At 35.4% G+C, this 119,491-nt stretch overlaps 3 protein-coding genes across 11 annotated transcripts; 1 reads left to right on the top strand and 2 right to left on the bottom strand.

Moving 5' to 3' along the window:
• The first annotated feature begins 7,832 nt into the window (after positions 1 to 7,832).
• On the top strand, positions 7,833 to 89,820 carry LOC128991613 (regulating synaptic membrane exocytosis protein 2-like). Of its 8 annotated transcripts, XM_054414650.1 has the most exons (23): positions 7,833 to 8,125; positions 23,134 to 23,338; positions 29,458 to 30,061; positions 33,587 to 33,756; positions 45,200 to 45,422; positions 50,357 to 50,533; positions 55,865 to 56,001; positions 56,897 to 57,027; positions 57,686 to 57,851; positions 59,198 to 59,284; positions 60,045 to 60,205; positions 60,817 to 60,943; positions 63,311 to 63,408; positions 65,514 to 65,676; positions 66,609 to 66,687; positions 67,526 to 67,751; positions 68,514 to 69,397; positions 70,602 to 70,763; positions 71,238 to 71,388; positions 80,530 to 80,741; positions 80,917 to 81,056; positions 82,120 to 82,254; positions 87,343 to 89,820. In XM_054414650.1, exons 1-23 carry the CDS (start codon positions 7,953 to 7,955, stop codon positions 87,343 to 87,345), a joined length of 4,614 nt encoding a protein of 1,537 aa, XP_054270625.1. In that variant the 5' UTR covers positions 7,833 to 7,952; the 3' UTR covers positions 87,346 to 89,820. The 8 variants fall into 8 exon arrangements, with proteins under 8 accessions (XP_054270625.1, XP_054270630.1, XP_054270623.1 ...); XM_054414655.1 differs by lacking the exon at positions 87,343 to 89,820 and having other exon boundaries at positions 66,612 to 66,687; positions 69,279 to 69,397; positions 82,120 to 82,565; XM_054414648.1 differs by lacking the exon at positions 87,343 to 89,820 and having other exon boundaries at positions 66,612 to 66,687; positions 82,120 to 82,565.
• A 1,911-nt stretch (positions 89,821 to 91,731) lies between these two features.
• LOC128992131 (S-formylglutathione hydrolase-like) lies at positions 91,732 to 98,512 on the bottom strand. 2 transcript variants are annotated; one of them, XM_054415562.1, is made up of 6 exons: positions 98,492 to 98,512; positions 97,432 to 97,502; positions 96,695 to 96,882; positions 94,882 to 95,071; positions 93,427 to 93,646; positions 91,732 to 91,982 (listed from the first exon to the last, which is right to left on the bottom strand). In XM_054415562.1, the coding sequence occupies exons 2-6, from the start codon at positions 97,500 to 97,502 to the stop codon at positions 91,800 to 91,802; spliced, it is 852 nt and encodes a 283-aa protein (XP_054271537.1). In that variant the 5' UTR covers positions 98,492 to 98,512; the 3' UTR covers positions 91,732 to 91,799. The 2 variants fall into 2 exon arrangements, with proteins under 2 accessions (XP_054271537.1, XP_054271535.1); XM_054415560.1 differs by lacking the exon at positions 98,492 to 98,512 and adding an exon at positions 98,284 to 98,469.
• A 3,785-nt stretch (positions 98,513 to 102,297) lies between these two features.
• LOC128992578 (probable arginine--tRNA ligase, mitochondrial) lies at positions 102,298 to 112,942 on the bottom strand. Its single transcript, XM_054416223.1, has 9 exons — positions 112,729 to 112,942; positions 111,683 to 112,023; positions 109,564 to 110,068; positions 107,991 to 108,164; positions 107,108 to 107,267; positions 105,420 to 105,538; positions 104,588 to 104,736; positions 103,225 to 103,299; positions 102,298 to 102,564 (listed from the first exon to the last, which is right to left on the bottom strand). The coding sequence occupies exons 1-9, from the start codon at positions 112,768 to 112,770 to the stop codon at positions 102,414 to 102,416; spliced, it is 1,716 nt and encodes a 571-aa protein (XP_054272198.1). The 5' UTR covers positions 112,771 to 112,942; the 3' UTR covers positions 102,298 to 102,413.
• Positions 112,943 to 119,491: the final 6,549 nt, after the last annotated feature.

The raw sequence follows: 119,491 nt of genomic DNA, 5'->3' as shown, positions 1-119,491 counted from the left end.
TAATAAAATTATTTTGTTACCTTACAATTGTTGTTTGATGTTGGTAAACTTTGTGGCAACTGCCACATCCTCAGTTGTTTTTATTATCATCTTATGTTTTAGAAAGATTTGATAACATCCTACAAAACAGTAGTCCAGTCAATTCGTCGTGGAAATCTACCTTACGTTACAAAAAATAACTGTTACGAGTTTTTGCCTTAACTTTATGTTTTTTGGGGCGCTGAATCCGAATCTGAAGAGATCCAACAAAAATTCCTTGTGCGTTTTGAGCTAGACGCAAAAAATATGAAAATTTTCGCACCTTTTTCAGTTTTTTGCTTATAACTTGGAAACTATACATTCTACTAAATTTTACCAAAAGTGAAAATGAAAGATCATGAAATTTCCTACAAAATACATATGTATCATTCTTTATCAAACGCACAATTAGCCCGCTAGAGTGCGCTCCAAAAAGAGAAAAATATCACATTTTTGTAAAAAACACGTTTATTGCCAGATTTTAACATTTATTATTGAAAGTACGTGTTTATTAAAGGTGGACTATGTAAGTAAATTAAGTTTGTTTAAATACTTTACATTCAAGCCCAATTAGTATACAATTAAAAAATATCTAATTTATTTCAGAACAAATAAGAGCAAAGACAATATTTTTTTAGTGACTTTTTCCACTGCAGTGGAAGACCGCTGCTTGGAGTCCCTCAAATGCGGTTGGTGTTCTTCTGTACAATACGGTTCAGTAATATCTTGCTTTTCCTTGTGGTTGGTGCGCTGATAGCTGGGTAGTTATTAATGAAATTATTTTAATGAGTTTAAAGTTATCGGTGGACACTTGAAATTAAAGACACTGATTTAGTTCTTCACTGGTTATGCTGAATTTAATATTTAAAACAAAACAGTACAAAGACAGAAATGATGTTAACAGTTTGGAATACAATACTATTGAATTGAATCGAGAAGAAATAACAAATAAGAAAATAGCTCACTGTATTAAATGAGCGATTTCAATATAAAAAAACTGTCGGAGAACGCTTTAGGCGTCCCTGTCGCGTGAGTTTTGTTTTAAACACTGATTGTTACACTTTAAGCATCTCCAAGCCCTGACGGGCAAGGGAAGGGATATTAGGAAGTTACTTTAATAATATGACGAGAGCTTCCTTGTCTTCGATCCCCAAATTACTTATTCTTATTTGTTTGTTATTCTTCAATTGTTTACCTTATTAAAATTAGGTGTGATTATTTGTTTGTATTACTGTATTCGCTTTTGTTTATTTTAGCTTAAAGTAACCAATCAATAGTTTTATTAATACTTATGATGTAAAACGGGGTGAAGCTCGTGGGTAACAGCTAGTATATATGGTATACACATTTTGGGATAATTGTTTCATAATGTAAAAGGAATGTTACGTGACGTGAGACACATATTAATGAACATTTATGTATTATAAATATCATTCAACATGAGAATTCCCATTTCAAGATTTTGATGGATTCTGTGTTGTCCCCCTGAACTCGGTATTTTCTGCTGTCTACACTGTCTACATGCTGCTCAGAGATTTCGAAGTGAACACCACAAAACCTTTCCATCTCTTTGGTAATGTGAATTATGGATGTGTGCATTTGTAATCATCTAAAGGATATGCTATCAGAAATATTATACATTCTAAATCTACCCTCAATTTTAGTACTTCTCATGAGGAATTGCTCTATTGTTTTGTATATAAAGGTGCCATACCATAGTTTATCAGGATCACGGACTGTGAAGGCGTCTTACAAGTGAAATTGGCGTTTTATATCACAAATATAAAAGGTTTAATTTACCTGTTGCGTCAATTGATCCTTAAGTTATGAAATAACTACGGCCGTTTCGTACTGCTAAACGAGTACATCTTCAGGTTGTCATGAACGTTAAAACACAACTCTCGTGTTCGGACTACTTGGCCAAGTTTTTTAATTGTAAATATTTTAATGTTTCGTATGTGTTCGTGTTATGTGTCCTAAATGTGCTGACGACTCCACCCACGGATGAGAAGGCCGTATTTTAACGTTCATGACAACCTGAAGATGTACTCGTTTAGCAGTACGAAACGGCCGTAGTTATTTCATAACTTAAGGATCAATTGACGCAACAGGTAAATCAAACCTTTTATATTTGCATTACCTTGATCCAGAGGCTAACCCATCATGAAATTTTATATCACGTCAATGTTTGTAAAAAATAAAAAGAGAATATGTTATAATTAGCTGTTTATGTTAAAACTGTGTACGATAATGCTTTCTTATTCAACTTACAGGTAACCAACTATAGGCTACTGTATAGTTGTAAAAATAAATGTCTAACTATGGCACGTGATGTTTAACAGAATATTTGTCCTTTCGTTCATGATAAATTTTAGGTGTTTTTGGTGAAAGTAATTATTTGAGAGTGATTCTTTTGAAGCTAGAATTAAGTTAAATAGATAGGGAAATAAGTTACAGAAGGGAAGATGAGTGGAAATGCTGTACTTTTAATAAAACATGTGAAAATATGGCAAAAAAGTTGTTTACAACAATGTAAAATTTTTCTCTTTTTGGAGCGGGTCCCAATTATTGTCTTTGCTTCTATTTGTTCTGAAATAAATTTCGATATTTTTTTAATTGTACACTAATTGGGGCTTACATGTAAAGTATTTAAACTTAATTTACTTACATAGTCCACCTTCAATAAACGCGTACTTTCTATAATAAATGTAAAAATCTGGCAATAAACGTGATTTTTACAAAAATGTGATATTTTTCTCTTTTCGGAGCGCACTCTAGCGGGCTAATTGTGTGTTTGATAAAGAATGGTACATATGTATTTTGTAGGAAATTTCATGATCTTTCATTTTCACATTTGGTAAAATTTAGCAGAATGTATAGTTTCCGAGTTATAAGCAAGAAACTGAAAAAAGTGCGAAAATTTTCATATTTTTTACGTCTAGCTCAAAACGCACAAGGAATTTTTGTTGGATCTCTTCAGATTTGGATTCAGCGCCCCAAAAAACATAAAGTTAAGAAAAAAACTCGTAAGAGTTATTTTTTGTAACGTTCAACTACCATTTGACTGGACTACAGGTAAAGTAATTGAAAGTTACCTTCAGCATTTTTAACATATGAACTTATGATATTGTGCCATGTATGTTGTTCCTGTTTTGCTCAATGAATATTTTATTTTAAACCTAAGGCTTCCGAATTTAAGAGATTTCTTAGAATTGAATGTGTCAACAACAGTGATCAAAGTTTGACAGTTATATAAGAAATCTCTGAAAGCTCATTAGAAAAAAAAGAATAGTCACCACAAGAGCACAGCTGATTTTTCTGGTTTTAAAATCAGCTTGGTCATTTTCTTGGTAAAAAAGTTCATGTATTCGACAGAAATTAGTAATTTAGATCAGCACAATCTGTCGGTGGCTCACATCAACTACGACAATTTGATTTTAAAACTGGCGACAACTTTGATAAGTAGAATTTATGTTGTTATATGTTACTGCAGTTGCATTTTTTTATAGCAGGAAATAAGTTAAATTTAACCATAAGACTTAATTATAAGCTAGTTAATTAAAATGAAAAACAAGTATTATACAAAAATTTTTAGGTTTGAAATTTTGTGGTATTCATAAAAAGGTGTTATATGAATTAGCAGTTTTATTACAAGGCTTAACCATACTCCCTTATAGATTTTTCATTCTTTTGTATCTGATGAAGACGACTTCATGGTATGTTCGGAAAACAGCTGTCTGCCACCTGCCTAATCAAATGGGTTCCTGTACTACTGTACGGTAATAAACTTACAAATCATGTTTAAATAAATAATTTTCCCCAATCATAAATTTTACTTTTTTGCACCTAACTTAATTCCATAAAATCATGAATAAAGTTTGGTACCTAATAACTAGTCTAATATTCTGATGGCAGTAAGTGGTTTACAAACAAAAACATAACCTCTCAGAGACATAATGTGTAGTGATTGATAAGTCCTTAAATCGGTGGGAACATATTACCGATTTTGACAGTTTTTCTATTGTTAGGTTAGTTTAGGGCAGAGTTTAGGGTAATAATGGCAAAAATATTGTATGTCACTCAAAATATGTATACCGGAATTGTTTGGTACTACCGCACTTGACTTTGTCTCCCGCAGAAACTACCACTCTTGTCTGGTAAACACCTATCTTCCAGACTAGTTACGTGATGTACTATAAAGAGTATAATTTATTTGTGAAATCTAGTTCGTCTTCTCGTTTTATTACTCAAAGAGAAAAGCGTGTGTTTGAATTCCAGCAGAGTAGAGAAACATATAGTGTACATCAATGCACTAAAATGTAGCCGTACATGAAATACATCAAAACTACTTTTAGATTTTATAATAGGATGAAAATTCTACTTCTATAGTTCGGCCGCTTAGAAAACGACCTGCGCGCTAATGCTAAACCAATGCTGGAGGAGGTCGCTTTCTAAGCGGCCGAACTATAGTATCCAAAGTCATTGGTTTTATAAAACTATTGGTGTTTGTAAGATAATGTATCTTTGTTTTAGTTTCATTGCTACTCTCTAGGAAAAAAAACATCATCCTTTTTTTTATAAATAAATAACCCAATTTTTTGTCCATATTTCAGACTTAATATTGATTTATTGAGTTCCAAACTCGGGATGAAAAATTAAATAAAAAAATGATTGGTATAAACTGCTCAAGGTCAAAGACTGCTTTAATCTTGTGTGATTCCCAAAACTGTGTTAATTTACAATGCCGATAATGTATGGAATTTAAAAGTATTAACAATCAATTATTATTTCTTAGTGTTTAAAGCTATAGAAAGGATTGTGCCAAACAGACATGCTGATAAGGTTGGCAATGAAATGTTTATCTTTATGAAACATGTATAATAAAGGAGTAAGATGAATCAAAATGATGATAAAACCCCTGAATTTAAGAATGTACACAGTATTCTATATTCATCATAATGTGTAAAGATTTAGCATTTATTTGTAATTATTTAAGTGCAGTATTTATTAATGTAGGTGTTGTTAATCTTTCACTTAATTAGTGTACTTCTGTATATTTCCTGAAATATGTCTTTTGTTATAATTTTTTTTTACATGTATCAAACAAATTACAGCATTAATTATATAAAGCATCGACCACAAAGTTCTGTCACAGACATGTGGACTCCTTATGAGTTGCCATTAGATGGGACCGAACCTCCGATTTACGTTGCTGTCCCCTGGCCGAGAGACGTCTTAGACTGTTCTGCCAAAGATCAAACTAACAACACTAAATGAAGATGAGTCCACTACACAGAGCATAGAATAAATATAGAGGCGGCACTTGCGGTCTGGAGTGAAGCAGGCTTCTCGTACCAAGATGGCGGCCGGCCCTGTCTGCATTTTCATTTAAACCATTGTATTGTTACCATAGAAACCACTAATCATTATTTACTTTTAAAACTCTCACCTCAGAACTTTGAAAGCCCGCGGGGCAGAGTCCTAGGTCAATATCGAAGGGGGGATAGTTCTATATGTATCATCGGAGCGGTAGCTTCATCTAATGCATAAAGTAGCATAGAATAACACAGTGGTAATGACGCTGTGTTTTCAAAGTTCCGAGCCCGTCTCTCTTACCAAGATGGCGGAAATCGGCTTCACACTACTGGTATAGCTGTAGGTATAGGAGTGGCGACTCTATATTTATTCTATGCTCTGTGGTCCACTATCTTTAGTGGTCAAAAATTTATTCAATAGTCAATACTGAAGTGTTAATTTTGATTACAATAGAACCTCGATAAACAAGTCATTCTCGATATAAGTGTCATTTTCAAACAATCTTAAATTCTAGATTACCCCTAATTACATGTCCTTACAGACTTAAATAAGAAGTACAACCTTGATTGCAAGTCTTATTTATTTCGATGAGAGAGGTTATCGAGGTTCTACTGTATGATAACCATTAATTTACATTAATAAGTAAACTTATGTAGCCTAACCCTCGTATTTGCTAACTAAAAGTGTTATGTAGCTTTTCATCCTATTTTACCCCTCCTAAAATTGATAAACAAAAATCTTATAAGAGTACGGTATAAGCAAAATTAGCATAAAACCTTTCAATATTTTCTTTTATGTAAATTAATATTAGTATTTATTTACATACTGTAAGTTATTTTCGCCTTAGTTGGAAGCATTTTTATTTCATCTTTGTAATTGTAAGACTAAGTGTTCTCAATATTTTTGTTATAGTAACATAATAAAGTGTATGTAGTTTTTAAACTGTACTTTATTTATTCCTCATCAATTATTTCATACAAACCCCAACACAAATTTGTGACACATTGTCCGGTGTCATATTATCACATATGACACATGCTCGCCACCGCGCTGCATCGCCTTGTATCTTAGTGATGTGAAGTAAATAACCAATGGTGTTTCACAAACTTGTAAATAGTGACATTTATGTTTTAATATCAAACTATAGACACTGAAGATGCCTCAATAGACCAAAATGTACATAAGTGACTAAAAGAAAAACATCATCAAGAACAAAAGGAGAAACCCAAATAAATACCCCCGCTGCAGCAAACCTGCAGACTAAGCGAATTTCCATTTTCCTTATTGGATTTACACTAAAATATCACCTTAAAAATATGTCATTTATTCCTTTTTTAAATATAATAATTAGTTTAACGAGTACGTAGGTTTGCTGCAACAGAGAGGGTAAAAAAGTGTTTTTTTTGTTAAATTTTTATAGTTTAGTAAGGAATAAATGCGTTTTCCAAATTTGATCAAAATATATTCATAAACAAGCAAACTACAATAGTTTACTTATTCTACATAAGAACAACATCGGAATTTTAAAATTATAGTATTTTGGAATTTTCTCTCTAACCATTAGGTGCATTATAACGCTTCAATATACTAAATTATTTGTTTTTAAGCTCTACAAAATGGTTTGGAAGGAAATCACTAATTTTTTTGTTTTTAGGGTCAAAAATAGGGAAAAACAAATTTTTACCTCATAAACCCCCGTTCCAATAAATGTAGGATTATACCAAATTTCATCAACGGGTCGTGTTTACTCGAGTTTGCTAACGGACACATATGTACTGTATCATCTTATTACACATCTTGTCTTGCACGAGTTTTTGTCACTTTCCATCAGATAAATTAGTTGGGTAGCTGGATGGTGCTCGCACAACAATTGAAAGCTCACTTATCCAAAATTGTGTTTGATGGGTTAAAACTAGGTAGCTGCCTTTAATTATTAGGCTTTCTGGAAATATTATATTACATTAGATGTCTACGATGCCGGCTTACTAGGGTTGTAGTAAAGCAATGACAAGCGTAATGAATGAAATGGCAGCTTTCTTACTGATAACTTTCAGATGGTTCTTAACCCAGGCCATTTATTAAAAGGTAGTAATTAGGCACAGATAAGGCCAAATTTGAATCCATACAAAAAATCTGAATTCTCAGGATCGAACTGGCAACCTTCTCTATTACCAGATCACACTTTATCTACTCAGCTATGTAGCTATAGCCTGTGTACAAAAAAATCTTAGTCAAAGACAGTTAAAACAAGGCTTCTTCCAACCGAATCCTCCACTCATAATCTAAATTACGAGATCGAGATTTGGGCTATCACGCAGACACATTCAAGACAGATTTTCGCGGGAACCCGTTGCGTGGGTGTACAGGAAACTAGGTTCGTCGCTTCCCCGCGGCGGCGGCAGAGCGCAGCACGTTCATTCAAAGTGGACGTTTGCGCGCGCAGAGATCAATACACCCTCTGACGTCACTATGGAGGAGCGCCCCCATTGGCCGACACAGTCGCAGTCCAGCTCGTCGGTGAATGGGTCCGTGTCGGTGGCGAAATGTCCGCGGGTTTTCGCTGTTGCGGTTGACGTTAGCGGTCGCGCGATGATGTAGCGAGATGCCTAGGGCTCGCCATGTGTCACGGCGATTGTGTGCCGACCGCGTGTAGTGCCGTAGACCGTGCTACGATGGCCTCGGACCCAGCACTGCCCGACTTGTCGCACCTCACACCCGAGGAAAGGCAGATCATCGAGAACGTTATGCTGCGGCAGAAACAGGAGGAGGAGCGCGAGCTGGAGATCATGAGGTGGGTCGTAACTACCAACATTACCAGCACCACTACCAGCCACCCCACCTATACCACTACCGGCCTACCAGCGGTACCCGCAGATCGATTCGCCTGCAATCGTTTACTTATTTACCAAATTAAACCTTTACCCTAAAACAATTGACCCTGTTTAAGAGGGCCTCTTGAAACCACAAAGAAACATTGACTTCACACCCCATCCAATAGCGTTACATCATCTATTCATCTATTGATTTAGTTTCACACCAAGAACAATTGTCGAATTACCGTCTCAATTATGCAATTTTACGTAAATTGGCTTGTCTCTGAAATAGGCTCTAAGGCCCCTAATAACGCACGGTCGCTATAAATCTTTAATGAAACCACCATGACCCACATTTCTCAGCCTTGGGAAGAGAAAGACTATGCTGTTAATGCTGTTATGTAAATAGTTTTTTGTTTTAATTCCTTATATCCAACGTTCACTTTTTATGTCAACTACGTAACCCTGTATAGTTCATTCTTACCTTTTAATTTTTGAACAGTTTTGTTAAGTGCCCAATTGATTTCTAAAATACAATCATTAGATATGAAATCCTATTAAACTGTGCACAACCGCTTTACAACGATATTAAGAGTGATTATAACACAAGACACTGTTTTGTGGTCTTTGACAGTCGCAAGGCGTTACTTAGTCAATATGGCTACAGACGTGTGGTGCGGGACTAGCATATCTAACTATTGGAAGGCGCTTTATACCGTTTACTAAACAGTCGGATAAATGTTAAAGAATAGTTGTGGTAATTTATTGTTTATTTTACATGTTTGATTACCATATTGCTTACCATAAAGGATTCTTAAAGTCTTTGTATTGTTCATTAAACTTTCCATTTTAAGCATTTCCAGTTCAAACACAACAGTGATTACTGTGTTGTAGTCAGTTTAGTAAAGAAATTTAAGCTGTTGAGACAACATGACAGGTTATGTGGAACTGTTAATAAACAGAGAAAGAAACACATTTTATTCATTTAACACCCCCCCTTGAATCAAACGGAAATCCCCTTCTCCAGATTCAACATATTGGAACATACTCTCCAGATTGAAAAATACTCAGTTTCAATCATAATCGTTAGAGGTATATTGTGAAAATACATGTTTTCCGTTTTTATGGCTATTTATGGGAAACCGTCATTTAAAAATCAAAATTTCAAAAACAAACCAAAAACACTTTAATAAACCATGGAACAGTGTGTGTGGAACAGTGTGTGTTTTAATGTGCTGATGTACCCACACCAAATTTCATCAAAATCGGGCCACAGTTTTAGTCTGTAGCTATATGAACACATCTACACAAACACACACTCACACATACAAACACACAGATATATCACTTCGAAAACCACTTTTTGGTTTCAGGGAAACCCGAAACGGATATTTCCTCCTTAAACTCAAAACTCTAACATTTTGACGACAACAACTGTTCTCCGTATAGGTACTTTGTATATGAGGAGAAATTAATAGTGTTTTAACTGCAAATAACCAGCTGATCATAGCCATTGACCTCGTAGTAATCTTATCTATTCAACACTCATGCTTCACTTATTTTCACATCCTAGTGTGTGGGTGTCGTATAGATCTAATCAAATCGTAGTACTACTTCCCCACGAATATTAGAACAGAAACGGCAAGGATCATAAACAAATGACGTGACTGACCCACCCGATTGTCTATACTAGCCGTAACAGCTGGTCTGCAAGGTTTTTTGACAGTTCTATTAAAATATTAATAACAAGATCCCCGTCCGTAGAGCGGGTACACAGCTAGTTGCAAATAAATAAATAACAGCTGATTAGAATGCAGACGATTCAAGCGGGGGGGGGGGGGGTCGTGCTGGGGTCCCCCATGCTTTTCTTATGGTGGATATTTTACGTTATATCTCGTTTTCTGGTAACTTTATGGGAATTCTGCTATTTCCCCCGAGTCAATGGGATCAAGACGTTTAATTTAAGACCCCACCCACTTTCCTGCGACTTGCCAGACGTCAACAATTTTCTGGTAAAAATGTTGTCCTACATAATTATATATAAGGATGTCATGTTTACTTTCGTGCCAGTGACATCAATTTTTTATGTTTTTGGTCCATACTGGTTCTGTTCTCATATTAGTGATACCTACTTCTACTTCCTAAACATTTTCGACGCTTAAGTAAATTTAATATTGTCTCCAACACTTAAATCTTCCTGGGTAGGCCTAATTTAATTTCATTTTGTGCTAAATGCTAATGAATGTACTCCAAAATTCATTTTTTTATTTATCCTGTGCCACCTAGTACATTTTCCGAGTTCGCCGCATCTGACAACACGCATTTTTCAATCCGTTTTCCGTTTGCATTAGTTGGAACAACCGTCTGTTCTACTTCTCTGTACGGTACTCTTTTGTAACACCTCAAAATAAACTTGAAATCAAATTTAAAATGTATTTGGGAGGTGAAGTTATGACCAGTCATCTCTACCACTTAACCTCCAAAACAAGTTATTAATTTTAATAATCGTAGTAATAATTCAATTTAATAAATTTGTATAATTTTGAGCAAAATTATGGTTAACGTCATTGGAGCATTATTTCGGTACTGTTAAACTTATTCATTTGACTCAAGTAATCTTACCAACATCAAAGCAATAAATCTAACACAACAAACAGTCCATGAATGAAGACAATTAACCGTTCAATCCGAGCTACGCACTACGCACTAAAACTACAAAAGTTTGTTAATAATTTATTTAAATGGGTTACAATAGAGAATCGGCACTCTAAGCTGTAGAATTTGAAATCGTGGAAAACAAATGTTATTCATGAATGCTGTAACACAATTTTTAAACCATTTACTTCTTTAAAAACACGTAAAGGTATTCAAGTTGAGCATTATGTCATCTTTTTCTCAATCTGGATACCGGTTGGCCTGGTAACGTCCTGTCATTTTGATCAATTTTTATAATATTAATTTGAAATTTCAAATGCCAATGTAACTTGTTTGATCGAGACTAGAACTTTGGTTTCTTGAAAGAAGTGAGGTATTACTTGTATTTGTGTTTAGTTCATAACATCATTGGAATGGAATTTGGATAAATTAGTGGACATTCCACTTCTATGGAACATTTTAAATGAGCTATAGCACAGTTGAGTAAGTCTCCCATAAAGGTCGCTAGTCGCTACCATTAAAATTATATTTTCCCTTAACTTTCTTGCCTAACATACCAAGAAAGTTGAGGTTGTATTCTAAAATCAACGAACATAAAATACATATAGGTGTCTTGCGAAAATAAAATGGCCACGTGACATTTGTTTACAAGATATTTTGTTTGGATTAAAATTGTCAGATTTTGTGTTTATCATATTTGGAGAAAACGACAGCAACTAAGTTTAAAATCTATCCGTTAAATTGGCTCATTGGAACAAAATCAAAACTGTAGGCCTATAAAAAATAAATTATTGATGTATAAAACAATATTAATACCAATATGGACATACGGAGTGCAACTTTAGGGATTGGCTAGTACCTCAATATAGATATTATCTGGCCAATCGAAAATGCTGAGGAACTTCATGTAATACCTTAAGATACCCACAGTCAAGGACAAAATCATGACCTTAAGTGAAATATGTTTCAAAATTAGAAACCCATCCAAATAATTTAGCATTTGAACTTGCTCAATAACGCAGACACGATTTAAAGACTTGAGACGCTCGGATTCTCGACCGACCCTTCATATTTTTGTATTGCAAAGTGGTTCATTGAAGATTATTTGTTTGTCGACAGTGTTAACAGTTATTTGTAATACTCAAACGATACAAAAAAAGTTATTGTATTGCATAGCTTTTTCTTGTTCATATTAATTTGTAGAACAGATTGTAAAGTAAACAAATAAAACAAAATGTGTTTATGAAGGATGTGCCGTTGTGGAAAGCGGCTGAAGGGAGCCTTTCGGGATGAAGATGATGACGTCATTGTTTCTCGAGACTCGCGTAATCAAATTCGTCTGCTTCTTTCTTTGCCGGCGTGTGATGTCCAGCCATCGGTTTTCGTGGCGTAGTGGATATAGTACTAGGCTGATGTGCAAGAAGTATCAAAATCGAATCCCATCGGTGACAATTAACTTTTTGTCAAAGATTTTGCTTAGAATGCCATTTCTTCTTAACTGTACAGCTTTTGTCAGAATTTGAGGCATTTATAATTTTTTTATTTATGAACAGAATTCAACCTCCATTAGATTTTTTCATTATCAGCAAGTTTGGTTTGTTATGTTAGGTTATGACGTAACTGCCGGTGTGATGACGTCATTGTTTCATATTGCTTCATCCCGAGAGGCCCCCTTCAGCTGTTCTTCTGCTGTTCATGAAAAATGCAAACTTGTAAACCAACCGCTGTTCCGGATTAAATCAGGATTTTACAAATAACAAGATCCCTGTGGGTAGATCGGGTTTCGAGTCACCTCAGGGGTAATGAAGTTTTTATCGAGAAATTTCACATTTTAAAATCAGTTTAATACGAGTTCCATGCAATATAGGGGTAATTGCATGGAGCGAATTGAGCTGCGTAGCTTTGTAGCTGACTTGACCAGCTGTTAATTTAGCCAGGGACATTATTTAAAACCCCAATGATAAAGGACAGCCAGATTCGAACCATCAAAAAGCTGTTGAACTTTTTCAGGGTCGAACGGTGACCTTTGGATTGTTAGACGCTCACCTACCAAGGACAAATTTGAAGTTCTTACTTCACTACCTAATTGGTTTTCAAAAGACCGCCCGTTATTTAATCGAGCTAAATCATCCGCTCCTTTTTAAATTGATCTTTAAAGTATTTTTACGAAAACATGGCGTTTCTGTTTAATTTTGTACATATGTTTGTTATTACGCTCAAAAATTATTATAGTCGCTTTAAAACATCTTATTTTCTTCATCCGCATTGATTTATCCAAAATTATATCAGTTTTACAACAATTAAATTTTCAAGCGAACAACCGGCCAGGTCGATAAGCAACGGAAATATATATTTTATAAAGAAAATTTGTGTACAAATAATATTTCTAGTTTACATACCTTAATAACATTTTTCAATACTAATAATGCAACTATTGCAACGGATAGTAAAGCAAGCAATAGTACCGCAATATGAGTGCAGTGTACATTGCATCGTGGAAAATGTAGGCAATCGCCAGAACAATTCACCTAGTTCTTTATTAATTTTATAACTTTTTGTTGCTCTTACTATTGCTTTTATTTAAAACGCCGTATGTAATTAGTCATTTTATAATATTGAATCACTACAGTTTCGGTCGGCGTAATTAGAACAGCACCTAATGATTGGCGATGGATAGATGAATTACCAGCGTAAAAATCAATGGTGTCGAAACCTAAACTGAATAGAAATAAAAGGTATGGCTTTAAGGAAGATGAGAATATACATACAAACCATACAGAAGATAAGGATGGTAATGTAAAACCACCAAAATGACTTGTGGTTTCAAGTACTCAGATGGCTCCTGGATGAAATGGAAGCAACAGTGGAACTGGTACTACACAGCTACTGGCCTTGATAGGAAATCAAATGCAGTACAGGTCATTTATGTCTAGTTTAGGCCCATATGTTATAGATATATATAACAGTTTAGGTTTCAGGGATGATGAAGATATAAAATTAGATGAAGTTGTTCAAAGATTTGATAAGTTTTCTGTCGGTAAATCTAATGAAGTATTTGATCGATTTTTGTTCAACAAAATCGCCCAAGAAACACATCAAAGTTTTGAAGATTTTTGTACAAAATTCCAAGCTAATTCTTGAAGTTTTGAGCAACTAACAGTTTGATTAGAGATAGAATAGTAATTGGCATATCAGATTCTAGCTTAAGGGAAAAAATTATTTTCTACTGAACCTTACTCTAGATTATGCAATTAGTAAGTGTAGGGCACATGGACAAACTAAGGCCTACCATACACTTTCCGTCCCGGACTGAAGGCCGAGCCTTGAGACCGGAACTGCACAGTTTGGCCGAAGTCGTGACCTCCCCACACACGCTCAGTCCGGAACTGCACAGTTTGGCAGGAGTCGTCTTGCCTCCTCTTGGTCTAACAGGAAGCTCACTGAAGTACCACTTTTGTGAATATTTTACTTTTTAACTCTTTTCTAAATGCACTCCGTAAGTTGTTTATTTTTTCACCACAATGTCCTTTGTTCTTTTTGTGTCAGATTTGTTCATAAATCTAATAACTCTTTATAAGCTGCTTCCCTCGTGTACCTGTTGGGTATTCTTTGCTTATTGAAGTAAAAAAGTCACGTGCACATGCTATAATGCTGAAAATGTGGTGGGAGGGGGGAAGCAGCACTGTCTTGGACTGCGGGATTCGCCATACACGTTCAAATCGGCCTCAAGGCCGGGCCTGGACGGATGTGTTTCACATCCGGCCGTCCGGCCAACGATCTGCCTGAAGGAATCGACATACACGTTCAGTTTTTCCTTCAGTCCAGGACTGTACAGTCCGGGACTGAAGGAAAACCGGAACGTGTATGGTAGGCCTAAGAATCAACTAGCAGAAATATCCTCTGACAGCCATACAAATTTTAATATCGTTAAAAGGGATGGTTCTTTTGTATGCCTAAGTTACAAAATTCTGTTTTTGACTGTAAACGTCGTGGTTTACAACTAACACTCTACAGGCCAATATCCAGCTTTTAATCGAACTTGCAATCAATGCTTGCCTAAAGGTCATTTTGCTAAGATGTGTAAAACTCGAAAGAATCTCCCTAGTAAGAGTAAAAATACGTATGTTTTAGAGATTGTAGAGAATGAAAATTCTGGTTATCCGTTGCATGTTGATTGCATCTCTAACCCAGTCAAGAATAACGATTGGAAAGAACCCTTAAAATTGCCAAATAACAAAACTGTGCAGTTTAAATTAGATACTGGGCTCAGTGCAATGTTATTTCCTAATGTTTGGCACTAGCTTGTAATATAAACGTTCTACCTTCTGCGACTAAATGCCTTGTTTCTTTTTTTTTTAACAAGTATTTATTTACAATCTATTCAATACTAGAATAATAAGTAAATTTTATAACCATCTTAACATGGGTTAGTTACACTCCATCAAGTGCACTAACATAAAAAAACTTTTAAAAAGTTTAACTAAAAACGATTTGGAAGGTCTATTGGATTAACTCTTTTGAGCCTATATGTAGCTTCACTATTGTCGAGGAGGTTGACTGCCAGGAAATTTGGATGGGTTTCTAATTTTCTTTGGTATTTTTCACTTCGTTTCTTTATTTCTTCTTTAACATAGGGTAATTTTGTATCTTGATGAATTACTTTATTTGTGACAAACCAAGGTGCTTGTAAAATTTTTCTCAATGTTTTCGATTGAAACCTTTGAACTATTTCTATGTTTGAGTTGGAAGTGGTTCCCCAGAGTTGGATACCGTAGGTCCAAATAGGTTTCAATATAATTTTGTATAAAAGTAATTTATTTTCAACAGATAATTTTGAATTTCGACCAATGAGCCAATTTAGTTTGTTTGTTTTTAAATTTAAATGAAGTCGTTTGTTCCAAATGTGTGAATGCCATGTAAGCCGTCTGTCGAGATGCATACCAAGGTACTTAACTTCGTTGGATTGTGGAAGCATGACATTATTCAATGTTACTGGGGGACAAGTTCTTGTAGACATAGTAAATGTAACTTGAACGGATTTTGTTTCATTTACTTTAATTTTCCAATTCTGTAGCCACTGAGACAAATCGTCTAATGCAGCCTGAAGGTTTGATGATGCCAGAATAGGATCCTGATTTGATGATAAAAAAGCAGTGTCGTCTGCAAATGTTGCAACCGTAATACCCTGAGTACTTGGAAGGTCATAAGTGAACAAAATATACAAAATAGGTTCAAGAACACTGCCTTGTGGTACACCTGATTCAATTTCATGCACATCTGTAACTATATCTTGATATTTAATTTGAAAAAAGCGTTTGGACAAATACGATTTCAACACTCCATAGTATGTATGGGGCAGCAAAGTTTTAATTTTGAACAATAATCCTGTGTGCCAGACTTTATCAAACGCCTGGGCTACGTCCAAAAAAGCAGATGAACAAAAACGTTTATTTTCAAGATCTTCCTTGATTACATTCACTATTCTATGCACTTGCTCAATGGTGGAATGCCTTCGGCGGAACCCAAACTGATGGGAAGGCAACAATTCTTTTTCATCAATTATAATTTGGAGTCTTTTTAAGAAAAGTTTTTCAAAAACTTTAGAAACCACAGGAAGAAGAGATATAGGCCGATACGAGGATGCTTGATTTAAAGGTTTACCAGGTTTCGGAATAACAACAATTTGTGAAACCTTCCACTGTATTGGGAAGTATTCAAGGCGTAAAACTGCATTGAAAAGTACTGTAAGGAAAACAATTCCTTTTCTAGGAAGCTCTTTCAACACTTTACCTGTTATCAGATCATAACCGGGGGCTTTTTTACCGTTTAAATCGTCTTTTATCACTTTAGCTACTTCAGATGGTGTGAACAATTTTATTGGTAAATCAAGTTGATTTGGAGAATCGAGGAATTCCAAAATTTCTTGCTCAACATTTGAATTAATATTATATGGCTTGAACACTTCCTTGAAGTATGAAGCAAATACATCTGCTTTCTCGATGTTGTTTTTGGCCCAAGAACCGTCTTCTTTTAGAATAGGTGGAATGCAAATTTGTGGACGTTTTAAGTTTTTTGTAACTTTCCAAAGGGAGTAGTCACTAGCTTCAGATGGAGAAAGGTTTGATGTGAAATCTTGAAATCTGTCATTGTTTAATTTAAACAGTAACCTTTTTAGTTGTTGAGTGGCCCTGTTTAGATTTCTTTTATCCGTCTGGTCTCTAGAGTTTTGCCATATTCTACGGAGTCGGCGTTTTTCGGCAATTTTCCTATTAATTTCAATTGGATAGTGTATTCCTGATTTTAAATTATGTTTATTCTGGTCTGGAGTTGCTCTCCAAGCGGAGTCTTGAACTGTTTTGTTGAAATGTTCAACAGCAAGATTCAAATCTTCTTCGCTCTTCAAACACACAGAAATCTTTAAATTTTGATCCATTAATTCACGAAAATAATTCCAATCTGTATTTTTGTTGCATAAATGTGGTGGAATAGGTTTGAATATAACATTTGAAGCGATCGTTAAAATTACAGGTGAGTGGTCTGAGGAAAGGTCCAGAGATTGCTCGATTGTCACAAAATCTCGGGATACACCTTTTGTAACAAAAAAATCAAGAAGATCTGGTATTTTTTGACGATCAGAGGGCCAATATGTCGGTTCGCCTGTCGATAGAGTATCAAGGTTCCGTTCTTGGATTGACTGCAATAGTTGTCGACCCCTAGGAGTTGCCAGACGGGAGCCCCATGTAGGATGTTTGGCATTGTAGTCTCCTCCTGACAAAAATTTACAGCCTAAAGTGCAGAAGAAATCATTAAACTGTTGGCGTGTAATGTTGTGTCTAGGTGGGCAGTAAATAGAACTTATAGTAAGTGGGCCTGTCTCAAACTCCACTACAACAGATGAACTTTGGATGAAATCGAACTGATATTTTGGCAATTCATGGTGCTTGATATGACTTTTAATCAAGATAGCACAACCTCCATGAGCTCTATTGCTAGGATGGTTAGTGTTGTATAGACTGAAATTTGGAATTTTACAAAAGTTTAAATCAGTAAAGTGAGTTTCAGAAATAAGAATAATGTCCAACTTATGTTTAGCAATGAACAGTTTTAATTCTTGGCATCGCTGTGCCAAGCCGTTAGCATTCACAAGGCTATCTTCAAGGTTTTCACCATTAATTGAGCTTTTTAAGAACAGTTGTAAGTAGGTCAAGTAAGGAACCTATTTGTTGAGATTGTTGCATAAACAGTTTTTCAAACCGATCAAAGAATGAAGTTATTGTATTTGTTAACTTTTCTGTGGATGCATCACTAGAAGCATTACTTGGCGTGCGTGCATTCACATTATCAGACCTTGTGCTGGGTTTAGTTTTGTTACTTACTCGTGAGTTGCTAACTGCCTCCGCATACGAAACGTCAGGACGTGTTAGATTGTCAGAAGAGGCAGAATGTGATGATTGAGCAACTTCAGGTTGGTTTGGTACGGTAGTTCTTCCTCGAGCCTGGGGATGTGTTCGACTCTGGATATTTTTGAAGACCATGCATCCCCTGTAATTTGCTGGATGATCTCCTCCGCACAAGGCGCATATTGCAGGAGTAGTGCATAATTGTCTTTAGTGCATTTGATTGTATCGTGTTCTTTTCCACATTTAACACATCTAAATGGATGCCTACAGTAGGTTTTTGTGTGACCATATTGTTGACATCTTTTACATTGAACAATTTCCCTTTTCCTATAAGGGGGTTCAAAAGTTATCTTAGCATGTAACAAATACTGAATATTGAAGACGTCTTTGTTATTTGAACTAGGCTCTAAATCAACAAAGAACATTGACAGTGGCTGTTTGGTGGTTGAATGAAGTACATTAGAAATATTTCTTACCTCATGACCCATCTGTCGTAGTGCTTCTTTTAGTTCTTCTGTATCAACTGAATAGTGCATATTCTTCAATACAACTCTGTATGCTCGATCTTGTTTAAGCTGAAATGTATGGAAGCTGACATTACTCTCGTTAAGTTTTCTCACTATTTTTCTATAAATATCAGCAGATGTTGGAAGAATCTTAACTGAATTGTTATTTATGCATTTGTAGGCAAAAGCAGTAGTGTCAACGACAGATTCAAATGTTTGAATCATTGCCTTCACATTACCCACATCAGGAATAAAAATAGGTGGAGGCTTAGGTTCTGATGATTTTTTAGAAAAATTTGTCGGGATGTTAGAGTCCATGTCTTCATTATCTACATTTAATACTTCAAAACTGTTGCTAACTTCAATAGGCGTGTTCATGTCTTGTTTGGCCTTTTTTTGGTTTCTATTAGAAACTTCTCCAACGTTTCTGCGTTTGGGAATCGTTTGCCAGTTGTCTGTATCGTCTTCTGACGTGTTTATCTTGCTAGGAGAATCAATCATAGCATCGATGATTTCAGATGAAAGAGAACCCTCGGTATTGGAGTAGTTGTGGTCAGAGAGGTGCGAGTTGGTGTAATTCACACCTTCGTCGGCCATTTCAAAAGAGAAATGATAGATAAACGTAAACAAATCAAACGGTACAGGTTATGACATTTCAAAAGTCTAAATAGTTACCACGTTACACATCAAATCAAGTCTGAAAGTAACTGAGCATAACGGAATACTAACGCACATTCATTTATGACTATAAAAACAAAAACTAACTATAAAAACCGAGTTTTTTGTAAAAATAATCAAGAGAAAAATAATTTACAACTATGGTGTAAAACAATACACAGTTGACTGCCTTGTTTCTGAAAAAAAAAAAACAAAAAAAAAAACGCCAGGTTTGGGCGAAGCCATCTATTCAGTTGTAACCAAAAAGTCTCATATAAAGAAACTTTTTTTGTAATTGTATGTACATAAATCAATATTAGAAAGAGTATTCATGTGAAACATTAGGGTTTGTCAAACGGATTGCTGGTATAGTTGATCAGTCTATAAGTGGCTTATATGAGGTGTTTATAGTCATTTGACTATGGCATAGATCTTATGAAAAATCCTAGTTTCAAAATACACCCACCCAGGCGAATACCCCATCCAATACGTGACGCAGTGAAAGCAGAACTTGACCAAATGGTAAAAGACAAGATTATTACTCCGGTAAGTGAGCCTACTCCTTGTGTGTCTCCTATGGTCATAGTCCAAAAAAGAGACAAAATATGTCTTTGCATTGACCCAACTGATCTAAACAAAAATGTAAACCTTAGACATTAACCATTGGCTACATTAGAGGACATCTCAGCTAGATTGAATGGTTCTACTTATTCACCATCCTAGACTTTAAAAAAGGGTTCTAGCAGATAAAAGTTACGAAGAAAACATCCAAACTACTAACTTTTTTAGCACCTTGGAGGCGCTACTCTTGTTTACGCATGCCCTTTGGTTTGGTATCGGCCCCTGAAGTGTTCCAGTATATTATGTCAGATTTGCTCAAAGGAATTAAGAATGTAGTGTTCAATGGATGATTCAACGCATTCACAGTAACAATTAAAAAGACTTGCAAAAGATCACGAATGAATGATAATTCCTATGTATTCTGATACAGTTTCTCGAATCAGAACTAGTGTTGGAAAATGCAAAGAGCTTTCTAAATTGAAGGAAATAATATTGAAAGGATGGCCCGAAGAAAGAAGCACTGTTGACAAGGAATTGGTCAAATATTTCACTTTCAGAAAAGAACTAAGTTGCTATGATGGTCTTTTGGTTTAAAGGAAGCCGTTTGATTATACCCGATGAAATGAAACTTAACGTGTTGCAGAATATTCACCATCCTCACAAATGTGTTAAAAGGATTAATACAGCACGTGACTATATTGTGTATTGGATAAATATGGAAAGAGATATTGAACAATACGTAGCAAGGTGCAATGTATGCAGCAAATCAACGAGATAAACCTAAAGATGTGATCCTTCAAGAAACAGTACCAGTGAGGCCATGGCAGTTCATCGGAGCTGATGTTTTTGAATGTGGAGGTAATGATTTCTTAGTAATTGCTGATAGTTACTCAGGATATTTTGACTGTGAAAGTCTAAGGAACCAAAGTAGCATCACTGTTTTTACACACCAAAAAAAGTACTTTGCAACTCATGGTATGCCAGATGAACTAAGAACTGATGGAGGACCATGTTTTGCTTCTATAGAATTTACTAAATTCGTATCCGAGTGGAAATTTAATCATAGAATTTCATCTCCTCATTTTACCAGATCCAATGGGCTAGCTGAGAGGTATGTCCAAGGAGGGAAAACAAATTGTCAAGTCAAGAAGAACAGTCCGATATTTATCTTGCACTTATTCATCACCATAACCTAACACACCAAGAGGTAACATAGGTTCCCCAGTTCGGCGGCTGATGAGTTGGAGGACAAAGACTCTTCTTCCATCTACGACCAACAACCTTATTTTGATGGTCATAAATATGTTTCAAAACAGCTAGAAAATATTAAAAGACGAGAGTTTTTACATGTGAAGGAGGGATGACAGTAGTAGTTAATATGTTAATAACATGTGGTAATTGTTCAACATATGTTTTGTGTTATTGTTTTGTATTTGGATTGAGTTTTTGTTTGAACAGGAAATACACAACCTTTCATGAATTCAGTTTATTAAATAATTAATCCAATGACTACAGTGAGCACGTTTTACGACAAATATGATTGGATGATGATTGTAGAATGTAGTGAGGTGACATATTTGTGACTAAGATAATATGCTAGCTCGTTATTCAGGTCCATTTATTAAAACACCGAAGATCCAAGGACACATTGGTCCACTTTTGAACTAGGCAGAGGCAATTCGCTCTGACTTTTCTCAGGATTGAACCGGCTACCCTCTGATCATCAGGTTAGCTCTCATCCACCCAACGTTTCATATATTTCACCAAAGTCCATGGAGAGCAGGTATTTATTTTTGTCTTCCCTTCAAAATCCAAGGAGGCTATGTATAGCTCGGAAACGTTTACAGATGACTTCTTACTAAAAATGAAGATGTGGTATTAACACATAGCTAAGGCCGTTGGTGATCTGCGGGATTTGAACCCGAGTACCCGACCTTTGTAACTTGAGACGTTTTCTTTTGGGAGGGAGATTATTGGAGTACTACCCATTAACACCTCCCTATAAATCACCTCCATCCAAATCAGAGACTTGTTCACAAGGCAATTCGTTGAGCCAGTTACTGAACAATCTTCCAAATTCCACTTAGTGGGTCATCTCCTTCATCTAAACCGGGAACTTTTGTGACCACTTACACAGCTCCCCCTCTAAACTGGCACCGATGCACTATGATCATTGGGACGGATTTTCTTTTCACTTTCCTTCCTTTTAGTTCGCCTCTTTCATATTTCAACTTTTCCAGGTTCCTCTGCCTCTACCTAGTAGAATTTTCAAACTCATGCTTTTTTCAACTGATTATCCTACAATCACAAGACAACATGACTAGCGATTCATTGCTTTTAAATGAGTTTTTGCCAGGTACACGTCTTCTTTCTTAGATATTCTTTTATTGCACCTCGTTCTTCCACGTAAAACATTTGATCAGATTGGAAGTCGTGGCAGACGAGCATGCTTGGGGCAAACAAGATTGCCATACTCTCATTTTAATGTATCTTTGTTATTGGCGTCAGAAGAAGAAGAGAAACATGACTCAGCACTGGGAGCCAAGGATGAGAAGTAACCGTTGCAACATTTACCATAACTAACTAGAGGATCATACTTCTTAGTTTGCGCACTGCTAAGGGAATGAAGTAAACACTTTTCAGCTACAGAGAATACTTGATACAAGGCTAATTCACAGATATCTTAAAAATCTGCTCCTGAAAAAACAGAAACGTATGGAAATTGTCTGATGAGAATTGATGTGACGTTGAAAAAGCTCATATGAGCTACAATCAGCTATTACTACACCTATTAGAATATTTTCGTCTGGTAAAGGCTACCCTAATTGCTGCTATGTTGGAATTAGTACTAACATCCTTTATCATTTAAAAAAGAGGATAGTTGCATATTCTAACATTGTATCTGACAGCCCAGTCCACATAGGCCTCAAGCTTAGAACATATCCAGCAAAGCAAGTGGTAAGCTGGTTCAGTACAAGAGTGAACTGTAGTGATAAAATTTCGTGTGAGCCCACGCGTCTGCTTTCAACTGAGCCACCTAAGTACTTCATCATTCTTTAAACGGTTCTTAAACGTTACTGTTCTGGCTATAAGTTAGTGACTCCTGGATACGAAGAGTTGTGGTTGAGACTATAGTTACACCTCTTACAACCGTACTACTCGTACTCGTATTACATGCAGCAGCTTAACGTTTATTTTATGTTGCAGGCGGAAGCAGGACGAAGTAGAAGTCCTGGAGGAGACGATCCGACAGCGTTCTGAGCAACAGAAGAAGGCGGGGGTTGAGCTAGACGCCACTTGTCACATCTGCCTCAAGACCAAGTTCGCGGACGGCGTCGGCCACATGTGCAACTACTGCAACATCCGATGTTGCGCAAGATGTGGCGGCAAAGTCACTCTGCGCTCCAACAAGGTAAACACTTTTTATTAATGATTTCGTAGGCTATTTTCGAAAAGAGCCCTTTAGGTTAGTTTGTTTCCGTTTAGTAATGTTTGGTGTAATGATAAGGTGGCCTACTAGGCCTTTTGGAAAATTAGCAAGAAAAACAGCACACGAATACAAATTGACGTATTTGTAAATTTGCCTCAACAATTCACCTTTTGATTTTGTAAACTTTACCTTGCATGTCATTATCATCAACTAAACTGAAATAAACTAAACTAACCTTACATAGCAGAAAGCGCACTGTGAAATAATGGTGGCCTTCTTATTCAAAAGATGCAATTTGTAAATCGTAAATGTGTTCAATATTTAAAATATCTGAGAACAGCAAACTTCTACTGTATATATAATGGGTTATGTTTCGTCATAGACTAACCAACACACGCAGATTTCTCATCCCATCGTAAATTTTGAAGCTCGTTTTTCGTGTCTAGTTCATGTCCGGTGACGCGGTGATTGCAAGTGTTAGTGTTGACGAATCTGTTCTAAATCTCCTGATTTGTGCTTTACTGTCTGGTTATATAACTATGGGACGAGTTATTGTTAATGATTATGTCGTTTTATTTGGCTACGCGGGGTTTTCAATCACTGAAATAACAAGAAACAAATTGAAACAAAACACGACCTCTACAGTGCATCGGACGGTACTAACAATAAATTCGGCTGATCCATAAGGATGTGAATGTACTAAAAAAGTACGTTTTATCTATTGTTTAGTCAAGCCAATGACTGGTTAGCTCGATCGTAAAATCTATGGCGGATAAACCGACGTATTTTGCCTGGACAGAGACGGTTAATCCGATTATAAACCGCTTGTTTAACAGAGGTATGCGTAAAGTGAAACCAAACAAGTTCCAAAATCGAAACGCATGAGTGAAAACAACATTAGTGTGCGTATACACCCTCTGCGGTTGAAAGTTTCAAACAAGGTAAAACGCTGCACTCACCAGCTGATTGGGTTAGGTATAGTTATGACAGTCCATTGCGGAGGAATTTGATTACTTTGGACCTCTGATGTTGGCCTGCGCGTCGTCAGTGTCAGTCAGATCATATTGTGATAGTTAGAGGTAGGCTTACATCATAGAAGCCTTGTACTGCCTTGTCATCCAAAGAGGTAGTTTACCTTGTAAGTATCGCATTTTAGTTTTAAAAACTTTTCAAACCAAGTTATCCTTTAAAAAGGTTATAGGTGTCAATTGTTCTCGAAAAAATGTGTCGATTTTTAGTCCTACTGAGTTTGTTCCCTTATCATTGGACTTCTAGATACTGAGGTAGATATTCCGTCAGTAAAGCTGTAACCAATTTTGTATTCAAGAAGAACATAATTTAACTACTCACAGAACGCACCACTGTCTAAAGTTGTTTATTTCTTAGTTTTTATTAGGTATTGATTATGTGACGGTGCAATAGTTAACAAGTCATCTATCATTTCAGCCTCTGGATTGCTTATATAATCAAATAAATAGTAAATTCTTACCTTAGCAATCCGTATTATGGTTGTCCGATATTAATTTCGAACCCGTAGGTTCATCTTCAGTCGGAAGTTTAGGTAGACCAAATGAGTAGACCAAATTTAGTTCTGCCGGCAGCGTGTTCCTTGACTGAAGTGAGGTTATACCACTGTTTTATAAAACCATGGTTTTTATCCCTAAACTCCGAATATTATTTATGTCAATTGTAATGTGTGTCGTGTTTGTGTTAAATGTCAACATTTCTACGAAACCCATCGGGTGGATTTTAGAATAAACATTTGGTCTACCTAAACTTCCGACTGAAGATTGCTAAGGTAAGAATTTACTATTTATTTGAGTTAACAAGTAGCCCCACTACCGAAAACCTAAAGAATAGCAAATTTCCATTTACTTGGTTGGATTTTCACAAGAATAGTACGATTTATTTAAATAACATAAATGTTAATGAGTACTTAGGTTTGCTGCTACATGGATGTCTGTGCGTGTGTGGATGTGTACAAAGCTAGAGGTTACGTCTGTGGTCCGGTTTTGATTTTAGTATGTAGGTCCATGGTATCTCCAGGCAGATTTTTCATTTTTTTGGAAATTCTAATTTTTATTATGATTTTCCCATAAACAACAGAACAATAGGATTCTATCAAGAATCAAGAACAATTATCTTTGAAATCTAGTGTGTTATGGCCCTTGCATTCTCAAATGCTGTACAAATTATGGTTCAAAAGTTATGGCGACTTTTTTGATTTTCCTCATAAAATATCATAGGTACTACCACCGCTTACCCATGGTAGGTTGTTGATAAGCTAATGGGAGAAAGTATGTGTCAGATTGCTGATACCGTTCATTTTAGTGGTTTTAGCGATTGTCTGGGAATCAAATGATCGTTAGTCAATTGCGTGAAACATTAGAATATTGCTGATGCTGATAGATCAGAACTGGGCCCAAATGTCCTTGATCATTGGGGCGTTTAAAAAATAATCCTGACTGAAAAACAGCTGATCTTAGTCAGTACGACAAAAACCTACACAGCTTTATACAACACTCATCCTTCATCCATTTGAGTTCTAAATACACCCAGTAGCGTCATGATTTTAATTGGCAATAATCTATTAAGTTAATGTTTGTAGTGTAAATATAATTATCTACTCTGTAGTAACATTGCTTAGTAGAATTAAGTTTCGTTCGAGCACAACACTCACTTTCTTTATAGGACCCTAAAAATCCGTGCAAATATTTTTCTTGTCCTATGTACAGAATATCGCTTTCCTATTCAACCCATAACATGGTCAAATAAAACAGTATTCTCCTCTTGTAATAAATCGTGACTTTTATAACGGCAATCGAACTAAGAGTTCGAATCAACTTAAGATACAATGCGAATCTATTTAGTATTTAAGATAATTTTTGTAGAGTATGCAGTTGTCTGTTTGCAATATTGAGTGGAGCTAGCATATTAATCTAATACTTTTCCAAAGTCAATGCTACATCTGTTCTTTTGTAAATAAGATCTATACTTGCAGTATCTAAAGTCAATTATGAACAGGGTCAATGATCTGGTTCATATAAAATTTATTATTCATTATTATTTCTCGTTTAGTGAGAAATCTACTTGCAGTATCCAAAGTCAATGGTATATATTTGTTTCACACAAATGGAATATATATTTGCCCTATTTAAGTTCAATAAAACGCCAGGTTCACGTAAACAAATTGTTTACTGCAGCATCCAAACTCAATGACACATTTGGATAACGTAAATTAATTTTTTACTTTCATTATCCAAAGGGTAGGTCTGGTTCACGTCAATGGTATCTTTGGTTCACAATAATAGAATTCCTATTTGAAGTATTAAAAGTCTGCATTATTGGTACGTCTAATTCACGTAAAGTGAATGTATACTTGCTGAATCCAAACTCAATGGTACATTTAATTTGCATAAATGGAATGGCTATTTGGAGTAGGCTATGGTGCATTAGCCTAATTCCGGCGACCCTAATTATTGGTTATTCATTTTGTAGTAAATTATGATCAACGATATTAATCCGATTGTTCTTCCTTTTTTCTGTACTAATTTGTAATGTGTTTTTCTTAAAATTAATTGTTGACGAATGTTGTTACTCTTGTTTACCTTTTTATTGTTATCTTGCAAATAATGCCATGGCGACCAACTAACCCTTAAGGCCTATGTTAAATTTCTAAAAGTTTAAATTCACGTAGGGTAAAGCCCTGTGGTCCGATTTGTACCATTTCAGATGCATACCTTCCCATGATTGGCTACTATAATTGTGCTAAATTTAGTGCAGATCACTTCAGCCATTCAGGAGGAGTATGTATTTGTAAAACAAAAGCAGGAGTGAAGTATAAGAGCTTCGCTCAATAAACCTTTTTTGATAGAATATGGGTTAATTTACTTCGAGCTCAATACAGTATCATTACCAATACTCGTACAATTTGTCTCATCCTGTGTAAAGGAAACTTGTTTATCCATCCATTTCTTGTGTTCATCCCGATGCTCAAGATCTAAAATAGATCTAAAAGATCTAAAAGATCTAAAATATCATTGTTCGTGCATTAATTGCGCCAAAGAGTTCCTTGATTGCGCCAAGCCCTCAAAAGGTCCCAAAAAATGTTCCTTAGTTGCGCCGAGCCCAAGCACAAAAAACGTACTACTATAACCCAGAATGCCAACCGCATGGTAAAAAGCATTAAGTGTTTTGAGAGAGCTTTGCCTGTCAATCCGTAGGCAGCGCCACCAGCGTTGCTATGCTATTGCATGGCAACGCTGGTGGCTCTGCCTAAGAACTGACAGGCAAAGCTCTCTCAAACCGCTTAATGCTTTTTACCATGCGGTTGGCGGCCCAAGCCAGATAGGGGTGAGTTGCCGGCAGAAGGATTGTCCTTGTTTACGTGTCATCCAAACCTAACATATCCTAACCTAACCTAACCTACTCAACTATACAGTCAAAAGGTCCGCTACTTGGCTTAGTTAAGGACCGTATCGGGTGGCTCCCTGGAGTAGTTGGCGCAATTCAGGATTACCCGACTACCTGACTCAGGTCAGTTGGTGCAATTTTAATGCTCACCCATATCATTAGGTATCAAAGTAAAGCCGAGTTAACTTTGGCCATGTAAACTCATGTCAGTGAAAACGTAGACCTAACTGGAGCTGGAGAGTTTTAGTAAGATGATGTTCTATTGCTATTGAACTTTGTTAACCCAGATCCATCGGATCGAAAGTATAGTCAATTCCAAAGAAATTAATCATACTACACGCGATATCAATCACATAGGGGTTTGACAAACTGAACAAATGATAAGTTACGGACCTTTGCCCGTATTCAGTCTTATGATAATTAAAGAGCTTTAATTGTCAATGATAATAGTCTGAGGATTAATAGTTTCGGGTCATAGGACTTAATGTCAAATACGACAACAAAATTATGGTTTTCCAAAATCCGATAGGTCTTCATCAATTAACACGCACTTTGCACACATTTCAATACACGCTAGGCCAGCCAAACAAACTAGAAACGCGGGACAAACCGATGTAGGCTGCATGGCGGCCACGACACAGCTTGTGTTTGTAGACGATTGACGATTTGTCTGCGAAATAAATTTAGCAAATAAATTGATATTTAGTTCATATTTTTCAGAAAATGTTGTTTTAGACTTTTTACATAGTGCAATGGCAAATATATTATTTCATATCTTACTAGTTTTGGCTGAGTTTTATTTTAAAATGATGAAACTATCTCAGTCTTACGTTAAAATAAAATTGCATTCACCTTCTTCGTTGCCAACCGAACGTGGAATTCGCAGCAATGTCAGAGGCAGGGTGAATGGGCAGAATTACGTCAAGAACCCCTCCTCCTCCCCGCACTCCCAACCACTGCCTTATCGATTGTAGCACAGCCACTGCCACTTGCTGTTTACTCTATCGCCGTACCATGAAGGCTGTGGCCTATGTTACCATTACTGTGCATAAAAAATGTATATACAAAATCTCCGTGAGAACCTTTTTTCAATTTTTGCGTTTTATTGATTTTTTTTTTTCGTTCAACACCACTAAAATTTTTTATGAACCAAATTGACACATACACTCTATAATAGAATTCGATCCAAATCCATTGAAATAATCGTGAATAGGTACTGTTTTTTGGGAGACGTTCGAGACGCTAACCACAAGCTGGCAACACACCTAATATAAGGGAAGGATCGATGTGGGAATTTTATCGCCTTGAAACCAGAAGGTCGTCGGTTCAATCCCAAAGATCGGCCGTTTCTTTAGCCATGATCATTACACGACGCCCAATTGTCAAAGACAGAAGGGGCCAGTCACAAACCAAGTTAAAGGGTCTATTGCTAACCTAGTGGTTGGCATCTCGGACTTTGGTGCAGAAGGGATGGGTTCGATTCCCTACTTATCCACAAAAGATTTAATGTGCTTGGACAGTTTTACCCTAAAAGTGTTTGTATTACCTTCTTTAACAACAGATTTGGCGTAGTTAGACAATACAAACAAACAATCAAAAATCTACTCACTGTAGTTGGTGAACTTTTGGAAGTGCAATTATCTTGATAAATACCTTGTTAAATAACTAACCAGTGAATTTGTCCCCAGGTGATCTGGGTGTGCATCCTCTGCCGCAAGAAGCAAGAGCTGTTGAGCAAGACGGGTCAGTGGATCAACAAGGGAATGTCAGCTGGCGACCCGATCATGCGGCGTATCGAGGCGGATCTGCAGCAACAAGACAAGCGGCCCAAGCTGGAGCGAGCGCACTCTGCCGCGGAGAAGGAGAATCAACCGTTGCTGCAGCGGTCTGGCTCGCAGCTGAGGCGACAATACAGTCAGCAGGACGCCAGCCGCGAGGAAGAGGCGCGATACTACCGCGGAGAACTAGAGGGTCTGATGAGATCACACCAGTACGCGACGATGACGGGCGGCCGCGGAGAGTTGAGGAACGACTCGCTCAGCTCCGAGCAATCTTCCAGCATGGACTGTGCGCCCGCGCCCGCTAGTCGCGGCGGAGCCATCACCGTGCTGGTTACCGGCAAGAAACACAAGAGGACCGGGTCCGCGAAAAAACAATCCGGGAGTGGAAGTGGGAGTGCGCGCGGGTACCATCAGACGCCGCAACCGCCCCAGAGATCGTTCTCTAGCTCGGACGACGAACTGAGGTCCACCCCCGACTGTACGAGCTGCGAGGAACACGACAGTGAGAAAGGTAAGGGTCGCAGTACATGATACTTGTGTGACTAGGAGAGTGACAGTTGAGATTAGGCTACTTTAAGTTATAATTTTGAAGCTCAATCAAACTACTTTTGCCAGTTTTCTAAACTGTTTGTACTGTAATGAATGCCACTTTGAGGCGTGATGGATATACGTCGAAGATACGTAGGATTTATCCAAGAGATTATTTCGGCCAGTTTCCATCACAATTTGGAAAAAACTAAGTTTTCAAGGGAATCGGACCTCGCTTTTAGGCAAGGAAGTACCGACAGTCCGACAATATAGCAAGACTATAACACAACTCATAAAAAACTAACAAGTAATAATCTTGTCATGTTTTAGGTATTTTCTCACCTGAGGACAGTTTAACTTACTATCTTCAAAAATAAACTTCCAAAAAATAATACGTAGGTACTCACGAAAACCTTCCAAGGGAATAATTATACGTGGAATGGATATCAATTCGTTTACCTGAATATATGAACTAATTTGAAGGGACTTTAAAGTAAAATTGTAGCTAGAATATTGGATGTTTCTTCAAAAAAGTTTAAGTCTGAGACCATCAACAAAAGTAGATGCTCTATTCACTCGAGGAGAATGTTTGGAAAATTTATTTTTGGGAAGTCTAAGAATACGCCCACTTAGTTTTTAAAATCAAATCTGTACATCTAACTGATTAGGTATGAGGAAGAAGAGACACTTTTTTGAACGCTAATGATAGAAACCTCAATTCGTCTACTATATTAACTTAAAGAAGCTGTATCCCTGCGAGGAAAACCTAGAACTTGTTATATACACCCACTGTTTAGCTGTCATTAAATTTTAATTGCAAAGCCACCCATTTGCAAAGGAATCCAGGTCTTTACTATTCCTATTGTCACCTTTCTAAAAGACGAGTTTAACCAACGAGTGTGATGGCCCAAGCCTCCAGATCTCACCTCAGAGACCGTGGATATACTAGAATAGATAATGTCCCTTACCTGTCAATAAAACTGTTCACAGTGGCTACCAGTTTTTGACAGTGTTAAAGTGGTGACTTTCAATCCAAAATTAAACTAAACTCTACAGGGAACCAAACGACTAAAGTGTTGTCCTCAAAATATGTTTCAAATAATAGAAAACACAAGGATATTCTCTTTAACGTATAGGATCTGACAAGTGAGTTTTCCTTAAGTAATATTTAATCATGTTTGTTCTTGCAGTCACCACGCAATTCGCAATACGTTATCGAATCGTAGTACCCTATATTTCAGGTCGAAATTACTTTGCAGAACACCTCAAGACAACTACAAACAGTTTGGTAAACTGGCACTTTTTATAGCTCAGTAACTCTGTGTTTTCTTCATAGATATTTTACCCTTAAAAGTCTGATTTAGGTATTTATTTGTTTTTAAAGTTTTGTTTAATCGGTTAAATTTATTCAGTGACAGTCATGCAGCGAAGTTTTGAACATTAATACATCTAATTTTGGTGCGAACATATTGACCAACGCAGATTATACTAACATATATGTATAAGCCTGCCTATCTATATATTACTAAATATATTATCTAAGACAACATCCATGACTAAGTTAGTTTTTGAATTGATAATGTAAATGTATTCGCTAATAAGTGTAAATGTAACAAACGATTGACTTTTTTCAAAACACAGGTGATCTCGACACGTCTGAAAGAGGAGACGAGCGACTGAAAAAACAAGCGATTTTAGACGAAAAGATTAAAAAATTCCTAGCGGTGAGGACATGTGCAGTTTCAGGTGGCAGTGTGCTTGATGTGGCATGGCAGCGCTCTCTTCGCCGGTCTGGATTAATGTGTATTCTTCTTCTTCTCGAACAACCAGAGGCAGGCAAACCTTGAACAGCGCCTCAGTACTTTCCAAATGCCATACTATACGAAATTAAATTAAGCTATTCCAGCTTAACAAACAATCAATTGTTGTACAAACTGAATGGTTGATCCAGCAGTTGTTCACACTAGTTGATTTGATTTTTCCAAGGTTAAAAACAATTAACCTCTTACAAGTCGCAGGTTGCAGGCTATTTGATTTTGGCTAAGTGTAAAGTCATTTCACATCATAATATATATGAATAATATTGGTTTCTATTTAAAGCACTCAAATTGAATAATGAAGATTTTGAGTTTGAATAATCCATATAGTTTACCTTTTTGACAGTTTCTAGAAGCTACAGCTTATACATTGTCAAACACATTAATCCAGGGCCGAGCTAACTCTTGTTTCCTAGATTTAGGTCTTCTCTGATTCGTTTTTACTTGCCTAAACGATTGATGTTGGTAAAATATACATTTTTAAATACTTTCAGTCTAACTACAGTGCTACCAACAACAATAGTTGATTTGTATTCTTCAATAATTGGGCATTTCTTTGCTTCTGAATTATCACTCCTAAGTTATTCGGCCTATAAAGACACGGACTTGATTAATACTGTAGGCCCTACTGTCCGAAATCTGATGTAAATGTAGATTCGATTTTAGTTTATGTTTTCATGAAAGCACAATGTTAAATTAAAATAATGTTTTCGTTACACTATTTTGGCTTTGAAACATGACCACAGCAAGTTGCAGTCAATTGTAAAGAACTATTGGACACTATCCGATGAAATGTCTTTTACCAATTAGTTCATAATATGAAGATTTCGACCTCAAATTTAGAGTCGCCTAAACAACTCTATAAATCATCATCAATCACATACGTATAGAGAAAAGATTAAATTACATGATAGGCATAATTTATATTCGTATGTGATTGTAAAACATCATTGCTCAGGTAACATAGGTAATAGGTAATATTGTCCACTTTGCGTTTTTTATGTTCACATCACACATGAACAACACTATGGTCATTGTACTATATTTGCCATAATTGTACCATATATTGCTTGTAGTTCGTTCATTTTCATTGGAATATTTCAACATAGTCTTTTTGGCGATTACACATTTTACCAACGTTTATAAAATATAAGTTTCCAACAATAGTAAACGTAAGACCGATCGAGACAAAATTTTATTGCAACCCTGCAATCGATATCATAGACAGAAAGTTCAAAAAAACATAATTTTATTTTATCTTATTTTCTAAAGAGGTTGTTGGTTTCTTTTATCTACACATTTACCCGTTCAAATACTTGAAGGCTTCGTCTCTGACCGGGATTCCGGATGGACTGCGTCAAATTTAATTTAAAAAGTGAACTGAGGTTGTGGCGAGTTAGAAACTGTTTGCGAACAGTAGGCCAGCAAAGCAAGGGGTGATCCGGTACAGTACAAGATAAAATATTAACACTACCCTTATACAATATACGGTACACTAATAACATTTTAAATGAAATTCGAACTATCAAAAACAAAGAAATGCCCAATTGATCGTTGCAACTTGAACTTTGACTTGCCTTTCCTTCGGTGTTCTTTATATGTGTTTGGTTGTTGTGTTTCCTTTTGTCTCTTTGTCCCATCCTTTACCCGTTCTCTTACAACGAATGACTTCTCCCTCGGTATGGATGGAGTCGTCAACGGGTGGCACCCAAGGGACACCCCTCGGGAGGTCAAAGTCACCCTTATCGACACCCGAAGACGCAAGAAGACAGTCAGGTTCGACGGTCCTCAAACCAAGGACTCGGGCATTGACACATCCAGCACGTTCACATCCAGTGAGGATTCGAACAGCGCGCCCAAGGTATACTGTAGTGGCGTAGATAGCTCTGCTAGCGTATTGCTGCACTTGTAACGCTGAACATTGTGTAGAATCATAGCATGGGAGGTTCGGTCGGTAGCTGATTTTAAAGTGTACAGTTAGTAAAAATCATAGACTAAGACAAGTAGACTTATCATACCATTGTAAATTTTGAAGCTCGTTTAGTCTAGTTGATGTCCGGTGACACTGATCGCTAGTGTCGCCAAAACTTTTTTTCTATCAGTTTAGGGTTACTGTTTGGTTTTATAACTAGGGTACCAGTTATTGTTTTGTGAGAAAATAAAACTCTTCAGTGTTTTCTACAACTTACTTATATTTTATACATGAAAAATCTCAATACCAAAAATCGAACATTCTTTCTCCACTTAAAAAACATTAATTCAACTCTACCAATTATTATTCACCTTGATAACCAAAATATATAAAACGTAAACATAAACAAAACTACTAAATCAGCTGATAGCTCAAAACTACACGCCCCCGTGTTATAAAAATAGGTAATAAGAAAACTGGATGATGTTGTTCAACACTCCAACGATAGGTACTACGGCCGCCTTTTAAGGTGGCCGTGTAGGTACTCAGGTAGTAAAAGGGGTACATTTTAAAGGCATTGATGAAACCTAAATTTCAAAGGTTATAAACATTGTTTGAAGATTTTGTAGTTATTAACTTTTTTCTTTTAAATCTTCCAGGGTATATTTTCAAAAACTCTAATTGACTCTTCAGGTCTTTAGCTCATTGAGGTTTTATGATCGTTAGACGTTGGCCATAAGCTTATTTAAAAAGTCCACGACGGATTCCTAAAAGGAAATGACTAAACTGTCCGAAAAGAAAAACGTTAAAAACAATATATCATATTATTAAAATGATACAGGAAAACTTGTGTTCATCGTTTAAGGCCATTAAACAAATAATAATATAGGCATTTGGGACATAAAAATGAAGCTTAGAGTGTGTAGATCCGACGAAAAGTTTTGGTATGAACGAATTTCTTAGGGCTGTGCTTTATACGCAGGTTTTCTAAGTGCTTCGCCTTACATGCTTAAAAAGCTTACATTATCTATATATTAATAGGCAAGCATGTTTCTTTAAAACGTTTTTTCTCGGCTCGTGTGTATCGTAAAGAAAATATGTAGAATCCCTTTATAAATTAAAATAGGCTCATAAATAAGCGCAAAAAATTGAATTTTAAATTTTTAAAAATTAACATGGGTCTTATGGGTTGTCCTAATGGTGATGAAATAACAACAAAATATAAAGAGAAAATCTAATCAAATGTAAGAAATTTCAATCACATGTTTTATTTACAGCGTGGGGTAAAAATAGAGAAGAGTTTAGTAGAATATTGCTCATAGTTTTATTTGTGATTGCTATATTAAGTTCCAGGAAAAGAGGCTTGAAAAAAGTAAGAATTAGGGTAAAACATATTTCTTTTTATGAAACATCAATACTAAGTAATTGATTTTATCACTACACTACGGTATGTTGGATTAATTTTGGGCGTTGGCTGCAGATATGAGTAGGGTTTTGAAAGTAGGTCTAAACTTTTCAATAAGTTTATCTTTTGAATTTCATAGAGGTACAGTATTTTTAACACACATCAGCAGCGATGACACACTGTTCTTGGGTGCCCCTCAATAAAATTGAAGAAAAATAGTTTATCTACACTAAGTGGGAAAATTGATTTTTGTTTTTAAGTAATGAGTAACTATTTATAGAACACATAGAAACAACATCATTATTCTCTCTCGTGTCCTCTTCCCGTTTCGAAGCAGAGGTATAGCAATTCGTTAGCACAGGATTGAAAAGAATCGCTCTTGTTCTTATTTATAAGGATTTAGTCGTTATATTCTCACTACTCTGTCTTTGTTTGCCACTTTAGAATATTTCCATCATATGAAACTGATGAAATCACTTTGATAGAGCCAACATAAATTCGGAAATTGATCCATCGATTTTCTATACGGTTAACTTCTTAGAACCATCACATTTGGGATACTAAAGTAAGCGTCCCATCTGAATATGGACCAAATGTAGCAAAATTTGTATTTAAATTGAACATAGTGGATTGAGTCACTCACAGGTTGCGCTACCATCAACATTCTATTTTACTCCTTAGTCTTTGATATTAAGTTAGTTTATGCATACATACGTATCCTTCCCCGGTCCGGTTATCTCTGAGTCTGGGTGTTAATTACGCATCTACATCTTCTTTTGTCCATCCATAAATCGTCTTCCTCAACATACTGCCACTGCCACTGCACTCCTCTTGCTTCCACATCTCTTCTCACCTCGCCAATCCACCTTGTTCTAGGTCTTCCTCTTGGTCTTCTTCCGTTCATGTGAAGCTCATACTTCATTGGGGGGGCATTCTATCATTTTCCATTCTATTTCAATCTCGACTTCTCTACTTGTTCTCTCATACTTTCTTCAACTATTCCTCTTTTAACTCTTCATTCATAATTCTATCCACTCTTGTTTTCCCTTTAGCCTCTTACAAATTTCATTTCCTCCACCTGAACTCTACCCCATACCCTCTCTGTTATATTCAAAATGTCTGCACCATAGGTAACTATCGGTGTATAATAAGTTTTATACATGCTGCCTTTTGAAGTCTTTCGTATATCTTTATCCCTGACTAGATGGCTAACACTGATAAAATCCCGCACCTTTCCCCAGTCTAGCCGTTACCTCTTGTGCCATTCTACCAACGTTCGATAGGCCCCAACACCAAAATATGTAAATTGTTCAACTAACTTGCGGTTCGTCCTCTACTTTTAAAGGTTGTTCCAACTCGTCATCCCTTCCAATCCTGTCCAATCGACTTTAACGATTTAATGAATACTAGGTTATGTTTCGCCCATCAGTGATTCTGTTCTTGTAGTTGGACTCCCATGGTTTCGAAGACTTTATGCCTTCATTGTCAAGTCTACGTGGATATTAAATGTCAGTAATCCTCTTCAACCTGGACGGTGTGAAGATTCGTCGTACGAAACACGTAAAAGGCAAACATTAAAAATGTATAGGATTACTTGGTGGTATCAGGTAAAAATTTTACCTGGTTATTTTACCGTAAAATAGCCTATTGTTGTAACAATCTAGAGATTCAGAGGCTACGACGCACAATGAAATTGTAATTTAAGCGTAGTTTGAATAAACAAAAAATAATAATTTGCATCGTCATACTTTGTCACTGGCTTCAATTTTTTTTCTAAAACTGGCTGCTTCAAGATGGGAATTAGATGTCACATCAATAGTGAAAGGGGCTGGACTTTGTTACGTCCTACACTCATTCGAATGAATATATCGATCGATATATCGATTGTTCAATTCGATATATCAGGTTTGGTTAGTTAGGTTAAAACCTAACCTAACTAACCGAATGAAATAATCGATGTTTCGAATAATCTATATATCGATATTTTTTATTTAATAAGTGCAGCCATAGTGAAATGTAGTACCTTATATTGCCACAAGTTAACTGTGTTATTTCCAGGCAATTTTGTTCTTTGATGCGGTTTTGTATTTGAAACCTTAATGTTACTCAAAAGAAGGAGTATAAGTTTGTCGGAGGAAATCTGAAACGATTATACACAATGTTCAGCCCTAGTTAGAACACTTGTAGATAGCGCCACATTACGGTAGATTACATCATGTCATGCTATACAGTTTACGCTGCTTCCCTGGAGTAATTATTAGAAGCTATCGTTACTCGTATTAATTATGTGTGTTTAGTAAAAACTATTCCAGTGATTGTTTTAGGCTTCATACTGTTAACTAGCAGAGTGAACGTCCTTACGGGGTTGGCATATAAGTGTAAAATACTTATTGCAGTTATACTTTAACCTAGCGTTTACAATGGGGGAGAACACAGTTTGATAAAATTTGCTTCTTTAAATTTACGGTATACTTTAGTATTACACATCTACCATAGCTATAATGTTCTACCACTTCACCTAAATAATAGAGAAAATTAAATCATTAAAAACTTGCAAAATATCAAAAATTATTCATGCAATTAAAAACATAAACATAACTGTAAACAATCCTACTTTGGCAGTTCTCATTGCCTATAACAGTTTTTTGTTGCTGCTTAGTTCAAATTAGCTGTTTTCGTAAATGAAAAAATAATAGTGCTGCACCCTGTTGGTAAATCTTATAACTTTTTAATACTTTTTGCATATCATAGAACCAATTTTTTAGTTGAAACAGCTGACTAAATTATTTAATTCCCTTTATATATGAACTAGCAGAGCACCCGTCCTTCGTATGGGGTTGGCATATAAGTATAAAATGCTTATTGCAGTTATACTCAAGCTGTGCAATGGAGGAAGACACAATTTGAAAAAAAATTGGTTCATAAATTTAAGGTATAACACATCTACTATTGCCATAATGTTCTACTACTGTACCTTAACAATAGAAAAAAATAAATTATCAAACATTTGCACATTATCACAAATTAATAGTCAAAGATAATATGCAAAAACAAAATAATAATAGTGCTGCACCCTGTTGGGAAACCTTATAACTTTTTAATACTTTTTGCATATCATAGAACCAATTTTTTAGTTTAAACAGCTGACTAAATTATTTAATTCCCTTTATATATGAATACTCATAAGGTTAACATGGGAAACTACAGAGCCACTGGGGCGAATCCCGAAAGGATTTTTGAGATAAGACGATGCCTATATATGTTAATCGGGAATATGAGCTATCATAATGCCAAATTTCAGCCCAATCCGTCCATTAGTTAATGCGTGATTGAGCAACACACAAACAAACAAACAAATACACAAACTTTCACATTTATAATATTAGTAAGATATGGTGTTATAAGGTTAAAATGCTCTCCCAAAAACAATTTGAATCTAAAACTCTGTAAAACTTGATTTTTGGCTGCTAATAATCTAAGTAGATTTTAATGAAAGTATAAGAAAGCATACATAAAGTAGGCATACCATATTACCAATTGAGAAGTGGGCGAAATTAGGTGTATTAAACCAAAATATTGATAATGTAGTACAGAATAGAGTGATATGATCAGAGATTCCCAAGGTAGATTTGTTATGAACTATAGAAAGTTTGAAGTAAAACTTTAAAAATGGTGTGTGAATTTTAACGGATTAAGATCAAACGAAACGACGCGGTGGTTCATTTATTTTACAACAATTGCACACATTTTCAGAAAAAATATGAAATTAAAAATACGATATGTAATTGTATTATTTTGTATATGTTTATCCACGAATATTGGAACCAAAATGACATGGATCACAAAAATAAATAAATTACGTTACTGTCCCGAAAGTAAACAGGGTTGTCTTATTATAAAAGTGTATCTGTCAACGTCAACATTACATTGCGAGATTATTAATTTATTGAAATGGTCAGATTTTGTGAGATTAAGATCCGGGTCAGTGACGTCATTTAATTATATTTAGGGTCCGTACCGTTTCTGTTTCAATGTCCCTAATGACAACAACCAAAGAATACTCTCAGGGTATGATAATTATTTGCCTGGAGCAAATCTCGGTCTCCAAGTACTACCTAAATGAATTTTGAAGATAATACTTTATCTATTTAAAACCCACATTTTCCTAATTACTTATTATTACGTATTAATTTTACTGTTGTATATTACTAAGTTTACTATGTGAATTATATTTACTCTGTGTATTAATACTCCTCATTAATCCGTTCGTACAATATATTTCGATAAACGTTTCTAATTGACAGGTTAACAGAAACTTTATGGTTGGCAACCACTTGGTTGGGTCCATATACTCATTTTTCTATACAGTATTGAGTAAGAACAATGTGTATTTGGTCACTTTGCTAACATTTATTTAATAAGGAAATTTGCGCGTTTTTATTGCTTGGTTGTTTGGTGAGCGGAGGCGGTGCAAGCCTGGTTACACTACAGGGTGTCCAATTAGGGCTGGATAAAGATCACCAAGACTCTCATGTTAATCACGTGCATCTTGTGGAATATATCACTAGTCTTGTGATGAACAATATCACTAGCTTTAATGAAAACGAATGATTGACATAGCCATTTTATTTATAAATCTAGCAGTGAAATATTACTGAATTAAGTAAAGGACAAACCTAATATTATGATATGAATGTATTTAACTTGTTGTCCGTGAAAATTAAGTAGTTGCTTATTGGGCGTATTAGACCAGTTCTAGCGTAGTTTTCGTTGGAAGAAGTACGGCAATTTGATGTACTGTAGGCTAAATTAAAAATGCTTCCGTAGTAAAATGCAGCTTTGTTTGTGCATCTGACCAAAGCGCTTTTTGTAAAATGTTATTTATTATATGTGTAGATATGTAATATAGTAAAAGGCACCAATTGACAGACAAGTCACTTGGCCGTCAAACGGGATTGCCGAGCAAAAGGCTTGTCGGAAAAGTAGTTTGTCGTATTTATTTAATTTACAATTACAGTTAACTGGCTTGAAAGGAACTTGTCAGGCAAAAGGTGGCACCATATTAAAATATACATAATATTGCTTTGAATATATCTCTCTCATTCGTAATAATGATTTGATTTGGTAAGCATAATCATCACAGGTGTTAATTTATACTTAATATTGGTCTCCTTAAACGTTCCAATCGTGCTATTTTTTCATATTGTGCACTTAATGTTTTTTTAAGTTTCACAACTCGTAAACTGTTGTCGTCTGTTAAAATTCAGTCATTACAGAGCCAACAATTGCCTTCTAATAACTAATACGTATCGGTACCCAAACAATGTTAACTAAATTGCATGAGATTCTATATCTAAATTAGTAAATGAAGTTTGAGTTGAACATAAACCCAGTAATACTGCACATCGATATTACTAACATCATTTTTAATAATTGTATTTTCTGGAAGGACGTATTAAAATGTATGTAAATGTAATTAACAACTATTTTATTTTACGTTATCATTCAAGCGAGGAAAGTTCATTTTGAAGACTCCACAGTTTGGGATTAAATTAAACATTAGGTTGATAAGCGACAATGTTTGTAAAAACTAGCCTGATCAGCTGTTTTCAACAAACAAAAACCTCAGAGAGAGAGATCAGGTTGGCCTTAGTTCAGATAACTGTTGCCAACTTAAATAAAAAGCCTAGAACTGGAGCAATGAATAATCAAACTAATCCATAATATTTTTGAGGATTATAATGCATACATTACGTAACAGAAATATATAAGTTTTAATGTTCATACGTAAAATTAATACCAGAGTGAAAATGACAAACATAATAATAAGAATAATGTAAATGCATGGCGTTTCAGTAATGATTTGGAAGTTTTAACTAGTTGTAATTTGTTTTACACTAAACTTACTTCATATACGATACATAAATTACATTATACTATGCGACATAATGTGAAAAACATGTCATACAATTCCGGTCAATACCACTCCAAACTACTTTCTACCTTTGCTCATCGTCAGGCATATACAGTATTGTATCAATTTATACGTGAAGATGTACCATGTAAGGATAATAATAAACAAATAAAACAAACTGTTTGTGTTGCCCATTAATTTGACTATTTTACCATTTAAAACGTTTGGTACAATAGAGATCTTAAAGGGTAAAACACCGATACTGCTTTAGACACCCTTGGCTGAGTGGTTATAATACTCTCCTAACATTCAGGAAATCACCTGTTCGATCCGATCAGGCTTTTAAATGGTCCTGTATTAACAATCAGCTGATCGTATTCAGTACCAAGCTGCACAGGTCATCTCAATTCCATTCTACACTTATGTTGAATTCTTATTCACCTACGCACCTAGGTGGGTTGTAGCCACAAAAGTAATGATTCGTGCTCTGCTCACAAAAAGTAAAATTAAAATATCCTAAATGCATCTGATGATTTGTTCACAAAGTGCAAAACTGCCTTCCAAGCAGGATTGTTCAAATTACCAATTTCCCCTGAAAGCATGTGCCTTTTAAGACTTATTGTATGAAATATATCAGGAGCTTGAAAAAATAAGTCAGTTGTAGATTTTAAGTCTATCAATTGTGTATAAATATTTGTACCCACGTAGGTTTATGTGGTTTGTTCAAGATCAGACAAGTAGGAAAGTCTTTTGTTAGGGAATTTTATCAGGCTATGTCTGTTATATTTACCATCTTTGTGTAGCTTATTAAATTATCAGTTGTCAAGTTCTTTCAAAGATGTAAAAATACTCTGAATGCAGGGAGATTGATTTTGGATACGACAAGTAGACTTGACTTATGTTGTAAAATCCGGAAGCCTATGTTGATGTTTGTTAGATGTTCGGAAACACTTGTGTGGATTGGTCAATTTAAGTTTTTTTGGGGGGAATTTTTTCGTTTATTTTTTACCCTACAACATTAGAAAACAAGCAATAGTTTGTGAGTAATCACCTTAGTTCGTTCAAAGTAATTTTGTGTTGGTGGAGTAACAGAAAACAAACGGTATACATCAAAATGTACTCGTCATGTACCAGATGTCAACATAACCTCTTCAGTTGGTCTACAAGGTTAAGTAATCCATAAGGAATTATGTTTAACTGTAGTTAGTTGGTTAAATAATTGAAACCATTACAACGAATGAATATTCTTGCAATATTTGATAAGGAGTCTCACTGGTCCGATCCCCTATTCCTCTCCCCCGGTCCGTTCCAACTTTCCTATTCCCAGCATGCGCATGGGCATCGTAATATCTGTACTACTGTATTTACTGTTCGCATTCCCTGTTAAAGCTTACTTCTTACTTGCTGTTTGGCTTATACTTGTGTAACTCATGTTAGATGTACTGTGTATTATATAAGTGAATAGTTTTAAATCAGTATTTAAGCTTGTCCTATAATATTAGTCGTTTTGAGGTTAGTTTGTTCATTTTTAAGAAATATAGTTACTTGACATTATGTACTTTGGCTTTAAATTAATTAAAATAAAAAAGCTGCTTTAAGTATTACTGAGGGTTAGATTTGCAAAGATTTTGGCAAAGTATATTTTGTTGTTTGAAGATTATTTTTAATGCTAATTGTTAACGGTAGTCAAATTTGGAAACTTCATTTGTATTCTAGATGACAAAGTCGATGCATAATTTATTTTTAGCCATTTTAATTTTTATACTGTAGAATATTAACTAAGTCGTGGGTCTTTCTTGTCTGGGTTTTATTGCAATGTATTAACTTTGATATGGTTAAAGCTATTATGGTGTTTTAACATTCTAAAATGCCTTAGTTAAACTAATTTCAAGAACTCTTAATCACTTGCAAAGCCAATAACCATAATACATAAACAATCGTAATTGAGTGAATCAACTTTTGTCGTGATTGTTATGTATATGCAGTTGCGATGGATTTATGAACTGCATTTTTATGTACCGGTATTCATCTAAATCTTAAAACAAGTAATTAAATTAAAAATGTGCATACATATTTACATTCAAAACAGATGAAAACTCTTTAACACAATAGAATTTAAGCTAGATACTTAATTACTTTCATACTTTTTGGCAATACAAAATAAATTTTAAATATTCAAATAAATTATGATATCTAATTAAATGAAAAGCTCTGGTAGGCTATTAAGTATGACCATAGAGTAATATAATCTAATCAGGTGTTATACATTAGGTTTATTTGAATTGGCAAATGTCACCTATTGAATATTTTTTATGTAACACATCTAAGATAAGTTTACAAATATTATTCTAGCATCAGCATCATTAGCATAAATTTTTGTGTATATTCATAATTATTTATTATTATCCATTAATTATTATTGAAATTTGTATCCTACGATTTGAAAACCATCCTCGCAAACAAGCTGTTGTATTTTGTCATGCAAAACGTTGAACCTGATTGCATTCTAAATTTTTAAAATAATAATTTAATAAATAAATGTTAAAAATAATTTCGAACATCCTTCAACTAATCAAATCGTGAAGGAATAATTTGTTGGACATTTGATTGATAACTGGCCATATCAATAAATTGCAATATAAATATGCTCCGAAAAGAGTCTTAAATCAAATGCATGCAAGAGACAATTTTTATGCTTTTAAAGACTAACTCCCCTAATACAATAAGAACTTAGGAGACGTTTCTATGTACTATATGATTATATTCTAATTTTCCAACTATTCATTTTTGAAGGATTAAACATAAATTTAAAATAGTAAAAATTATATTATATTAAGCACACACATGTTGCCGTATATAGTTTAAATTTCTCATCCTTCCAAACCCGAAGGAGCAATGGTGAAATTTCTATAATTCAAAAATAAACTTTATAATGACAGCATACGTGTATTCTGTTACATACATATACTGTAAGACACAAAGCAACAATGCTCAACGGTTTAGCGGTCTGCGAGTTGCTGGGAGACTGCCAGCAGACGACGGCCGATGCCCGCGTATTGATTGTAGTCCATTCCCGCCAAGCAACTCTCCTGTCTTGCAGCATTGCGGGGCCCTAGGCTCTTGCCAACAGACTACGGCTCGTATATCATAAAGCCCATCCGACCGACATATACAGTAACATTGTGCAATTCTGGATTCATTACAATTTGTTTACGAACAGTTTGATTTCTTAATTCAAACCATTGCATTTTTTGTTTAAATTGGTTGTAAACACACATATTTGCATACACTGAAACCCGTCCACTTAATTTTAATGCAGAGTATCATACAATTCTCCCAACTCTAAATTAAAATAAGTACTCTACAGGCGAGAAAAACATTGCTCGTGGTGACTTATCCATTTTTTCTTCAAAGATTTCATCATATTCTGCTTCATAAACATTGGGATCGTTTCCAAAGATTAATCCAAGCTTGTATTTAGCAATTTATGAAGTATATTTCAATAACAGACCGTTAAAATTGTCTCGCAGTATTTAACAAGTTCTTTGTTTGATGTGCACTACTTTACCACCGTGTACCGCCTATAGTATATCGACCACATGTTTCATAATTATTCAATGTTCTATGTTGGCAATAAGTAAATATCAATCATATGTTATTATTAATAATTAGAGTGTTAAATAAGTTATCAACAACATTAGACATTTTGTATCAACAAATTATGTATTGTAAAATAAATCTTTCCAAATGAAGCAACCCTAATCAATTATCAAACTCGACTAAATACGCGTGCATAAACAAGGCCACGACACCGCCACTACTAATTAAAAGTTATTGTGCTATTTAAAGACGAAATATTTCAAGCTGTTGCCGTTCAAAAGACGAATCCCATTCCTTAGTGTAACACTACATACTATTCCCCTTCTACACAAGTATTGTCAAAGATTCATGTGAATTTTTTAAATCGACAAGCACATTTTCCGAACCCAAATTTAAACAAGAAAGACCCAAGACGTTCAAACTGATTCAGCCACCACTGTGTAACTTATGAGCTCCTGTCTATAAAATTGCAGCATCCGTTGTCATGGCAAATATCCAAGGACAATACTCGAATGACGGGTCACATGATCCTGAAGAAGACCCAGCGTGCAGATGGTGGAGGGCCGTCCTCTTCCACGAGTATCCTAGGGCTGAAGGTGGTGGGAGGACAACTTCTACCAGGGGGCGGCCGGGGTGCAATAATTGAGAAGGTCAAGAAAGGCAGCACGGCGGACAAAGAGGGGCAGCTCAGGCCAGGTACTGTATCGTGGTTTTTTATTCTTCTCGAACTTCTCAAAAGTCTTCAGCTGAAGTCATTCAGATTCATTCTTTGTGCTTTTGTCCTTGTTGGTGTAAGTAGACGAGGGAAAAGTTGGTCAACCAGAAAACCAAAAATCACCGGTTCATACGAAAATATTGAATTATTTTTACAGTTTTAATCTAAGCGGATTATCTTTGAGAGATTCATCAATAATCCGGTTCACAGAATTAACAACAACATCTGTCTGGCAACATAAATACCCAAGGTACGAAGGCAGTGACCCCTGTGTATAACTGGCATCAATTGCCTGATGTGCTCGTCTGTGTGTATGCTGACTAGTTGGAATTGTTGTACAGGACATTGATGATAGGCTAAATAGCTAAGTAACTGAATTGTTATAATGTGCGTCTAACGATATAAAGATCACCAGTGTGATTACGAGAAAAGTCTTTTGCTTTTTGATCGTTTGAAACAGGATCCAGCTGTATTTTATCATAGAACTAAAAGCTGTCTTTTCCTAGTGACTCGATTAAGCACGTTAGGCCCCGTTTATGCACCAAGAGCGGGAGCGGGGCGATAGCGGGCCCGCTCCCGCTGTGCATGGGGCTGTTTATGCACGAAGAGCGATAACGGTAGCGGTTGGTTAAAGGAGAATGGAAGGGGGACACAGTCTTGCCAACTCAAACTCTGCCAAATAATTAACACAACTATTTGTCCTAAGTGCACGTGCGCGTGGGTCAAGTTGGCAACCCTGGCTTCAGCCGCGCCCGCTCCCGCCGTGCATAAACAGTCCCATTTGACTCAATGTAGTTGAAAACCGCTCTATCCCAAGCAACCGCTGCGATTTCTAACTACACAGCGGGCGAATTAGAAACCGCAGCGGGAGGTCAACCGCTATCGCTATCGCTCTTGGTGCATAAACAGCCCCATTTAACTCAATGGTGTTAGAAATCGCTTCCGCTGTCGCTACCGCTCCCGCTCTTGGTGCATAAACGGGGCCTTACTCGGCGTGCTTCGTGCTCCGCGGTTGCCGTTGCCGGAGCCACTTAAAACACTTTTGCCCTGCGTTCCATCAACCACGCTGTTCCTGTCCGCGCGCGTTCCTTGACATTATCACGCAGCACGTGGGTGTACTAGTATAGTAGCAGGGCGGTTACTGAAGTTAGAGGAAAATGCAGGTTGAGAAATGCTCCTGCCGAAAAAAACGAGCTACATCTATATATTATTGTGTATTACGTATTGTTCTTACACACTCCTTGCATTAATTAGTATAAACCCCTGGTTAATAGTAGCATAATCTCATAGGCCTAGTGATCAGGTATCCGAAAATGTTCAGGGATCATTGTGGGCTAGAACCTAGAAAGTTGGGTAGTTCTTTTAAATAATATGAAAAAAATGTTTTTTACCTTTTGATTATCCATTCCAAACTTTATTTTACCGTTTAGGATTTTGGTCCTCAACATTTATAACCTAAAGGTATCAAAATGTTTAAAGAAATATTTACTCTGCGGTTATAAAGGTCAGGAAAGCATCCAAGCGGATATTGGCAGATCAGAAACCGGGTAAACAGAGATGTTAGTAGTTTGCGTCACAAGATTAGGTTTCAACCGCCGCCGCCGACTGCATTGGAAATGCAAAAATACTATTTAAAACATATCCAATACGACTTATGGTTTGAAAACAATGGATGGATGCAGTAAGTAGGCTAATAAATAAAAACATAGATTTTAGAGTTTAAATTTGGGGTTTAAAAAATTACTTTTTATCAAATGTTTACCATTAAAATTGCAGCCACCGTGTAAGAGCTTAAAAACAAACAATGATGTATGCGTTGTTGTAATGGTTAAAGTTGCGGAGTAATTCTAAAAAATACTGTACGTTTGTAAAGGAAACTGCTATAGTTTGCTTTTTTATGAAAATATAAAATAAATTTAGCAAATATGTTTATTTTTTCCTATACTGTTTACATTTGATAAAAAATACCCTTCCCTTCCCCCTAGTAGCAAACCTACTGTACTGTATTCGTTAAACATATTGTCAATTAAATACTGCATAAACATGACTCCATAGAAATATTTTAGTCAAGATCCTAACAGGAAATAAATTCGAGTCTACAGGTTTACTGCGGTGGGGGTGTTATCTTCGGATGTAATCCGTCACTTTTACAAGCTCACTCGACTACGACAACCACACTGTGAGTGATCAAAGAGTTTGAAATGATCGTCCCGAGAAGACATTGATCGTTGACGTCAGACCACGCACTTACAGCGATGACGTCTTTCATGTCTGTCCTCCTTTCGGCGCAGTAATTGCATGGTAATGTGCAAGCAGGACTTTTCAAAAATCTGATAATAAAACTGTAATAGTTTGAGAAACATACGTCAGTCAGTGAATTTGAACTAGAAAAGTGCTTCGAAGAGAAGGGGCCTATTTCTTATGCTATCAGGAATATACAAACGAAACACGTACCGGTAATATCAATAACACACCCTGTTGAAAGAAACCTCGTTTTCGATTAAATTAATAATTAAAGAGCGCTGGCTGAAATATTTTTTTTTATTACTCGATGGACTGATGATTTGGATTTTAATCAAAATTCGAATTTTTGTCTATGTGGTATGTTTTACATCGTGAACCAAATAACACAAACGTAATCCAGATTTTAACATTACCTACACCGTAGATGCAAAACTAATTATTCAATTGATTGGTAAATTCAATTTTCCAACAATATAACACTTAATTGTTGGCTAGTTCCATCTGTAAACACAAAAGTATTTATAACGTGAAATAAACCAAATAATTGTATTGCAGAGGTGCAGAATCGCCCTTCCACAGTGGTTAGTTATGTAAGAAGATTTAGGTCAGAGATTACAGAAAACTGATACTAGACATCAGCACCATCTCTGTACCCAGCGGCGAACTACTAGCGTTGCAGTCATCCCGCCACATTCAAACTTGTGTTTCCAATAAGGTTCTAAAGTCGAAGTCTGCTGCATTCTTTCCCACATTCTCTAATTTGCAGTACAATTTTGATCTGTAGACTGTGCAGATTAGATGTGCAGATTCTCTTAGGCTTTAACCCTATACTATAGATAAAACATACTGGAGTATGTTTTGTCTATGCCTATAATGTTGAGGTTACGAGATAATAGTCGTAATACTTTACAAAATGCCCTCATGGACAATTTCTTAATGAATTTAATTTCTTAACTCTGTTTTTCGAGGGACTGAGGGAGGCGTACATATTCTTATAAAAATATATCTGGAGGAAATGTTGGTAAAAAGAGTGGTACTTTTAACAAGCTCACATGTGAATTTTCACGATTCGGACTGGCAACACTTGATTTCATCATTGATTTTGAAAAGTCAATATTTAATACAGTACACTTTCATAACAACGATGCTTTGTGAAATTATTTGAATCCACGAACACTGATGACGCAGGACACAACCGGTTACCGGTACTACTCCAATAATTCAGTCTGGAACTGACTCGTCCTGTACTGGATGCGAAGGACTGGGTCTGACTGACTCTGAACCGAAATCGGAGCAAGATCAGATTGTAATGAAATGAAATGAAGTGATTAACAAAAAAACTAAGTAGTGATAACGATAACAGGAACCGATTTAACCCAACCGGAATCCGGAATACCGAATCGAATCGAATCGAATACTGATGGCAATGGCGGTGAACATGAACAACGTTATGTGCAGTGTTTGCGAAGTTTTGTGTTTTGTCGTTGAAATTTGTGAGGTGAATAAAATAAGATCTATTGGACCTCTTCGTTAAACGGCATTTTCAACAGAGAAACGAGAAACTATGTGCTATGTGTGGTTTATGTAACAGTTAACCCTTGATGAGTTTCCGTCCTTACAAGAAAAATAGGTCTATCCTATGGCTGTAAGAAGTGCGACCAAAAATGTGTGTTTATTGTGTAAAAGTGCCAAAAAATATTCAAGGTTGTAACAAATTTTAGCCACTAGAGAAGTAGGCCTATCTGATGGAGAAAAAAAAATTATAACCTGGAAGAACACTTGGAAGAATAAAGGGATCAGAAGCACAACATGACAATCATGCTTACTTCAAATATCAAGCAAGTACAAGTAAGCTGAATCACAGCTCTTTGTAATATAATCTACACTTAGATGAGTTGCCCCATTTGACGTCTAGAAGCATTGATCTACCCATTGTTACTGGCCATTGCTTCCTTGAAATGAAATGAAATGAAAATCCTTCTTTATTGAGGCGACCTTTCTTACAGTTAACCTCTAACTGTAAGAAGGTTCTTGCACTTCCTTGTGCAGGTGAAAAGCCAAGACTCATAAACACTAAAATATGACAACAGTTGCAAGTAACTGTTGAAGGGTTGGGGTTGGGAACAGTAAGATTTCAGCTCCTGATGTTTTTAAGGTACGATGCAATTTTTAATCCAGGATCGTTATATCACACTTGAAAGGCATAATGGCAGGAGGTGATAAACTACAACTCGAGGTATCACACCAGGAGAATCCACTTTTTAGGTTATCTTGCAGAATGTAATATGCTTAAAATAAGATATTCCTTCTCCAGAAGACTTTGCATTACTGTACTATTTCCAGACCTTCTCTGAGGTTTACATTCAACCTACCGGCAGTAACTACAAGTCTGTGTTTTGTTAGATCAAGAGTTTGTTTAGCTTAGTATTTGAGACTTACACCTAATTTAATAATTCTATTCAATTTAATGCCACATTTTGTTCTGATTGTTGTTGTTTACATTTTGATTTTTTCACTCAATTTCAAGGATCTGTGTGTTTAGAGATTGTAAGGGCGCTATCCATTCTGAACAATTTACCATCATTCTTTATGAACATTTTTGATCATGTTCCTGAGAAATCAATTTTTTCAATTGTCTATTGTCTAATCAACAATACTTTTTTGAGTGCAGGTGACGAGGTTGTCGAGTGGAACGGACGATCGTTGCAAGGCAAGAGCTACCAGGAAGTTACTGACATTATTGCCGAGTCCAAGCAAGAGCCGCAGGTGGAGCTGATAGTGACTCGGCTGCTGCCCAACAGACGTGGCCGCGGCCAATATCCCCCCTCCCCCACCACCTCCCACAAAGGTTAGGCTTGTTATATGTTGTGTGTAGGCCTTGGTAACCTATGAAAGCAATGATTTCATAAAGAAATGTTGATATGGTAGTTTTGTATTCTTTAAAAGTTGGCCTCTTACATGATTACCCTCACATCAAATTAAATATGCCGTCATGTCATGAACTCCAAGGGTTTTTTATGCAACATATTGTATTCAGGACAACGGAATGCATCCTACTACGCAATTTTGATTATTACAGTATATCCAATTTATAATTTTTTCCAAAGTGTGATTAGGGATCTACTCAGTAAATATCACTATAACAATGGCAATTTACCTTTGACTATTAATTGAAAGTAGACAACCTGTTCCCAATGAAAAAAATGAACACGGCGTAGTTGACGTAAGCTACCAACACAGAGCGCTGATATAAATGAACTAAAAATTTTTCTTAAATACCTACGCCAACCTAAATTTACCAAGCCAAGCTATAAATATAACTCATATATATATATAGCATTAGTACCAATAACTTCTAACTAACAGTGGCTAAATTTAGATTGATATATAGAACTTTAAACTTGAACAGATCCTGTGAATGGTTAATACAACTATGTTTTTTTTATATACATTACAGCTGCTCCATGTAAACAGGATGTTTACTTCATTATACCGTACACAAGACAATTCGTTTGTCTACTGAAAAATGAGTGATTTGTATATTTTTCTGGTATAGTTGGTAAAAAAAGCTTTAAAATGACACTTCATTTAAAGAAATTGGTCAAGAATTAAGGAAGCTATGGCCTACCGACAAAAAAAGTACTTTAGAAATTATATAAAGAAATATATATAGATTGTTATTTAACATTTACTATAGACTTTTCAAGCTGTTGCTTGGGTCGCGAAACTGTATTGCTGACGACTCGGCTTATGTGAAGTTTTGATCAACTGTGCAAGTGTATCAATTAATATTTTTGGAAGGTTGTCTTTGATCATTGTAATAGTTCGTTGAAGATTATCTCGTGGAATAATCCAATTAAGAAAGGTCACTGAGCTTAGGTACGATTCTTCCTGGTCACCACCTGAATGATTGATCAGGGCTGATTGTTTATGGAAGAATAATCAAAGCTGTAGGCTCTTAAACATTACTGCTCGTAACTCATCTTAGTATCAAAGTGATCTTAATCTGTCTTTGTAAAAGATTTGAGTAGGTATTGGTTACCGGTAACTAAAGGCTTCAAAATGTACATACTTATTTACTTTTGCATTGCTTATGTTATTTGTAATTTTAAGTGTTGTGTGTGCCTCTAAGTTACACCCAATTTGAATTTATAAAATATTTACCAAACATACCCTCTCATAGATTTGTGAGAAACATTATGCATCAACCGTGGAGGAAATATAATTACATGTTTCTGTCCTGTAGCCTCTCAAACTCTCTCTCTCTCTCTCTCTCTCTCTCTCTCTATATATATATATATATATATATAGTTCTGTTGTTTGCTAAGACGTATTTATGCTATCTAACTAAATTTAACATGTCAATTATTGCTTGCCATTTGCTACAATAACTATAAAGAGTAAAAAATTTACCCTAAGAAAATAAAAATTAAAACTGTTTAGTCTAACACACTGTAGCATCATAGACATGCAACACAATCAAATCAGACTTCAAGTTTTACAATATTTAACAAGCAAATGAGTAGGTTAAATAATTGGGATGGTGTAGAACCCAACAGTTCCGCAACAGTCCCGCCCGGGCAGACTCCGAGTCTCGCAGAGCTATCAACCTAACGTTAACGCGATGAAAAATTCCTGATTTTCCAAAAAAGTTACCCTATTGTGAGTATAGTATCAGATATGCGGGAGTTTTTCTACTAAAAGCGGGAGAGCGGGAGTGGACATCAAAATGCCTCCCGCATAATGCGGGAGAGTTGGAAGGTCTGTTTTTGTAGACCTACTCTATTTATTTGATATGATACTTGTGCCAATAAAACTGATGTTTGCACAGTACAAAACTAAAATTTTACGTTAAGATTGTGTTTAGTTTAGACACAAACAAACAAACTATATTTTAGACATTGAGGCACTTTTTTTCAATTCCAATCTCATTGCCTACTGTAAAAATTTCTAAATTTAATTTATGGATGTATTTTTTTCAGTAGTTGTAGGCCTAGTCGAAAAAATACATTTTCAATTCAATTCAATATTTCTTTATTCATTGAAGCACAAAGTACATGAATAGTGTCATTCTCTTAAATGTTTTTATATTACAATGTTATATTCTATGGATACAAAGTTCTTAAAATCTAACATAAGTTTATACAAATTACAAATTAACGCTCCTTCTAAAAATTTTAAAGTTCATCAAGGGAATACAATACCTTGTTGATGAGAAATGTTTTATGACCCCTCTTAAATCCGACCATGCTTTTTGCCGATTTAATTTCATTTGGAATTTTGTTGTAAAATTTGGAGCCGGTATAACTTGGTTTTTTACTGTAAAGTTCTAGTATTTTATTCTTGCCAAGTAGTTTAGATTAGTTTTAGGCCTATCAAAGTCATGTTTTAATATATTTTTAAAATAATATTGTAGGGTAGATATGTTTTAAACTCTAAATGCAAGGTTTTCTGTTAATGTAAAAGCTTATTCTATCACAAAAGGTTAAATTAAATTAATTGTCTCTTGTATTAAGATTTAAGGTGCCGGTAGTAAAAAGAAAATGTATACACGATTCATACTTTTTTGTACATTTAATTGGGTATATTTCAATGGCAAGGTGTTTATGTAAGAAAATAAGAAGAAATGTAATATAGGCTATGTTTCTTCAATTAATTTACTTTTCTATTCTAACTGCCCTTTAACTAATTTAACTTTAAAACTGTGTCTTGGTTTTGTTTGAACAAAAACCATGAATGCTGTTTCCTTTATACAAGACTTGCCAAATCATACTTTGGTGTCAAGAAATCTTGTGGTAACAACATTATTCATATGTTGCTATTAACACTATATATTATATCTATATGTGAACAGTATTGTTTCTCTTCGATAACCAATATCTTAGATAATACAGTTAGTTAATCCATAATTTATTTGTTGTAAGAGCTACAAAGCATATTTATTGAGGCTCTACATATTGAAAGCTGCTTTTATTTGGCTCGCAAAAACTAGTTGTTTCTTTGCTAACATTTGCTGCTTTCAGATTCATCGTACTTTGCCATTCCTTACTCCCTCCCGTATGTTTTAAGTATTGTTCGCTACTCTATTCCTTACTGAAGTTCATTGCGCAGTAACCTTTAGTGTATTTTGCAGGTATCACCGTAGTTTCAATACCAGCAACTTCTCTTAACCTTGACTAACGCTGCTTTTCTTTTTCAGCATTCCAAATAATTCCATGTTTAAATAAGGATTCATTGGATTCAGTTTGTGTTGTATACTTGCTGCTTGATTGGCTGGATTGTGACATTTGATTTAACGCTGTTGAACAAAACTGTTTTCCTTGAATGCTTTAACTGTATATTTACAAAAAGTAATACTTGTAGGAAATTTTGGAATTGTTACTGTATACAGGAATCTAACAAACTTGACACTTGGTCTTGAATAAGTTCTTCATAAGTTTGTCAAAATTATATTTAAGGTAAACGCTGTAAATTCTTCTCATTAAATTCACTATATCTTTTGTTACATTTTCAAATAATAACTAAATTGGTTCAGTTAAATCAAACTCATACTTTAATTTAAACAGAAAAACTAATACAAACAAAACAAATACAAAATAACAGGTGATCATTAATTCACATACTCATATGGTCAAGTCAGTACATCAGTTAAACACATCAATTCTCCCCTCTGAAATGTTTTGGTAACGTTATTTTGCATTTGAGTAGTTGGTCAACATGACGCCTCCAGACAGTTCCATCGTCCATTTGTACTTTATACAGAAGGTTGCTTTCCCTTTCCAATATTCTTCCAAAACACCACTTGTCTTTTGAGTTTGAATAATTTCTCGCCTGTACTCTGTCTCCCTCCTTAAAATATCTTGTTGCTTGCTTCACATGTTCAGTTTCTTGTTTACGTGTAGGATGTAAAAGAGCTATGTGTGTTCGAATCTTCCTGCCAAACATCAAGGAGTATGCATCACAGCCAGATGAATTTGAGGTTTGACAAAACTGCATAAGCATTCTGAAGAGTTTGAAGTCTATCTTTCTGCCTTCTTCAACTGTCCTTTTACTACAGCTCGTGCTTTCTTTAGATTATTCAACTCTTGTCCGTCCATTCTTCGTTTTTCTCGTCGCCAATGTTACATTTTCAAATAATAAGTTAACTACATTAGTTCAGTTAAATCAAACTCATACTTTAATGTAAACAGAAAAACTAATACAAACAAAACAAATACAAAATAACAGGTGATCATTAATTCACATACACATATGGTCTTAAATCAGTACATCAGTTAAACACATCATCTTTCAATTATTGAACGTATTAGTGCAGTAGTAGAAACTTGTTTCTTGTCCGTGCTGGTGCCCAGGCCTGTGCTTTGCAAGTGATACGCTTTGGGCTCAAGAGACAATTGCACCCCTCTCTACTTACTTTGTGTGGGAATCTTTCTCTTCCTTACGCCCCAACAAACCGTAAACCTCTTAATCCCCTGGGCCCGAGCCCATTTATTAAAGCGGCCCTGCTGGTGCCTTGATTGACATTGGATGAGTTAAAATAATTAGAAAAATAAACCGTCCTGATAGAAGGAATCTTACTGAACCCTGTGATTGGTAGCGTGCTTTGTTCGAGACCAGATTGATTTACTATCTCAACGCAGTCACCAATGGTTCATGTCTCCTACACAGCAACAACACTTCACTGTCTTTAAGTGTCCGACCAATTTGGTGCACCGAACAGTAGAGATGATGACGGGATGTTGAAATTTTTACAAACAGTCACAGTAAACGTTATAACTACCAACATCATCTCTATTTACCCTTGAAAGACTCGTATTTTCTTGTAGGGTGAAAAAATTCTTCTTAATGTTTTATCTGAAAACCAGTTTTTCAGTCAGTTCTAAAACAATATCCAAACCATTCTGTGTTTTATCCCTAAAAAATGTGTTGCTACTCAAGTTGTTAGCGTCTGACTTTGATTCAAGAGGAACAGGTTTGATTAATGCTTGTTCACTAAATCTTGGATGATTTTCCCTTCAATCGTTTTCGTTTCATGCATATACAAATTGCCACCGGTTTGTGCAATAACATAAATAAAATAAACAGAATTTTAACCCTTGCCGGGATACAAGTGTCATGTTTGTTGGATTTTGCTTTCCTTGTTTGACTGTTTGGTGTAACCGCTGAGATGTTGTTTCAGACACCTACGAAGGCGGAGGTCGCAAAGACAAGCCGAGTGTGTTGGTCACTTCCCCCGGGTCACCGGAGCTACATGCCTCCTCCAGGTCACACCGCATGCCTGCCTTCACCAACAGCAGCGTCGGCGGCCGCATACAGGTATGTGTTTCATCCATGATTTAAATGTTCTCTTTATTTCTTATTTTGGTGTTCATCTACGTTTTTGGATTTTTTTTTTTAGTTTTTTGTAAGGGAATAGTCCAGAGCCTGGTTTGTTATTATTTAACATCAACCTTTTGTTATTAATTATTGATGAAGCTCTATCTGGCTGCCACCAAGACCCTAGCCAGATAAGGATTTGGCCAGATAAATTAACCTATTGTTATAAAAAAAGGGATTCCTGTCACTGGTCTAAACATCCCTACAGAAGGGTATGCTTCAGCTCAAATTGAATATTTCAGCATATACTGTACTCATACAAGTTAACTGGTTTTATTGATTTCTCAATCCTCTTCAATAAAATTTTCAACATACCTCTTTGTTAAAAATTTGTTTTTGGTGATGGTAGTTTTGTTTAGTTTTTGGGACTATTGCAGAATCTTTTCATTACAATTAGCGAACAAAGTTTTTACATTTTTATAGGATCTGGAATCCAACCTCTGCTTATGTTTTTTAAAGTACCCTAAACATAACTGAAATAGTATTCAAACTCAGCCAAAGCCGGAAAATCACAAAAAAGTTTAGAAAACTTTATATAGCATAAGTAAAAAATTACAACACAATCCTGAAAGAAAACCATAAAAAGGCCTAGTTCAAATAACAAAAGCAAACATATAGACATGTCAGCATAAGATGGTGGCTCCAAATTGGGATATCGTTTGGAGCTGTGGCTTGTAGGGAAGTAGGGGAGTGAGAGTTTACAAAACCATGGATGTGAGCGCTAAATCATAGACTTGAGCTAAGTATACTCTACAGCACCGGGTCATATCTCCGTCCGGCCAATGGTATTGTCCAAGAGTATATTTTCACGTAGTTATATATTGTTGTATCGCAGGTGAAGCTGTGGTTTGACTCAGGTGCGCTACAGCTGGTAGTGACACTAGTGTGTGCGGCTGGTCTGATGCCCCGGAGTAACGGACAGCCTCGCAATCCCTACGCCAAACTCTTCCTCCTACCTGATAGAAGGTATGGGTTTGTATCGAACAGTAGAACCTCTTTCAACCAAAACTCGTGTCAAAAATAACAATACATTAAAATAAAAACACTGGATAAACAAAGAAAGTCATGTGACCAAACAAAGAGATGTGGCTCAGGGATCAGGGTTGAGATATTTACGCTCTATAAACTATAAACACTATCCCCCTACGGTAAGATGAAACAGCTCCAGGGACATTCTGAATTTTAAATTAGAAAAGTAAACAAAACAGGTAATCAAAGTGCTTTATCGCGTTTCTTTTGAGTTTCATGGTTTGAATTGAAAATCTAAAGCTAGTTTGTAAATCTGCGCACCCAGATGTGTGATGTAAGTTATGTAGGCTTATGTTAGTCTTTAAACAAAAAAGCCTTATCGGGAACAAACTTGCCATGTAGCGTATTAAATATATATACATTTTTCAATGTTATCGTTATCGTTTCGAGGTAGTTTATTGCTTATTTGAAGATAAGTTTCCATAGGATCTTGGAACTTAGCTTGGATCTTTATTAATATTATTGTATACAACTCATGAGCTAGCGGTTACTCTGATTTAGGACATGTTAGAGTGTTCAGTCCCTGGTAATCCACAAAATGTTAGAGTTTTCAACCAGTATTTTGTACATAATTAATCATTTGTGTGTGTTTCAGTGAAAAATCTAAAAGAAGAACAAAAACATTAGCAAATACAAACGACCCAAAGTGGAATCAGAGTTTTGTCTACTCGTCGATCAGAAGAGCGGATTTGAAACTCAGAATAGTAGAGATCACGGTGTGGGACTATGTGCACTATGGGACCAACCATTTCCTGGGAGAGGTGGGTTCACTCGTGTTTTAGGAATTATTCAGAAGAAATAATCTCTGGAAAAGCCCAACATTAGGATGGGATATCAATGATGTTTTATATCAGCTAACTTACCTAAGAAAAGAGGTTGTTAAAAACACAGATAAAAAGTTCACAAAACAATAAATTTGATATTTCATCCCAACAAGGAGATTCTTCAGAAGAAAACTGTGAATACAATTACCCTTATTATTTGACAACTACACAATTACAATTACAGTTACAGTTATTATTTGACAATTAAGTTATTATTATACAATTACTTATTATTTGAATACATCTATTCCCTCTTAATATATTCCTAAGCAAAGGGCTTTTACAAAAAAAAACCAATGTTATGTTTTGCGACCTTTTATTGCATATCTTTCCTTTGGATTATAATTTTCTCTAGCTCAACCCTCAAAATAGCAAACTTTTCAATATAATTCCTTATCTAGTCACTAGCTTTCTTTAAAAATATTACTCATTCCCCAATAGCCATTGCCAACTAACTGCCTCCGTTTCTGATCCTGTACATACTCTTGATTGGCTCACAACATTCGGACGTCTTTAGCTATTTCATCTTTCCATTTTTTTTGCGTCCAGAGAGTCTTTTTACATCATTGGTTTCTTATCATGTCCGTTTTACTATATCTTATCACATGTCCCTCCTCTCTTTGGGATCATCTTTTTTTCGGTCTGTTTTTCAACATCATCATCTTGTCTGTTTTGATTTGCTTCAGCAACTGCGCCTGGTGCTTGAAACAGATTCCTTCGTTCCCTTTTATGCTTGATTCTCGATTCTCTATCTAATTTTGTTGATACAAAGATATTACTGGTACTATATGTATAATTTATTTTTAAATATCACAAGGTTTTCTCCATTCTTATATCTCAAAACTAATTACCAATTAGTGTCAAAGTTTGTTATTCAATCTAATATAATGTAATGCCATGATGTATCAGTTCAGTACAGTCAAATTTCATTATGTTGGGTGTTTATGCTCGTATAATGAACAGAAAAACATTTTTCACTATAAGCTATTATATGTTCATTAAATGCATTTTCAATAGTACAGTATAGTACTGATTAAATACATAATCAGGAAATACAATTTTACCTTGTCCTTTTTTAAATTAAATTCTATTCTATTGTGTTTCGAGTTTCGATAGTTAGCAACATTTTGTTTGCATAAGTAAATACAGTGCTCTGACTGTGCTAAAACCAACCGATTCTAAATCAAATTTTAAAATGCACCTTAATCAACAACAATAGAAAATTGTTCAACAGGTTCCAACATTTTAGAGCAGTTTATTGAGATTTTTCAATTTTGTTATAGGTTATGGTAGAACTGAGTGTGGCGCTTCTGGACAACGAACCTGAGTGGTTTCATCTTAGTCCACACGAAGAAGTTCTAATACCACATGTGAGTATTAACTTTACTGTGAATTATCTCAATTCATTAATTATGTTTCTGAGTTAGATTTTAGATTAGACGCTGACACTCGGTGTAAAGGTGAAGAATGGGAAGATTATTGAAGGATGAGTCTTGATTGAGTATTTCTGTTTCTGACCAAGATAATTCTGATTCTTTAGCTTGGACCATTTATAAAAAACCCAATGTAGCTGGGTCCAGTTTTGAACCATCAAAACACTTTGGAACTCTCTCAGGATTAAATCAACAACCTTAGTTCTTAGAAACATTTTCAATATTTTCATCTTTATTTTGGATATTGATCTTAAAGCTGTCAAATAGGCTGTATTCTTTAGAGACTAAAAGATTGATTATACAATAGTTTTTAAATAATAGTCCCTGTTTTATTGAAGACAAATATTGAATTGAATTTGTCAGTCACAATAAGCGAATAGCGTGTACTTGTGGACCACATATAGTATATACATGAGCTTCTAGCCCAATTAGTATATCATGAGAAATCTAAATTTTCATTAATCTATTCATGATCCTATTTCTTGTTTTTCAAAATTGCCGTTAGATCAAATCGACACTAGTCCAATTCAATAACCAAAAAAACTTAAAATCAATTATGAAAGTAGCGCTTTGGTTACATTCAGAGTTAGATTGACAAACAGGCGCTCTATATTTTTTACAAAACTGTTACGCCTGAAAAAATTTCAATCAGTAAGAACATTTTATTAATTTAATAACATCTGGAAATTTTACGCAGGCGGTTGAGGATGTTGACATTGCTCTGACGCCCACTGACCACCTGTCGCCACCGAGCACGACTTCACGCCTGTCGGACTCCGACCCCTCTGACCTGGACGACACACGGGAGAGGAGAGTAGCGGACGGAGCCTCTGTCAGCAGTCTCGGTAGCTCTGCCAGGTAAGAGGAACAAGAAATACAAATTGTTTGAGATATTATTGCGGACATTTTTTATTACAATTAGAGAAAAAAAGTTTTCCTGACATTTGGATCTGGATTGCGATCCCATCCCAGGTAAGAAAGCACTTAAAACATAACAAAATAACAAAATTAGTAACCAAACCTAGCCAAGAACAATTATGCAAAACTGTAAATACAAAACTAGGAGGCAAAACAAGGAACATCAAATAGGAAAACAATCAAATTTATTCATTTTGAGAGATGGGTCTCGCTTGAGCCATCTTGTGTTGGCATGACCATTGTGTGCTGGTGCTCTCGTTCTCCAGTAGGAAATAATTTGAATTAATTTTAGTGCCTAAGGCATTTCAGAGGACCATGATTAAAAACATTACTTTCATACTTAAGACAGTTCAGACCTTAAGCACGAGACCAATATTACAGATCTCTTAAACAGTTTCAATTTTTCAATAGCACATAAATTGGATAAAAAAAACTACTGCAAACTAAATATCACATCACATTATGTTTCTGCATCCTGAACACTTTAGATACAATTGAAACACAAAATCTCAAACTGAATGATGAGTCTAATAAACACATGTGTTTTCTAGCCCTCCTCCTGACATAGAGATGGCAGAGAGACATCGGTCACGTCGAGACATGTCACCGCAAGGTAGAAAACGAGCCACCGTCGTTCAAGTTAAACCTCACACACTCCCCTACGACTCACAAAGAAGAGTAAGCCTTATTCTTTAGACAAATTTAGTTTTTAAGTTATCTGAAAATAATGTTCAATCTTAAAACAGTGTAGCCTTCACGTATTACAGAAATATAAGGTTTGAATTAGAATGGAACTTCAGTCATAGTTAAGCCACTCTGCACAATCGTCTGTATCATCTGTTTTACCAGGAGAAACCTGCTGACGACTTATATCTTCTGGTTTTTTAAATAGCTTTGTAATTTTGTCTATATCTACGACTTTCAATTTTTTTTTGTTTTGTCGAAAAACACCAATTGTGTCACTAAGGATAGTGACACAATTGGTGTTTTTCGACAAAACAAATAGCTATTTACATTACAAGTGTAGTAAGAGCGTTTTTACATCACGCAGGTACACCTAAGAGATGTAAACACGCTCTTGCGCAACGTGTAACGTACAAGATTTTACCTGACCCGACAATATACATGGGTTTACGTACAATATTTTTCATTATCCATTTCACTCATCGTCTAACAGTAACCTACTTTTACAAACAAAAGCTAGGTTAGGAAAATACTTTAAAACATAACAATAACATACAAGCGCACAGCTGATTTCTAGCGTTGAACGTCGATGCCTCCATAGAGGTATATTTTTTAAGTTAAGCACTCAATGTTATTTAAATGGGTTTCATTACATCACCGAGTGAGTTTTTGTTCAACTTTACATCACTCGAGAAGTAAGGAAGTTGTATACATCACGCTTGGGATAGGGAAGTTTAACATGGCGGGTTAGGTAAAAGAATAAAAAAAATTCATAGGAATGTTAACATTGTTTTACTAAGGGCCACAATTGACAAATGACATCTGGGAGACAAGTATTGACATGCACTAACTTGCATTAAGTGGCTTTACATATTTCTGACTTGTTCTGATAGGGACATATCTGATCCTTTTTTAGCGAATTTCCCTATAGGGAAGTAGCTATTTAGCGAATTTCCCTATAGGGAAGTAGCTATTACCGTAGGTGGCACGGTAAGACCTAGACCCGGGACTGATTTACTTTTTCATTTTGATGTCCCCAGAGGCCAAAACCACCATTCGTTCAAATTTTTATATATGTATATATATATATATATATATATAGACTTATATATATATACAGGGTGAGTTTTAATTGTCCCCCCCCCTAACTTTTTTCTACATTTTTTCAAATATCAATCCCAGACCACTTCCAAACATTGTTGGGTAGTAAGTACTTCATTTTGACAAGGTGATCATTTCCGGCCGCCATCTTGGATCCGCCATATTGGATGCAAATTTTTTTTTTCAAATGTAAAGGTGGGGTTGTGACCCATTATTTCGAATTACATTTTTACCCTGATTACAATGCCGCAAACCGTTTTTAAAAATCTTTATTCATTTTAAAGTTATGAGGGCTTTTTAAAACTTTATTTTTAGCCCATTTTAACATTGTGCATTTACAAACTAAGACCATAATCTCAAAATAGTGCTAGATAAAGATAAGTATACACTACCAGTAATTGTCGACCTATTTTCACTTGGTTATGACTGATGTATTTTTTTCGGCCGCCATCTTGGATCCACCATTTTGAAATGTGATAAATTATTTTAAATATGAAGAGGGTGTTGTGACCTATCATTTTGGACTACTTTTTTAAGCTAAACTCAATGCCGCAATCTATTTTTTGTTATCAAGTTTTATTTATGAAATATTGCAATTTTGTTGTTAAAAATGTCAATATTTCAAAATAAAAAAATGAAAATGAAAAACAGATCATATATATATACGTCCGTGAACGCGATAACTTGAGTAATTTTGGTCCGATTTTGATGAAATTTGGTTTAAATGTGTAAAGCGGGATAAACTTGAATGAGTTCGCGAACCACCACGATCGGACCATGGGAACGGGGCTTTACGGGTTTTATGGGGTAAAAATTGGTTTTTCTCACTTTTGACCCTCAAAACACAAAATTTCCCGATTTCTCTTTAGACCTTTTTAAAGAGCTTAAAAAAACAAATAATTTAGTATATAAAAGTATTTTTGTTCAATTATTAGTAACAGAGAAAATGTTAAAAATTGTAAATTAAAATTCCCATGTTATTCTTATGGAGAATATTGTCAAATGTTGTAGTTTGCTTGTTTATGGATATATTTTGATCAAAGTTGGCAAATTTATTTATTTTGTACCAAGCTATCAATATTTTACTCAAAAACACACTTTATTAGTTTCCTTGTAGCAGCAAACCTAGGTACTCGTTAAACCTAATGTTATTAAAATATATTTAACTGAAAATCAATTCAGACAAATGGAAATTCGCTTAGTCGGCAGGTTTGCTGCGGCGGGGGTATTTCAATCTAACACATTATTTGGTGTCCCTAGGGAGGCAGTAATCAGAGATCCCACTCTGCTGCACCTCCTCTCGAAGGTCGGTCTCGCTCTAAGAGTCCTCACCGCAGCCTATCACCTCCTGAGTATCGGTAAGTAGTTGGAGGAATTATACAGATGGTGCCTGTAAGTGTTGGTTGGTTATAGTCCTAAAACATATATTCTATGCTAAATACCTTTAGTAGTTTGGGTATTACTTATTTTGGGTCATAAGACCCATGGCTCCCAAAACTAGTAATTCCCAAACTACTGTTTTAAGACTGAAGACCGAAAAAGGTATGTAACCTATCATATTTTCGTACTAATCAGTCTTGGTGGTAAGAATCTTACATGTAGTCTTGTTGATGTAAAAGTACTTCTTTTCATTCAGTTGACATACTCAAACAAAAACTTACTTTGAACTTTGATAGTAGCCACCAACCCTTAATTTAAATATGTACGAGCTGTTGGCCCGTCCTACGTACGGGAATTGAGTAAAACTGAAGTTATGTGAATATTTCCATTTCTAATTCAAGCAAAGTGTAAGCGGTAAAACATTTATTGTAAACAAAAAGCTGCCAAGATGAATTAAAACATGTAAACATTGTTATTTTCCTTTTCTTTCCCCAAAAAGTCGAACTGAAAAATTATTTGCATAACCTTTCCTTTGAAGACTCGGGGACAGAGCCTCAATTTGTACACATCAGTGGTTATAGAATCTTACTTATTTTCTATAATCAATGGAAAAATCATAGAATAATAAACTAACCTGATAGTTCTATAGAATATTTTTATATTCAACCAGCTGTTAGTTAAAACAAATTATATTGCACTAAAAGAAACTTAAAATTTTAAAGATTGATCAAAAACATAAATTAGAGCATCTAGCATTTTACCATGTGTATTTAAAATAGTCTGTCATCCTCTTACGAATTAAATGAACGTATCAATGAGTATAGCATTACACATAGTATAAATAAGACAACCCTATGCATGTCATTTTTATCCAAATGCTGAATTTGTGTCACACATGCTTAATGTTTACAGCTGTTACGTTAAGCAAATGGTTTTATACCAAAAGCTAGTGTAGAATGTTAGTGTCGTCTGCTAGACTTTTTAAAATTTTAAACTTATTTTCTTAAAAACTGAAACCATAAACTAAAATTATGGCTTCGACATTCCCTAGTTCTCAAAATTATCTTTCTTTCAACACAAAAATCATGAAAATCCGTCGAGTGGTTGATTCAGAATCGTGAAATAAAAAAACACTGTTTCGTTTTAATATTATAGATACTGAAAAATATATAGGTTTAATGATATCAATAGAAAACCGATTAGATTGACATGTTGGAAATATCTTTTGGAAAGTAAGGTGTTTCTCAAGTGGCTTGACTGACATCTTCATCTCCGCCTCGGAAAGTAACTGAGCTTTTCTCTTTAAAGCAAGGAAGGACAAACCCTTGGGCAGCAACCTTCAACTGATATAGTTGACATAGTTGACATTGGTATCCTCTATGACACTATTTTTGTTTGCAACCCAGCTAATGTAGATTAGGCTAAGATCTTTCACTAAAAATTCCAAAGTGACTTCCTAAATGTACCTCAGGTTTGAAACCACCCCAGACTTAAATATGAAACAATCTGTAGGCTTCAGATTATCTGAAACTCAATATATGTTTGGATGTGCAATAACTGTTAAATTTAAATTTAAATAATTTATTGGTGAGCATTGTATGTGTTAGGCCTATTCAATAAAAAAAAAACAGGCATTTTTTGTTTACTTCCGGTATCTGTTCCCAAGACGGTTTCTGTTACCAAGACATTATTTTTCATATCATCAGCAACTTGCCGTTTTTTTACCCCTTGCTATTCTACTTTTAATGTGGCTTAACCTTCAGAACATTACCTACTCCTGATTTATGTTTTCTTGCTATTCTTACTTTTTATAATATTTTTAAAATGAAGAAATATTCCGGTGAAAAACAATGACAGTTTAACAGTATATTCTTACTAGTAAATATCATTTAGTCTGCTAAGACCTTCTGTTCTGTATCCTCTGATGAAATTTTTAACTTAAGACAAAAATTGCAGTGTAATTCTAATAAGAAACGTATGGCAAAGTTGGGTAAGATTAGCTCACTGCAATCACAAAAATGGTAAAGATATTGCTATTGCTTTTGAAAGACTACTTTTTCACACAATTGGTTTTCAATTTCAGAGTATACCAGCCGAATGTAGTGCTTCCATCCCACGCGTATGTGCCTCGCTTTTCCTCCAGATCAGCCACCGCTACCCCGATGACGTCTCCCAAGAAACGTCAACTGCCTCAGATACCCCACACAGCAATGCTCAGAGAAGCTCTCCGCGAGAGAGTCACACAGGTCTGTTCTAATTTATGAATTTTGAGTTACCACTCAACTCGAGATCGAGTATTTGGATAAAGTCAAGTACTCGCCCACCCCTAGAATTTTGTCAAATCGTAACATGAATCTTAAATTGATATTTTGTTTATTGAAGACAGAAGATAAGTACTTTGAGGTGATTTTAGATAAAGAATTAGGCCTAATATTGAGTTGTGTAGTACTTGGGTTGGATGAGATTATACTTGTAGTTCCCGGACGAGATATGAATTCCTTTCTGATGTTTCGGACGTTAACAAAAAAGGATTTTTCTTTCCTGCAACAAGAAAATCTTTTTTATATTGAAAATTCTTTAAATTGACCTAATTACAAACAAAATACATAATTAGCATTTATTAACACTGTTTTATTTCATCAAAACATTAATCCTTGATCGCAGAACTATCGTTATTGTTCCTCACAATCCCAGAGACGTCTCTTGTAGTAATAGCTGCAAAATCGTGGACATCTCCAGCTAACGCAGGCACTCAAGTTTGCTATTGCAGTAAAATGGCTAACATTTGAAACAAATTTGGTTCTGGCCTGGGTAAATCCTGCATTTAATGTAATCCTGACCAAAGATCAATGATATTTTACCACAAAACTTTCCAAAAACTTAGGACCTGTCTATTTATATGTTTAACACATCTATTTCGGTGATAAAATGTAGTTGCTGTTGCAACTAGTTTCAGTTCACATGGAACAATCTTTAGGAATCAAATGGGGAAAATCATTGCTTCTTTGGAATATTATCATAAGGTTGTAAACCAGTATTGTTGATTTTTGTCAAGCAAGTTTATCACCTTAACAGATCCAACCTTAACAACCTAAGGTTAATCCCATTAGTCTTTTAACTGATTACAGAGTGTCTTTGTGTCTAACTCTTATGGGTAATTGTCCCTCTGTTGTGTCAGCAGGACATGGAGGAGCGAGCACATCTCATGAAGCAGAGAATGAGACAGATGCAGTCTAGAGGGTCAGCAGGATACACAGGTAACATTAACTGTACACATTTTTATTTTATACTCGAGGGAACCTGAGAGATTTTACACAAAAATTAGACAAAAAATCTAACAAATTGATCAAATCATCTCCATAACTAAGTTGAAATAGGAGTGTTGCTCGAAGTTCAAATGCCACAACGTTTAATGGTATAAGTCAGTGTCACGACATTAAAATATAATTTTTGAGCTGTCTCACAACGACCAATATTATTTCACTGTTGCACAACGTCCAAATCTTATCATGTCCAAAAGTACAGTAACTGCAAGAAACACATAAGCTTTGGACGTCATAAGATTGGTCGTCGTGCAACAGCATTTTTTATACTCTTAAAAACTTAGCAGTAGTACCACGTCCAAAGCCGCTGCCAGTTGCTTTCCAATAGCTCAGCGCTGTAGCGCGACGTCGAGAGCTCCTGCAAGGCTAGATTAGGTTAAGTTAGGTTAGGAAGGTTTAAAACGTGGGTAACAGCTAGTTTTTCAAATAAAAAAAAATCTTATGTATGTACATAGTAACATAGTTTGGGTTTTTTAATTTAAATATAAATATAAAAGAAAGATTTGATGAACTTCCAACTTTGATTTGCTTTAATTCTCCATTTATTTTATTGTGGGTTGAAGTTGAGACTTAATCAGGCATACTCGTCTACCATCTATCGAGTCAGTCCGTTTATTCCTCAGTTCCAGTCTCTCAGTTCTAGAATTGATAATGTGAACACAATGGCTCATATGAACGGGTTCTTTAGTCAGTATGATCAGAATAACTCGTTTGAATCTAAATAACCCTGACTGAACGATTCACCTTTACTTCAAAGTGTGTTATTTCCCAGGGAGCATGTCGAGGCACTTCACCGGCCTGTCTGACAGCGACCTGCCGTCGTCTGACATGGACAGGCCGTGGGGTGGCCACATCCCCGGCCGCACGATGACGTCACTGGACAAGGATATCATCGGGACGACGGACCTGGGCGACAGCGACCTTGAGAGTGTCGTCAGCATCACTAGCAGTGCCTTCTCTACACAGAGCGAGCGACCTCGCGGCTCACGGGGGTTCAGGTATACCCCTACTACAAATTCATACATTGCCAATACAGAAGTCTAGCATGTAGAAGGCTCTGGTATATAACAAGCAAACGATGTAGCACAGCTCTGAAAGCAATGTTACGACAGGTTTTGTAACGTTAAGTTTACATAACACACTAACATTTAGGATTTCTGTGAGGACAGCATGCTGACCTAAATGGGGGTCTACTCTGCCCCAAGAAACACAACACTTTACACTATACGCAAAAATTAAAATGTCTTTGTTACTGCAGCATTTTAATCTAGGAAGGTTTGAGTTGGAGAGATAGTTGGACCTGAAGACATCTCTTCACTTGGTCTTCGATTCTTAGGCTGTGGAATCCTAACGTATCTTTATATCCATGAACTTGGAATAATAAATTAGAGTAGATTATAACAATTCATGAAATTTACTATTCGTTTATTATTGTTCATTGAATCAATGTTTAAATGATTTTAGGAAATGGTCGTGGAGTATACATGCTTGTGTTGATGTTAATGTTAATAGCAGTGAGAACTTTTTAATTCACACAGAATACTTATTTTATTGACTGTAAAACGAACCATTCACTAAACAATCAGTAATGTTTAACTTGGTTAACCCGATTCCATCTTCCTCACTGCTTACTTTCAAAATAACACTCATTGATAGCCTCTTACCTTTTGTAGAGATTATGAATCATCATTATACTGTGGTAAAATATGGTGATCCCTGCAAAAATTGCTCAAGTGAGTTTTTACTTATTTTTGTTTCAGCACTAAAACGCGAGATTCCTTTACTGGTAGCCCTAGTACTTGTAGTTTGTGTAAAGTAAAGAGTTGTGTAAGCAAACCGTTGTTCCGTAGACAGAACTCACTCCCCAACCCGGGTATCTCACACCCTGTACGAGTAAGGTTGATCTGTGATAAGCATGCCTTGCATGAGGCTCCATATTGCAACGTGCTGCAATCGGACAGTGACGTGTCTAAAACTATTCATGACGACGACGATTCGTTTCACGAAAAATACTTGGAAAGTTGTAAAATTGTTTCAAACTGGGACAACAACTTTAAAGACATAAACTTTGACTCAGATTGTGACTGTTCTGTCCCGGTTTGCACGTTGAACGACACGTCAAGTTCCGAAGAACTGGCGAACGAGAAACCACTAACGGTGTTAAAGAAAACCAGGTTCAAACTCGACGATTGGAGACGAGACTCGGACATAACAGACGACCTTTACGAAGTCGTGGACAATCAGGGGGAAAGTGAGACGAACGTAGAAAACAACCAACCAGGTGTGTGCAAACCCGAGGAAAACAAAGATAGCTCTGAGATAAATTGTGAAGACGAAAAAACAAGTGATAACGTTAAAGTAGAAGTTGACCACCCTCCTGATGACACTCTCCTCAGCCCTTGTAAGACCTCTGACACTCCCACCCCAGACTCCCCCAGTCACAAACGTATGTTTCTCAGATGTAAATCACAAGTTGAAGTTGAAGTTGAACCCTCTGTCACCCCTCCCTCTGCTTTGCCCCCTAGCGACTACGGAGAGCGATCTCACACGACGGTACAGCCGCCACCACAAGGGGGACACAACAAGAGGCCGCCGTTCTCTAGAAGTCTCTCGAACGCGGACGTCCAACCAGACGAACGTGGTGGTGAGTGTACCGGCATCGTAGAGATTAATAATTTCAATAATATTTATTACTGACAGTTAGAAGAAAGAAATGTAATTGTTATGTTAGCCTCAGTTGAGATATGGTAGTGTATGCAATTATTAATTATTAATGCATATCAAAAAAATAATGAAGTAAAACGTCAGTAGTTATGCACATTCTCCAAATATGTATTAACTTTTTAAATTTAAATACCCTTGCCGCAGCAAACCTACATCCTAAATAATTACCACTCAGAAGTTATGCAGACTGTTTGTCAAAATAAAATACTGGTAAAAAAACCCACCTGTTTATGGGGTTTGATAAAACTCACAAAAATTGTAATAATAGTATCAAGTTTATATATCTGGGTGGCCCATAAGTCAGTTGACGCTTGCAATTTTTTTTTTAATTTTAGCAGTTGGTACCATACACAGCTGTAATACCACAGCTGTTGGGAGTTGTGTTTAGTAATTGTTGTTGTTTAGTTTGAGGTTATGTTTGATAGTTATTCATGATAGTGTGTTAATTGTTATTCGATAAACAATGAATAGAAAGTTAACAACAGAACAGCGTGTATTTGTTTTGCAAACATGGTGGAATCATGGCCATAGTTATAGTGATGTGTGCAATTTGTTTGTAGAACGTTTTCCGAATGTTCAACCTCCATCTCGACAGTAAATGTTGTTTTTGAGTTATGAATTAATAATATACATGTATTCCATTTTGTTGTGTATCATTTCATTAAATGCAAATTTGTCAACTGACTTATGGGCCACCCAGTATAGTCAAAAGGAGTCTTATAAAATTCGTCTTTTTACACCTTTGCTATCATTATTTTATCATATTTATGCTAACATATTAATTTATGAATTACGTTTACTGTTAGATACTGAATCCCATCAAACAACTGTAGCCAATTTTTATATAAAAAAAAAAAAAAAATTGTTGATTGAGCCACTCACAAGAGAGTGATAATGGCTCTATTTTTCCTCTCTTAGTGTTGCTTCCTGTGATAGGAAATGTAGCCTAGATGCTATAGTTAACAATAAGTAGTCTATTAAAATCAACTTGGTCAAGTTGGTGCGTTTGACAGAAATCAGTACACACTGCCTGTGGCTCAAAACTGGCTACAACTTAGACATGGGAACAGAATGTCTACTTGTATCCATAATCAAAGATGTTGATCAGTGTTTACCTGTTGCAGACGGAAGTCTAAGTGACACAGCCGTCAGTCATCATCACCATATCAACGGGTCTCGCCGCAAAGCAGCGTCGGGCAGCGGCTCTGGCACGACGAGCGGCAAACAGTCGCACAGTCAAGGCATGGGCAAGAAGAGCAACTCTACCAGCCAACTGTCGGCCACAGGTATGCTCAGACCCGCAGAGAATGCAAGTGAAAGTGTGTGTGTAATAGAGTGTGTTGGAGTAACTATATGGTCTCAAGTTGGAATTATAATGTACTGTAGAAATCATGAAACATTAAGGAAAACTGTTTGTAAGCTTTTCCAGCCTAACTGGTTTTTTAGGCTAGCAAAGTCGACTAGCAATTTTTCTTAGTATGTGTGGATGAAACATATGCAAGTTCTATCAAAAGTAAGATTTCCCAAGATTTTTTTTATTTGACTGCTGTTTTTTTTAATTGATCAAATAAAAGTCACTTTGGGATAAAGAATGAGATATAAATTCAGAAAGCCTTATTTTTTTAAATTACAAGTTCTGATATTCGCTTGAGTTTATAAATTATCTAGAGAGTATGGATGAAAGACTGCATACTCTAGGAAGGGTTTCAAGTTTCAATAAAAATGAACATGTTTGACAATCTCTTATTGTGTTGGTTCAGGCCGCAAACGTAGGTTAGGTTTCGGAACAAAAGGCAAATCGTCGTTCACCGTTCATCGGTCCGAAGAGGTGCTGCCCGACGAAGTGCGACATTTGATCAAGCAGGGTTCATCTGTGTCGAGCGACGGGGAGGGCTCGCAGGACGGAGACAGGTCCTGACTTGCACTAACACGTCCTGCCAAACAAACTGCAAACAAAGAGTAAACTCTCACTACCATGACCCAAAACTGACAAAACTGTTATAGTCCTCGCCACCCTAACTTGAGGCAGCCCAAGGCCGCACTAGATATATGGCATGCGGCCTTGGGCTGCCTCAAGTTAGGGTGGCGAGGACTAAAGTGTGATGATTATTCGTTTTGTTTGATGATTTTTTTATAAGAAAAGTAACCAATAGGAATTTTTCATGATGTTTGGTAGGAAAATAGTAATTTTTTATTCACGGTAACCTTCATATAATTCTTAAAAAAGTTCACTAAAATGTTTTTTTTATCGATATATATTTTTATTTTCAAATAAATTAAACAATTAGTTTTACTTTTTCATTACCTTTTTTATCAAAAAATTTTAATTACTAATTTTATGTGTGAATATATTTTTAATTAAACATAACAAAAACCCTTCCTTTCTCAATGAATGTATAAGTAAAAAAAAAAAAACTAATCTACCATCTGACCAAAAGTTTTTTTTTTAGGAAAACTTTAAAATTATAGTTTAGTTAGATTAAAAAAATATCTACACTGAAATGATGATAATATTGATCACAATATTCAGTATATGAACATCTTTCATGACAATCTTAATAAAATCAATAGAATTTATGATCTCAGCGTCTAATTTAAATGCCAAATAATCTGATCAGATTGGTCTAGGCCCTACACAAATTCTCAATAATAGATTGTTTGCTATTGATTGACATTGCGGTTTTTTCTGTAGAGTTACAGCCAAAATTGTAATGTTTCAACTCGTTTTGTTTCACTAAAATCAATTGATTCCAAGTATGGTTTCAAATCATGAGTTTGTTTGCAGTTTATTGGTTTTTAAATATCCTTATAAAAGAATGAAGACCAATTAACGCGAGAGTGAAAATCTTGTGGGAAGTTCTTCAAACTTAAATTATCTGAGGACCAATTTTCTTTGTGTGTTTCCGTGATTCGTTCTACGTACGTTTTCAGGTGTGAGTGGTTGTATTGTACAGTTTTCTATCATTGTGATGTGATCTGTGTTTGCGACTGACATTTCCAATTACTTTTTTTCTTCTTATTACTTTTTTCCAGACGGTCAATTAAGGATGATTTCCATTTCTATGTTTCTTTTGTTAAATCAATAAATTGTAAAAACTAATTTTCCAAAAAATACATATTAATTTTTTTAAATTTAAACACCCAAAATTCATTATACATTAAAACTTTGTATTTTCTTTGATACTTGTAAGTATAAAGGTACACTTGAACCTACATTGAACGTGTACTGGTGAAATTACCTGCTGTCAAGTGATCCTTTTGACCTTGAAAGGCGACCGGTTTCGACCCTCACGGGGTCATCTTCAGGCGGACGTCGTCATCGTCTTTTCGTTCTTGCGAACACGTCGTTTTTTAAAAAACATTGAGGTTTACAGTTTTTAACATTTAAAACACTTAACACAAAACACGAAAAATGGCCAATAACTATTATGGTACCGATCGGTGGAGCGGCGGGCGACACGGAAGTTGAGTCTAGACTGACCGCTGCAAGCCGGTGTCATTGTTTACTTGTCCCCTCCCCTAATCTTTCTTAAAAAAATAAGAAAGAACAATGACACCGGCTTGCAGCGGTCAGTCTAGACTCAACTTCCGTGTCGCCCGCCGCTCCACCGATCGGTACCATAATAGTTATTGGCCATTTTTCGTGTTTTGTGTTAAGTGTTTTAAATGTTAAAAACTGTAAACCTCAATGTTTTTTAAAAAACGACGTGTTCGCAAGAACGAAAAGACGATGACGAAGTCTTAGCGTAAAAAACTTACTTAAAAAAAAAAACGGTTCCAGTTGATACTGTTGATTATCAACATCTTGGAACTCTTTTCTTAGTTGTTTATCCATTCCTTCTTTCTTATTGTATTCATAAACCAAGTGGTGTTCCCCCCAAAAATTTAAGTAATTTTTGGCATTTCAATATTTGAAGAGAGTAAATATACTGTTACATATTGGTTACAGCCATTATATGCTCATTAAACGAAAATAGAATACATTTTCTTTAAAACCAACCCCAACGTTTATTCGTTGAAAAAATGACTAACCTTTCTGTCCAACACTTTACCTAAACATTACAAATCTTGCCCTGTAGAAACTGGTAATAGTCTTTTCATTCGGTTCGGAAGTTAAGTTTTTTAAGTGTTTTTTGCATAGTTGTAGAATGTCCTGTTGTTGCACTTTGTCCATCTCTTTTATAAATATTCTGATCATTTATCAAACAAAATTTAAAAAAGCAGTTGTGAACAATTCTATCCGCAAATGTTGTATTTGTAATAAGATCTTTGTTTTAGCTTCTACGGCCAATGATCAAACTCTAACTTACAGGGTGTCTATCAGTTACCGTACACAAACTAACTTCTATGTTTATGTGACTCTTCTCCCCCAAAGATCACCTGCAATAAGCAGAGTTTATTCAGTTTGCATAAGGAAAATTTGTTAGATTTCAAAAATCATACGTTGATCATCAAATAAATTATGAAAGTGTATAAACATTTGTACAATCTCTTTTACATTCAATATTTGGTTTATGAACAAATATATTTTATTTTCCTTTGTTACTTTGGGTAAAATATTAAACTGGTTATAAATAATAAAAAAATTGTTTACCTAAACCATCCTGGTATAAGAAATACACAAAATTTACGCTGTACAAAAAAACTGAAATATTCCACTGTCACTGACAGGATTTTGAAACAAGCAAGTTTTCAACTAAAATTTCCCTTGGTCGAGACAACGAAATATTCTACGTTTTGTTTTTCTTGTGCCAGGATGGAACTTTTCCACTCAGGCAAGCCTTGTGCTCTATCTTAAGAGTAACAGAGCGCAACTAAAAGGCACACCAAAAATTACCTTAGAGTTTTCAGTGATTCTGGTGACTATCATTGTAAAATCAGTGACTTTTCAGTGAGCCTGAATGTAACACGGTAGATTACAGTTGCAATCATTCAATGTTGGAATGTTATCTGTCGGACTGTCTGGTTCCTCAATGTATCTGGTTGTTTTCCTCTTGTACAACTCCCTCGCCAGCTTGACTGTTTCATATCCTTCCCACTTTCTATGTTCATGTACGTGTTCTTACAGGATTCTATCCTCGTTGGTCTGTATGCAATGCTAATTCCTTGGCTCATGAACGTATCTTTAGTTTTGATCGGGGCAGCACTGACTACTGGATTTGGATTAATACAAGTGTGACAAACGAAAATAGTAGAGGCGGCTATAGGGTTTGAGTGGGCTTGTTTTGTGTTTTTCACAAGGATATTTAACCGAGCTTTTATGATTTTTTGTAAGATTTTAATATTTTTAGTGTAGGTTATGAATTTTTGCAATTTGAAACTTAGTTAAGGCTTTTTGCATTTTGATTGCTAGGAATACAAGTAATTTTGAGTGAATAATTTTAAATACGAAGTATGTTTGAGAATATTAAATGTCTTATTTTGAAAACATGAAAGAGGTTGTGTGCTCTTTCTGATAATTTTTACTGTTTTTTGAACTTATTTAATGCTTTAAACTGTCAAGTATCCTTTTTCTAACTACATTTATTTTAATTCAGTTTGTAAAAACCTCTCAAATCATTTAAATTAACTTTTTTACATTTTTATGAATAAATATTCCATTGTGTAAATTTATTGAATGAGAAATTTAAGTGTTGAAATATTAAATTGTTAATAATTGTAATTGCCCTAAAAATTCTTCTTTCCTGTTATTTAATGGCCTTGATTTAAAAAGTATAGCTCCAATTTTAACTTTGAATAAAATGAAGGATATAGTTCCCCAAACTAAAATGAGAGATTCGTGCATTGAAAGTACTTAGAAGTATATTTAATTTAAGTTGAGGGTATACTAACATCAACTTGACTGAGATTTGAGTTGTACCATTGAGTTTTGGATACTAAAGTAGATATCCCATCTATATGAATCAGCTGTAGCTAATTTTCTATTAAAAAATAACAGCTGAATGAGCCACTCACAGATAATGCTTTCTAAAATTCCATTTCTCTCTTCATTTTTTTATGACATAAACAATCGTATAGTTTACCAAGAAATGTCATTTTAGTTTAGCTTAGAGGAAAAATTGGCGTATTTGAAACAATTTGAGTTCATTTACATCAGCACAATCTGTTGGTGACTCAATTTAACCTCATTTATTCCTCTAAAACCTGGCTACAACCTTAACATGGAAATGGAATGTCTAGTGGTTATCCATAGTCAATGGTTGTACATAGAGTTATGCTAGGATGAGTGAGAGAGTGAGAGTGTTACTCTGTGTAGAGGGAGGTCGACGGGGGGGATTCGCTCGCTCACATGAGGTCTCCCCCCTTCCCGTTCGTCAATCGAGCAGTCACAGCATTTCTAGTTCTGACGGCTCTTCGTAAGTAGGCCATCGGATCACCTCCACCCTCCCCATGCCAGCTAACTAATACAAACACTGTTAAACCAAATTGTAAACAAATAAAAATAATTAATGTAGACAAAATGTAATAAAACAGTTTAAACATAATATTTCTAATTAAATTCACTTTTGATTTAATTTAATAAGTAATTTTAATTAGCTAAAACTAACTCAAGTTGCGTAAATAATTTAAATTTTATAAATAAATTTTATGATATTTGTCACAATGAATTTACGTATGTAATGGTTTTAACCCTTTGCAATCTGAAATAGGAACAATTTTAATCTTTGTCCAGCTGTATTGACAACGTTCTTTTGCACAGTTTGGTTAAATTTCACATTGGCCCGACTCAATTGGCCAGTGGTACTGCCCAACATAAAAACATTCACTCAGCAACGTAGCTACTCATGGATAAATCTTGTTTTTCAAAAATTTGTTATGAAGTGGTAATACCTAGTGAGCAAACTTTTAACTGTAATAACTCAAAGTTGGTGAGAAGAAGTTTCCGATTCTGAGCAATACACAGAGAAATTTGGCAGATACAGCTGATATTGAAACAATTCAACTCTGTTTACGTCAATGACGAGGCCAGTACGACTGGCCAACTGAATGCCGAGGGTTAATATACCAACAATCACAATCTTTAAGTAATGATATAACTACTTCTAACAAACTATTAATCTTAATATGTGAAGATTGTACTTTTTCGCTTTTGAAAAACATACATAACATACATAAATTTGACGCTGTAACATTTCTTGATGAAATTGTAATAAAGAAATTGTCTATTGTCTAATCAGTTAACTGTAACTAAAGCAAATATAATGCATAAACCAGTGAATGTGCTAACACCTCAACTCCCACAATGTGATATCTTGGTGTAAAGTGGCTGCACTATCGTCAAACGCACTGTGTTCTTGTGTTGGTGGTGGTGCTATGAAGCATGATCTCTATGTTTTCATTATAAGTACTCGTACCTCTTTGTTTTCAATTTTTATATGCTATGTGGCATCGAACACTTCACAGTTGACCTCTCCGCAAAGCAATGTTTCTCGCACTGTATAACACTCACTATTCATTTGTGTAATCCGAACTTTGGTTTCGTAAAGATACCGACGTCGTCATGCACCGCAAGACTTGGAAGGTTAGGCATGAGGTTTTGAACTGCCTAAATGGATATGGAAAACGATTGTGGGATTGAAAATGTTTAGAATAAGAGACATTTGAATTTGTATTTCTTATACACTTAGGATATCAAAAAGGGGTGATAAACATCCATACTAACTGATAAAGAGTTAAACTAACTTTCAAAAAAGCAGTGTTCTCTATTCATTGGCTCTATGTTTAATCATTAGATAAGATTATTAACATAAAAAAATACAGTTACAATTTTAAATTAACTATTATATTATAATACAATGAACCAACCACATTTATATGGAAACTATCCATTGCACATAGCTAAAACTTCAGTCTGATAAATGCCTTTTTCGTTAACCCATTCCATGTTACCGGTACATCACTAGATTTAAACAACAAAGAAGATAATAAGAAAACTAAATACAATATTTCAGCTCTAAAAAAAATAATGTTTTATTCATAAAGAGAAGTGCCAGGGGACCGAGCATTGCTCAGTGGTGTTATTTTTGATTGGGACGTTGCCCAAGCCGCCACAGTTTTGTGCTAGGCCTACAGAAAATGTAATTTTGATTCTAAACCAATTAATTCCAATTATAAATCCACTCTTTAATAACATATTGAAATGTAGTATACCTAAATTAATATCAAAATAGTTATTAAACACTGAACATAAACCCTCCGAATACTTTATATGGTTTTAGTCTGGGAAAATTTAGTTTCAAAGGCTAAATTTAAGTTTGTGAGAGAAAAAATGTCATATCCTTCATTTTTAGCTCTAGAGGTTTGTTTTATGTGCTTGAATGTTTTAGGCCATTTTATTCTCAGTGCGTAGAATGATTTACGTATCGTAAATAGACATACAGTAAATGAAACATAAAAATCACTTCCAGTATTTAATTGATTCAAATAAACTACAACTGTGAAAATTTACAGCTTTGTTGCTTCTGTGGTTTGACTTTTGTTGTTTTGCCTCTAAGTGTTGTTGCATTTTCTGTCGTACAAGTGTGGAAAGGCAGCAGAGAAGACTGGAAGGTTACGAAACCAGACAAAAAACTCGTCAAAAATGTATTCCCAGTTTTGTGAAGGTAGTGCATGAAATTGAACAGGAGTGCTGAAGTTTCCGGTAAACGATGTAGATTAAATCTTAACCCCGAAGCTATCGAACTCGATGACTACCATCTTGGCCACTAGCATCCACAAAATCTACGCTCAACTAGCACGTGAATGCACAATCTTTTCTGTCTATCCCTACGGAATTGGTCTTCATTCTATCTCTATCTATCTTTCTTTACTCTATGTAGTGTCTAGTATTAGTTAGCCTTAATATATCTAAAACATTTCTGTGTATTTTATTCTATAACTTGTTTTTGTGTTTTAGACATAGTGTATTTATAGTGCATTGGATCTGTATTGGTAATGTTTTACTATTACGTAACGCTAAGTTGAATAGGATGAAGTGAAAAATCTTGAAACTACATTGAATGATTAAAAGGATTATTTTAAATTTGTTTAGTAAAAACTAAGCAAAACTTGCTAATTTGAACTTTTAAGATAAATTAACTGCTATTTATAAGTTGAATAGCATAAACTAAATTACGTATGGAAGCTATACAAACCCTGGCTAAAACTTATTGCATGACAAATTTTTGTAAAAAGAATTTATTGAACAAAATTTTAATCTCCTTGCTTTTGGCTTCTGCATCCATTAAAACACTACTCACATGCAAATGTATGTTGTAAATTTGAGTCTAAATGATTCATTTACTCGTATGAAATGAAAAACACATATTGTACTATTGGAAGACAAAGATGAGAAATTTAACTATTCAACAAGGATTGTAAGAAGCAGAATATATAAACATAAAAAAACAATAATTTTATGTATATAAAAATTTTACATTCAACATTATATAAAAAGTTGTGTTAAGTATCCAACAAATTGCAATAAACAATTAAATGTAGAAATAAATTATATTAATCATACCTTAAACTCGTTGGTTCCATATTTCCATATTCTTGAATGTAATATATCGATGATACTTTTAAATTATTCATTTTATAAATCTTTTGGACATTTTGTTTAATATTTTTTATTAGTTTTGAAGTACAGTAGTCTGCACAAGTAAAACTTAGAGAAAAGGACATTTTCAAACAAAAAAATAAAATCATCAGAATATAGATGCTTCTCCCTTAAACATTATTCTGATTAAGAATCAGTAGAGGTTTGCAGATTTCCCTCTATCATAATGTATAATTAACACCTTAATTTTAATCTACAGGAAACCCCCTAATATCTGGCCTCGGAATTTCTGGTCCTTGGTTTATCCGGTCACGTTCCAGAATCGGTACCAAAAATATTACCCATGGCTGTACACGTAGTCTCCATGATTTTAGCGTTCTTACAGTTTATCTGTTTCCTGTTCATATTTTTAGCGGGTTGACTACTCAGTTGAGCTACTAGATTCCCAAAAGAGACTCAAACACTACTTTGAACCAATCACAAGTTGTTATTAGATACGAATTATCATTTTAATAATAGGTTGGTTTATTCGGCCAGGGGCTCGGTCCCGTGTAGGCCAGATATGAGGGGTTTTACTGTAGTAGGTTTGCATAGGCAACTGGGCTGACTGTAGTTTTGTTCAATTAATGTACACCATTATTTTTCTTGTAAAGTTTATTTGAAAGATTGCTGTACTATATACAATGACTGCCAGTTTATTTTGGAATCTTAGTATATAATGTACAGAGTAATAATACCCCATACTTGAGTGATTAGAACCACATCAAATGGGAGTTTTTACAAAGCTGAAATTTAAGTTAACTTTAATTATTTTCCAAAACATCTTAAAACAATGTTGTGTAATGTGTTATGGTGTTGAGGGAGCAAGCTGGTCTAGTAGATGGGCACTGGGCTTTGGGACTTCACACGGGTTCACGGGCTACGATTTGGTTGGCTATGGGTTGGGACTAGATGTCGGGTTCAAATCCTGCCAACCACAATTGCTTCAGCAATGTGCTATTTTCACGATCCTCTATATTCAATTCTACGTTCAGTGTGCAGTACAGGTCTTACAGAAGATAGTTGTGCTATTAACATTACTGAAAATATCATGCGAGTTGTGTCAACTGAACTGGCTACTCAAAGGCACCAAAGAATTATTTAAGATTTATTTCCGTAAATGCAATTTACTACAATAGATAGATATTTCAACTTAGCAATTTGGATTTTGATTTACTTATAAGTCATAGTAAGTTGTAAATGTACCAGAAAAAAATTACAGTGTGTCAAGAGTTCTGATGTTTTTGGGACGGCTAGTATTGCCGAAACTTTGAAACTGCAAGTTTGGGTGGCTTACAGACAATTCATACCGCACAGTGAACGTAGAACGTATAGAGCTTGAAATCCTAAGATGTATAGAGAGTAGAAAAATTGTAAAGTTTAAAAAATAAATTGATCAAAAAAGAACAAAACTACAGTCAGACAGTCTTTGTGTGTTACCGGAGGAAAGTGTAACAATTGTTTGTGTGGGATAGTTGGGCGCCATCACTCAAAGGTTCAGACGGAGGTCCTCTGTCGGACTTTATCGAGGGGCTAGGCCCTGGACAGCTGGTGGGCCGGCAAGTCCTGGGGGCTCCGTCCTTGGGCGACATTCAGCTCAGCATGTGCTACCAGAAGGGATATCTGGAGGTGGAGGTGATACGAGCGCGAGGGCTGCAATCCAGACAGGGCTCTAAAGTGTTACCAGGTATGAGACAAACGTACTTCCAAACATTTTAGTAGCTATTTTACACATACATTTTAGTGTTATTTAGTGCTATAGCTTAGTGTGATTAAGAAAGTACATTTTTACTTAATTTTTTATGATCATACTTAACCCAGATGGTTGTGTGTGATGATAACAATATCATTTTTGTCCACAGCGCCTTATGTGAAAGTGTACCTTGTAAGTGGGAAGAAATGTTTGGCGAAAGCGAAAACAGCGACAGCCAGACGAACTTTGGATCCTCTTTACCAGCAAACACTGACCTTCAGGGAACCTTTTCAAGGCTGCATACTGCAGGTGAATGGCTTGATTCTGTGACAAAGGGCGAAACAACAGGTTATATTGTTTAAAGGGATGTTTCAGTTCTATCGTTCTATTGTGAATAAACTTAATCATTTGGCTCTCGACTTTGTAATTAATATACAGTAGAACCCCGCTAGTCCGACTGCTCACTTAATCTGACCGTGCCTTCACCAATCAATTATAATGTTATTACAGTAATATTGTGACTATATTCCATGGTCGTGTGAACATTATCAACGTATCCCGCAATCACAGCAAAGATTTTTTATCCCCCCTCCCTCCCCCATTATCATGGAAACATCATATCAACCATTTTCCTTGATCACGGCAAAACCCTAAATATGTTCATCAGTAATGGAAACATCATCATTGTCTTATGCGATCACGGAAATGTTATTGTCATCTCCCGCGATCACAGTCAAAACTATGAAATCTCCTGCGGTAACAGATCAACATTGTCTTTGGCCATTGTGGCAAAATATTTTACATCTCCCATACTCACGGGTGTATCATGATCGTCTCCCGTCATAACAGAAACTTTATGGTTTGTTGTTATCTGCGACTGTGGCAAACTTCTGAAAATCTTTTGTGATAACAGAAACATAATCAGCATCTTCAGCAATCGTGGAAAACTCCTGAACATACTGCTCCTCATATAATCTGACCTTTTTACTTTTCTAGCCCATGATCGCGTTCCGGCAGCTGGATTAGCTTGTACTTGATGGTTGTTAAGAGTTCTCGAGACATTATTTTAGCTTGAAATAAAATGAAAATCCTTCTTTATTGAGGCAAACTTAGGACCCCATGGTCCTTTCTTACATTTAATCTCTAGCTCTTAGCTTGTGAAGTGCCTTGACCTGTTGGTTGAAAACTAAACACCATTTATTTAGAAAACACAAAAGGTCTATTAGGCAGATTTCCATACTTAAAGCTACACGATAATTATTAATTATCTATTATAAAGTATGTGTTTTATTTATATCTGCTGTGTGGTTTTGTCTAATGAACGTACGTTTTATTCATTCACTTATTCAATTACTACTCTTGTTTGTTACAGGTTACAGTGTGGGGCGACTATGGCCGTATTGAAGGCAAGAAAGTGTTCATGGGAGTCGCCCAAATCATGCTCGACGACCTCAACTTATCAAATATTGTGATCGGCTGGTACAAATTGTTTGGGACCACATCCTTGGTTAGTGGGCCCCCTTCGCTGGGCCTCTCTCGACGCAGCTCCCTTGCTAGTCTTGACTCCATTAAGTTATAGTCCTCCCCACCCTTGTAGATAACTCCTCCGTTTTACGTTCTCTTTTAGTTTTTCCTATGATTTTCTCCGTTTACTTTTCATCTTCCACACTTTCCTGGTCCGTGGCAATAAAGTAGTGACGAGTGAAAAGTTTTGAATTGCTCCTTTAAAATTGTCAGCTTAAGACGAGATTTATAGTTTGCGATCGAGCTTTTGTATTAACGAGATTTAAAATATTAAAATATAAATAATCGCTACATCCCTAGATATGAGTTTTCTGAAAAACTGTATTTGTACAAAAAGGGATATATTCGAACCTGCAGTGCTTCTTGACTACTTTATAGTCAGTCCTGTCCTACATATCATGTGAATGAAAATATTTTTCACTTTTCTACTTTTTTCTTAGCTTTAGTTTGTCTGTTTAGTTGTAGACCATCACCGGGCTTCTTCAGCTGACCTAGGTAACTTGTAGTTGTGTTTGTATCTCTGTGGTGTAGTCTGCTTTACACATGTTCTGTTGTTGTTTGTTGCTCTCTAGGTGCTTTGTTGTTACACACTGTTAGTCGAGGGAAACACAGGAGACTTTGGGATCAAAGACTTAAAACGGCCGACACACGACTCAAACTTCGGTCGATAACCTCATCAAACTCAACCTCAAATGTTGTTTCAATTAATGCTAACCGTTGCAAATCTGGGAATTTAGAGATTCCAATGCCAAATGTTTAATCAAGGTCACTTTCTTGTTATTACCGGGTTATTATTCATTCAGTTTCAATACCCCAAGTGCCATTCCAACCTGACCTCGTATTTATGAACACAACTACTTCAAGGACTAGAAAAAATAAGTAGTTAAGATAAAATTTAACTTACGCAGCCATCGGGTGCTGCTGTAAAAATTTAGTCACCTCCTTCTTGACTCACAAACTATTCCATCAAATAAACAAGACAAGTGTCAAGTGGAGATCGGGCATCTGAATCCAGTACGGATCCCATTGACGTCCCGAGTTTCCTCCTGTTTCAATCCCAAAATCTCCAGTGTCTGTTTACAGTTAGGTAGTTAAGTGTCATCAAGTAAAAAAAATAAAGGATTGTGGTTAGTTTCTCTCGAGGGACAAAAAAAATAGTTTAACAATGGTGCATTAAAAAAATTCAAAAGTAAATTTTGGACATTATTGTTGTAGTTTTTGGAAGTTAGTTATTTCAACTTTGTTCGGTTCATTGATCACAAATCACGCTAAGTAATTTGGGAAAATCTAACTACATTGAAGTATTTTGCTAAAGTATAGCTCCGAAAATAGGAGCTATGAATCTTAAAAAAGTGAATCTACTGAATAAAAAAAGCAGCTTCAAATGCAGACAAAAATAGAAATAAATCTGTAGTAAATGGACAACAGACTCATCCATAACTCAATCTGTTATCAGCTTAAACATATTTAAACACAAATTTTGTTAGTATGGTAAACATTTACACAAACATTAGTGTTTATTGAAAACAATAATTAAAGAAACTACTCACTTGGAAGTTTAAGATAAGCTTATAATTATTAGCAATATTTTGTTTTATTGTGTATTCTGCATGAGTGTTCGTTATATTTTCACTTTACATTAAAAAGTTTTCGAATATCAGTTGCGTGTCCTTGTTTTGTGTACACAACATTAAGTATAACACTAACAATGACGATACTTCATTGTAACACTTAACAATGTAAACACTAAAAAATAAAAGTATAATTCTCATGAAAATGGGATTTCATCAAATTATTGTCAGGGATCAAGTAATTCCTCAATTTGTATTAAAATTATCCATGATACGAGATATATACTTGTATTTTACAATGAACCTAGACTTGAAAAATTGTATGCTAATTGATAATTTATTCACTAAGTTAAAAGCCAGATACAAACAGACACAATTGTACTGAACAAAATAATATAATATACCACAAGGACAAAATTAACGTAGCAAAAAGCAACCATCAATCTGTTAGGTTAGCGCTGTTAAGAGTCCTTGGAGCCTAGATGTAAAATATCTACTAGAATGTAAAACAGTTAAAAGAACTACAAAGAAGATTTATAATCTCACAGTATAATAGATATTTAAATAACAATCACTCGGGTGTTTGATACAATATTTTTAGATGGTAAATAACTCTTCAGCGGCTTCTTGAAATTAACAAAATTAAAATTGCTCTTATGGTGGGCTAATCTAAGATGGCCGTTAGCTTCTATGGACTCCCTTGGAGAACAATTCAAAACTACAAAGAACATTTCAAATCCCACAGTATACTAGATATTGTAATTATAATCACTTTGTTCTTTGAAAAAATATTTTTGGGCGATAAATAACTCTTAAGCAGCTGTTTGAAATAATCCAAGATGGCCGCTAGCCTCCAAGGACTCTTAAACATACAACTGCAGTCCAATGTAACGTCCCGGAGCGCTGTAATCAAGTCATGATGTCAAATGCAAATGGAAAAAAGTGTAATTTAGCATCAAAGCAAAACTGTAATCCTAATAACAGAAATAACAGATTATTTGCTATACCTACTTCAGAAGCAATGTTTAAACAGTTCTGGTAATGTTGATGTGACCTGAGTAATTTTAAAACAAGTTAGCATTTTTTTGTAAAACTCAGTCTTATTTCCAACATCTGTACTACGATTGTACACGATTACCGCTAACTTTACTTTTGGGTGTAAAACATATTTGTTGATAAAATATCGGTAAAAAAAATCAATGTGTGAAAAAAACTCACAAAATTTGTGGTTTTTAAATTTGTACACTACATCTTGAGGTTGTTGTCTTTTGATGCTTTTCCTGTTCAGTACCTATGCATGCTTGTCATTGTCCTTGCTGGAACCATAAAACTGTTTTTGTCGAGGAATCTAAATCGGAGACTCTAAAAGTCGAGTAACTAAGAATTTTAATTCAATCTGGCCTCAATCTCGCCTGATCCCATGAAACATTTAACTAATAGTTGGATGATTTCTAAATTTCAAATCACTCATAAATTACTATCCGCTATGCAATCACTGTAATTTTTATTTTGGCTTAGATGAGCATTGCCATTTTAGTTGGGTAGTTTCATAGTTGTCACTGTAAAATAGATAATTCCTTACTTCTAGCATGGAAAAAAGCATATTTCAAGAAAACAGTAATACGCATGCTGTATATAGAATTTTTAGTTAAATATCTACTTCTAACTAGACATAAGAAATAAATTAATTTTAATATGTAAAAATCATTAATATTCGAGTGTTTGGATTTGGAAGTATAAAAAGGTTTCTAAAGTAATTTTATAATTATTTTGGCAGATTTTGAATGGATCTAAACTATTTCAGGATAAACAATAACAAACCAATATCAATGGTAAAGTATAATTATGATAACTTGTATTATAGAAACCCATTGTGTTGTGATTTGTTTTTATATTGTTTTTGTTTTTCTTAGTTATATTTTGTTTGAATTAAACCAGTTCATAAAACCGGTGGTAAGTAAAATTGAATACCCTAACTATATTTCTAAGACAAATTTCTTTCACTACATGAAAAAATACATATCTTAAATTACTTTAAAAATAATTAGATATTTAAATTGGAATGGTTTTTAAATAAATTTCCCATACTAAAATGTAGCCGGACAGTAGCTGAATGTTCATATTATTTTATGTGTTAATTTGTGTTTTTTTCTACTTTTATCATTTATTTGTTTGAATTTGCACAAATGGTTTGAAAATGCACAAATCTATGTGGTCACAATCTTCTTCTGAAGTGGGTAAGTTGTTAAAAGCCGTAAAATATTCCTACACTAGATTGTCAAGAATAACTTGACAACTGAATCAGATGTTTACCTGAGCTAATATTCATTTGTAGTGATTAGAAATGTGTAATCAAATTGTTAACACATATAAATACATAAATAAGGACACAACTTTCAGTCGTAGATATTAAACTGTTCTAAAGTCAACTTAACCATTTGTTGTAGTGTTTCTTAAACTAATATTGATCATTAATGTTCCCTGAACTCACCTTCTCTTCTCCCTTCCTTATCCACTGGTATTGAAAATATTCTGTTTATTCAACTAAATATTTTATGCATAATCAAACAAGATTTGTTTTGTGTAAACCAATTATGGTATTGTATTTTTTTTTCGTTCAATTACAAAAAGAACTTCCAACTCCAATCACAAGAAAGGAATATTTTGGTAGGAATTCCGTTTACACATGGATACACATTGCTAATATAACAAGGCTTTCACTATTTTCTACAAAACCATTAATCAATTATAATGCTATTGAATTCAACATGTCAATATTGCCTTGGACTTGGTGCAAAACGTTTTAATTCATTATCCTTATAACAGCACACTGTACACACTTTTTACTGACCAAGTATTTAAAATTATAATTCAATTAGTAGGAAATTTTTTCAAAAGTACAAAAGACTCCCTTTTGATTGGTCACCTCGAGCGTAAATTTTTACGTGTTATGTTTAAGATGCAGACCCTTACTGAACCATTGAATGTTCAGATCCAGTTAGTTATTTTGTTTATTAGTAGTTACTATTAAGTAAGTACTTCAAAAACCAAACAATGCAACATCAACATCCATACATCTGAACAGGCTATGAATTGTTTGTGTATGTTACGAACTGTCTGAGTGTCCGTAACAGAAATTTGTTCGTTCAATCCCGAGAAAATCCTAATCTTTTTGATGGTTTGAAACTGGACCGAGATCGTTTAAAGGAATGTCTTGGCTAAAAAAACAACTTCAGTTACAGTCTCGTCCATCCTTTACTCAACTCCGACTTAAAATATGTACCCCAGTCTGGCATGTCCTAACACTAAACAGATCAAAACAACAGGGAGTCTAGTACCTACATGAATTTATCTACAAGATCATATTGACCCTTGTGTTTATCGTGAGGCAAATGTGGTCTTTTGTAATATTCTTAGCCTTACAACATCCAATTCACCAACACTTTTCTATTTACCACTTTGTTTTCCAGTGTTAACTTATTTGTATGTCTCTGTTCCAGTGAGTGTTTCGCTTACGCGTGACTCCAAAGAACGTTAGTGTGGTGCTATAAGTGCGTTTGTTGGTTTGTGGCGGTCAATGCTCATTTTTTTACATTTGACAAATATAATTTAAAATTTCTATTACCATTTTACCTTTAGGTAAAATATATAAATATATATATATATAAGTAAATATATATATATGAAATTATACTACGAGATTCAGCAGCACACGGTGTCTCGTCACGTTGTACAGATAGGTTCTAAGTTATAAGCGATGTTGTGTACCATTCTGTTCCATGTTCTATGCGATATTGTCGTGGGATGTTGTAGACGAGGCCATTTACTCCCCTAAGGTGGAGCGCTTGTTGAAAGTTGTATGATTTTTGTGCTTTCTTTCTTGTCTTATCGAGCTTGATGATTTTAGCTCACTCTGGCGGAGCAGGTATTTTTTGTAGGCTTCCCTCCGACTCTTGTTATCCGTACGAAGTTAAAAAGTAGAATATAGACTAGCTACTTATGTAAAACATGTGCAAATTTTTAAGGACATTTTTATACGCTATGTTAAGTTGTATTTGGAATTGTACAAATTTATGAAATAATAATTGTACATATTTCTGTTTATCAAGCCGATCTGTTTGTATCGTAATATTTTCTTCATTAGTAGCACAACAATTTATTTGTGAGATTGACATACGACCTGACAGATAAAAGCTATTTATTACAGATAGATTTCAGTGCTGGTAACGTTAATGGTTTTTTTGAAAAGCTTTAAATAAATCTACCACAAAGTACTATGAAAAATAATTTTTAAATACTATTGTATAACTGAAATAATTTGTTTTAGTTCAAGAATACTTAAATGCAAAATTATTTTTATCATAAGTACCTATGTTATTACCATATTGCTAGTTATGAAAGGACTCTTATGGTATTTATAGATAGCGGAAAAATTAACATAAGAATTATGATGGTTTAACCTAAACAAAAGAAAATGTATCAAATATAGTTGATAAGTAATGTCTTGTGACATTTTGGTTTCTGTGAAACCACTAAACACATACAAGTAAGAGCTAAACAAAGTCCTTTAGGAAATATTGAATAAAGCTTCAACATATTTTTAAATAATTGATGTACTTATTTTGTTTGTAAGTGATAAGAGCGAATATATTTCCAATTTGTAATTTAGTGTTTTCTGGTTAGCAGAGTATCAAGTTAATAGAAAAAATAACTTAAAATTTTTAATACAGTAGTTTAACATTAAATTATAAAAGTGAAAATCCCCTGATTTTGAGAATGTTATTTGTAGGTCAGTTATTTATTTATTTTTATTTCTTACAATTTATAATATTTTATTGCACTTCCACTCACTTTTGTGTACTAATTTATAATTTCTTTTACTCCATGAAGTATTTCCTTTTAAACTTTGTGAATGAATCATTGCTACCCCATATTGCTGAAATGTGCCTTTTTAGATAACCTCTCATTGTTTCCTTTATGTATTGCACATAATTTGAATGTTAGAATTTGTCACTGGATGCTTTTACAACATTAACATAAGGTATTGAAAGTTTGTTTGATTTGCGTTGTTACATCTGCAAAGCTATCTTAGAATATGTAAAAAAACATAACTTTAAACCATGTTTGCTGACCTTTGTAACTCGCAAACATTTTTATAACTGCAATATTTAACTTTACGATTATTTTTACAGTAAGGAAACATGTATAATGGATTGTACACTATAGCAAAGCTAAAAAATAATTTCTCGGATCAAAGCTAACAATAAATTGTAAACATGGCTTGACATCGTCAAAAATGATTATCTTTTAGTATAACTTTAGGAAAACTCAACTTATCTTTTATACATATACAATTTTCATATTTGAAAGTCCCAAGCAGCTTTGAAATATTTCTTACAAAACAAATGATTAAATCACAAAATATCAATATAATGACTCATAGTTAATTTAATTCAATGAAGTGATCTATATTGATGTGACTTGAAACAGCTGAAAAAATTCAGCTTGCAGCTAAAAACGAAGAAGTATTTTTACAAAAGTGTTTCTTACTACTAAAATAAACAACGTATCGTTTACAAATCCAGTGATCTTTTAACATTCAGTGCATCGCGGCCGGAGTTTTTATATACATGACAATAACAAAATGTTTAAAAGCACAGTTTCAATCCTAGTCACGTTCTTCATTAGCTTGTGAAATTCAAATTTAGGCTTTTCGTTTGCCTCTAAATTAAGTAGCGATATTTTTAAGGTAGTCGAAAATAGTCTATGAATTTGGCTTGTAAATATCTTTCGGGTTTAGAGATTGTGCTCAAAGGGATATTTTTGTTAGTGATAGCAGGGTGGTGATCTGTATCCATATCATGCAGAGTGTGCGGGCACCGTGTGCTGCTGAGCTCTAATGAGGGCGACAATACAAGGTCTTAGCTCTGCTGTACTCTAGTATGTATAAAGGCATTTATAAGTATTCAACTAAATAATTAAACACATTTCTGAAATATACTCTGAGTCTTCTCTTTCTAACCTATCAGCTTTAGTCTGGGTAGCTGAGTTGCGATCGCACACAAAACAGAAGCTCACTTGTTCGATACTAGATCCAGATGCAATGTGTATGTACAGTAAAGGTGCTTTTTTTTTTTTTTTTTTTTAAAGAGGTTGGCGGCCTCTTTTACCTTGCATTTGCCCGTCCACATAGACTAAGCGCCCGTGCGTGGATCGTTTACAGCAAAGCAAGGAGTGAGCCAGTACAGTACAAAGGTGAACTGTACTGATAAAATGTTATCGGCAGTGACCAGGATCCGAACCCACGACATCGCTGCCCTGGGTCCGAAGTCCGCGACGCTACCGACTGAGCCACCGACTCACTAAAAAATATCGAAAAAATATCATATTGGATTTGTATGGTAATCTCGAATGCGACTTCGTCTTGCATGGGAATGACCACACTCGTCCAGTAAACACCTATTTTCAGGACTAGTAACGTGGTATTATACTATTTTAAAATATATATTGTTAGGGCCTATTGGATTTAGGCATTATAATGCCATCCCAGAAGATGTAGACCACTACAAAATAAAGCGGAAGGTTTGCCTAACTATTGTTACCGAATTATGAAAGTTTAAAGCTGTGTAGCTGAAGGTAAACCTGAGTGATTTTGCAGAAGCTCAGAGAATAATAATAATTTAAGTTAAACAGTAAGTGTCTTTTGAGTAAGCTAATTGTTTTACTACATACTCCAGTAAATCTTTTGAGTGTTGTGATTTTTTTAACAGACACTTGAGGTAAAAGCCAGTTTTCCTAGCTGCCAAATTTGGCTGCACTCTTCAGGACACCAAACAGCTGATTATATTTGGCAATGAGTGATTTTAAACAAAAACATAACCTCTCTTAGGATAGGAATAGTGATTGGGAATAAGGATTTGTACAGATTTTTTATTGTTAAGCTAGCTTCTTAGAGTAGTATGGCATAAAACATCGTACGTCACTCGTCCAAAATATGTTTACCGGATTTGTATGGTAATCCCGAACGCAACTTCGTCTTGCATGGGAATGACCACACTGGTCCAGTAAACACCTATTTTCAGGACTAGTAACATGGTTATACTATTTTCTAGCTGCCGAATTCGACAAGTACTATATCATGAAAAACTAGACATTCACAATACCACAGTGTGTGGTAGCAAGATCCCTTACTCTACATTGCCAACAATTATACTTCAATACAATGAAACCATTCATATTTCACTTCAGGTTTCCAGTCCTCATTTTATCAGGCTGCTTTTCAGAATTCAAAAATAAAAATTATTTTTTTAATAGGTTGGCGGTTGTGCAACGTATTAAGCAAAGCAAGAGGTGAACCGGTACAAGGGTGAACTGTACTGAAAAAGTAGTGATAGCTACCGTGATCCAGACCCACATCGCTGCCTTGGGCCCGAAGTCCTTGGCACAACCAACTGATCCACTGACTCAACAACAAAATGTACGCCTAACAACAAAAATGTATTTAACACATTACTAAGTCCTACTCTTTCCACTGTCTCACAGTGAATCAACTTCCATATCCATTTTATCCAATTAGATACATTATGTTCTTCTGTGTACACCACTGCTATGTTTTAGTTTAGTTGGCAACATCTATATAACTCTTTTATTGTGTTTAGTGGATTTATTAATATGTGTTTTTACAACTCAAACGTAGAATTAGATTTTATCCTTTTCAAAATAGCATTAATCAATTATGTAGTATTATTCTGGGTTGAGTTGCCTTTTTCACAGTTAGCTAGTTGGTTTATGTTTGGTCCTGAGGTGGTCAGATAGGAGAGGATCTACAACAACAAATACTCTTCAAAACTTTTCTAAGTGGAAAGAGGAATTGAATAACACCGATACAATTTAGTAAAATAAACAAGATATAATCGACAATAATAGACGCAAGGTATAGTCTTAAAATATTAATTGGTTAGTTTTTCAAGTGTTTTGCATGGAATTCAAAATGCTCCTCGATGAATGATGCGACATAGAAGTAGCTATGGTCGTAGCCTTCCCTCATTTTGAGCACAGCAGGTACCAGCGCATTCTTGCAAGCGTTCATGAAGTTTTCCGGCAAGAGTTCACCAGCTTTGATGTATTCATCATCAGCTCCCTTAAACATTTTCATCACAATATCTTTAAAACGCCATGTATTAAGCTGACTAAGTTATGTTGCAGACCATTTAAAATATAATGTGTATACATTTTTTTTATTTGGATGACAACTACATTATATTCTAATCCCAGAATGAGTAGAATTGGGTCGATTGGAACTTGCTAATAATTAGTCTCAATACCCTCAATATAATCCAATATAATTGGATTGGAAATCAAAACAATCGGATGGAAAAGGTTTTTTTTAAATATGTGAGAAAAGACTAAGTTATTATTAATAACTATAATATTATTTATAGTTATTTTATTGAGTCAAACTAAAGACCAAAGAAGCAAATTAAAATTTAACCATGTTAAACATGACTGGGACGGTGGCGTCGTCCTGTAATCCAGCTACTAGGTCACAGATTGTGGATATTATTTACAGGCATGCACTGTGGATGCAATTCACCCTGGTGTGGATTAAGATCTGCACTAGTGAGTACTATGACTATCCACAGTATTATCCTGATAATTAGACCAATTCGTTAATACCAAGGCATTAATTTGGTTCGGATTTCACTATAAACTGTAGGTCCCTTAGTTGCCATCGGCTGTATGGGCTATTAATTAACAGCTGAAACTAAGGAATATGTCAGCCTCAGTCACCAACAAGACTACAAGATCGCGCCACTCATCCTACACTCATCTCCATTCATACTTGGCTTAAAATACCTACTTTGTATGGTTGCCATTTCAATGAAATGTATTAAAATACTTTACGTTGATCTTCTAAATGGGAAAATGGGTTTCTTACCCCTGTCTGTTGTCCAAAATATCAAAGCAAATTCAATTGGTCGAACATTAAACATGACACAATAAATGAAATGAAACTCAAAAGAATATACAGTAGACTCCCTCTTATCTGGACTCCTCGGGACCGAGGCCAGTCTGGATAACGGGGTTTCCGGTTAAACCGACGTCCCCAAAAACTCATTAAAACGGACCGTTTGCTGTGATATTCGACTTAAATTTAGGAGAGCATTGTATTTAGACACGTAATCACTGGTCTCACATCTTTCCAACGAGAACAGTCGTTTCAGTACCGCCCACTTCCTACCGATCTAGTCCAGTTAAACCAATGTGCTAATAAAAATTGTCCGGTTAAAGAGTTGTTATTTCTGCCAAGTGTAGTCCGGGTATAAGGTGTCCTGATAAGAGGGAGTACATTGTATTAGCAAAAGGTTGTGACTAGTTGTGCCTGCAACAAATCCAGCACCATTTTGTTGACAACATTTTGGACTATAAACAAAGGTAAGTCTCCTGTTAAATCTCTTTCAATTTAATAAAAGTAGGGGTAAACAAAACAGTACGTAAATGCCACAGCCTTACATTACTTCTCAAAATTTAAGAAATGCTATTTAAAAAAAAGCAATAGATTAGAGAGGCAATAAACAGGCTACCTGATCAATGAGGATGTCAATGACGGGACCATCGTAAGCTGACACCAGGCAAGTAGCGTCGTATTGTTTCCAGGCGTCAGTGTCAGAGCCGAGGTAACCTGAAAGTGCATTTTTACCCCAAGGACTCACTGAGGGGTTGCATATGGGGGAGAAAGCAGACACCGAAGCGTACTTGTAGGGGTTCTTCAGTGCACAAATCAAAGCTCCATGACCTCCCATGCTAAACAATTAGTTTTTTCATTAAAATTTGGTCATATATCAAAATTGTGAACTTTTAATTTCTTAATAATTTGATAGCCTATCCAAGATATTAATAGTGACAAAAGGTAAAATCAGAGGGAAATTTTTGCATCCATGTTAAGGAGTGAAAGATAATGTGTTGATCAGTTAATCGTTACCATTTCAGACTGTTTTTCTGCTGTTAGATTTATTTACAATGATCATCGGGGGAAAAAATAGCTTTTGCAGATTTGAGACAAGTTTTAGGTCTTAACAATTTTTCACTGTCACTTTAGTTCATAAAGAATTTAAATATTCATAACGTAAAAACAAACAACAAAACTAACAAATTCAACTATATTGTAGTCACACTACTCAAGAGATGTTGTTTTCAAATTTACACATAAGCTTTTTGTAATAGATAACAGCGAATTTCTTTATAGGGAAGTAGCTATTACCGTAGGTCTCATGGTAAGACCTAAGCCCGGGACCGATTTACTTTTTCATTTTGATGTCCCCAGAGGCCAAAAACACCATTCGTTCAAATTTTTATATATCTATATATAGATATATATATGTATATGTGTGTGTGTGTGTGTCCATCCGCACGATAACTTGAGTAATTTTTGTGCGATTTTGATCAAATTTGGTTTGAAGGTGTAAGGCGGGATAAACTTGATTGAGTTCGCGAACCAGCATGATCGGACTATGGGAACGGGGGTTTATGGGGGGTTTTATGGGGTAAAAATAGGTTTTTCCCATTTTTGACCCTAAAAACACAAAATTTCACAATAATCCTTTTAAACCATTTTGTAGAGCTTAAAAAAACAAATAATAGATAGGCCTAACATATTTTGATCAAATTTGGAAAAATGCATTCATTTCATACTATAATACTAACATTTTACAAAAAACACCTTTTTACCCTCCCTGTTGCAGCAAACCTAAGTACTCGTTAAACTAATGTTATTTAAATAGGGAATAAATGGGACATTTTTAAGGAGACATTTTAGTGTAAATCCAATCAGGCAAATGGAAATTCGCTTAGTCTGCAGGTTTGCTGCGGCGGGGGTATTAGTAAATAATCTTGGCTAAAGAATCAGTTAGTCGTAGGTAGTCAACAAAGCTTTACATAATTCATCCTACTCATATTACATCTTTCCCTTACTACGCACTACAGTGAGTCTGCATCGCTCCATTTATATGTTAACAACGACAACTGATAAAATCTTTTACCTGTGTCCCATGATGCTTTGTCTCTTCGGGTCTACAGGGAATTTATCAGCGATGACCTCTGGCAGTTCTTTGGTGACGTAAGTGTACATGCGGAAGTTTTTGTCCCACGGAGCTTGAGTAGCATCCACATAGAACCCAGCTCCGACTCCAAAGTCCCATTTATCGGCTTCCCCAGGAATGTTGCACCCTCCTGTAGAATGTCTGAATAGAATATTTGGCTGTTTAAATTTCTAGATCTTATCCTATGTTTGTGCGTTATCCTATGTTGTGTTTGTGCGTTGTATGTTCAGCTTGCCGAACAAGGTTTTCTCGACAATTTCTCAAATTAATTAATTAACCCTTTTAGTGCCAGAGTTTTTTTTTAAAGTTGTTACCACACATACCTTCCATCCAAGAAAAATTCGCAACCCAAATACCACATATTTTCCATATGGAGGCACTAAAAATTTCATGCAATTTTGGGCATTTTTACAAGATTTTACAAAAAAATATATAGCTTCGTTATTTTACAAGATATTTTAACCAAATTAATTTTATTTTAATGATAAAACTACCAAGTATAATGTAAAAAATAACATGCACATGCAAGTAACACCTTTATTTTTATAAATTTACATTTATAACATACTTACTTCGAAAAAATCGTAAATAATTCATTCAGCATGCTCCGCATAGTCTTAAAATGTTTTTTACTTCACTTCTCATGTGCCATTTGAATTCCAACTACTATCTAATCTCTACTTAGATTTGAAATTTCATCATTGTAGGTAAAAAAATAACTGAACTATACAAAAAAATGTAAAAACTATGTTTTTTCCGCACATTTGTCGCATTTTGCAAAAAGTTCAGGGTTCTTCTTGACTAGTCCTATAGGCTATTGAAATATTTCAAGACATATTAGGCCTTGGCCTAAAGCATGCACTAACTAAATGTAAAGCAATAAAAAATTAAAAGTTCAAATTGTTATTAGTCTAAATAAAAATATATATATGTACATAGCCTCAATAGGCCTAATATACAACTCAACAACGATGAAACGGGAAGCATTTTGTGTGTAATCCTTTTTTGCAATTCCTACACATAAGTAGATTTCTTTCTTTTTCCTCCACTTTGAGTACTCTTGGCACTGCAAACGCAACAATTTTAACAACAATTAACCACAACGATTCGGTAAACAAACACACAGAATCAACACAACAACAAACAAACTCGTCCACCAGCTGACATTGTGTCATAGTCCTGACGTCACCATCTGACATAGAGCAACTTTGTTACACTGCCATCGCGATATTACTGAGAAAATATATACTATATTCGGTGTTATACGAAAGAACGTTACTTTCTGATAACAACAATTACAATGGTGTGGAAGTTTTTGTAATTTTTAACCCATGTATGGGCTTTTTATCAGACGTCCTTAAAAACGGCCGTTGGCATTTTTCGACCGAAACCAGCAACGTCCTGTTAAACGGACGTTGGCACTTTTCGAACCCCCGTGCTCACGTCCGTTTAAGATGACGTTGGCACTATTGCACTGTATTTCAAGACGTCCGTAAAACAGGACGTTGGCACTAAAAGGGTTAAATCATATCTGTGAATTTCCCTGACCAAGACCACATTTTTACTATGTGGTTCATAAACATTAATATTTATTTAGAATGAAAACTATCAACAGCCTTTAGGCTAATAAAAAGATGGGAACTTCACTATCATCATTGCTGCCCTTACAAATTCTTTTTACTCATTAATAACAAAGGACTGGATTAACAAATAAAGAATTTAACTTCTAGTGTAGTTAAAATAAACTCTTTACTTGGACTCGTGTCAGGACAGACCACTGCGATTCCATGTTTGGCCGCATACTTCTGCGCTCCGGCTTTCTGAACGAAGTTGAGCTCGTTACAAGTAAGACCAGAGAGCCAATAAATAACAGGGACATCCCCTGACTCAGCTTGCGGAGGAAGATAAATTGCAAATTTCATCTCGCATTTCAACTCCGAACTAAAAAAGAAGAATGAGTTTTAAATAAATCAAGCTAGAGACAACAAAAATACCTAAAGAATATTTTTGGTCAATTTGTCTACATACCGGTAATATTAACTAAGTTTTTATACAGAATGATTAATTAATGAATAATTAAATTAATAGGAAGGTAGGTATAACAGGTTTTGCGCTCTTAAGGAATAGGCCTAGTCTAAGTTATTTTAGAACCTTAAAGCATTGATTTAACTTATTTTTAAAAACCTAATTTTAATTGACTGTTTGTTTACTCAATGTGTAAGACTTTTGAATGAAATGAGGAACTAGACTAACGATCATTTGACTAGACTATACTGTTCAGAACTACAAAATTGTAGATGCATTCTAGTTTTGTACTAAGTTAGCCCCCAGCTATTTTATGTTTTAGCATTTACAGCCTTTGTATAGGCAGGCCTACTCACCACTACTTACATCGTGTTTCCAAAATTCTCTAAAAAACTTGAGTTTCAACAGTGACGGTGGAAGGACTTTATATGAGTTACAATCAATAAAACAAGTTTTAGAGCTTACCTATGATGGGAAAACACATACTGATGGCCCTCGAAGCTTCGATTACATGATACTTTAGTTACTGACGTCATCTGAAAACAAACGCATAACTTAGCAAGAGGCTACTAAAATAATTTAATAAACAAAAAAGTGACCATTGCCTGAAGTATAGGCCTAATATTCTCCAAAATAATCTTTTGCTTTATCAAACATAAGATGTAGCCTAAATCAGGGTGTGGTAATTCTGAGCAATTACTCGGTCAACTCCAAACTTTTTCATATTTTACTACGGTCATAAGGATGTTCTCAGAAATCAAGAAACATATAATTCAAGTCCAGCAAGGTTAAGTTAGGTTATGAACTAACCTAACCTAGCTTAACGGTACTGTCTCACAACTGGCCTTCCGCGCATCTTCTCCCCCCCAAGCCACTGTAATCGCGTGGACTTTGAACCTTCTTATTGCTCGGCAACCTGTACGATGGCCTTGTGGGGCTTGAATTGTATGTTTCTTGTTTTCTGAGAACATCCTTAAAATGACCGTGTTAAAATATGAAAAAGTTTGGGGTTGACCAAGTAATTGCTCAGAATTACCCAGGGTGTAATTTCTCCCGCCTGCCATAAAATTTTGGCAATGCCATAGACTAACTTAACTGCATTGTAATGTTTCAATTAAAATAGTGAACTAGCCTATTGTAAGTTATTGAAAACAAACAATTCTGTTATCATTGAGATATGATTGTTCATGGTTTAAAATATACTAGCCTAACTTACAGTGAAATTGAAAAAAAAGTTTTACTAGGGGTTTATCCTATCGGTAGGCCAAGGCATATTCCGGTACATTAATTTAGGTATGGTTAAGTTGTACTAGTTACCTTCAAGTGGATTTAAAAATCTATTACCAAAGACACTATAATTCATACAAAATCGACTACTCTAACTTGTTACTAAAGTGTCTCTTGGTTTGCTTTTATCTTCCTATCTTATCAATTTCACAAACTTAAATAGACCTAGCCCTCTCCTCTACTAGCCTAAAATTATTGTTTTTCAAAACAAAACTGAAAACGAAAAACTGACACCTACTGACTACTGAGTGTCCCAGTGTCGTCAGTTACCGTGTTCGTTCGTTCGTTTCCGTTGTCGTCTGCTTCTTCCTTCGTGGGGGTCGGTGACCAGACCATAGAATCGGCAACCTCTAGCCATAGATTAAACATTCTCCCTTGGCCTCGAACGCCAATACCCCTTTACGTCAAAATATTCCCATAAGGTCGACAGCTTTTGGTTCCATAGCATCGTCATTATCACAACGTCATCAAAATTTGATATCAGTGCGCTGGGATATAAAAATTATAGGATGAGAGAAAATTGTTAAAAATGGAATTACTGAAAATAAGAGATAGCTTCAACTGGCTTAAAAGTTACCTCACCAGTAGAACAAAGTATTAACCAATTAATTGGTTAATACTTTGTTCATTGGTTATAATACACCAATTAATTGAATGTAGACACGGGGACGAAATGGTCCATGTTTCAACTCTCAGGCTAGTTCGGACTAGGAGGTGGCGGTGGCCTTTACGGATTTCTTTTTGAAATTCAAGGATACATTTTGATCTGCATTTTCCTCTAATTCAAAAGACGGTACCGGTAAGCCCTATGGGCAGTACATTGTCGAGTGTGAATAGGCCTAATAAACTTAAAAATTGGTACTCTACAGAGCTTGCCAATTTCAATCAATATATATTTTGTCTGTGCGTGACTTGACCAAGTAAGATCCGTCCATGCTCCCTCATCTGCAGGGTTTGAGAAAGGAATATCGTAGGCAGCTGCGAGTGGCCAAACAGTCTGCGGCTGCTGACATGGTAGCAAGGGCTGCCAACCCTTGCCAGGCAGCTGGGGTCTTATCAACCGGAGCAGGTCCAGTCCCAGAAGTGATGTTGAGACCGACTTTGCTTCTGCGGAGGATTTCAACTTGTTTTTCCTCGACTCGAAGACAATCATGAGTGGTATTGTAGGAAATAAGGTGGATTATTTAAATTATATTCCTATGTCACAAGTAGCCTTTGAGTGGATGATGGTTACACCCACTGATGTTGTAAATAGTTTTAAACCATCATGTAGTAAGGATGTGTTTGATATGTCCACTGCGTTTTTGAAAAAAATAATACCATATATTGCCGCAATACTAGCTCATCTGTTCAATTGCTGCCTTTAGAAGGGGGTTTTCCGGAAGTCCTAAAAAGGGCAAGGACTGTACCTGTGTACAAAGAAGCCCAGAAATAGCATGGCTAGTTATAGACCTGTATCTCTGTTGCTAGTTTTTAGTAAGATCCTTGAGGGTTTAATGTTAAACCAGTTGTATGGCCACTTTGAGTTGCATGGTCTCCTTGTTCCGGCTCAGCATGGTTTCCGGAGAGGCTTTTCCACAGTCACCGCTGTGGACTCCCTCATACAGTTGTTTTGGACGCTTTCGAGAGGCAGTCTTCTACTGCTGTTCTCTTGTGTGATTTATCTCGCGCCTTCGATTGTATGCCGCATAATATTCTTTTAGATAAACTTGAGGGACTCGGACTGGGGGAGTTTGCACTCAGGGTGGTCCGTTCATATCTTGAAGACAGGTCTCAGGTGGTAAGCTGGGCTGGTGGCCATTCCAGTCCGCTTCAAGTGAAGCATGGGGTCCCTCAGGGCTCGATACTTGGGCCTTTCCTTTTTATTGTGGCCATGAATGACATTTATTACAATGTGTCAAATGATGTGCTGCTATACGCAGATGACACAACCCTGTTTGCTAGCGATTTAGATCCTGTAGTTGCTAAACTAGCTGTAAGTAGAATGTTTAATACTGCCACTGATTGGTTCTCGGGCAATAGACTAGCTCTTAACCAAGGGAAAACACAGGAAATCCTTTTCAGTCTTAGCAAGAATGTGAATAAGCAAGAGGCAGTAAAATTTTTGGGTTTCACCCTTGACTCTGAGCTTGGGTGGAGTGACCACATTGAAGCACTGTGCACCAAGTTAAATAGAGTAACGTGTCTGCTTCAGTGCTTCGTAAGCTCTCATACGAGATGCCCTTTGATTTTGTAAGACTTGCTTTTTTTGCTTTCTTTCAGGCTCATGTTGTTTATGGAACCAGGCTATGGGGCCACTCCCCCCAGACTCAGAAGATTCAGTTGCTACAGAAGAAGGCAGTCAGGGTAATCTGTAGGACACTGAGTATCAGGCTCATTGTAAACCTTTGTTTTGTGAGTTGCAGATCATGACTGTTATCAACGTTTATATTTAAGTGAAATCACTTCCAAATTCAAAATTTAAAATTATTCTGAAGAAGTGGCTATTGGCATACCCTTTGTATAAAATAGAATATTTTTATGTTGCAATGAAGCATGGCCCATTTATTGTACCTTAGAATAGGAATCTGAAAGGTATACTATTTATTTATCTTGCTTGCTTGTGCACCTGCATGGTTTTTGCTGATTTTATAGTCTTTAGTTTTATTGCAGCTTTCTGTATTGTTTATTTTGGCTGTTTTTTGACAATGCATATTGTATTTATTGTATACTGAATGGCTAAATAAATCATTTATCATTTAGTTTTACTTTTACTTTCTCCCCTTAGTATTGAAGAAATTAATGTTTTCGTAAAAAATATGGAGTTTGAGTTAGTTTAATAGTATACAGTATTAGTATTACGTTACTAGTCTTGAAAATAAATGTTTACCGGACGAGTGTGTAGACGGGTCCATAGCCTCCATAAAAGCCTCCAAGTTAGAGCAAATTCCAACAAAAGGTTTTTAAATGGTAGTAACAGTGTAGTAAGTACCAGGAAAAAAGTCTACCAAAATTGGACAACCGGAAGTTGCAGATTTTCCAAAATGGCCACTGTGAGGTCCTCAAATCTACAAGATGACTGCAAATTCGTGAATTTATACTTCAGGATTGGCCGATTTCCACCAAAAAAGGTAAACACGTCATGTAGAACTATATTTCCAATCTTGAAAATGAAAACCAGACAGACAACGTAATCCAAATAGTGATTTTGGGGGTGTTATGTGCTAAAAAAATAAGGTTTTGACCTCAAATAGAAGTTTTTCAAATATTTTTTACAAAGTTTATAATAATTTAAAATTTATTTTTTCACCATTAGATTCCGCAGAAAAAAAACAAACAATTTAGTATATTGAGTCTTTGTTTTGTTCCAATTTGTTACAGATATAATCATATATTGAAAGTAATAACTTTAGTATGTTTTCTTGCCGAGATAAACTCAATGTTAATCTTATGGAGAATAAGCATAAATGTTAATATTAATTTTCAGCAATCCTATATGGATAAGACTTTGTGTTCTGCTTCATATTATCTGTTTTAATTTTTTTTTACAAAAAAATCCTTTTTTGGCAGTTACCATTGCGGAAAACCTACGTATTCGGTTGCTCAGTAAGAGAATAAGCAAAAATGAATTTCTTATTAGTCGGATATATAGAATGTAACCTTAAAAACATTGCAAGAAAACGTTTAATGGTTTAATGTTGTAGTGTTGGGTGTGCAGAGGCAGATTTTCCCAACATTGGACAAATAAAAAAAAACCATATGCATTTTCTAAGCACAATTTTGTTTTAAACTGAAGACAAATCTCGAAAAAAAATTAAGACAGACCAATTTTAAATTTGTCACATATTATTTAGTGATTTAAAAAATAAACCCAAACATTTACTGAGTAATTTGAGACCGGAAAGAACTTGGTGACGTATTAAGAACTGGACTAGTGTCACTAAAACTCCTGTAAGAAATACACAGCAGAACTCTCCCTACTACACAGTGATCGTGGTACAGTATGGAGTATAGGGTGTACTAAAAAGATTTGTTTAACTACAAGCTATTATTTAATGATTTTATGAGCCAATGCAGGAACAGTAGAAAAGTATTTTTCTCACAACATGGCCAGTGGTCTCTTAGCTCCGACATGAACTGAAACTACCGACAGCTTCACAACTTTGCTTTGCTCCGAGAGTCTACATCTCTGTGAGAGGTCTTAGTCCCAGAAGTTTCATGCCACAGTTAAGCGTTTTTCTCACTCGGCTAAACAACAACAATCTTTGCTCAGCGACGGCTGCTGGTTGGTGCTTCACATTCAGCGTCTTCAAGGCCTGACTCGTCTTATTGCTGAAACAAGGCAGAAGGTTAAAGGAAGTGGCTTACACAATAATTCTCACAACTAGCTTATTATTATATTTTGTTTGTCTCCTCCCTGAAATTACACCATATGGTAGCGTGGTTGAACCAAAAAGATGCCTTGTAACAGCCAACTTATCATGTGATCCTATTCAAATTATTAACAGCTGTTATAGGAGCGAAACAAAACTTCTATGCACAGATCCTTCATGATATAGATCGCACTTAAACACTATGATGAATGTAAAATTTTACTACAAAATTGCCCTAAATCCTGTAAACTTGGCACTCAATAAAAATAAAAAATAACCCTGCAGTCTAGATTTCTTCCGTATTATTCCGTAAGTTCAACAGAACACTATGCTGGTATTATTTACGAATCTGGTACTCCAGAACATGGTAGTTTCGGGTGTTTTGGTAGTAACACTAACACAGTTTATGGCCTTTTTCATTTGGACTAAGCACTTCTTGCGGGCATTAAGAGTTAAGATGGTGACATATGAATCGTGCTTCATAGTCATAGAGGACACAACACTAGACAATCAGCTTGCCTTAGTGATTGTAATAAGAATGATAACTTATAAATTGTGTGTGCAAAAAAAAATATGCGTTACTTATGCAGTGTAATGATGTTGCTCTTTTAATACGCACCACAGTTTAAAGAGGTAGGTTACGATCTCATAAGCCTCCAATTTTGAATGAGCTCTTTCAACTGCTTCCTCAAACCTGGAAAACATTCAATTTTGGATCAAACAAGAAGTTTTATTAACACTTGAGAACTTGTACAAGTGTTATCAAACTAGGGGGGGATCCAGCTTTATATTGAGGGGTGCGAGATTACGGGTAAAGATTACCGTATTTACTTCTAGAAATCCAAATATAAAGTTTTAGTGATCCCAGAACTAGGTTATACCGGTCTGACTGTAGTTATAACAATTTCATATAGGCTAAAAGTCATTTGCTCAAAATAAAATTTTTTAACCCAACAGCTATGGTCAGCCAGATGCATATTTTATTATTTTAGCCTATCTTTTATACCACCAGAGTAAGTTGATTTTTATTGCTAATTGCTTTCTGATTGAAGATGTATGTTCACCTTGAGAGGCGTCTTCATATTGACATGAGACAAAATACCTTATAGTAGATTATCTTTTCTGGCTCAATGAATTAATTAGAGAAACATGACTAAATAGGTTGCGTAGATAGATATTGATACTTTTTTGTCTACCTCAGTAGCACTTTAACACGTTCACTGCGCACACCAACTTTAGTCGGCACCACCTAGCGAGTACAAACGATCTGAATTACGTTAGGTCACTTAAAGCTTACGCCATTAACGAGGGTAGTTGTTATTGTGAGCACTACCTGTTTACACCTCTTCCTTTTTCACGTTTGTAGCGGCAGTTTAGAATAGGGTTAGTTTAGAAGATAATCACCTAGGGACTTAGCTATAGGAGATTGAATGCCCTTTATTCAGCATTGACCATGGTAAAGAAATCAAATCGCAAATGCTTTTGAGGGAAAGCGTTCCAAATCTTTTTTTGGGGAATGCTGGGGATCAAATATGTTACCTCGAGGAGAGTGTCTACGTAGCAACACACCCAACAATTGGTGGCAATTCTGAATATGGGAAATCAACCCAGAAGTATGTTTAACTCAAACTTTCAAAATGTAAGACTCTAAACCCCATTTTATCTCAGGATGAATTTTTGCTTTTCCCTCTAAAGCAAAAGCGGTAAGGTTATAAGCCAAAAGTTTGGTTAACTTGGAAAATAATAAAAGTCATTGTGTGAGTTAATTGTTCAAAATAATAACACAGGATGGGGTTTCACAATACTTCATGCTAGGCCAAGAGGGTTGCGTCATTATTACTTAAAAATCCATTGATGATTGGCGGGACTTGAACCCAGGATCTCGGGACCACTAGACTAGCTCGCTTCTCATATGACAGGATACACTTTAGAGTCGAACCTGCTACACATTGATGATAGGGAATTAATTATACTATCCGGACCTTGCTATTTCTAGGACCAGCTCCTGAACTTGTGGTTCACTAAGCACAGAAGAGTCACATCGGTCTGGTAGGCTCACACCACAGTTCAGCTGTAAACTGCAAAGTCTACAGTGAGAATACTGCAGCTTCACTCCTGAGTCTCCGTCCATCTGGAAATAGTAAAAATTATCTTGGTTGTGAATTGATTTGTTTGGATAAAAACATAAATAATATCTGTTACATGAATTGTACAGTAGAACTTGAATAGTGTGTGGAAACCAACCAGAAAAATCCATTCATTCAATATCATTCAAATTAGACACATTCAGTAAAAAAAGACGTTGGAAATAAAAGTCACACTTTTGTAAAAAATTATGTATGTAAATGGGAAATCAACGCAGAAGTATGTTGAACATAAAACTTTCAAAATGTTAGACTCTTATACCACGTGTAACTCTTTATCTCAAATTAAAATAAAAGTTCTATTTCCTAGGACTATTTAAAGTCCTATCCATGCACTAAAATAAAAGTCACACAAATGTACTAGAACTAAACGTATTCAGTAAATTAAAATGTTTATATTGCATCTCTTTCTTTTAGTAACAGTCAAAGATGTGTATCTCGGATGACAAAATGTTTAGGCCTACTTGTCATTTACAATTTCTAAACTAAACTTAAAGTTGGAAAATGATTAACAATGTTCGTATTATTTGCAGATGCATAAGCATTGGCCGGTAGAGACTAGGCCAGGAGTCAATCGTCCAAACAGCATCACCGACGTTAAAGTGTTGTACCATATTATGTAAATAAAAAACAGTAACGTATTGTTACAAGATGGCCATTCAAAACTCACTTGTAGCGCTGAATCCCAATCAAAACTGTAGTCCTTCATCCTCCGCTGCTTCAGATCGTTTACAATGATTGCAGACACTCCGAGAACGTCAGACACTTCTTCAGAGGAGTTTTTGGTAGCTGTAACAGAACTTTAGCATTGAAAGACTCTAATGAGTAGATGAAAAATAAATGTTTCTCACAGCGATAAATAATCGAAAACTCAAGTGCCACAAAAAATTCAATTTTCCTACAGTCACCCGACAAAGTTGGCTTCCTTGTACTGTTTATAGTACAGAAAGCTGCTAATTGCTGCATATTTATACTTTGCCGTACGGTTTATACTTTGTCGTACGGTTTATACTTGGCCGCACATCAGGATTCCAACAAAACAACACAAAACAGCGTGGTTCTATTATGCACGTAATCCGTGTACGCTTGGAAATAGGTTGGCAACACTTGAAGATAATAATACTAAGAGCAGCTGATTGACTATTATAACTACGATTTAACCTTTCATTTCGTGTTTATAGTTTCGGTATTTCTAAACTTTCTGGACTTTTCTTTTAAACGTTTTTAAAACATTCCTACGATCTTAATAAACAAGAAAATACCTTTAAAGCATTTTTTTTAGGCGCGGAAACCACTTCAAATTACAAAAACATACGGAACTATATTCTCAAAACGCGGAGCACATTTCTTGCCGAGGAAAAATAGCGGAGTGATACGGACCGGGTACTACTTTCTCTAGGGCACCATTTGTGAGGCCAGCTGAACCTAAACGTGTTGTATAGTGTTTGAAAGACTAGTTATTTATATGCTTTATAGTGACTGTAGGAAAAATATAATGTGTAACACGAGTGAAAAAGGCCTTTGCTGCACTCTAGATCATTCCGCTCTCGTGTGCAGCAAAGTGCCACTTTCACCACTAGTTACACAAATAACTATTGTTTGGTTATTACTTTGTTATCAAAAAGTAATTTTCAGCAAAGCAGTAAAATTGTGTAGGTTAAAATGTATTCCCTTTAATGGTCTGTACTGTATTACCCATTCATATTGTACTCATGATATATTTTGGGCACAAGACCAATCCCTGGTTGGATAATCATAGAAGTAAAAAGTCCATATAATTGAAACGCTCATTTACTGTGAAGAAAATACAATGTCTACTATAAACTTGCAGCAAATTAATAAAATCCATGATATTTTGGATGAAAATAATTAGGTACATGGCTCATCTTAAAACTTGCTGAGATGTGTTATAATTTTAATAGCAATTTACCTAATCTAATAGTGTTTTTTGTGAGTATAGCAGGCCTACCTGAATGGGAACGAATCTAAACTGGTACAGTATACACAAAACTTTACATTATATACACAAAACATAAGAATATTTCACTTTCACTGACAGCATTTTTATGTTTCTTTGACTCATCTGCGACCTTTCAACATGTGAGTTAGCTGTGTCCCCTCCATCCTATATACTTATAGAATATTTCACTGTCACTGACAGCTAGAACTCTTTCTCATTCAAGTAAGCCTGCTATCCTCACAAAAAATCTTAAACTAGGCCATTGTGCTCTATGTAACATCCTTAATCTAATTGTGTTGTTTTTTTAACACAAAAAACCATTATCATTATCAATTGAGATGGAGACACCCCATTCCTATCCATGTAGGCCTACACCATTCAACATAAGCTTCACTTACTTGGAGATTGCCGTTGTTTCTCTACCATCCTCAGTTTGGCCTCATCCAGGATATCCTCAAGGAAGATAACTTGACCTTTGCGTGAGCTCATACCCTTGACCCTGCCAAACTTGACATGTTCAACATTATCTGCCCAGTCATAGTCTAGCTTCTTTAAAACCTAAGAAAGGGTTTTACAAGTTAAGAATTTACATAGATTAAAGTTAGAACCTATAGTGACAATCCTAGAATTTCTTTAAACATTTTTAAGCACAACAAAGAATTACACCATAGAATATTAGATCATTCGTTGATATTTAGTGGTATAACCTACACATCAATGAAATTAACCAACCAAAAAACTATTGCAATAATGCATTGTATAAGAGCTTACCCCCAGTTACTTTCGAAGAGGTAACTCAGACATTAAACTCAACACTCGATACAGCACAACTTTATTCTTATCCCACAATCACAAAACTAGATGAAAAAAGCAATGATGTGATAGTGAAGACTATAAAAAATCAAATTAAAATAAAAAAAAAACTCTAAACCCGAAACTTGAACGTCAAAACCTGACCGCAACATTTTTTTAATTGCCTGGTCGAGGTTAACAAAAAAATTCAAATAATAAATAATGTTTAAGTTGCAACAAAGCTGAAAGAAATTGATTTCCTGACCCTGATGAAATAACATGAATATGACCAAAACAATTTGAGCATAAAAAAATAAATTAAAAGCCTGATATTTGATATTTGAAATATGAGACAAATTCTAAATTTTACATTGTGGCCAATATTAATGGAAAAAAATGATAGCAGTTTTGATTTTGGGTTTTAGGCGGCCCATATGCCAGCAACACCCATCCAGACACAGTCACGATGTTTGTTGCGTGACCGTTTACCTGCTTGAGTGCTGAAAAGTGTTGGTTCTGGCTGTTGTCAACTACGTACAACATCTTGTCAAAGCCAAATGTCACCCATCGGTCCAGTGCTGCGGTCACGTCTCTGGTGAGATACAACGTAGTTCCATCACTCTTCAGCAGCGGAACTTTCCTTCCATCAGTCAACTCCATCACCTGCACAACCCTGCGTTCAGTCAGTCTAATGCTCGGTCATATTCACCAAAGAGTCATCCTTATGTTACATGTTTGAAGATGTTGTACTTTATTGAAGAAATCTTGTTACTGTATTTTCAAATTTGACAGAAATTATAGACTAGTTGGATTTATATAGCATCAACACACTTGGGTACACATTTATGAGCAAAGGATGAATTTTGAATAAATGAGACTATCGCTTTGTAACTAAGATTTGCTGTTTTTTTTTTGTTTTTTTTTTACCAGAATCATGTTTTGAGAACCAAATTACTAAGGGTACATAGGCTCGGTAGTGAAAAAAAATACTGTCTTTCTCATGATGGAATTTGTGACCTTTTGATTAAAATCCATTGTTGTAGCCCCGAAACTGCTATTTAGACTAAAATAATGTGAAGGTTATTACCTCGTCTGCAGTTCCAAAGTTGTAGTTTGTATGTTGTAGTTACAGTCATGTTTCGGCAGAACGCCATTGTCAAACTATTCAAACTATTCAGCTTCATCAGGTAGACATTTAGTTCACATACACACGATGACACTACCTGACGAAGTTACAATAAGTGGATTTTGATATTCCTGTACTACAATAGTGACAATGGCGTCCTGCCGAAACATGTAACTACAAGAAAAAAACCATAATTTTGGAACTGCAGACGAGGTAACAACCTTCACCTTATTTTAACCTTTTGATTGTCAAGGCAGCATCATAACCGCTTGGCTACCATGCTTTTTTTAACAGTTGAGTTTGACTAGGACGACAATCAAACTATTTGAATAAAGTAAAGATGTGTTACATTAAAACTAGAAATTTTATTTTCAACCATCAATGCACATTTGTACCTTACATCAAAATGACTTAAATTTACTAATTTATTATTTCAGAACACATTACATTCTCTTATCCGACGCTGGATCAGCTGCTGCCCGAGTGAAAATGGAGGTTAGTTTATCCATTTCAATTTTAAAACTGGTTGAATTATATTAACTTTTCTATTAATCTGAATCTAGAGCCTTCAATTCCTATATGTTTATCACAGTAATAAAATAGAAGCGTGTCCGGTCCATGCAGGTTCTTTTTTGTTATGAACCATATGGAAAAATTAAAAAAAATTTACATATGTTCCATGATCTATGATACAGATTGATACATGTTTGCCCATTTTAACTTATCTTTTAGGTTATCTGATCCGTCCTGTGAGAGTCCATTAAAAGAGGGTGTATTAGGTAGTAAGATAATAGAAGCTTAAATAATGTATCATTATAGTTGTCCCAAACTAGAGTGATTTTTTTATCACTATTTATGATGGATATATTTCTTTGTGCAGATTAATTTTACTACAAACATAACAGACTTTGGCACAAAAGTGAAAATTTGGCTTACTTTCTTCCCATCTTCATCCTCTTCCAACAGCGAGTTGGCTTCCATAACTTCTCTTATCGGAGTGAAGGCCTTCGCGTTGTACATAGACTCCCAATGATACTCGTCAAACTTCACTCCGAGTCTTCTGTACGTCTTTGACAAATCCTCAACAGTAGCTGTTTTGATCATTTTCCATCGGTCCATCATGACAGAATCTTGCTGAAACTCCAGCTGGTGAAAAACTTTTCTGGCAAAAGGTCCTGCTGTGTTGTCAGACTCTAATTGACGACTCCCAGTCACGTAAGCCTCGTAGAGTTGTTTTATCGGATCCTTTTTCAGGTCTGCATTGCTTATGTTGAGCTGTTGTAGACCTACTTGTAATACACCGAACTGTGTTCCCCAATCCCCAAGGTAGTTGATCCGAGTCACTTTGCATCCGAGGTGTTCGTACAGATTGGCCAGGAAATTGCCGATGATTGTGGAGCGTAAATGACCGATGTGAAATGGTTTGGCAATATTTGGTGAGCTGAAAGATCCGAAAACATAACACAGATAAGACGTAAAAGATAATAGTAATATGCAACTTGAGTGTATGAGTCAGTAAAATAATGTATTCTGGAAGTAGATAACATTTGATATTGGGCTTAACACATTCACTACCAGGTACATGTCTGGAGTTCGACGCCTGGTAGTGAACCTGAACCTGTGGTAGTGTTGTAGGACAGGCCGAACAAAGTTTGTTTTTCTGTAGAAAACTTTGTTTACTCCTGAAAATGCTCTTTTAACTTAAGCTCTTACAAATGAGTAAATGAGTCACCCCTTTACATAATGTTCCACTAATATTTGACGGAGGTGTTGAAGTGCACAGTATTAGAAATAGTAGGAAGTGCTTAGCTACAATACCAATAGCATCACACACCCTATAAAAGGCAACATCCAGCCACGGTAAAGTCCATGATGACTATTGATTTAATTACACATGAAGTACGTTTAGAGTATGATAGCGTTTTATTTAAACTGTTAACTAGACTATTCCAACCAGTACTAATAGGCCTAAGTTATGGAAAATCAATATTAAAAATGACATAGGCCTATATAATACAGGGTGTTTTTAAAAGAATGTCGGGATTTTAAATGGTAATTGCTTGGATTTACTATTCAAAATAACTAAACGTTTTATACGTCAAATTGAAGCTAAAGTAACTAAGTTTTGTTTCCCGTGTAGTAAGGGAGGAAACTTTGACCTTGGCATGCGTAAAACAGGTGAGGGGTGATAGGCCGCTATTGTGACTTATACGCCTGACGCCAGTATGACGTTTACAGCGCAACAGAAGGCTTAGATTGTAATCTGTAGTTCGCAGAGTTTGTATCTATTGCTAATTAAACTAAATTTAAATCTATTTGATGATAAAGAAACTTGAACCTGGTTTAATGAGTTTTTTGGTACCGAAGTGTTTTGAAACGACATTCACCTGGCCGGCTAAAACCAAGCGATGACATAGTCGAAGAAATCCGACAATTCTGCATTAGAAGCCCGAAAAAATCGATTGCCTGACAAAGTCTTCAGTTTAACAAACCTAAATTGGTCACTTTATGATGTTATCTATAAAAGATAAGAGTTTTTGTGCCGAGAAAGATTCAGTTAAGACATCAGATAAACCCCCCAATCGCCCTAAGTGTAAGGACGTTGCCAGTTGTACGCTCATATAATATTGGTAAAAATCTAAATTTTATTAAATCATTACGAATTGTATGAAAGAATTAGGAAAAAACTTTATTCTTTTCCCTTCAATTTGACGTTTAAATCGATAATTATCTTGAATAGTCCCCGAGCAACGACCGATTGAAATCCCGGCATTCTTTTAAAAACACCCTGTATTTTATTATTATTATTAGGCCTATGTATAGCCATTCATAAGAAACACTATTCACTTTCTTTTGAGGGGGATTAAGCAGGACTACTGGAGAGTCCACATTATAAAGGGTCAAATTATTAAGGTTCTTAAACAAACCAAAGACTGTTGATAGCTCGATTTGATTCAGTTAAAGTGCAATATCATATAACATAGGCCTAGTCAACCTGAAAAAGCTATTTATCTCTAAGAATATTTGTTCTAAGGTAAAATATAAAACTTCGTACCTGTAATCTATAACTATTTTTTCTTGAGGTAAACCTATGTTTGAAGTGTCAATGGATTTATTTAGTAAAACATCTTCCACAAATGTATTTTGATTCAAATTAAATATGATATTATCTTCGTTGGAATTATTACTCGGTTCAGCTCCAGTGATGTAATTATCGTTTGTAACTTTTAAGTGGTTATGAAAGTCATCTTTGGAGGAGTCAGGAAACAGTTTCCTATATGATTTAAACGGTAGTCTGAGATGAATTTGTCCATTTAGCTGATTCGAGCCGTAAAGAAGAATCTTAGACACAGCAGTAGGAGTTACATTTTTAGGAGATGTCACTGAGTCCAAAATCTGAAAAACACACAAATAAAAAACAGTCATCATTCTTTTACAGTCATATCAGACTAAGCAATGCTGTTGCGAGATCTTTGAAGGCGAGTAATTGTACAATATAGTATGATGCTTCTTTTGCTGCATTTTAGCTTTAAAAATCAGTCCCTTGATAGTCGTTCTCGGTTCGTGGCATCTACTTAAGTTAGCCTAGGCCTACATGGATTCAGAGGGTTAACCAATAAAAGCATAAGTGATTTAGGCCTAGAAGCTTCCCTGTAACTTAGCTGTCGATAGGGACAAGGTTTAATAGTGTCATTAGCTTTAAGCCAAGTCCTTATTTGGATGATCAGTATTTTATTATGATTTCACATTGAAATTCCTTCTTAAGAGATCAATCCATAGCCTTAGACATGTGTAACCTAAGATATGCTTGTACGGTAGTTAAGTTACTGTCTTAGCAGTTTCTGGCCCTTATAGGCTGCCTAACTTATCCACTACTTCTTTTTAACACATAATACGTAACTAACATCACTTAAACCCCATATGGAAGCTTCTTAGTCAGATTGTGGATGTGGTAATTTTAAGAGAGGGGTGTCAGACCCAGTAGTTTTGAATTTATAAGTTGCTGAGATTTAGAGAATTTCTGGCATTTGGGCATTTCTTAGTGTTACCCCTTTTTTTACAATTATAGTAACTTATACCAAAGAAAACCTAATATCTTACCTTAGTGCTTACTCGAAGTTTATAACTCCAAGAAGTATTCATTAGGAATGCAGTTTCAAAAAACCAACAAGATTTGTTTGATATTGATATTTTACTTTCCTAACTAACTATTCAAAACTGTTTTGATCGTCGCTAAAATATAAACGTCCCTAGAGCAGTAGCGGTAGTTATTTCTTTAGATGCGGATTTTCTAATATTGGAATTGAATTGAACAATGAACAGTCAGTGAACACAAGTTGTGAAGTAGGTTATGTTCATGTTGTAGTTTTTGTTTGTTTACTTTACTTTTACTTCTTCTAGTTCTCAAAAAGTAGGCTCTAGTATCCACATTTTTTTAACCACAAAGCTGTGCTGATCTACTTTTCAGCATTACGTAGTGCGTGGGGTCACAACCACCTTTAAACTCCAGGCCGCGGCCTTCGAATTGGCAACTTTGCAAGTGGTGTTGTAACAGCTGTTTTGTGTGGAAGCAGCTAATGGTATTTGTGTATTTACGAAAGATTGGTTACTGGACAATGACAATATTGACTCCCCTTAAAATTTACAGATATAGATATTTAATTCATATTGTTTTGGTTTTCATTTCGGTATGTTTTATTTTCAATATTTATGTTCATAAATTTGAATTCAAATCAATAAAGTGCGAATTAATGAGCTGATGTCATCTGTCTGCCATGTTATCTTATGGGACGTCTGTCACTAAACAACACCACTTGCGACGTTGCCAATTCTACCAGGCCGCGGCCTGTAGTTAGAGGTGGCTGTGCCGAAACACCAAAGTGGTGTTATCTTTATGGTGGCCGTGCGGCGACTCAATTTGTTGACACATTTTGGTTTGACGTGGTGGTGCATTGACAGCGACCCTTTTCATACTATTATTGTATAGCAAGTTTTCCAAATAAAATGTATAACACATTTGATCACTGTGTTACATTATTTTTTATTAGTTCGTTTATCAAATACAATAATTAAGTAAAAACATCAAACAATATTTGTAATTTAATTTTTTGAACTCCCCATACATCAAATAATACTTATAATAATTTTGTAACGTAAAAATACTAATCACGAACACAAAATACTAACTTTCGCAGGTAAATTAATTTTCTTTATTTGAATTCCATAAAAAATCATGCACAAGCAAGGTTTCATAATCAATGGTTCAGACTCGAAGTCGTTTCGATTAATTGCTCTCCTTCGGCTTTCCTAAACTTGGTTGAGCGTAAGGTACGTTACATGTTTGTTTACATGCTTCCGGTTCCATAAAGCAGATGAAAATTTACCACCTCAAAAACCCAATTGAAGACATTGCAGTAAGCGTATTTTACTGTTGTTTCCTACTACATTTCCCTGTTTTATGTTTTATGATACTAATCTTCTCAAAATTGCAATCAAGGTGGAAGAAAACTAAGTAACTCTTATTATTAATAGTGTGCTTGGTAACTTATTCAAGACAAAGCCAAGAAACTACTTAGGCCTAGGCCTACTACAATTGAATTCGGCAGAGGAAAAAAGTAAGTTATGTATCCTAAGTGTAATACTTTAGTACTATTATTTTTTTATCCATACCATTCTCGGTAAAACTTTAATATCCGACTTCATTCTTAAACATATCATGGTACCGGTACCTAGGCTATCACGATTACTAGAAAAATACCGGTATGGATCATAAACATAAACAAATGACGTTGTTGGCCCGAATCCTATACTAGTAGCATTAAACTTAAATAATGTTTATTTTCGGGCCAAAAACGCATTTGTTTATGTTTATGATCCATACCGGTATTTTTCTAGTAATCGTGGTACCTATCGATGTGTTCTTATCGGGCTTATGGTAAGTTATCGATTCGGTCAATAAACAAACTTAACCTAACTAAAAACCAAACAACTTCTATAATAGGCATAAGTTACCATCCTATCCATTGTAACAAACGAAGGAACTAGATATCAAAGTTCTGTCCCAATCCCAAGCGGATAATTTTTCCAAAGAACCTAAGTTAGGCTAGCCTATATAAGTTAATTGACAGGCAAAAAAGCGACTCGTAACTTAGGCTATATTACTACGACGTTTTGTTACAAGCGTTCCCGCAAAGGAAAATCTACGACTACACCACTGATTATGAGGGCAGGGCCGATTTACCGAATAGGCACGGTAGGCACGTGCCTAGGGCGCGAAGCAATTGGCTTTTTTGGGGGGGCGCCAAAAAATTGGGAAATAAAAAAAATTTGGTACTAGTTGTATTTGCATGATCGCAGTAAACTTCCAAAAATCCCTCCCGGCCGTGTAGAAATCGTAACCGACTCCCGCAATTGAGGCAAAATTCTGACTATTTTTCACGGTCGTGTATACATAATTATTGCCTTCCATGATCGCGGCAATTTATGAACATTTCCCGCGGTCGTGAGGAGATAATTATCGTGTACCGCGAATGAGGCAAAATTCTGATCACCCTACGCAGCCGTGAAGACATCATTCATTGTACCCCGCGGTCGTTTGTTTATAGCAATTGCCTCCCGCGATTGAGGCAAAATGGTAATCATTTCATGCCATCTTGTGGAGATCATCATCGTGTTCCGCAAATGAGGCTAAATTCTGAATTTTCCCGCAATTGTATGGACATTATCATTGCGTCTTGCGCTATCGCCATTAAATTCTAAACATCCCTCGCGGCCGTGATTCGTGAAAACATCATTGATCGTCCCCCGCGGTTGTTTGTACATAGCAATTGCCTCCCACGATTGCGGCAAAATGGTAATCATTTCCTGCCATCTTGTGGCGATCATCATCGTCTTCTGCGATCTCGGCAAAATTTTTGCTGTTTCCTGCGTTCGTGTGGACATCATCATCGCCTTCCGTTATCGCGACAATATTCTGATCATCCCTCGTGGCTCTGTAGATATTCAATTCAAATCAATTCAATCACCATCGTCTTCTTCGATCGCGGAAAATTCTGATAATCCCTCGTTGCCGTGTGTAGACATATTGTCGTCTCACGTGGTCACGGAAACGTAACTATTGTCATTCGCAATGGCGGTAAATTGAAAATTCCAGGTGCATATACAAAATTCACGCATATTTCCTGGTTAAAAAAAAACTCAAGCATAATTCACGGATTCCCAGTTTTCCTAGTAGGTGGACACCCTGTATATATATATAGCAAAGAGGCGCTACTATATAGTTGTGCCTAGGGCGCTGACAGGGTCAAAAACGGGCCTGTATGAGGGTTTAATACTTAGGCCTACATTCACTTCACTGATGCAAGCTAACTTGCAGCCCAAACCTTATGAAAATCAAGCAAATCTAGTAACTTAAGTTAGCCTAAGTTTACTATATAACTTAACTTTAGTAGGCCTATAAAAACTGTACTTCATTTACAAAATTTGTTAGGCGGGGAAGTTCCCCCACCACTTTTTTCTGCTTGATGTAAGTTATGTTGCACCAAATAACTTAAGTTATTTTATCTTTCAGAATACCGGTAATGAATTATAACAAAGTGTTAAAAATCAGCAATCTGCTAAGTTATCTAGATTTGCTATTAAAATGATGAAATTGCCTAATTTGGTGTAACTTGGGCTGCACTTTACTTGACGTCCTACACTCATTCGAATGAAAATATCGATCGATATATCTATTAATCGATTGCTTCATTCGATATATCGTTTGGTTAGTTAGGTAAGGTTAACCTAACCTAACTAACCAAACGATATATCGAATGAAACAATCGAATGAAAATATCGAATCGAAAAAAAAAACGAATGAGTGTAGGACGTCAAGTAAAGTGCAGCCGTAACTTGCAATGCACATTTCCCATAAAACTTTGCATGGTTGTTTTAAATAAGTTAACCTAAGTTAAATAATTAATTTACGCAGCATAGTTTTTGATCCGGGAACAAAATTAATTGTTCACCGTCCGAACAGTCAGGTGGGTACCAGAATAGAGTGGGCCTAGTAAGTTATTAGCCTAGGCTCAGGGCTGCAGTTTTCATGTGACACGCTACGGTATGGACTGGGGATTTAATTGTGCCCACTTCCCCTTTCTTTGCGGAGGAATTTTTCTCATCCTTACACCCCCAACCACTTTAAACCACTTCTGCCCTTTCGCCTGACTAAGTTATTTACTATGTGTGCCTGCCTGGATCTACTTGGTCTATTTTAAACTAAAAAATAACTTATTAATATCCACCTGGCATCTAATTTACTGATTATTAAATTCATTTGGGTATTATAGGCGTAACTTAGCGTTCACATTTCGTTTCATGTCCCCAGTTTAATTAGGTTAGATTGTGTACATGTAGACAATTTTATACAGTTAGAATGGTTGACTTACTTCATTGAAATATTTATTTACTACAGGTTTCGTAATTAAAACAATTTACTTAGTTACTCTAGGGCCTTATCATTACTTTACAGTACTTAAAAAAAAACTTTCTAATTTGTAACTTAGGCTTAATGATCGCATTTACAGAAAATAACGCGTCATCTCTTGCAGTACTTAAATTTGCTTGTTTTTGTTTAGAGTGTTAGGCCAATAAAAACAGTTGCGTTGTTGATTCCACCCATAGCCCAGTGGTTTGCATGTGATGCGCTATGGCCCTCGGAGATGATTGCGCCCCTCTCCACCTACCTTGAGGGTAATGTTTTTCTCCTTGCGCCCTCAACAATCTTAAAACCTCTTGAATCCCTTGGCCCAGGCCCATCGGGCCCATTTATAAAAACGGCCCTCTTCACCCAGCCTTTACATATAGACAAGGAAGTTTTAAGCTAGTCAGGATATAGTGTTTAACTTATGGAGCGGTCAACTTTGGTATTGGGAGTGGATCAGTGGATGTTTAGGCTAATAACATTTGTGCAGTTTCAAGTTAGGTTAAGTTTGTAGTGTAACTTTACACATGGTTGAAATAAATTAGCGGTTCCCAATTATCTTATCATGGAACCCATCATCATCCTGGATTTTTTAATGACCCAACAAAATAACAGCACTCTTGACTGGTAATCGTTTAGGAACAGTTCATCTTCAACAATCACGCAAACTATGTAGTTAACGTCTACAATTGCAATATTAGTTTGGGATTTCCGTTCCAAATAATCCCAAAAGTTATTTAAAATCCACCTTGAATCATGAATAATAATAGCCGTAATATTCAAGTGATTTAATATACCGGTACCCTAGTTTAAAGAAAAAAATAACTGTTTAGTTGTGAATATACTGAAGATTCAAATATGTCAGGTGCTGCTGTATTTGTTTACCGACCCTACCTGCCTGTTCGGGCAGAGAAAATTTCCAAGTTTTTGGGCCTCAAAAACCTTGATGAATATCTTATTAGCGAATTTCCCTATAGGGAAGTAGCTATTACCGTAGGTCTCATGGTAAGACTTAGGCCCGGGACCGATTTACTTTTTCATTTTAATGTCCCCAGAGGCCAAAAACACCATTCGTTCAAATTTTTATATATGTATATATATATATATATATAGGTATATATATAGATTTATATATATATATATGTGTCCGTGAACACGATAACTTGAGTAATTTTTATCCGATTTTGATGAAATTTGGTTTGAAGGTGTAAGGCGGGATAAACTTGAATGAGTTCGCGATCCAGCATGATCGGACCATGGGAACAGGGTTTTATGGGGGGTTTTATGGGGTAAAAATTGGTTTTTCTCACTTTTTACCCTCAAAACACAAAATTTCCCAATTTTTCTCTAAACCTTCTTAAAGAGCTTAAAAAAACAAACAATTCAGTATATCAAAGTGTTTTTGTACGGTTATTGGTTACGGAGAAAAATAAAAAAATGGCAAATTTAAAATTCCCATGTTATTCTTATGGAGAATATTGTAAAATGTTGTAGTTTGCTTGTTTATGGATATATGTTGATCAAACTTGGCAAATTTATTTATTTTATAGTAAGCTATCAATATTTTACTAAAAACACACTACTTTATTAGTTTCCTTGTAGCAGCAAACCTAGGTACTCGTTAAACCTAATGTTATTTAAATAGATCAATTGAAAATCAATTCGGCCAAATGGAAATTCGCTTAGACGGCAGGTTTGCTGCGGCGGGGGTATTTTATATTCTAAACTGGGTTCCGCCCAAATTGATGCCGGGACACACCAGTTGGGAAATAAATAACTGACATGACGTAATACCATCCTATTGGAATGAATGCATTTATGAAAGAATCAAAACAAAAAGACTTACCATTTTTTTACAAGACTTATTATTTACATATTACATATGGCCCGGGATCGACAATTAACAAAATAATAATACCGTACTTTAAATACTTTACGGTACTTTGAATGTTTTGCTCTTCAAATATTTATCTAGGTTATAATCTTGAACGGACCTTAGGTATGTGAGAAAGGTACGGCTACCTAGGGCACTGCACCTCAAGGGGGGGGGGGGGTCGCTTCAGTAAAAACACAACAAATATTAAAAGTCGGCTAATTTTGTTTTTGAATAATCCCCAATAATCACAGATCGTCCTAGGCGTATATTTGATTTTCCGGGTAAAGTAAAAGATCAGAATCACTGAACAAAATCAAGATGTTTCTCTCCTCACACGAGTTGGTGCGATTGTAAAAATCATCACCATTGTTGTCGTGATCATGAGAGATGATGGCGGATGTTGCCACGATTGCAATAATTTATCATTCTCTGAGCATGAGCAACAAGGGGACAACAATATAATGGGGGAGAATTTTGGGTGACTCTGCTTATAATACCGGGTGTAGGTATATAAAAGAAGTAAA

Source organism: Macrosteles quadrilineatus, unplaced genomic scaffold, assembly GCF_028750875.1.
Source record: "Macrosteles quadrilineatus isolate MER2022 unplaced genomic scaffold, UCM_ALF_1.0 Scaffold_4__1_contigs__length_99947679, whole genome shotgun sequence".
Taxonomy (NCBI): Eukaryota; Metazoa; Arthropoda; class Insecta; order Hemiptera; family Cicadellidae; genus Macrosteles; species Macrosteles quadrilineatus.
Note: the sequence above shows the minus strand (reverse complement) of the source record. Positions and strands in the feature narration are given on the sequence as shown.

Coding starts and splice junctions, on each gene's coding strand:
- LOC128992131 (XM_054415562.1), bottom strand. CDS start 97,502: ATGACGTCAGTAACTAAAGTATCATGTAATCGAAGCTTCGAGGGCCAT. Junction 95,072..96,694: donor CTGTCCTGACACGAGTCCAA/GTAAAGAGTTTA, acceptor GACATTCTACAG/GAGGGTGCAACATTCCTGGG. Junction 91,983..93,426: donor TTGACATCCTCATTGATCAG/GTAGCCTGTTTA, acceptor AAAATGTTTAAG/GGAGCTGATGATGAATACAT.
- LOC128992578 (XM_054416223.1), bottom strand. CDS start 112,770: ATGAATACTTCTTGGAGTTATAAACTTCGAGTAAGCACTAAG. Junction 105,539..107,107: donor GAAACAACGGCAATCTCCAA/GTAAGTGAAGCT, acceptor GTTCTGTTACAG/CTACCAAAAACTCCTCTGAA. Junction 102,565..103,224: donor ACCTACCTCTTTAAACTGTG/GTGCGTATTAAA, acceptor GCCTTGTTTCAG/CAATAAGACGAGTCAGGCCT.
- LOC128991613 (XM_054414647.1), top strand. CDS start 7,953: ATGTGTCACGGCGATTGTGTGCCGACCGCGTGTAGTGCCGTAGACCGT. Junction 80,742..80,916: donor GGGCTCTAAAGTGTTACCAG/GTATGAGACAAA, acceptor TTTTGTCCACAG/CGCCTTATGTGAAAGTGTAC. Junction 81,057..82,119: donor TTCAAGGCTGCATACTGCAG/GTGAATGGCTTG, acceptor TGTTTGTTACAG/GTTACAGTGTGGGGCGACTA.